At 37.9% G+C, this 144,179-nt stretch overlaps 1 protein-coding gene across 1 annotated transcript; it reads right to left on the bottom strand.

The window, feature by feature from the left end:
- Positions 1–26,691: 26,691 nt before the first annotated feature.
- lrrc3b.L (leucine rich repeat containing 3B L homeolog) lies at positions 26,692–108,007 on the bottom strand. Its single transcript, XM_018267463.2, has 2 exons — positions 107,626–108,007; positions 26,692–28,026 (listed from the first exon to the last, which is right to left on the bottom strand). Exon 2 carries the CDS (start codon positions 27,886–27,888, stop codon positions 27,109–27,111), a length of 780 nt encoding a protein of 259 aa, XP_018122952.1. The 5' UTR covers positions 27,889–28,026; positions 107,626–108,007; the 3' UTR covers positions 26,692–27,108.
- Positions 108,008–144,179: the final 36,172 nt, after the last annotated feature.

Raw genomic sequence — 144,179 nt, 5'->3', positions numbered from 1 at the left:
GTCGAATGGTCGAACGATTTTGACGCGAACGCCTATTGGCGAACGTCGCGCGACGTTCGCGAACTTGCGGCGGACGCGAACAGCCGATGTTCGCGCGAACAAGTTCGCCGCAGAACAGTCCGCGACATCCCTAACCTCGACAAGTTTGCGATGGAGTATTTTCGGATTCCGATTTTTAGCAGCTTTGGGGTATAATAAATCTCAAAGAATTCGAGTATTCAAGGCACTGTATTATTGCTATTAGAGAGAAAAATATTTTTTTTTCTTAAATGAATTATTTGGTGAAAATGAAGTCTATGGGGGCTGCCTTCCTTTAATTTGGAGCTTTCTGGATACGGTTCCCATACCTGTAGTGTATTTGAGATTTGCACAGTATATACAACATTAAATGCAAGGGAAAGACAACCTTCACAATTACACATGCTCCTCATCTGCAACTCTTAACATCCCTGCATTAACTGTGCTGATGAACTGCAGCATTTGCCACTCCGAACCATTGTCTGTTCCATGTCTAATGTAGAAAGGGGATGATAGCCTTTTTAATAAGTTCATCATGTTCTTTATAACTCTTTTATCCAAATATAGAATATACCAGTGTCAACAATTCACCCTCCCATGGGTTATGCCTAGAACATCAAGGCTCTGCACTAACATAGCCATGATTCTTTTTTTTTTTAAGTCCCAGTTGTATATACATTTTTCCTAGAATCCTCATTCTTCATACCTTATAGGTAATCCTGTGGGGATTCTTGACGAAGGCTACATTTTATAGCTATTCTGTCAGAGTCAACAAACACTATAGACATTTGAATGTGCAATTGGCAATGTTGCTAGGGAAGCCTCTGACACTTCATCACCTGTAAATGTGCAGTGCCACTGCCAATACTGTCAGACAAATAGATTGTGGTGCTTGTGTCTATAAAAAGAAATGGTTTTCTACTCTACTTAACAATAGATAGGTCAGAATCACCTTGCCTGCTGTCATTTTTTAGATTCAGGAAGCACTTGCTGTGTGGTTTCATTATCTATTTAACCTTCTTTACCCATTCGTTTTAAAACTAATTTCAGGAGTAAAATGACAATAACATAGTGAATGACCAGGATAGAGGAAATTATCTGATGAAGTGTCTTTTTGATTTTTATGGGTAAATGTGACATTCCAAAAGCTCCAAAGAAAATAATGCCTGCCGACCAAGCACAAGGAGGGGTTGCCTTGCTTTTTAAGGTCACTCTCAATCATTTTGCAGTCATTTCTGGGCAGCCCTAGATTATTTGTTACAATAAAATATGTTAAGAGCTTGTTTTGGAGTATTATGCGTTTGGCTTTACTGTGTAACTTTATTAACTCGCTTTCAGTGTAAAAATTAGCAGTATCTTTGCACTGGCTTGTTACTTGCTTATTTTCAAATGCCGTTATCTGCAGACTGCTTATCGTGGCATGCACAATGAAAAAATAATTTCATTCTCGTTTCCAATAAAAGAATGTAAAATTCCCCAAGTATACAGTACTTATTACATTTTGCCTAATTACCTTTCTGCTGTCAAGTAGGCTTCAAAGCACTGCTGATAAGTATTTAAGGAGTAAAAAGGCAGCAGGAGATTTAAAAGGGTTTCAGAGATAGCATACAAATGTCTGTAGGATTCTAAGCTCTATGTTGGCTAATACGATGGGGGCCAATTTATAAAAGGTCGGATTTTAGTGGGCTTAGAGGTTTTTTAAACAACTGATGTCGTGAGATTTATTAAAAAAGTAGAAACGGAAAATTACGATGATGCACTAAAAAAATTGGATGCACCGAATCCACTATTTTGGATTCGGCCGAACCCTTATCAAAAGATTTAGCCGAATACCGAACCGAATCCGAATCCTAATTTGCATATGCAAATTAGGGGTGGGAAGGGGAACACATTTTTTACTTTCTTGTTTTGTGACAAAAAGTCACGCGATTTCCCTCTCCACCCCTAATTTGTATATGCAAATTAGGATTCAGATTTGGTTCGGCCAGGAAGAAGGATTTGGCCAAATCCTGCTGGAAAAGACCTTGGCCGAATCCCAAACCGAATCCTGGATTCGGTGCATCCTTACTAAAAAATTACAACTACCTCGAGAACCTCTAAAAATTCTATTTTTTTTGGATAATTACTAGCTAAAAAAAAAGACAAAAACCTCTAAAACAACTGGTGGTGTGAGATTTATTAATAGAGTAGGAATAGAAAATTACGATGAACGATGTTCAGTGAGTGAGAAGAAAACTAAAAAGGGCACAAAAAGAAAACCTAAGTTGGTCAGCAGGGTTTCTGATGAAACAAAAAAGAGATAGAGAAAAATTGATGATGATGCTGATGATGATGACCCCGCTGACCAAACAGTTGCCAAGAAACATTGCAGCAAACTTCAGCAAAAAATGCTTGCATTTATTAATATATTTGCGAGCGGACCAGGGCCCCCCGGCAGCCTGCTCACCAGTGAAAGCCGTCGTGTACGGAGGGGGGGCGGGGCCCGGCTGTGCGTCACGCACAAGGGCCTGCCCCCCTCTAGTTACGGCACTGGAATACTCAATCTGAGACACTCATACAGAAATCTCCTCCTCAGAGTGAAGACATGTGGGAAGAACTCCTTAATCAGTTGGAGTTTTCTATTCCACTTCCACCAAAGGAGAGAGAAACTCTAAAAAGAAAAGCCCAATAGGAGAGAGAAGAGGCCTGCCAATATACTGTAAAGGGAAGGGTGCGGTACTTTAAACAGTGACAGAGTGACATGGACATTTCCCTTCACTATGGATACTTACCATATCTAGTGCATGAAGGATAAGTCATTCAACAAATTCTAACAGTGTTCTTTTGGGAAATAGAGCTATATTAGTGAATATTCTTTTTTATAATTTTTTTTTATAAATAAATACATATATATATTTGTAAGCTGTGATTCAACATTCAATCATTCAATAAAATTGTTTAACTCAGTACTCTTGTGTTATTTAAAGAATGCATGGGGGGGCAATTGCGTAAATCCAAATCATTCACTAACTAGTATAGGATTGCACTGGTGTCCAGTTAAGTGTCAGGGCTGTTACTTTTTTGGTGAAACTATACGCCATGCCCAGAACATTAGTTCCTAGGCATGGCACTTCTGTTACAGTTTAAATTTGCATGCAGAGGAGTGAGTAGTGCTTTAAAGAAAACATTATTTTTGTATTGGTCTATATTACCAATAAAATGACTACCAATGAGTTAATCTCTTGTCTTGTAATATATGAATGTAGTGCTTTAGACATTCCTGCACATATATTAAAATAACTTAAATGCCAAGTGCTGGCGATTAATCATCTATTTTTTGAGATCTCAATTATTTGATTATAATGGAAGGATGAGGAGAGCACTTCTCAATAGCAAAACGTTTTGGTTATGTTTATTAAAGGCTAGTAGCCTTTAATAAACATAACCACAGCGTTTTGCTATTGAGAAGTGCTCTCCTCATCCTTTAATTTTTGCCAAATGTTGGGATAGTGGTTTACCCAAGCGAGGATTTGATGCATTCTTTGAAAAATTGAAAGGGCAGTGCGGAGGACGTCGTTGGCTTATTTTATTTGATTATAATGGAGTCTATGGGAGACAGCTTTCTGGATAACAGATCCCATACCTGTATATTAAAATAGTTACATAGTTACGTTGGGTTGAAAAAAGACCATCAAGTTCAGCCCCTCCAAATGAAACCCAGTGTCCATACATATACACACTCACACCGACCCCTCCATTCACTCACATTATCACTATAATATATCAATATCTATACTAATTGTAGATTTTAGTATCACAAGAATCCAAGAAATCATCCAAGCTACTCTTAAAAGCATTAACAGAATCAGCCATCAAAACATCATCCGATCTTTGGCAATGCATTCCACAACCTGGAAAGTCCTCACTGTGAAAAACCACGTAAACTGCTTTATATAAAATACTTTATAAAGATATATTAATTTGTGTAGAAGAAAAGTTCAGTTTAGCCATTTTGTCAGAGAACATAAAAACATAATGGCTCATTAATAGTTTGCAAAACCCATTGACCTTACTGCTTGGGATATTATTAAAGTTCCTTTTTAGTTTAGGCATAATCCCACATGCTCTTTGGGAGATGTTCCTTCTTACAACCTTCTCTGAGAGAGAAGACCCAATTAAAGTAGATCTAAACTTTATATAAGTGTGTCCCTTGTTTTTTAAAGTAGATGTCGAAAAATATAATTACAGATTAAAGTGAATTAAATAATAACAATGCTGCTTATCAGCACTGTCGGCCATCTTGTTGTTATTTTAAACAAAGTGAATTTTGTGTTATTTTTGTTTTTAAACTATAATGAGACCTCAGGAGGGAGGACACACTGCTTGCATGGGACTTAGGGGTCCATCTATTAAAGCTCAAATTTTTCTGGTCGATTTTTAAATGAGAAAACTAGAATTTCCAGAGGAAAAAATCTAGATTTTTTTTAGATTTATCATACCCCAAAGCTGCTAGAAATCAGAATCTGAAAAAACGCCATCTCAAACCTTTCGAGGTCATGTCAATGGAAAGTTGTTTCTTGACATTGTGATCTGCGCAGGATAATCCGATAAAGTCTGGGTTTCGTCTGATAATTTTGCTGTGACAATTTGATAAAGTTGAGTTTTTGTGTCAATAGTACGATTCGAATTTCCGCACAAATTTGTTTCAATGTTTTATTCAAGAATTATAGATAAATTAGTTCAATTCAGGGATGGAAGTTAGGTAGACTTTGTTTTAATAAAAAAATTTGATTAATTCAAGTTTTAGTAAATAACCCCCATAATGTCACTAAGCATTAAGGCACTGTTTTTACTTGGTGGCATTCACACTGGCGATTTTGTTTCAATATTCAATTTTCAGTAAGCAATAGTGATGGGCGAATTTATTCGCCAGGCGCGAATTCGCGGCGAATTTGCGCGATTCGCTGCCAGCGAATAAATTTGCGAAACTCCCGCGAAAATTCGCGGGAAAAATTCGCCGGCGTCAAAATTTTTTTTTCGAAAAACGGACGTCAGAAACGAGACGCCGGCGCCGTTTCGCGAATTTTTCGCCGTTTCGCGAAATTCACGAATTTTTCGGCGAAGCAAAACGGCGCAAATTCGCCCATCACTAGTAAGCAATGGTTAGGCCCCTATTTATACCTATTACAGCAAATATGAATATGGGAGTTATAGTTCCACTGTGTCTTTGAATTGTAGGAATGCACCGAATCCACTATTTTGGATTCGGCCAAACCCCCGAATCCTTCGTGAAAGATTCGGCCGAATACTGAACCGAATCCGAATCCTAAATTGCGTACGCAAATTAGGGGTGGTAAGGGAAAAACATCTTAGACGTCCTTGTTTTGTGACAAAAAGTCACGTGATTTCCCTCCCCGCCCCTAATTTGCATATGCAAATTAGGATTTGGTTCAGCCGGGAAGAAGGATTCAGGCGAATCCGAATCCTGCTGAAAAAGGCAGAATCCTGGCCGAATCCCGAATCGAATCCTGGATTCGGTGCACCCCTATTAATTGTTTGGTCAGTTGCAAGCAACACTTCCGAGGATCAGTAGAGTATAACAACTTCAATTTCAAATTGGAAGCTAAAATATTATTAGTGTGCTACATTTCAGTTTTAATAACAGCAACATTAAAATGGATTATTAATATGTGCAACTTTTCATGAGTTTTTTTAAACTCACATGAATTCGATTTTACTCGAAATTCGAATATTCAATTATTTATTAAAAAAATCAAATATGTAAAACTCTGACAAATTTCACCGAATCTAATTTGAATCGATAAATCTTGTAAATCAAATTAGAATTTTTTAAAACACTTGAATCATGTTTGGATAATTCCCTAGTCGAATCTGACAATTTTGACTATAAAAACTGAAAATTCAAATTTTTAATTCAACCCTTTATAAAGCTGCCCCAAATTTCTTTCATATCTCAATTAGCTGCTGCCCTGACCTGTTACATTTGCTTCATTCCCATCTCTACTTACAGTGGCCAGAGCAGCTGTCTGGAGATTTACTGACCCAAGTGGGAAAATGATTCCTCATGCCAGAAATTTTTTATTTTTTAATAAAACACTACAAGGATACTCAGCGCTGTGCAATCACAATGTAGAAAGTACACACAGGGAGGTCAAGCATTATAATAATTAACTATACAGAGATCAGAGATCTGGTCGGATTTTAGTTGTTTTAGAGGTTTTTGAAACCACGACTGAACTTACAAACTCTAAAATTATGAATGTCACGACCTTTATTAAAAAAATCCATATAAAAAATGTATAAACAGAAAGTTATGTGGAGCTGGCCCTATACTCCTCACCCCCCACCCCTCAGGGGGATCTTTAATTATTCTTAAACAAGTTCAAATATAAAGTCACCTGAGGGACACCCACAAAAGCTCCCACCCTAGGCACGGGCACTCGGCCTATCAATAAATACATCCCTAATTGTATTACCATGTGGTCTTAAGCTGGCCATAGATGTAAAGATTTTACAAATATCCGATCGTCATCGTTAGACCGCAATTATCTCAAAATGATCGTACGATTGTACAAATTGCCCATCAACTAAAAAGACCATTTCAGACGATATTGCCAAGAAAACAAAGGGGAGCTGCCTGCTTGGCCCTGCAAACATAGATAGATTGCACTGGGACTGATAAAGATTTTTTAACCTGGCCGATCAATTTTCTGACAGATGACGGCCGAAAAATCGTAAGATGTACGATTGTTCGAATCCCACTAACCGCACGATAATTTCGAAGGATTAGTTGGACTTCGCTAAAATCGGTCGTTCAGCAAGAAAAATCTTTGCGTCTATGGGGACCTTTAGGGTAAAAGGATTTCTGCCTAGTCCAATATATATATATGTGATTTAAACCAAAATCTGCCAGTGGGCAGTAGACATAGTTTATCTTTACTTTTATATATATATAGCAGATATAACTAAATATTTCCAGATGAACTGGAAATATTTTAGTCATCCTGAAAAAAGAAATCCCTATATCCAGTGGCTTTCATATTTTATTTATCATAAGCCTGTCAAACCATTTCTATAGCAGAAAATGAGTTTGAATTGCCATGCATGTAGGTCTATTATCTGAAACATCTTTTATTTGACACTGATCACAATAGAATCTTTATGAAAAACGTTTTTTCTTCACACCTTTTAAAATAAAAGCTCCCCCGCCCCAGTGATGCACAGCTAATATTTCTTTGTACCAAGGAGCTAGTGAATTTTCACACGGTTACAGTGCTGTGCACAATATTGTATATGTTATTTAGTGTATGGTTTGTACAGATACTAAGCGAGTGCTTACAGCTGCAAACCTATTCCATACAGGTCACTGAGGTGCAAAAACATATTTCTCCAAGGATGTAGATAAATTATATACCTGGAAGTGACACTGCGCTTTTAACTCATTTTAATTTGTTTGGCACTCTTCCCATTATGGATTTCTGTTAATACATGTTTGTATTTCTTCTTTATTAATGCAATTCTATTGCTTGGTTGGGGTACTAAAATATAAAATACAGTTCCTGCTTTATGTCTATTACTTATATATCGGCCTTGACAACGGGACTCCTCAACTCACCCTTCACCATGTGCCAGCCCACTGAACCCCCTTGTTACATACCTTAATAAAACACCAGGAGAGATGGTATAAAATGGCCACAGCATTTATTCACATTTTATCAAATAAATAGCACCTTGCTAGCCTATCCCAAGGCAATATTCTAAAGCCAGAATTCCATAAGAGATCACTACTATGCTCTGCCGTTCCTCACTGAAGACTTGAGATCAGCACTAAGTTCAGCAGCCCTGCTGGCGGCCATGAATCTGCAGTGTCTCAATGATAGGAAATCCAAGCAGACTGTCACCTAGCACAATAAGTAGTAGCATCTGTATCAATCAATCCACCATGCAGTCACAGGAGAGAACCTCCTTCCTCCATCTTCTAATTTTTCCTGTGCAGTACTCTGGCAAGGTCCTACCACTGCTGTGACAAAGAAAAATTAAAATAGATTTTATAAATACTGTTTTGATCCAGAGGAAGGCAAAAAACCCAACCTGAAGCCAGTGCCAATTATGCCTCAGGAGGGAAAAAAATCCTTCCTGACCCCAATGGTGATCGGAAACATTCGCTGGATCAAGAATTTGGAATTAACATAAAGTAATACAATGTTGACTTTCACTTTTTTCAGAATAAAGACACCAAAACACAATATAACAGTGAATTCAGGAAAACATCCACATTCAGTTATTAATAGATAATATGAGAACATTAAGAAGAAGGAAAAAAACATTTTTGAAAAGTATGCAAAAAGGGGGCGGGTAGGAGGGATGTTTGTACCTGCTCAGAAGATAAGGAAGTGAACTACTTCTTCCCCTGACATCACATGCCTCTCTTTCTCCACCCCCAGCCCAGATTTTCCCTGCCTTAACTCATTGCACGTCACCAAATCACAGCTTCATCTGCCAATATCTAAACATTCATTCATTCTGCCAATATCTAAACATTAACCAGTGTAATCTGGCTCATGGTCATTCGGATCCCTTGTCTTGCAGCCCCTGCGCTTATAGTTCCAGGGCTTTTCCTTTCCTGGGTTCCCTCCATCCCACCATTTAGAAGAACCCTATGGGGCCTATTTACTAACATTTGAACTTCTATTCTTTTTTTCAAGAATCAAATTTTTTCCTCTAAAAAATTATTTTTTTTATTTCTCCAAAACGCTAAAAATTTGGGATTTAAAAAATAGAAAAACCACGAAAAAGTAAAAGCAGTTAATGTCCAGGGGAGCTGTGCTGATCCTACTGGATCATTTTTTAGCCATTCTGAGGTTTTCATATTTTTTTCCCTGGTTATTGTTCGAAAAAACTCACCTTTTAGAGGATTTTGAGGTTTTCTGATTTTTATTTGGATCGTTCAGTGCTTTTTTACATTCATGCTTTTTTTATAGTCAGATCTTTTAATAAATTACAAGGGATTTGTGATTTGTTTTAAAATCGTTTTAAAAACTCTAAAACCACTAAAATGAGAATGTTGATAAATGGGCCTCTATATGTCCAGCCCAGGAGATCACATAGGGAGCTGCACCAATGAGCGAGTTCAGAAGCCTGCCTCAGTTGGCAGTGCCCCAACATTTACCAGGGGTGGCAAAAAGCTCCTCCAGGTGACTTTAAGAGCCAAACAGGGAATTTGACCCTTCTAGCTAGCTAGCTTCATGGACCCTCCTGGACGCCTTGTTAAGGTGAGCGCGGTGGCAGGAGTGGTGGCTGTGTGAAAGCCGCCTCAGGGCAGCAGGGGGTAAAGAATCACCCCTGGAGATCACTACAACACAAGTGCAATCATAAAGAATCATCTACAACCTCCTTGGCACCCATCCTTGCACTTTGCACAGTACCTTCTACTACTGCAGAATTGCCACAGGTCTCTGAACTCTGTTTTGGAATAAATCTGTTTGCATTTCACAGTGCCCTATACAAGAGGGGCAGACATGCGTAGGCAAGTAGACTACCCTTCTCCTGCCCCACCAATCTCTTCACTCACACGTTATTCAGACTCGGAAATTATGGAGAAGCAGCAGGCACTTGCATTTCTGCCTGAGGGAAATGCCCCCAGTAGCCTTGACTATTCTTATTTCTGACCCTGATGACTATATTTCATAATAGAATTTTTCAGTTGAATGCCTTAAAATGTATTGATATTCCTGGATAAGTGGTGGTAAAGTTGCACATTTTCTGTACATAAAGAACTACAGCCTGGCACATAAAAGATGCATTTGTCCGCTTGTACAAACAATGTGCACATATCTTATATTTTATTTGTGAACACAGTTTCTTGTTATAGTTACTGATATATTAATGTTTTATTAGTGTTATCCCTCAACCTAACATTTTGAAGAAAACTTTTATTTGGCCTTTGGGCATTCTATAGCTCTGTGCCATGCTGGAAGCAGCTTGTTAGACCTGGTTAAATTAGCCTGTGACTCAGCATGAGTAAGTTGTTTGCAGTAAGTAAAACGTGTGCACACATTACTGAAGAAAAAAAAAAAAGATTTATAGTAGCTGCTCTGTTCTCATACGTTTTAATGTGTGTTTATGCTGAATATCATAGAGTTGTGAGAATTCCATTTAACCATTACTCATGCAAAATGACATTTTTCTCATGTATTCAATACTATGCTGCAACCATATTACATGAAAGGTCTGCATTATAGACTGAATTCCATGCTGTCACTGCATTTCAAGTGAAATGAAAATCGGAATTTTACATAAAAAGTAACTGAAATTCATAAGAGAACTATAATATGCAGTAGTATGTGAGACATCGCACAACTTCGCCAGGCGCAAATCGCTACCACTACGCTAATTCACTAATATGTGAAGTTGCGCCGTGGGCACAGGCGACTATTCGTTTGTGCCTAGCGAAAATTCGCTAGTGATCTTGCAGTCAATTTGCATATGGCAGGTAATTTAAAGTTGTATGAAGGTCTTTATTGTAAATATTGGTGCAAATGCTTGAAGTTACCACTTTTTCTATCAAATATCCAGGGAACCTTAATAAAAACAAGAAATATAATGCCCTACACGTGAGCCCACTGTAAAATAAATGTTCCATATGTTATGAAATGTCTGGAGAAAACCAGTTACCCAAAAAAAGTTCAAGTCAGGACTTTTGCAGGCAGTTCCACTTCAAAAAAGGAAAGGTCGCCAGCGTTTTTTGAAGTTTAATGCATTTTTGGCGCACAGGATGAAATGTAAGTGACAGAAGATTGAGGAAGATGTAGCTTCTTAAAGGCACTTCGCCTGGTCTGAAGTGGCAAAGTCAACTCTGGCGGAAGAGGTAAAGTTCAGAAAAATCTGCACTTCACTGAATTAGAGCGAAAATTCGCCTGCGAATGAACGATAGCGACCATCTCTTTCGCTAGCAAATTGGCATCTCATTTTAGTGAATTGGCGAAGTCGCTGTGGATGGTAACAATGTCGAATTGTCACTTGCGTTAGCCACTGTGCTTTTTAGTGAATCTACCCCATGGTATTTCTTAAACTGTTTTCAAGCTATTTAAGTTTATTTATGCTATGAGGAATCACATTGTAAACTCCTAATTTGTTTTCACTACATAAATAAACTGATGTTCCCCATTGATGACTGATTTATAAGATCTATGTGCTGATTTTTACAGAGTTTTCTCTATGTTCATTGCACCACTGAATACAAAAAAGGTCAAACTCTGCAAACATCAGATTTTATTTCTGACAACTTTGCCCATAGCAGTTTATGCCATAGACAGTCCTTGCCTTCGGCATCAGGCTTCTTGTTGCGTTATCTTAGAACAAGCAGAAAGAATAAGGTCTTTGGGGGCAACCATTTCATTTGGATAGAAAGTCTTGCATCCTTTCCCTCTATTTGATATCTCTCAGTTGGTAAGCCATGTAAACAAGAAGCACACTTTAAGGGGCAGATTTATCAAGGGTCAAAGTCAAAATTTGAATTCAAAAATTAGAATTTTTTATTTTTTAAAAAAAATCTAAATTCGATTTTCAAAATGTTTCATGTACTGTCCCGTTAAGAATTCGAAATTTGACTATTCACCATCTAAAACCTCACTAATTTTTGGTTTTAGCCTATGGGGGAGGTACTGCAATCAATTTGGAGAAGTTTGGTGGACTCCTGAAAATCAAATTTTTTTTTTCGGAGAAAAAACTTGAGTCGAATTTGGTGTGATTGCAGATCGATCCTATTCACCCACATTGAAAAAAATCTAATTTTTAAAATACGTTTTTATTGGTAATTTTTTTTCTTCGAATTTCGAGTTCATGGGAATTTATGGGAGTTTTTATAAACTCCTATGAACTCGTAATTCACCCCTTGATAAATCTGCCCCTTTATAGAAAAGAATGAGTGTATTTGTTTCACCCCATTTCATCAATAGTGTTCAGATCACTGCATGAGTCCTTGCTCTGAGTCCCTTGGTCTGAAATCATATTGGACAGCTTTGCCTTCCATAATGGCTGATACTCTATGCTCATTTACCTAGGGTCGAATATCGAGGGTTAATTAACCCTCAAAATTCGACCGTCGAAGTAAAATCCTTCGACTTCGAATATCGAAGTCGAAGGATTTACCGATATTCCTACGATCGAACGATCGAAGGAATAATCGCTCGATCGAACGATTAAATCCTTCGAATCGAACGATTCGAAGGATTTTAATCCATGGATCGAAGGATATTCCTTCGATCAGGAAATTGTTAGGAAGCCTATGGGGATCTTCCCCATAGGCTAACATTGGCCTTGGTAAGTTTTAGGTGGCGAACTAGGGGGTCGAAGAATTTTTTAAAGAGACAGTACTTCGACTATCGAATGGTCGAATAGTTGAACGATTTTTAGTTCGATTCGAAGTCGAAGGTCGAAGTAGCCCATTCGATGGTCGGAGTAGCCATATTCGACCATTCGAAATTCAAACTTTTTTTCCTCTATTCCTTCACTCGAACTAAGTAAACTAGGTGTAACGTTTTTAAATGCACTGAATTACAAGTAGGAGTCACAAAGGGCTAATCGAAAAGTCTGCAAAAAAGATAAACAGTACTAACAACACCTCTTCTCTGGGTATTAACACTGTTACCAACCTTTTTCATGATTTAAATCAGGGTTAATAGCTTTAAAACTTGAAACAAATGTGACCAATGACAAAGCGTAGGCAACTTTTAAAGAGGTGGTTTACCTTTGAGGTAACTTTTAGTATGTTATAGAGTATCAAATTCCTCACAACTTTGCAGTTGGTCCTCACTATTAATATTTTTTAGTTTTTTAGTTATTTGCCTTTTTTTCTGAATGTTTTCAGTCTTTGAATGGGAGTCACTGGCCCCCACTAAAAATGCTCTGTGAGGCTAAAACTGTATTGTTATTGCTATTTTTTATTACTGATCTTTCTCTTCAGGCCTCTCCTATATTGATGGGCGAATTTCTCCAGTTTTGCTTCACCGAAAAATCAGTAAATTTCCAGTGAAATCTGTGAAACGGTGATATATCAGCGAAATGTGAATTTTGACGCCACATTAATTTGACGCTGGCGAAAATGTCACAGTTTTGCAAATTTATTACAGGAAGCAAAATGCAGAAATTCGTTGCGAATTCGCGCCTGGCAAATAAATTCGCCCATCACTACTCTACTATTCAAATTCCAGTCTTTTATTCAAATCAATGTATGGTTGCTGGGATAATTTGGACCCTAGCAACCACATCGCTGAAATTGCAAACTGGAGAGCTGCTAAATAATAAGGCAAATAATTTAAAAACCACGAATAATAAAAAAAATTATAAACAATTGGAATCTGTCTCAGAATATCCCTCTCTACATTATACTAAAAGTCAATTTAATGGTGAACAGCCCCTTTAATACCTTGGGATAAGGGGATGTCAGTACTTTTTCTCCACACAATACATCTGAGTTTAATTGCCCTGCTGATTGGTCATCGGAGATTTGCAGATGGTGTAATTGTGTGAGCATTGGTGAATAATCACTTCCATCAGGAGTGTTTTTAGTGAGCTTGTGCGATTACAGTATATAAACTGTTTGATATTAAATCATATTAAAATATTTCATTGTGTACCATTTAAATACAGTAAATTAGTACAGGTATGGGATACATTATGTGGAAATCCGTTATCCAGAAAGCTCCAAATTATGGTATGGCCACCTCCCATAGGTTCCATTTTATCCAAATAATCCAAATTTTATAAATGATTTCTTTTTTCTCTGTAATAATAAAACAGTACTATGTACTTGATCTCAACTAAGATATAATTAATCCTTATTGAAAGCAAAAGCAGCCTATTGGGTTCATTTAATGTTTATAAGATTTTCTAGTAGACTTAAAGGAGAACTAAACCCTAGAGTTAAAGAAACCCCACCCCCCTACCCTACATAGACCCCTGTCCCTTCTTCCCCCAGCCTAAGTGTTACCCCGGGAAATGCCCCTAACGTTTTACTTACCCTTCGGTGCAGATTCAGGCATCAGAGTTCACGTGCGCCATCTTCAACCAATTCGGTAATCTTCGGAATGAGATCGGCACTTTCGTGAGTTTCAGGTGCATGCACCACCACACTGGTCTCATTCTAAAGATTTCCGAAGAGAAGATGATGGCACCCGTGAACTCCAATGCCTGAATCAGCAGCGAGGGGTAAGAAACACTTAGGGGCATTTGCCCGGGGTAACACAGGCTGGGGGAGGAGGGAGGGGGGTCTATGTAGGGTAGTGGGTTAGGGTTTTTTTAACGTTTGGGTTGAATTCTCCTTTAAGGTATGAAGATCTAAAGTACGGAAAGATCCTTTATCCAGAGAACCCCAGGTCCCGAGCATTCTGGATAACAGGTCCCATACCTGCAATACAGTAAATTATAAGAGTAAAGGTAAGGCGTCAACTGGTTGGAACCAAAAGTCCATTTACTATGAGCAAGAATGTGTCGCTAAAGGCTGATGTATATCCATCAATCAGGCTTTCATGGTATGAGGTTCTGATTCTAGATGACTGCAATCAAATGTTCTGATTACAAAGCCTGTATGTGGCTATAAACACAGCGCACTTTCTAACTCTAAAACGACGACCAAATTTGGTGCAATGTTAAAAGGTATTTCAGTGTAACTTCATTGTAATTCAGTATTTGTAAAGGTTCAAATGATGCAGAAATAAAAATATATTCTTCAAATTTATATTTATTCTGTTTGCTACAGTCCTTTTGCCTGAATTAACCCAGAGCTGTGGAATTTGGTATCTGACCTGCTACTTTAAAGCAACTAAGGCTCCTAATGAACTTCATTAACTGCATATTCCGATATATTCAGTCAAGACAAATTTTGCATGAAAAATGTTAGCTGTATCTCAAGCTGCTTCTGTATATCTAATGGAATACAAAACTTTTTGTGATGCCGGCGTCCGTTTATGAAAATGCACAGGTGTCCAAAAAAAATGGACGCCGGCGTCCATTTTTTAATGCCGGTGAATTTTCGCAGCGGTTTTGCGAATTTAATCGCCGACGGCGAATCGCGGAAATTCACCACAAATTCACGCCTGTAGAATAAATTCCCCCATAACTAAAATTTATGTATCTTCTTCCAATGTCCTCCAGAAAACCTTATGGGGCAAATTTACTAAAGGACGAAGCGCCTAACGCTAGCGTTAATTCACTAGCGTTGCGCATTTTCGTACGGACACTGGTGTAAATTCGCTAATGTTACTTCGCACAGTTACACCTGGCGAATTTACGTAACTACGCAAATTCACTGACGCGGACATTTTTATGAACGCTACCTTTTACGCCAGACTACCTTCGCCACCTCAGACCAGGCGAAGTGCAATAGAGTAGATAGGGATTGCTTCCAAAAAAGTTAAAGTTTTCTAAGTCCCAAAAAACACTGGCGTTTTTTCTTTTTTTATGGGTGTTGGGCTGAAAAAGATCGAAAAAATTTTTGGGGCTCCCCTCCTTCTCCCCTACATTTCCTAACTCATGGCACCTTAACTATACAGTGGGCACATGTGTAGGGCAAAATAAAAATTTTATTTGCTGTTTTGGAGGTTTCCCAGGCATTTGTAGTGATTCTACGTATTCCTCCATTGTAATTTCAATTTGGCGCCGTATGCAAATTAAGCATCGCTAGCGTAACTTTGCTTGGCGAATTAACGCTAGTGCAACTTCGCAACCTTATGCTTCCCCTGAGCGCAACTTCAGATTTTATTGAATTTGCGTAACGCTGGTGAAAATACGCCTGGCGAAGTGCGGCGAAGTGGACGCTGGCACAACTACGAATCTTAGTGAATTTGCCCCTATATGTACTTAAATAAACCCCAGAGGGCTTTCTGTAAAATATTTTATAAACTGTAAGGGTAGCTTTATTTATTTATTTTCAACATAGAATACAAGCACAGTTTTAACATAATAAAACGAATGCTTTTATTTTGTCACAGTGAATTGCTGTATGCCACAGCAGTCGTTCTAACTTGAATGTATTTTTATGAGTAAATGACACTGCGCAGTCCAGAATATTTTCTGACAAGCCCAGAGAAAGAAATTGGATAAGAAATCGAATTAGTAGGATCATGATTTATCCATCTGATATATGCAGCTATACATTTGAATTTCGATCATTTATGCAAAAGTGGCAATTATATTAAAGCCTGCCCTATTCTATTATACATTAGCTGTAAGCTTGACTCAATAATGCTAATATTACAGAATGGATGCCATTACATATAACAGGTCAAATGGAACATCAGCAGCTTGACAAAAGGATAACAGGGAGTTTTTATCTTCCAAGGCACTTCCACTAAGAAGTACTATTGGCAGTACAAATAATTGTACGTACTCCTTGATGTCAGTACATATAGCTCCAATTATATTTTTGCCATCTTCTTAAGATAACTAGGGGTACAGTGTGACAGTTTTAAGAAGGGTGAATATCCCCTTTATTAGTGTATCTGAGCTGAAAAAAGCTTGTACTGTTGGTGAGGCCTTAGCAAAGATTTGAGAACCTACATCTGCAGTTACTTCTAGTTCCGAGTCAGTAGTACCAAGTGTCCAAGCAACACTTCAGAAACAACAGCGATGTCCTCTAGCCTTCAGCAGAACAAAAAAGCAGATTTATAGTGAAAAATACTATAGGCAGAAATCAATATATTAATTAGGTTCTGTATATTGGACAAGCACATCATTTCCATTGTGATAACCTGCCATATAAATTGAGTTTTATAGTACATGCAATACAAATGAAAGGTATATGTAGAACACAACACCAAAGAAAGTTCAGTTCAGGTCCCATCAAGTCCATCTTATGAAGAATACAATTGTATAAACCCCAAACACAGAAAATAACAAGAAACTGCAGAGACAAGCAGCAGCAGCCTTAAAGGAGAAGGCAAAGTAAAATCAGTGGAGGGAGGGGCAAATGTTAGACCCCCCCCCGTTGATTATAATTGCTAAGCCAGTGCTCTTGTTTGTTGAAAACGGCACCAGCATGGGGTACTTCTTTAAGAGAAAAGAAAAGAGGTTGATACTCTATTTATATTCTCATATCTATTTATTCATCAAATATTTTTACGAAGATATTCATAGGTCTAATTTTCACAGATCTATATATTTATATATCATATTCTTTGGACTCTTACATATTTACATTATAGATAAATATTAAACTTTTACTTTTCTCATATATGATTATTCCACTTGACTATACTCTTTTTTATAATAACATATATTCTATTTGATACAAATTTTCTCTACAATTGTTTATACAATTATTGGTAATGATTTCCTTTGGTTTTAAACCTTTTGTTTTTGTTATTGTCATTTTTTGTAATTGAGCATGTGATGCCTTTGAATTTGGACTATATTTGCCCTGTGTGGTCTCTTTTCCTTTTCCCTCTCCTTTTCTGATAGATGGCTTAGCCTTTAAATAGTGTTTCATGTTTGTAAATGTTTAAGCCTATGATTAAGTGTCCTAGCGACATGAAACGTGTCAGGCAATATGATGATTGTATAAATAAAATATCCATTTTTTATCTACAAACTTCAGTCTGATCTATACATGAGTTACCAGTGTGCCCCGCACCTACGTTTATTTTTTGCTTACGGATTGCCCGCTCCCTTGAGCTGAGGGCTTGGAGCTGGAGCACCTGGGCCAAGTCTCTATTCTGGTGAGTGATTCTACACGAATAATGTTGTTTTATGCTTAAAATGGTTTTGCTACTTCTTTAAGACCACCACGTAACAATCTTTTCGGCTCCGTGCCAATGTACATATGCAGTAGAGTAAAAAGCCAGCTTTTTGCTTCTAAATTTGGCTTTTCAGGCTACTGTGCCTACACCAGGACTGAAGAGAAGCAAAAGAAGACAAATGAGCTCCTACAGAAGTATCCAGAGCCAGTGCAGTTTTTAGAGAAAAGGAGCAACACCCCGGGGTCTAAGGTAAGTGATTATTATCAATCGGGGGAGACTAACATTTTGGCTCTTTCTCGGGATTATAACTTTGCTTCCTCTTTAAGAAAATAAATATATCAGACATTTAGGGGCCGATTCACTAACTTCGAGTGAAGGATTCGAAGTTAAAAAACTTCGAATTTTGAAGTTTTTTTGGCTACTTCGACCATCGAATGGGCTACTTCGACCTTCAACTACGACTACGACTTTGAATCGAAGGATTCGAAGTAAAAATCGTTCGACTATTCGACCATTCGATAGTCGAAGTACTGTCTCTTTAAAAAAAACTTCGACCCCCTAGTTCGGCATCTAAACATCTAAATGTTAGCCTATGGGGAAGGTCCCCATAGGCTTGGCTAACTTTTTTTGATCGAAGGATATTCCTTCGATCGTTGGATTGAAATCCTTAGAATCGATCGATTCGAAGGATTTTATCGTTCGATCGAAGGAATAATCCTTCGATCGTTCGTTCGTACTATCTGCCCTAAATCCTTCGACTTCGATATTCGAAGTCGAAGGATTTTAGTTCCTAGTCGAATATCGAGGGTTAATTAACCCTCGATATTCGACCCTTAGTGAATCGGCCCCTTAGATTCAGCCAAAGGGTGGTATTAAAATAAATTATGTATAATAAGTGCAGCCAACTCTAATGAGGCTAATATAAGTATGGCTATACACGTGCATCTATTCTCGGAACTCTTCTGTCGCTTTTTTTATAATGATTCCATTGACTAGCGTTTATGACCATGCATTGATCTCATCTTTAGCATAAATGTATTGGCTGGACTTTTATTACATGTGGCATGTGGAATATAGACTCATCAATTCAGTGATTTATATCAAGTAAGCTTGCTATCCAATGCTATTATGCTATCATATTTCATGTTCTTTGGGCTAGCTTAAACATATCACTCGATGAATGCCATGTGATACTGTTACTCTTGAGAAATCTCTACCATGAGTATTATATTTATATATATATATTTGTATTTACTGATTTTCTGTCACCAAAGTATGTTATGAGATTTTGTGTTTGATAAAGCAATTTCTCTGTTTGGAAGCTGTAAGTTATGATAGTGCTGCTTTGGATATTATTCTCTTAGACACAGCAGTTAAATTCCGATTGCTGAAGATTATGAGGTCAGATATAGCCTCTGAACTGTATAATGTCTTATTTGCTTTATAATACTCACACAGCCTACTTCTCATTCTCTACTTCTCGCTTAGGTTGTACATTACCATAATGATTATTTTTATTTTAAATTTCCATGCTCAAAGCAGTAGCAAATGAGAAGCTCAGATCAGGCAAGCAGATCCTAGTATTAAAGCAAATATGGGAAACTTTTATGCACAGATTGATTGCTATGCAGTTGTTTTACACAGTGATGTCTGCTGATCAGATGGTGATGTGTAGTGTGTTTGGTTCTTATATAGCATCATATATAGGCCCCATACACACACAGAGACTCACACATACACACACATGTACATTCATATAGATACTAAAATACAACTAACTGTAGCATTGGCATTAAAGGAGAAGGAAAGGTTAAAACTAAATAAGCCTTATCAGAAAGGTCCATCTAAATATACCAGTAAACCCCTAAAGTAGTGCTGCTCTGAGTCCCCTGTCAAAAGAAGCACTGCATTTCTTTCCTTCTATTGTGTACACATGGGCTTCTGTATCAGACTTCCTGTTTTCAGCTTAAACCTCATTGCCCTGGGCAAGAGCATGCTCAGTTGGCTCCTCTCCCCCCACCCCTCCCTTCTCTGCTGTAATCTGAGCCCAGAGCAGGGAGAGACTCAGACAGGAAGTGATGTCACACCATGTTAATCCTGCAGCTCCTATCCTAAACAAACAGAGAGTTTCTAGAGCTTTTTACTCAGGTATGGTAAAACATTCTACACAATAAATATAGCATTCCAGCTTGCACTATTGCAGCTAATCTATTGGCAATAAAATGCCTCAGTAGCTTTCCTTCTCCTTTAAGGAAAACTGCAATGACAACATCTCCACAACCTCACTGCCCTCATGGTGAAGAACCATTTGCACATGAACTGTTGTCCATTGTTTTTTTTGTAGGAAAAAATACCCCCTGTTATTTATCTATAATGTTGTCTAATGTATTTGTAAAGAGTAATCATGTCCCCTTGCAAGCAACTTTCCTCCAGAAAAAACAACTTCTACTTTAATAGCCTTTAATTCTTCCATCCTTTTTACCAGTTTACTCGCACGTCTTTGCACTCTCACCACTTCACTAATATGGACTGGAGCCCAACACTGCACTGCATACTCAAGGTCAAGTCTTACAGGGATCTATAAAAGACAAAAATGTTCACAAAATGTTTTCATCCCTTGAGTCAATGCTTTTTTGTTAATAAGGCAATACTTTATTAGCTTAACCAGATATTTATATACACTGCCAAGATTTGCAAAGTATTTTATTCAGAATAACCCCCAAAGTGTCTCAGTGATAAAGGCCCCAAAGCAGTTTACTTCTAATTTATAACTTAGACTATTATATAACTATAACTATAGGCTATTTTTGGCCAAGTGTACAACCTTGCATTTACCAATGTTGAATCTAAGTTGTCATAATGCTTCTCAATCCTCATTTTATTCAAATCACTCTGCAAGGTGGAAAAAACCCTGCATCAAGTCTATTGTTTTAAACATTTAAGAATTAAAAGCGAAAACAGAGATAATACTTACAATGCTAATGCCAGTAATGTCCCTGGCCAGTGTCTGTGACAGTGTTCCTAACATATTTATAAGCTTAAAGGGATTCTGTCATGATTTTTATGATGTAGTTTTTATTTCTAAATTTCACTGGTTACAATGCAAATAATTCACTCTTCAATATAAAATTGAATTCCTGAACCAGCAAGTGTATTTTTTTAGTTGTAATATTGGTGTGTACGCAGGTCATTTTGCCTGGTCATGTGATTTCAGAAAGAGCCAACACTTTAGGATGGAACTGTTTTCTGGCAGGCTGTTGTTTCTCCAACTCAATGTAACTGAATGTGTTGCAATGGGACCTGGATTTTACTATTGAGTGCTGTTCTTTAATCTACCAGGCAGCTGTTATCTTGTGTTAGGGATCTGCTATGTGGTTACCTTCCCATTGTTCTTTTGTTAGGCTGCTGGGGGGGAGATATCACTCCAACTTGCAATACAGCAGTAAAGACTGACTGAAGGTTATCAGAGCACAAGTAACATGACTGGGGCAGCTGGGAAACTGACAATATGTCTAGCCCCATGTCAGATTTCAAAATTAAATATAAAAGCAATCTATTTGCTCTTTTGAGAAATGGATTTTAGTGCAGAATTCTGCTGGAGCAGCACTATTAACTGATGGTTTTGAAAAAAAAATCCCATGACAGTATCCCTTAAATATGGGCATATGCAGAGAATAATGTAGTGACTTTGGTTTGGATGCAGGTGTTGGCTAAATGCTAATTCTGGACAGCAGATACACAGTGATACTATAAATTCATCTATACATGTATTCAGCATTCTCTATCACTTATTTATTCATATAACAAACATGCAACAGATAAATTATTCTTCACACCGGCCAGCAAGGTGCTTATACTTTTTACATTAACTACTAAGGGTTCATTTACATTGTGTAATGCTAGATTATTGGATGGTTTTCACATGGGAATGTCCTGGATCGGCCCCTTCGATACAGCAGAGGCTTCAACTGTTGGTTTTAATGAAAAGGGCAATATACAGTATGTATAAGTTTTCATTAAACATACTGTGATGGCCCTTATATAAATCAGTGTTCTATATGGTTTAAGAATGACACAATTATTGGATTCACCCTGGAGTTGTGCATTAATACAGAACTCCTATACTATTGTACATAAAAATTAGCATTTCATCGGATTGTCAAACCTGCACCTTGGGTGGAAAATAAATCTATTTTGATATTGATCTCTACGAAAGCTGGGTAGAGTGACCTTATCAAGAAATAATTTAATGTCGAATGCAAGTCTTCAGACAATGACCCATATTGAATGTTATGTTATCATGAAATGTTAATAAGCCCCCAGTGCATACTAACATTTGTAGAAAAATGGCAAATGATATACAGTATTACTGGCATAATGCTACTAAATGCTCCTCTTCAGCCACTCGAGTTTAGTGCTCTTACTTCTGGAATTATTGTCAGTGGCCTTGTCTGTTTCTTTCATACGTAAAAATGTGCTGTATGTGCGTTGATAGTCTAGCCTTCAACCACATTACAGTCTTGTCCCTTTAACATTATTTGATGTTTATGGATGTGAATGTTAAATATACAAATCCTGTATCTCCAGAAGTATCTTTCTCATGTATCTAGTAGAAAATGTTTCAAAAGATGCAGCAAAAACAGCAGATTTAGACAAATCTTATGTGCACATCTGGGCTCTGGGACCTGCTATAGACAGATGTCAAATATTTCTGGAATTTATACAAGGAATGCTAACAATGTAATTCATTTAAGAAAAAACAACAACATCTCCCATATGTAATAACAGTCACTAATAGTAATGGGCTAATTTGTCCGGTATCGTCACGAAATTCTCAGATTTCCTGCGAAATTCGTGAAACGGGTGGAAAAATCTACGAAACCTGACGCCGGCGACAATTTGCTGGCGACAATATAGATGCCAGCAAAATTTGACGCACATTTAAGTCAATGGGCGTCTGTTTAATTGTTGCCACCGTCGGAATATTTTCACAGCGAATTCGCACCTGCCCAATAAATTCACCTATCACTAGTCACTAAGTTTGCCCAGGAGCAGTAACCCATAACAACCAATAAAACGATTGCATTTAAACAGGTGACCAGTAAATGCTACTTGCTGATTGGTTGCTATGGTTTACTGTTCCTGGGCAAACTTAGTGCCTTTTATTACATTATCCCTTCTGTGTGCTAATATAGACCAACTATAGACCAACTCACTGAACCTGGTCCCCTAGCAGCTTTTTTATACAAACATCTATTAATTACCTTTTTTTCCCCTATTTATTTTTTTTAAATTCTAGTGCTCTAAAAGAGTAGTGTGTTACATAAAAGAGCTGTCCTGAAACGTAGCTAAATATTACAAATAAGGGATGACCCTATTACATCTTCTTAAACTGCTGAGCTTTCAAGGCCCAACAAGGTCAAATAATACCAAGGTGAAGGTCAAATAAACTAGCATATTGCTGGTGGGATAATGTAATAAAGTTACGTTCATACAACATCCAGTGATTGGAAGTTGACTGGAATCAAGTTTGATAGTTGCCCACTAAATGCTATATACTGGTGCAGACTTTGCATCTTTTATTATGTGGGGGGGTCATTTCTTTGAAGCATTCGTTGGAAGCAGTGTGAAAATGGAGCTCAGTTTTAACTGTTCTGATGTTCTCTGATACAGATCAATAAAGTACTATAATACGTTTGTAATTCCAGGTAAAGTTGTTGTACCGTGTTAGCCAGTCACAGGGCAAAAAAATAACAAAAAGGGGGAATAAAGGTGATCCAGCCAAAAAAGGTATCACCTTTATAGTACATGTTTTAACAATGCAGATTTGTTAATTAATTTAACAATTGCACTTTAAAGGACAAGGAAAGGCAAAAAAATAAAATCCCAATTTTACTTTCTTTAATGAAAAAGAAACCTATCTCCAATATACTGTAATTAAAAAATGTGTACCGTTTTTATAAGAAACCTGACTGTATGCAGTGAAATTCTTCCTTCATTTACTGCTGTGGACAGGAATTGTCAGATGGTCCCTAACTGCTGAGCAGGGAAACAATCATACTTATGAACAGCAGGGGGAGCCCCCACCTTACTTACCAGTCATGCAGAATTCAAGCAGCTTTGTTTATGATGATCCCTAATAAGCCCAGACTACACTGAGCATGTGCAGGGTCAGGGTCAGGCAAAGATGTATAACAAAGTTACAAGATGACAGCCCCCAGTGGCCAACTTTGAAAGCATAAAACATTTGTTTGATTAGGCTTGTGGTGCAGTAAGTTCATGCTTATCTTTAGTATAGAAAATACAGCATTTCTAGCTTTATTCTATTTTAGACTTTCCTTGTCCTTTAAATGATTTTTAGCAGACAAGGTAAATTACATAAAGATCCCTCATCTGGAAAACCCTAGGTCCCGAGCATTCTGGATAACCGGTCCCATACCTGTACTAGCTGTAAGTGGATGAAAGATGTTTTCGTTTTTCTTTTTTTTAAAAAACAAATTAAATAAAATACTTGGAAACATCACAATATAATTGTGATATTTCCCAAATAAAAGGATTTGCAGTTTAATAGCAATGCCGGGTTCTATCCCCATTCTGTTTATTAACAAGTATTACTTGTGCTTTTTACACTATTTGCAATTCATTTATTGGTGTATGGTATATCCTTCTATATGTGCGTAACAGTAAAAATAATACTAATAAAACTTTGTCAGCAAAATCAATGAATCTTCTGATAAATATTAGGGAACATATGAATGAAGTTGACCAAACATTTCCTAACCTTTTGGATAAAAGACTCATCTAGTACAAATAAAGTGAAATTAAAATCCTGACAGGGATATTCTGATTTTATTGCTTGGATCTGAGCAATAACAGGGACCAATGTTTCATTTATTTTAAGGCTGGCCACCATATAACATAGTTGGAAGTGAGTCTTTTGATTGCAGGTTTTTACAAGCCAAATGATTCACCCTGAAACTAATGTGCCGACTCATAAATCTGCAGTAAAAATTTTAGAGGTTTTATAATCCAGGGAAAATATGTCGGAGTTTACGCAGCTTATGTGAAATGTTGCATATATAAACAGGCACACATGCAATTGATGTATTGATGTACCTCTGCCTTCCAAGTGCTCCCAGCGTTAAACCTCTTACTTGAACAAATTTATCTTTAGCATTCATGGCCTTCTGCGCATTGTTTTTCCAACTGTAAACACATCAACCCAAACCGTACTTCAATTCTTAAGTATTTTACCCATATTTGTTTAGTGCTTTTAAACACTGCTGCTCCTCTTACTTTATGGACTGTGTATGAGAGCAGACGTCAGAGTATTCCTCATTTCACTTATTATGCTAAGGCAATTGAAATCAGCACATTTCTAGTAATTCTCTGTGAACTGGCTCCGACTAATGGAGAGTGAAATTAAACAAACCAAAAGGTCAACCATATTTTTTTCTATGCTAATAATCCATACAATAAAATTTAGAATACAGAACATTCCAACTTGGGGAAGAAAAGATAATTATACTGTATCAGTTAAGGGATTCAACATAGGTCTGCATAGTGCTGTAGAGTAGCTGAAGAACAGGATGAGAATTAAAAAGATAGCTAAAAGGAAATACAGCAACACAGAGCTGCAGTTAGTATGAGGGGTAAATAATAAAGAATGAAAATTCAAGCCAACAAATTACAATATTTTATTATTTCTCTCTAGTATTGGGCTAAACCATTGATGGCAAATTAAATATGGAATATATAAAAAGCATTCTGTTTGCTGCAAACCTTAAGAATATAATGGTACATAGAAAAAAATGAATGTTATGTAGTTCTCAGGTGCTTCTTGACATGGAGGTTTTCTTACATGGGGAGGCCCATTTATCAAAGGTCGGATTTCAAATTCATATGATTTTTTTTCAATATAAATATACTCACAGTTCGACTGGGAGGTTATTTAAGGAAATATTTGAATGTCTAATATTCGATTGTACAGTTCCGACCCGAAAATTCAAATCATATTCAATTCGTACGAATCAAATTTTTCTCCCAAAAAAAAAAAAAGGGAAAGTCAGGAAGGCTGTTAACATCACCAAATGGCTCAACAGACCTCTGCCATTGACTCGGCAGGTTTTCAATGGCGAATAATCGAATGAGGACTGTTTCCATGTCGAGGTGTGATAAATCTCACATTTGAATTTAAATTCGAATAGGGGGATTAAAATTAGAATGTGTGAATTTTGACCCTCGAAAATTCCAATTCGAATTTACTATTCGATCCTTGATAAATCTGTAAATAGTTTCTTTTATTCTAAGTAAAAACAACCTATATATCAGTCTATCTAGTCATTACAAAAAGCACAACAACATTCCAAAAAAGAATAAACCCCATGTCACGTTTGTTCAGATTTTTTATTACTAAAATGCATGAAACTCATTCGGTATTTGCTGTTATTACATGAAACATGTGGTGGTATCATTTGAAAACATCTGAGATTGATATGATTCCTGCTGGAAAAGACAGAGTGATTGGCCATCTCACTTTAGCATTTTGAGCATTAACATTGTCACTTAAGACACTGGTGTTCTAGAAGCACTTTAATAGTTCCAAAAAATAAAAATAATATCACAGGACAAACTATAGTTTTACTTTGAACAGTCCTCCAAGATATACGTGAGTGTGCGTTTATATATATATATATATATATATAATTTAGGGTGGCCACCTTTCAAACCAGTGAAGTCTGGGCTATTGGCTGATCGCCATGTCAATCTGTGAGTCCTGTCTGGATTTCCACATTTGGAAAGCCAGGCAGGAAGTTTTGACCTGGGCAGCCTTTCCAAAACCTGGCTATATATAAATACAGTATATATATATATATATATATATATATATATATATATATATATATATATATATATATATATATACATACATACATACACACACATCAATATATATAATTTCTGTTTTCATAATGATTACTAGCCTATAAAAATAAATCGCTTAACCCTGTCTATAATCACATTTTAAAGAATGATAGATTGCTAAGTCTTACACAGTTCAAGGTTCATCCTTTATTTACTTAAAAATTAAAAAAATAAATATTTCATTATTCAATGGTGAAATGCATCTGAATTACTTACAAAATAATGTACTTGACTGGAATACCTTCAAAGACGTATTAGGTACGATTTAAAGAAAGATGACTTGTATTGTTCTTGGACAGTAAAATTCACCTACTGTATATTTTAGAAAGGCATTGAGGTTTTCCGGCAATAAATTAGAACTAAACTTCGTTCTAATGATATTCAAACCGTTACCCATTTCCACCCCAGTCTTTTTATTTATAACTTGATACTATACCACAGTGCTAATGTCATCAGCTTCGTCAGGTTTTTTTTGCCTGCTTGGCAGGGATTTCAAGTATTCAAGATGCCTGCGTGCATCCTCCTGATTTTGCCTTACATAGTATACCACATAGGATATCACCATGGTGAACCAGCCAAACATAGTGACCAACATGGCATAATCAGTAGTCTTTTTTGGAAGTTTGCAAAGGTCTGCATGATTAGCATGTGTAAAGAAAGCCCGTCCGGCATGTTCAGCCAGTACAGAAGTTTTGCAGATTACATTACTAGCTGTGTCATGGTTTAAAGACATGCTCCTCAGAACTTGCTGTAGAGTACAGTCGCAATGCCACGGGTTGTTTGCAATCCTGGCCCTTCCTTTCAAGTTACTGAAGGCGTTCTTATGAACACTCTGAATCTGATTGTCTGACAGGTCCAAAGTTTGCAGGGTTTCCGCGACACCTTTTAAAGAGTGCTCATCTATAAATTCAATTCCATTCTTTGATAAGTTGAGAACTTTAAGTTGATGGAGATCCTTAAAAACTTCATTAGGGATTGAGGTTATTTGATTGGAGTCAAGGTAGAGTAAAACTGTTTCAGGGGGAAGGTCTCTAGGTATTTCCTTGAGATTCGCGTTACTACAACTGACATTTAAGCCTCCTGTATGAGAGCAAATACAGCCTTTGGGACACATACTGGCAGAATGAAAGCACAGTATCATTAGAACAAAGCTTTGTAAGAGCAGACACATGGAGAGGGAGCGTGTTAGCCACAGGTCTACCAAATTCATGCTTAGATGTCAGCATAATAACATGGCTACTCCTCATTTACCCAAAAGAAGTAATCAAGGACTCTTCGGAGGAAATCCATGGCATCATTTTCTGTAATAGTCTTCTGAATTGATATACATCAGTTCCACATTAGAGACCTGTTTTTATGAGAAAAAAGACAAATATTACTTTTATATTTTTGTTCCATTTTTCTTGTAGCAATTATTATTTATAACTCTAGAAATAGATATGTTTAATCTACATCTAATAGGTTAATATCGGTCACAAAAATGAATATTTTTTTTAAATACATTCAAGAAAAAGTAAAAATATACGACAGGCACATTTATCATCGGTACACAACAGATGAAAAATGGCAAATGTAAGATTTATACACTAGTTTGATTGATCAGCACTATATTCTGGAGAAGAAAACAGAAGAGCATATACTACATCATCTTTGTCTATTTAGTCATCTACAAGTGCTGTAGATTTATTTGTAAAACAACCAGGTATGATGGTGCTGCTTGCAATGTGTCATATGTGATATATTCTCATCATCTTATCATAGTAAGTAATGTTTCGGGGTTAGAAATGTTTTTTCTGTGCTGGAATGAGATGAATGACTTAAAAACCGCAAGTATGGATATACTTTTATTTTAATGTAAATCCCATTTCAATTGGAATTGAATTTAATTGAATGTTCACGTAAATTAAAAGTCACTAAGTACATTAACCAATTATAACCCATAGACACAAGAAGATGTTTGCTTTTTAAATGCTACCTGCTGGTTGACTGGTGATTGGTAGCTATATGTAATTACACTTATTGAAAACTTTGCACCTTTTCTTATATAACCCCCATGAAATGCATTTTATTATGTTTATTCCCCTACCCCAACATGTTACTGAATACCACCAAAAAAATGAAGCCACATTGAGTGCTCTTTTAATACCTTTATGGCAGCAGTTCAAAACCATTTACCTCTATGACCATGTATCTTAAACAATGTATATTTGCACTGATTCAGTGGTTTAATAGTCAATTGCAATATGGTGACTGTGTTGCCTGTTTAAAAATACCAGAGAACCTCTTAGCACTGCATTGCCTGTTGCTAGTCAACATTAGCCTACAGAGGGCAGAATTTATTTTACTGCTTCATTAAGGAGATGGAATCCCATTAAGAAAACCCAAATTCTTTTTTAAATGTATCTTTGTAGATAAATTGGATATTACGATACAGATTAAGCCCCTTTATCCAAAATATAATTCATATCCAGTATCATTCCAAGGAACAGTATCTGTAAATGATCTGTACTTTAAAATAAATAAATACATTGCATTCTTTTCTGGTTACTCTTCTGGTTACTGTTTGTGTAAGTGGAAAAAAACTAATTGCAGTCATTATTTTACATATGTATATATATATATATATATATATATATATATATATATATATATATCCATATCCATACATCCAAAGAAGATCAGCACTCTCAGGGCTTAAAAATATGAAAAAGGTTTTATTGAAAATAACAGCATAGGACTATATATAATATAATAATATAAATAGGCCTATTACAGAGTTCAGCTATAATGGTTGGTTTAGTTCGAGAGTTTGCATATTGTTGATTGAAAGAGCACTATCTATTGTTTTTAATAGTTACTGTTTGATTGATACTTGATATAGGCAAGCAACATAGTCGCTTCTATTGATTGATGTTCACATATGCAGGACATGAAAACTTTATACAGGTATGGGACCTGTTATCCAGAATGCTTGGGACCTGAGGTTTTCCGTATAACGGATCTTTCCGTAATTTGGGTCTTCATGCCTTAAGTCTAGTAGAAATTCATTTAAATATTAAATAAATCCAATAGGCTGATTTTTCTTCCAGTAAGGATTAATTTTATCTTAGTTGGGATCAAGTACAAGCTACTGTTTTATTATTACAGAGAAAAAGGAAGTCGTTTTTAAAAATTTGGATTAGTTGGATAAAATGGAGTCTATGGGAGACAGCCATTCCGTAATTCGGAGCTTTCTGGATATCGGGTTTCCGGATAAGGGATCCTATACCTGTACTTAATGAACACATTATATATACAGTATATATCATTCTTATCTATTGTTCAAGCTCTGAACCATTGCACAACATCATAGCAATCAATTATCAAACTGCCTAGTCATAGCAAAAATGAAACCAAATCATTATTTGGTGAGGAGCTAAAGGTCCAAGTAAGGTTTCTCTTATTATCATTCCGCTATATGGAATGCATCTTTGCAGAATATAATTCAGCACACTTTGAGAAAAACAAAAGATTGCTAATAATGCATTTAACCAAGGGAAAATGTGTTTGATAACTGTGGAACATGTGGAAAGTAAACAAAACTGGAGAAATGAATTACTGTCATCACTCTAAGGCAATTATGGTGAAGAAACATTTGGAAGCACTAGAAAATCCATATGGCTGCTTCATGACCAAGCTATTTTTGCACTTGGCACTACTGTATGTACAGAATAACAACTTCAAGTTATTTGTTTCCTTTTTTCCCCTTAATCTTCAAACAATTTCAAGAGCTAGTACTGAAAAATAAACAAAGAAAAATCTAAAAACCTTGCCTGGTGCATTAAGTTTCCAGACCAAGATGGCCTGGAGCAGCAGTCATTAAGTACTATCGGTTTGGGCAATAATCCTGTAAATGATATGTTTCGCACTTCTATGGAGGGTCATCAGAAAACACTGGAAGCACACAATGTGGCTGTTGCCCTTCACATGTAATTTGAGGGTTAACACTAGCCAAGTCTTGTCAAGCCCATTGTGTGCTGCTTATATTTATTATAGATAAATTCCTTATCAGAAAAAAAAACCAAGATTTTGTATGCTTTGACCACTTGCAACGTTACATAGCCATCTTCATTTTGACACTAACACAAGTAGCAGTCAATGGAACAGATTAATGCCTATTCAAAGCAAATAATCTGTCTTGCATAAAAAAGGACATTAACTCAAGGGATGAAAACATAATTATGCCTCTTTATAGGTCCCTGGTGAGGCCTCATCTGGAGTATGCAGTGCAGTTTTGGACTCCAGTCCTTAAGAGGGATATAAATGAGCTGGAGAGAGTGCAGAGACTAAGTGCAACTAAATTGGTTAGAGGGACGGAAGACTTAAATTATGAGGGTAGACTGTCAAGGTTGGAGTTGTTTTCTCTGGAGCCAATTTAGGTCGCACTCACTTATCTGCACACTTAATTCCTGGGTGCACTTTCCCTTGTGTTCTTCCTGTAGGCTCGAAACTTTGCTTTGTCTTTGTTGTCCTGCTTATGAAAAAGGCGTTTTTTATTCTGGAGTACTGCCCATCTGAATTCCTAACAGTTGTTTTCTCTGGAAAAAAGGCTCTTGCGAGGGGACATGATTACACTTTACAAGTACATTAGAGGACATTATAGACAAAGGGGACCTTTTCACCCATAAAGTGGATCGCCGTACCAGAGGCCACCCATTCAGACTAGAAGAGAAGAACTTTCATTTGAAGCAACGTAGGGGGTTCTTCACAGTCAGGACAGTGAGGTTGTGGAATGCACTGCCGGGTGATGTTGTGATGGCTGATTCAGTTAATGCCTTTAAGAATAGCTTGGATGATTTCTTGGACAGACATAATATCAAAGGCTATTGTGATACTAAACTCTATATTTAGTATAGATGTGGGTATATAGAATTTATGTGAAAGCATGGAGGGGTGTGCTGGGTTTTTATTTGGAGGGGTTGAACTTGATGGACTTTGTCTTTTCTCAACCTGATTTAACTATGTAACTATGGAACAGATTAATGCCTATACCATGGTCCACAACTAAAAAGCAAAATAATGAATACTCTGACAAAATATATAAAATACAGTAAAAAAGACAAAGTTTGACCTGGTCCAGAGACCAGCATCAATTGCAAATAAAAGGGGCTTGCACACTCAAAAATATATTAATTAACTATTCCACACAATGGTATTATTAAAAATGTTTTTTATGTAGTATAAATGTATAACAAACAGTACTCTGTACAATCAGTATACATAAAGCATTTTACATGCTGAAAAAAGGATTTTTTTTATATTTACATACTATTTTTACATTTACATACCACCAAAGTGTGATTCGAATGCCAAGTTGTACAAGTGAGCAGACACCCTTGCCAGAAAATGAGAATCACCCCGACGTTTTGGAGAAAAAGCCTTTATCAAGGGGAATAAAAAGCTAACAAAATAATGAATACTTGGACCAAATGGACTTGAAAGGACATTTATACAGTAGTACTGTTGTACACTTGGATTCCACACTCGGATCTTTACACTTTGGACTATTTATCAACATGCTTCTATAGCATTGGATTGTGATTCTCTATATGATATGTGGTGGAGGCGAATTAACTACGTCACTTCCTGTGTGGACCTTTAAATCTCTGTTAGTTGACTAATGTATTACACTTGACAAAGAGCGTTACGCTCGAAACATGCTGTGCCAATAAAAGCACTAGCAGCTAGTTCTTCTCTATTTCTCCATTTATTAGCATATTGCACCACAAGTGGGGTGCCTTAAGAAGCAAGGGGATATCTATTCCCTCCATTTTTTGACTTTTTTCTGTTTCTGTTTATAAGCTTCAGCCTCCAAGAAGACCTCAAGTCACAAAACATAAGACAGCACCAACAGGCCCTATACTTTAACCCTATTTTCAGTTAAAGCACTGAAAATGGTTAACACTTGAAAATCTGCAAGACTTGATGGAGTACCATCATGAGTTCGAAAAACCAGTGCAATTGGTCAGATTCTACAATGACATCTTTAATGCTTCTCTAAGGTAATTCTTAGTACCCTGCTGTTTTTCGATGCTACTCACAAAGAAACCAAAGATCAATGAGCCTTGAAAATCTGGTATCCTAATTCACCAAACCCATCATTCTCTGAACCCACTTCAAAAACTGACCAAACAGATCTACAGAAGATGCAGTCACTCTAACATCAAATTTCACACTACACATTGACAAGCCTGACACATATGTTTTCTATATCTTAGTTATACAATCAACATTATAAATCCTACAAAACGTATAAATCTTGTCCAACCTGCTTTACAATTCATTTTAGACTTCCCTCACTAATGGATTATGATAGGGTGATCACTCTTCTTCCACAATGTCCACCGGGACACAGAGATGCTAAGTCCAATGACAACATGGGACTTTGCATCTCTGTCTCCTGACAACAATTGCAAGTTCAAAACACATTACAATGTTGGGTCTCATCTAGAATCATGATAAATACAAGGAACAAGTATTACATATCATGTAATGCAGCAAAAACCATGGTCTGGTTCTTAACACCCCAAAAATAAAAGAACTGATATTAAGAAACACTAAATTAAGCATTACATTTTACAAACTGTAGGCAAGATAATTGAGTGTGGACACTATTAAGTTCTTAGGCCTCTAGATATTCAGATCATAAAGTTGGAATGTCAACACCAAAGTTCATCTCAAATCTCATCAAAGCCTTCATCTCCTAAGGACTAAATCAGTTTGGAGTTAATAAGAAGGCTATAACTATATCATACAGACCTAATGTTGAAAGCATTCTTGCTAGCAATATAACCATGTGGCATGTCAGTACCACAGGACCAAGTATTCTTTCCAAAGAATCATTAGAACTGTGGAGTACCACTAACAACTGTGTTCCATCGCTATCTAATCTTGAAAAAAAAAAAATGATTATAAGAGAATTATTGCCTTAACAAATGAACCTTCCCATCTAGGATATGGTTTATTCAAATGGCACAAACGGCAATTCTCTCTCTGGTACAGAAGTCCAGAAAGTTTACAAGTTTCATTCAAAGAGCAGTAAATGCTGATTATTCTTGACAGTAGTATCAATCAATCACTTCATCCTGGTCTCATATCTCTCCTTTACTTTCACATCCCTTAGCTGCCCCTCTGTCTCTGCTCCTGTCTGCATAGCACTGTCTGTTATTCTAATTCCAAAGAATGTCTGTTATTCCGCTGATCAAAGTCTGTAATCACCATTTTATGCAAGTACTTGGTTATGTTATTACTTGATGTTTATAACTTTTACTTGTATTAATGTAAATCTAGCTGTTAGTGATGGGCGAATTTGCGCCGTTTCGCTTCGCCGAAAAATTTGCCAATTTCGCGCGAAATTCGCGAAAAATTCGCAAAACTGCGCCGGCGTCTCGTTTTTTGACGCCTGCGTCCGTTTTTCGGAAAAAATTTTTTGACGCCGGCGAATTTTTACCGCAAATTTTCGCGGGCGTTTCGTGAATTTATTCGCTCGGCGCGAATCGCGCAAATTCGCCGCAAATTCGCTCCTGGCGAATAAATTCGCCCATCACTACTAGCTGTGTCTTACTGTATCTAGCTTAGCTACATTAAAAAAAATCCTAAATGGTGAGATACATTTTTACTTGACTTATTTAAAACAGGACATGCATAAAATTATCATTCTGCATGATTAACTGGCATTGAGTCTCCCACCTTAAATTCTTTAGTCTTGCTTTTTTAATGTCATCTATTCATGACTTTTCCATCAACCACTCTAGTCTTTCAACGGAATCCACTCCTTTCGAGAAACATTCATTCACTTTAAAACCTGCAAAGGGTTTCTCATGAGGATGGGTTTTGAGACAGCAGGCACAAGTGGCAGAAATCAAAATGCTGGAAGATGAAGTTTTTCTTTAGTTTTAGACAGTTTTAGACTGCTATTGCCAGGGGCGTAACTACAGAGGAAGCAGACCCTGTGGCTGCAGGGGGTCCCAGGAGGTATGGGGCCCATGAGGCCATAATTCATATACAATTTCAATAAAAATTGGTAAAATGTCAACCTCTAGACATTTTGGGGGCCTGAATATAATTTGCTGTAGGGCCCAGTAATATCTAGTTACGCCACTGGCTATTGGCAAACTTTTGGAACAGCTCTCTTTAAAGAAAGGTGTTAGCGATCTGATATGTCTATGCACTTTTGTATGACCAGATACCTAGGGCTGAGACTGTGACTGAAAATGTTTAGTCTAGATAAAAAATCTGAGATGGAATTCCTCAAAGAATCAATCTTTAGCATAGTCCACATAGTCCAAATGCACATGGGTAATTTTCCATTTACGGTACCAGAGAATACCCAATCCCAAGCATAAGGGTCAGTGGACTGGGTCTTCTTTCATCTGAGAAAACAAAAAATGTACCGTAGCCTGAGGAAGAGAGTCCCATACATAAACATTATTATTATTATTGTAAGGTTTTACCAAGTGGTTTCAAATTCATATTCCAAGGGGCAAATTTACTTACCTTCGAAGTTGCGCCAGCGTTGGCTTCACCGCACTTCGCCAGGTGCAGATATACCAGGGCTGCGCAAATTCACAAAGATCCGAAGTTGCGCACAAGTTACTGATCGTTTGCGAAGTTGCGCTAGCGATGTTACGATCAGAGGTTCGAAGTTACGCTAGCAATGGCAAATTTGCATATGGCGTGCAGATTGACTTTATTCTGAAGTTATTTGCTTTGTTGTTAAGCTATAGTTATCATTAGAAATTGTGTGAACACATTCATAATAGTCTGAAGTTTTACTGAACTGGTATTGCTCTTTGCTTCTGTTTGTCTTACACTATTAAACATGATATAGAACATAGGTATGTCAAACTTTGGGGCTCAATTACAAGTCCATAAAGGATAAGGAAATCAGGAAAACACTATGTATGTGTGTGGGGGGAGTTCAAGTTGTTGGACACACTCCAGTAAATATGGTTGCTAACCTTGGAACCCAGGCTGGGCCCAGAGTTCTTTTATTATGAATCTTACATCTTCTACCATTTTGTTCAAGGATTCCTTGCGGCATGCACAATATAATATCCTTGCAAGTTGGTGCATGCCCAGTATACTGGCATAGGAAATTTGATGAAACCAAGCATCTAGCCCCAGTCCTTGTCCTTTAAGCTCCGGGCAGTGTTTTTGCCAAGATTTGGTACAAATAAATCATGTTTGCTCTCCTGGGAACATCAGTAGATTCAATCTTAAATATCTTTACAATTTAAAGACTATTATGAATGTGTTTCAATTTCTGATAACTATAGCTTAACAATACAGCAAATACCTTCAGAATAAAGTCAATCTTTATCTCTAATAACTAAATGCAACATTGAGTAAGTAAAATCCAGGATAACGGTGATGTATTATTCTAGTTATAATTCACAAAACAGTTGTAATCAGTAAATTTGAAATGGTCACATTACAGAAGGAATAATAAAATCCCTGCACAGACCCTCTACCTGTGGAAGGCATAGATGACATTGTTTACATCATTTAGCATGGAAAAGACTGGGGTTTGGTCATACATAAGAGAGAATGTCAAACTACACTGCAATACTTACACATGTATAATACTTCCCAAACACTGGGAACCTTATATAACAATCATTAACAGGATTGCACAGAAGTGATAGGGTCCATTTAAGCAGCATAATAATAATTGTTATGCAAAGGACTTCTTGAGACTGAAGTAAAGGGAACTATATTTAAGCAGAAATAGAGACAAAAATAAAAGGTTATGCTTTGAAGTGAGAGACATTAGTAAAAGTGCAGATTAAGTGCCAAGTGGTTCTTATCTAGGGAGAACAAGAGGAAAACTTAACTATTCAGAAGAGCAGTCAGTACAATAGGTTCCCAGCAAGAGTGGTAAGAGATAATAAAGGACTATATCTAATGGCATATGAATCATCTAGAATATTATCAGCAGGAAATATTGTGCTTTTAGCATGCAAAAACAATAGATATTAACAAAATCTGCTTTTATTCACACAATACTGGAACAGGCAATAAAATGAAACTATCTATGCTATAGTATACAGTTTAACATTATAAATCTGTAAAAGTAATATACACATTAATACCTCCCAACTGTCCCGTTTTTAGAGGGACAGTCCCTCTTTTGACAGCTCAACCTGCAGTCCCTCATTTGTACTGGAAAGTCCCGTTTTTCTCTGCACTGAACAGCCAGAAAAAGAAACAATGTTTCTAACGTAATTGGCTTTTTTGGCAGAGAGCCCTATTTGCAACAATATAAGATAACAGGTCCCTTGGGGAAACTGTGACTCACAGCTTAAAGGGGAACACAGAAATAATTGTGCAACTTTTTTGTCCCTGTTTTTATTTCCCAAATGTTGGGAGGTATGCACATTTATATGCTATTATAAAAGCAAAAGGCATTATTATAGGAGTGCCACCTTTAGCATACCAATGCTGTAAAAAAACAAGTGCTGCAACTTGTGAACTCTAATTTGCATCCATATTGGTGTATTGAATGCAAGTTGTGGTGGATGCTGCATAAACAGGAATTCTGGGGAAAATGCTGTTCATTTGCATTTGAATCTTGCACAAGTACATTGCATTAGAAAATAAACCCTACTGTAAAGTAACTGTAGCAGGGCCGGAACTAGGGGTAGGCAGACTAGGCGACTGCCTAGGACACAATCATGAGGCGCACTTTTAAGGGGAATTTTTTTAAACGCTAGTTTGCTTGGCCTTTAATAATTTTTCAATTTTATAAACCGCCTGTTTCAAACCCTTCTTGCCTGTGATTCGTACTGCGGGCAGAAGCACAGGTACAAATTAGGGGCAATATGATGGATTTTTTTGGCTGCCATTGGCACAGGTACAAATTCGGGGCAATGTGATGAATTTTTTGGCTGCCATTGGCACAGGTACAGATTGGGGGTTTGGGGGCAATCTGAGGGATTTGCTGCTGTTGGCACAGGTACAAATGGGGGCAATATGATAGGTGCTCAGGCCCGGATTTGTGGCAAAGCCACATAGGCCCGGGCCTAGGGCAGCACATTTTTCGGGCCGGCATGCCGCCCAGCTCTATGGGGAGCACTGGGGATGTGCTACTCCCCAGTGCTCCAGTGTTTGCATGTCAGCGCTCTTGCGTCTGCGTGAGGTAGTGCGGGCGGACCGCCTTGGGGCACCCGCCCAGCAAATCCGGCGCTGTAGGTGCTGGCACAGGTACAGGGGGCAACGTGATGGCTGCTGGCACAGGTACATTGGGCAATATGAATGGTAAAGTGGGAAATGGTAATGCAGGACCGGGTGGGGGGGGCACTGATTAAAGCCCTTGCCTAGGGTGCCAAAATACCTTGGCCCAGCCCTGAACTGCAGTGACTGTAATGACAGAATCACTGACTGGGAATAAGACAAACCAGTATTTAGAGGTCCATAGCTAAAACCTCCATTTTGCTACAATTAGAGGTTAAGAATAATTTGCTGTTCTAGATACTGCTGTAGGACTATATCAAAAAGGCTGGCAAGATGACAATACCTTTCATCTTTAATTATGAGCAAAGGAGGGCTAAACAAATATAGCACAGGTATGGGATACATTGTCCGGAAACCTGTTATCCAGAAAGCCCCGAATTCCGGGAAGGTCATCTCCCATAGACTCCATTTTATCCAAATAATTAAAATTTTAAAAAATGATTTCCTTTTCACTGTAATGATAAAGCAGTACCATGATCCAATCAAAGATATAATTAATCATTATTAGAGGCAAAACAATCCTATGGGGTTTGTTTAATGTTTAAATGATTTTTTAGTAGACTTGAGGTATTATAAATCCAAATTATGGAAAGATCCCTTATCCAGAAAACCCCATGTCCCATTCTGGACAAAAGGCCCCATACCTGTACTCTAGGGTGCCTGAATACAAGTCTGAAAAACTCTAATTTATAGACTTTTAATTTTTATGTCAGGACCCCAATTACTGATACTTGTATAAGTACTTGCAGGGTTGGAAGTAGGTGTAGGCAGAAGAGGAACATGACTAGGGTGCAACAGTGGGGGGATAGCAGGCAAGTACCTCACCTACCCCTGGTCCAAGTCCTTGTGTATGGTTTATACGCAGTTTCCAGAGTACATATTTGTACAGGTATGGGACCTGTTATCCAGAATGCCTGGGACCTGGGGGGTTTCCATATAAAGTGCATAATTTGGATCTCTCCACATCTTACGTCTACTAAAGAAACATTTAAATATTAATTAAACCCAACAGGATTGTTTTGCCTCCAATAAGGATTAATTATATCTTAGCTGAGATCGAGTACAAGGAACTGTTTATTGTTACAGAGAAAAAGGAAATCATTTTTAAAAATGTGAAATCATTTTTGAAATGGAGTCTATGGGAGATGGCCTTTCTGTAATTTGGAGCTTCACCAGATAAAAGTGGACCCTTCACCAGATAAAATTATTCGAAATCCTATTTTATGGTGTTAGTCAAGCAAAATTAACTTTAGTTACACTATATAAATTATTTGAATATTGTTTTCTTTGATATGGGAATTCATAATTATAGTAAGCAGGCAGGAGCCATTTTGTGGACACTGTTATTAAGACAAGCCTTGTATCATCTCAGAATCTTGTTTGTGCACCAGAATGGGGGACCTGATGTCCATCCCCATGCCCTGGCTACACAATTAAATGGTGAAGAGAACTTGGGGAATATGGGGAGTGCAGTGACATCTAGTAAGGGCTCAATGGAAAGTGAACGTAATTACCTATGCCTAAGGCATAGAGGAGGAGCAGTATCAAGAGGTATCAATATTTGATTGACAGCGGAGATTTTTACAACAGCTATGACTGCTTTAATAAAAAAAAGAATTTGGATGTCATGTTTCATTTGAAAAGGACTTTCATTATACTGTTTTTATGTCTGGGTGACAGGTCCCCTTTAAATTATCCTGGGTCCTGCAATATAGGGTCTGGTAGTCTGCCTGGTACCCATTAATAGGAGACATGCAGTAGAACAACTTCATGAAGGTGTTGATACTACATTTTTATAGTTTTTGTGATCTGCCTAATATATAATTGACACTGCATTTATACTGTTACAGTATGTATACTGTTATGTACATTGGAGACACAATACATGTAGCACCGACTTTACTGGTTCAGTGGCAAGACAAATTAAGTTGGCCCTATAAACATACTTAGCCAAATTAGTAGCACTTCCAATGTATTTAAATACATTTTAACTTGGCCCTGAAGTGCACCCACAACCCCCCTTTTTTGTATTTTGAAATGTAGCCAGAAGCTGCAGGCTAAACTTCAGGCTAAACCCTCATACCCACCCCTTTAAACAAATGTGGTCCTATGCTTTTAAAAAATGGGCGTTGGTTTGGCCAATCTCTCTCTCTCTTAAAAGCCACAAAAGCCAGCCAAACCAAGGTTCTGGAGACACTGATTACAAGTAATGCTACTATGCAGAGAGGTACAAGACTTTTTATACTATGACCAGAGGTAAACACCTTAGGGACCACCGTACTGGGTTTACCTTGATTTGGTATGCTGGCTTATCAACTTTATTATAACTTTGTAACTAAAAACCCCTGTTTTTGTAAACACATGCGCTTGCATATATACTGAATTACTTATGAGACAGGGGACCAGGGAATGTGCATTGATTAATTGGCCAAATCAGTAGCACTTCCATTATACTTAAATATATATTTAACCCCTCTTTTTTCTTATATTCATACTGCTAAGTATTCTCAGTACATTAAACATGAAGCTGGCACTGCATTTATTCTGCTATGTTTTTTGAAGGCGTTCAATTCGATGACAATAAAAATAAAGTAGCTGCTGCTGTTTGTTTGGTTTTTCAAGATAAGCTATAGGCACATCTGCATACCTGTCCCTCAATTTCACTTTGGAAACCTGATAACCTTAAAGGGGTAGTTTGCCTGAAAGTTAACTTTTAGTATGTTATAGAATTTTTTTTTTTTCAGTTTTGTAATGAATTGCCTTCCTCTTCTGCTTCTTAACTGCTTTCAAATCCCATCTTAAAAAAATGAATGCTCTGTTAGGCTACATATGTATTGTTATTGGTACTTTTTATTACTCATCTTTCTATTCAGGCCTCTCCTATTCATATTACAGTCTCTTATTCAAATCAATGCATGGTTGCTACAGTAATTGGACCCCAGTAACCAGATTGCTGAAACTGCAAACTGGAGAGCTGCTGAATAAAAAGCTAAATAACTTAAAAACAATAAAAAGCGAAAACTAATTACAAATTGTCTGTGAATATCGCTCTCTACATCATACTAAAATTTAAATCAAAAGTGAACAGCCCCTTTAAACTAAGCACTAGCCCTTTTGACATGATGTACATGTATCTGTGCATCACATGCCTCAGTTATTTGGCTTAAGCCAAAACTTGTTACATAGTCTTTAAGTTAATAAAAAGTCTCTAAATTTTTTAAAAGATATTAGGCATGCTCTAATCACTAGTGATAGGCGAATTTATTCGTCAGGCATGGATTTGCGTTGAATTTCCTCACTTCACCGCCCCCGAAAGTGCTGCCAAAAATTTGCAGTGGAAAAAAATTTGCGCATCAGAATGGTCGTGCACATAAAAATCTAAATTATTTGGACACCTATTAACTTTAATGCATTTGGACAAAAAAGTTGTGCGTCTAAAAAAAACTTTGACTTCAATGTGTTTCACGAATTTTCGCTGTTTCGCAAATTTTTACGGCGTTTCACAGATTTTTTTGGCAAAACGGGACAGATTTGCCCGTCACTATAAATTGCTATAGGAAAATATAAATACATTGCTCATTAAAAGTAAGGTATCACACAAAATCCTTTATGGTGTTAGTTACTTTATATAATATAGGTAGAAACATAATACCAAAGAGCACAAGAACATTTAATAAATAAGATTCAACTCTTGTTTAAATGAAGTAATGAAGTGTGAAATAGCTTTTCCTAAATTTGAATAACAATTAGAGAAACAAATTGTTTCATTAAGATGGCAATTTTTTTTCCTGTATCTTATTCTAAGGCTGCTAGTGAGAAAAGGGGTTACTTTATAACATTAACATTATCTTTTCTTTCATTACATTCACAGCATTTCAAAGTACTGGACAAAACCAACAGATTATACATGAAAAAAAATGTTATTCTACCTCTTCTTTTCTGGGCCATGGTTTGTTAGTCACCTATGTGATGCACATGTGATGCACATAAACTGCCTGTAGTCCCAAAACTGTATACAATTTATGTCTTAATAGAAATGAGGCATGCTTTATGCTGCCCAGACCAGGAGAAATAGAGATGTAACCAAGCACAAAATCAGATCTGCTTCCATGCTCTAGGATTGTCTAATGTAATCATTCACATAATCATAAGGAAAATAACTTAGTATCTTCTACAGCAAAGAGTGGTATTTCTTTAGTCACACCCAGTAACAATAACATGTCAATACTAAATCACACAAAATTGCATTTTAACCTTTAGCTAGACTTTCAGATGAGTATAATGCAAAAAATAACTTTGTCCTAATAGGTTTGTATCTGTTGATTGAGTGCCTACAAATATATTATATCTGATTCCTTGATAGTTTCCTATGTAAAACAAAAATTATTGTATTTTATACATGTATATTGTATACTTTTACCCTATTCAGCTCGAATGGCTGTCCCAAGACTGCACAAAACCTTATTTATATAAACTTTATTCATACAAACTATAGTAGCACTTCTAAATGCAAACACGCCTTTTTACCTGTGCAAGGCAACAGCACATTTTGTCTAAATGCTTATAAAACCTTCCTTTGTTTTACTAGCCCTTTAAGCTCACAATCACCAGAGTACACAGAAAAAAATCTGTCTGACTTCAGTGTTATGTGAGCAACAGTCACAGTTCAACCAAAAGACATGCAACTCCCATGGGCATACAATATTTAGCATTCTGTGAATTTCCTCTGGTCTTGGGTATATAAGATGTATTAGATAAACTGAAAACACAAGCCTTTTTATGTAAAAGATTTAACAATTTGTGATTTCTGGAATTTTTTTTTTTATCCCAAACCAACTCATACTCATGCTGCCTGTAAAATCGACATCCATAGACCACAGGGGTAATTTAGTGCTAAAGCACTTAGGGTGCAAGAGCGTGGCACTTGGTGCTAATGCACAGAGCACTTCTGCCTAGGGTCTAGCAGCACTCTGCACCTTGTGACATAGCAATACAGTATCTGTAAGTGCAATCCAACCATGTCCTAGCCACTTGCCTTAAGGCAGACAGTAAGTACAGAGTCCTGTTGTTCCCTAATATTTGTGTCTGACTAATGGGTATGGGTAGGAGGCAGGGCCGGAACCAGTGACATAACTATAGAGGAAGCAGACCTTGAGATACTCTATAGAATTAAAATCCTTCTTCCCCGTAATTCTTCTTCTTTGAACTTCCTTGCTTGCGCCTGCAGGGAGCAGCTATGTGCGAGGGGCCCCTCGAATGATTTTTTTGCATGGGGGGTCCAGAGTACACTCATTATGGAGTAGGGATAGGCAGAATAGGCATGTGTCTAGGGTGCAATGGTGGGGGCCCCAGATAAATAACTTTTATCTGCCTACATATACTCTTGTCCCTTCACCACTGGCACATCACTGGTACCCCTGCCATGTTGCTATCGCAAGTACCTATGTGTTTTCCCTGTGCTGAGACTTTGTATGGTTTGTTCACATTCGGAGGGGACAGGTGATCATCAGGTTGCTTAAGCGCGTCTGGCTGGCTTTGTCCAACACTGGGAGGGGAGATGTCTACATGTCTCCGACCCCTAATGAATACAGTTCTGCAGAGCACAGGTTTTGTGGAATTACAAATTCCACAAAACAGCCAGGGTGTGCTAGGAGTACTTCCTTACATGTTGCATCTTGCAAGGAACAGCTATTTTTTTTTCTTTTAGAACTGGATATTGTTTCCAATTTTGTGGCCACAGCCCCATGTGCCACATCCCATTTTACAAACTTTAAATTCGGAAAGTTTGAACAAATTTCTGTGTGGTCTTTATGTATTATTACAGTTTTGGTAATAAAGGTAAAATTCCCCTTTACACTGTAAGTCATAGTTCCCCAAGAGACTTTATCTTAATTAGTTACAATTGTATCTAAGGGGCTCTCTGGCAAAAGCCTCTTTATCTCATTTAGTTTGAAACTTTGTTACTTTTTTTGGCTCTTCAGTGCAGGAGATCAAAGAATAATGTGGGACATTTTAATACGAATCCGGGACAGCGGGCTGAGCTGTCAGAATCTGGATTGTTCCATGAAAATCAGACAGTTGAGAGGTATGAGGAACACAGCTTTACATGTTTCGTGCTTCTATTGCACTTAGTCATAGGTATGCCTTAATTATGCATTAACGACTTTTATATTACATCTAAGCTGGACTGCCTAAGTGCTGCCTAATATGATTACTATTTTCAGTTACACAATTGGTTGAAGGTATGGGGCATATGCAGCTGACCAAGTAGTTTCTAACAAATATTCCAGTTTCTAAATGTGCATTCCATGATTGAGCAGAAATTTGAGTGCAGTTTTACACTTGAATAAAAGCAACTAAATTCTTAATCTTAAACCTAAAGTATATACCATCCCGCTGTTCTTCAGTCCTGTTCTTTTACCATCCGAATATTAGAAATGACAATGACGAGCCATAAAGCATTTTATTTGGATTGTTCACTCTGACCTTGACTGCAACACCTTTCTCTCACTCAGAATGAAACCATTTCCATGGAAACCTTACTGTCTTTCTCTTTCTCCCATTCGCTGTACTCGCAACTGTTTAGCTCTGGAGTTCTGCAACAACTGGAGCAGTAAGTCATGATGGAATCCGGAATACACGGCAAGCAACTGACACTTGCAATGAAAGAATGGCACATACATTCTGGTATAAAGTGGCGTTCCCTAAAAAATGCCACAATTTCACGTAACTTGTTCCAATCCCACTTTTCATAAACAAAAGCAACCACTTGAATCAATATAAGATAAATTCACTGTTAAAGACTAGTGCAAACACACCCCAAACTAACCCTGAAAATCCTGTCACCACCCCCACTTAGGCTGTGAGAGAAGCCACAAACTGTCACATACCATCAACACAAAGTTAAAATATTAATTTCCATCAATTCACCAAGCACTACAGTAGTAGAAGTGTTAAATTGCATTTGAATATGCATTTTCTTTTCTTCCAGCAGCCCAATGGTTAATTGACATATACCAAGACATGCTTTTCCTTCCAGGACACAAAGAGTAAAGTTAAACACACTTTCATACAGGCTATGGGTTCACGTAGAGCATCATGGAAGAACTTATAACATTTTTAGCTTTAATATACAAAAATGAGTTACAAAATTACATACAAGTGTAAATAGTACAAACAGTACATACAATTGAAAGGGGTTTAAAAAACACTAAGAAACCTTAAATGTTACTAGTGTCATGGAATTTTAAAAACCGGAGACCACTTAAGATAAAAGACAAAATTTATTTCACATAGAGTCAGAACCCCGAACAAAGGAATCAGAGTTTTATACACTTGGGAAGTTACAGTATGACATGAGAATGAATGGGAGTAAAAGGTAGCTAGAAGGAGAGCATAGGAATATCTCTTCACAGCACAGAAGAACAAAGAACTTCTCTACAGCCAAGAAGATGGCTCTGGGGTACTAGTGACCAAGGCTTGAGAATAGGGTTGCCATCTTTTTTGGAAAAAAAATACCGGCCTTCCTATTCTTTTCTGTTTTTTCCCTATTAATGACATTGGCATCAAGTACTATTTTTAGGCCGTTAAAATACTGTCCAATTGCGCAACCCTACTCGAGAACAGATTCTGGAGTTGGGGGGGGCATACACTGCATACACAGAATTGTATTCTCTTTAACTGACTAGAAAGTTCACTTGAGGTATGGTGAGAATGGACATACAATATACACTCAAGAGTAGTGATTGGCGAATTTATTCGCCAGGCGCAAATTTGTGGATTTCGCCACCGACGAATAAATTTGCGAATTTGCCGCAATTGACGAACGGTCATTGACCTTAATGGTTGCCGGCGTCAACTTTGATGCCCACTCCCATTTTGACGCCGGTGAATTGTCATCAGTGTCAATATCTGCGTTTTGCAAATTTTTCACCCGTTTGTGAATTCCGTGCAAAATTCACGGCGAAGCAAAACGGGACAAATTCACCCATCACTGCTCAAAAGCACTGGATTGCCAACCCCTCATTCTCTCACTGAATATTCTTTCTCCTTACCTAGTTAGAAGTGCAAAGGAAAATGTACCTGTACAACCCATGATAAAGTACAGGTATGGTACCTGTTATCCAGAATGCTCGGGACCTGGGGTTTTCCGGATAATGGATCTTTCTGTAATTTGGGTCTTCATGCCTTAAGTCTACTATAAATCATTTAAAAATTAAATAAACCCAATAGGCTGGTTTTGGTTCCAATAATTATATCTTAGTTTGGCTCAAGTACAAGCTACAGTTTTATTACAACAGAGAAAAAGGAAATCATTTTTAAAAATTTGGATTATTTGGATAAAATGGAGTCTATGGGACACAGCCATTCCGTAATTCAGAGCTTTCTGGATATCGGGTTTCCGGATAAGGGATCCTATACCTGTAGTAGGGTTTGAAGGCCAGTTTCTGCAATAAAATTATGGTACCTCCAGTAACAAATATCATCAGCAGAATATGGACTTTCTGTTTTCCATACAGTGTCGGACTGTCCCATCGGAATACCAGGAAAACTCCCAGTGGGCACTGGTGTCAGTGGGCTCTCATGCTGCTTAAGATTTGGCCTATTTCATGGCCATTCCCTATTTCTATGAGAACAAAGAGGCTAAATATATGGAATAATAGATTATAGTATGTAAAGAAAACTAACTAAGAGAACAGAGGTTGATTGAGGAGATGAAGAATATTAGTACTGAGAGTGGGCCCCTGGTCTTATGGTGGGCCTCTGGTCTAAGGTTTTTGGGTGGGCCCCTGGTGTCCCAGTCTGACACTGTTGCCATAGGTGTATGATCAGAATGATATCAAACATGAGGGGTGTCTGGTAATCCTTCCCCTGCCCCAGAAACCATTTATCCTAATTTGTGGGTATAAGACAACCCCTAATTAGGAAGCATGTGATCTCTACAGAACCAATATTTTTTATGTGAACCCCAATTCAGAGAGTATATGGTTCACTGGCCCTTTCCTTTGATCATTAATTCAAAAGAAAACTAACTGTTAATAGCTTCCTAGAGGATTCAACCTGGCCCCAGAAAGTCTTGAAGCAAGACAAATATATATACCACCTACTTACACAGTTCTCTGCTGGAATCACTCTCTCTGGGTCTTGGGCCCAGTTAAACCTTACAATGTTAAGCACTACTGATCTGGAATGATAGAAGTGCAAGAGCACTAAGGGTGGTGGCAGTCGTGGCTACTGGGGGAGATTAGTCGCCCAGCGACTAATCTCCACTAAATGCTTTCCCGCCAGCTAGAATGTAAATTGCCGGCGGGATGGCACTTGAAGCGCTTCCTTTTCTGAAGCCATCAGAAGTGGTCTAGACTTCGGAAAGCTGAATCTAGTGCCATCCCATCGGCAATTGACATTCCAGCCGGTGGGAAGGCATTTAGGGGAGATTAATCCCCAGTAGCCACATCTGCCACCACCCTTAAAGGACAACGAAAGGCAAAACATAAGAATATTTCAACAATAAGTCTGGTGGACTCATAACTTACAGAACGTTTTTAAAGTTGTCTCCCTGGTGTCTAGTAGGAGCAGCAGCGCTCTGCGGATATTGGACTTTGGTGACGTCACCAAATTTCCAGGCAGCTTCCTCCCTGCTGCCCGAGGCAGCCTTGAGGCGCGTTGGGCTCAATTGTAGCATAATGCGCATGTCTCAGATGACGTGCATGCAAATCTAGCAATGTGCGCATCATCATTGACCCTGTAAACCCAGCCAGAAGCGTCTCATAGCTATGGAGATGCACGAGCACTATTTACTAATGTTACTATGACCAGCTACAAGCATCAAGCTACGCGCCACTAATTTTTAACTCACTTGTACAGCTCATGCTGCTAGTAATGAGTGCAATATCATATGTGACGCCCTCCTGGTGTCATGGATCTATTTTTTCGCTCATGTGCAATATGAGGGAGAGGCAAAGGAAGCATCCAATACCTAAGCAAGATGACTGCCGCATGAATGCGAATGAAAGCAGAACATGAAGATGGATTTTATGCGCTTGAATTTGCTTAGGTGAGCTACAACTATAGCGATTCAGGACATCTTTATGAGTATATCAGAGGAAGATAGCTCATGAATTTTGCCTTTCCTTCTCCTTTAAGGGCACATAAGTGAACTCCTTATTGCTCATATAAACAGCACTTTCCAGGGTCTGCCAGGGGGCAGGCAGTTAAATACAACACCCCTTTGCAGCCTTAATTAGCCAGGGTTCCCTAATTTGCATTTCTGAATGACGAGCAAGTTAGAGGAAAGGCGGGAAAGAGGGAATGCTTATGTGCTTCTCCCTGCCAAACGCAGGTAGCTGTATTCATCAAGGGGGTTGGGGGTCTCTGCCCTTCAGCTTGGCAAGTCTTGTATGAGAAGAGCAGGATGCAAAGTGTGAACAACATTGTGGATTGCACATAATAAATGTATATACTGTATATACCATTTCTCACATAGCACATACATCAAAACATGCAAGCTGTATTCCGATCTTTAATATTCTTATATGGCCTGCAACACTCTGTAAATAACTAGATTATTAAGTGCAACAAGTGGAGCTATAATGTTTGGTATTTGAAAATGACTCTGCAGCAGATATGCGCTACTCTTGGTTTTAATAGTGTAAGTTCGAGGTTCATTATAGGGATAACACTTAACCCTCACATTTACCAGGTGGCAACTGGACAAGCATGCTTAATTATCAATTTCCAGTTAGATGCGGTTTAAAAACAAGTCTGTCACAAACAGTACATGCCAACACCTATCAGAACTCCTCTAATATGTCTAAACGCAGCACGAATGCCTACAAAAATACTCTACAGCGTCAACTGTGGTTTCCACAATGCTGAAGAGATAAATTCCATCGTTGGCCAGGGAATAATATGCTAAGAACGTGAGAGACAGGCAATGAATGGATGCACCCTGGTAGCTGGCTGCAGCTTGTCACAATGAGCCTAACAAGGAAATCAACTGTGCCTGCTTCCAGCTGATCTAATGCTGCAGACACTCTGCCTAATATAACCTGCTCCTTGGTGGGACATGATTCTTCAGACAAGTAAACAATAAGAGACAAAGCCACATTTATCATCTTTGTCTAACAGCAGTTTAAAGCACAGAGGCCACTTTAGGAAAGGACAAACAGAATGAGAAAAACAATGGTCTGAGCAAGGGTGTTAAAGAAAAAATAAAGAAAAATAAATACCCTTTTTTATGTTGCCTATGTACAGTAATTGAGCTAAAATATGTTTCAGTGCAGGAGCCCATAGCAACCAATCATATTTGTTTTACATTTTCAAACAAGCTCATCAATAAACATCAGTTTCAAATGGTTTTGTTTTCGAATGTTTTCTTGAGCCTAAAATAAACAGGACTGGGCTAATTTGGTTAAAATGGTCAAACTAGATATATGAAAACCTTATAAGCCTCTTGATAATAAGGGATTGTGGTAATATTATTATATATGTATGGTGTGTGCTGGACTGTAACATTTGCCCGTCTATTCATAGCACAGAAAAACAAAGAACTGCTCTTATAGCCAAGAAGGTGGCTCTGCCTCAAGGCCAGGGTACTAGAGACCAAGGCTAGCTTGAGAACAGAATCCATCCAAGTCAGGGGAATCTGCATACACAAAATGTTATTCTCTCTCACTGACTAGTAAGTTCCTTTGTGTCACCTAAGGTATGGTGAGAATGGGCATACAATATAAAATTTGGATTCTCAAATGGTACTTATTAACACGAATCCACTAATAGAAGATGTGTTTGTTAGATTTTTCTGATGTATACTTTACAATAGCTTATATTACCCTGGACTTTAAGACATTTATTTAAAGGAAAACTATACCCCCAAAATGAATACTTAAGCAACAGATAGTTTATATCAAATTGAATGACATATTAAAGAATCTTACCAAACTGGAATATATATTTACATAAATATTGCCCTTTTACATCTCTTGCCTTGAACCACCATTTCGTGACTCTATCTGTGCTGCCTCAGAGATCACCTGACCAGAAATACTACAACACTAACTGTAACAGGAAGAAGTGAGGAAGCAAAAGGCAGAACTCTGTCTGTTAATTGGCTCATGTGACCTTACATGTGGTTTGTATGTGTGCACAGTGAAGCTTACGATCTCAGGGGGCGGCCCTTATTTTTTAAAATGCCAATTTTCTATTTATGATTACCCAATGGCACATACTACTAAAAAAGTATATTATTATGATAATGGTTCATTTACATGAAGCAGGGTTTTACACATGAGCTGTTTTACTCAGTATCTTTTAATAGAGACCTACATTGTTTGGGGGGTATAGTTTTCCTTTAAGTCATATAATTGAATGTTTACATTTTTGTTTTTAAGAGAGACATACTTTCAAATAATCTTGTTAGATCCTTCTTTAAATAATGCTGACCTGTAGCCCAGTGCCCCTTGCAAAAAGTTAACCAAGCTAGTGAATTGATAAAGATATTACAAAGAAGAATTTTAAAAAGCCCAAATCTGAAAAAATATTAATAGTCAAAGTAACCAGAAATACAGAAATGGCAAAGGCTTTGAACTGCTTCTTTCTTCTTCTTCAGTTCATACCACTATTTAAATCACTGAGGAACCTGTTAATGAAGGTTTTGCTTTTAATAGAACCAATGCAATAATTTTAGGTCCGGGCAACCTGGGAAAAGATCATTTGAAAATGAAGGTGTCAAAGGAGTACTGCAAGGTTCTGTCCTAGGTCTGTTTTTTTTTAATGGATTCATCAATGACCTTGAGGTTAGTATTGTAAGTACAGTCTCTGTGTTTGCTAATGATACTAAATTGGACAAAGCGTTAAGTTCCATGCAGGATGTTAACGCTTTGCAAAGTAATTTGAAGAACTTGGGTGACTCAATAGCAAACTGGTAAATGAGGTTCAAAATTGTTATTGTGGAAAAAACAGTTTGAATGCAAGGAACACATTAAATAGAATTGCATTACTGGTCTCCCTGTGGATAACAGACCTTGTAGCTCTAGGCAGTGGCAGTGCTCTCTTATTAAAAAGGGCTTTGACTCGAGGGATAACAGCATTCTTTTGCCTCTATAAAGCCCCAGTCAGACTGTATCTTGTGTATGCAGTACAGGACAATTCAATAGGAAGCAGGATAATAAGCTGGAAAGACTGCAGGGATAATCATCTAAAGTTGTAAGAGGAATTGGACAATCAAACTTTAAGACTATCAGAGCTGGAATTATTTTCCAGGAGAACAGGATCTTTGGAACAGGATAACTTAGAACAAATATGTTAAAAGGCACCATAAAGACTCTGCCTGGTGATATAGTCATGCGTGCCTTACTGACTTTAAAAGGGGGTTTGTTGTGTTTCTTTTTAAAGGGGAAGGAAACCTAGTCGGCGCAAACCCCCCCCCTCCCGTGTGTTGCCCACCCTCCCTCCTCCCCCCTTTCCTACCCGTCCCGCTGGCCAAATGCCCCTAACTTGTTACTTACCCTTCTGCGCAGGTCCAGTCCAGGGAGTTCACAGACGACATCTTCTTCCACGCGATCTTCTTCCTGCTTTGAACGGCGCATGCGCAGTAGGAGCATTTCGCCGGTACGATCTACTGCGCATGTGCCAAAAGTACTTAGTGACTTTTGGCGCATGCGTAGTAGATCCGTACCGGCGAAATGCTCCTACTTCGCATGCGCCAAAACGCTGTTCAAAGCAGGAAGAAGATCGCGTGGAAGAAGATGTCGTCTGTGAACTCGCTGGACTGGACCTGCGCAGAAGGGTAGGTAACAAGTTTTTGCCCAGCGGGACAGTAGGCCAGGGGGGAGGAGGGAGGGTGGGCAACACACGGGAGGGGGGGAGGGTTTTTGCGCCAACTAGGTTTCCTTCCCCTTTAAACAGGCAAAATAACCATGGTTACAATTACTTTCGGGGTTTTTATAGTGATTTGCTGTATAAATCTTTATTACATACAGTACATATTTGTTGGCAGTAGTGATGGGCGAATCTGAACCATTTCGCTGTGCCAAAAATTCTCAAAACGGCGAAATTTGCCGAAATGCATTGAAGTTTATGGACGACAATATTTTTTTGATGTCCCACAAATTGCGCAACAAATTTTCAGCTCAAGACAATTTTTTTTTCACCCAATTGATTAGAGTCTATGGGCATCATTTTCACTGCGAAACTTTGAAAAATTACGCTCATCACTAGTTGGCAGCCTACATTGTGAAATTCAAATAATTATTATAAAGGCGCAAAGGTTATTTTAATTAAGCTATTATATTGTTAGAAGACATTTAGGCTCTCATTTAACTAGGGGCCATGGTGTTAATATTAAATAAGTTCTCCCTTAAAGGGATCCTGTCATCAGAAAACATGTTTTTTTCAAAATGAATCAGTTAATAGTGCTACTCCAGCAGACTTCTGCACTGAAATCCATTTCTCAAAATAGCTAACAGGTTTTTTTATATTCAATTTTGAAATCTGACATGGGGCTAGACATTTTGTCAATTTCCCAGCTGCTCCTGGTCATGTGACTAATGCTTTCTGGCAGGCTGCTGTTTTTCCTTCTCAGTGTAACTGAATGTGTCTCAGTGGGAAATTGGTTTTTACTATTGAGTGCTGTTCTTAGATCTACCAGGCAGTTGTTATTTGTGTTAGGGTGCTGCTATCTGGTTACCTTCCCATTGTTCTTTTGTTTGGCTGCTTGGGGGGAAGGGAGGGGGTTGATATCACTCCAACTTGCAGTACAAAAGTAAAGAGTGATTGAAGTTTATCAGAGCACAAGTCACATGACTTGGGGCAGCTGGGAAATTGACAATATGTTTAGCCCCATGTCAGATTTCAAAATTGAATATAAAAATATCTGTTTGCTCTTTTGAGAAATGGATTTCAGTGCAGCATTCTGCTGGAGCAGCACTATTAACTGATTCATATAAAAAAAAAAAAAAAATTCCCATGACAGTATCCCTTTAAAGGAGAAGTAAAGTTAAAAAACGATACCTATTTCTTTCTGCCCCCCTCCTGAAACGCCATATTAAAAAGTGTCTATTTAGTAGTGGCATTGTGTACCCTTGTTAGTTAGTTTCTCCACCGTTCAAACTTTGGCGCCACCATTTTCCATTCGGCACCTCACTTCCGCCTCTACTGTACTGCGCATGCGCCTCATTTCAGACCGACAGCCTCTAAACAAGGAGGCATTAAAACAAAGTTAAAATAAAGGCTTCTTTTTAATTTGCGCTGTTTTCCTTTTATTAAACATGTATTTAGACAGACCTCTGTCAGACAGACCAAAACGCTGGGAATATTTACCTGACCTCCGTTGCTCAGCTCCTGTGCTCACTGCCAAGCTGTAAATTAAAACCGGAGTTAGCGCAGGAGCATGTAAGCTTCAACAGGGAAGAAGCATCCCGATTGGCGGTTGAGTGAAAGCAGGTGGGGGCAGAGGTCAGGAATGAGGAAAGGCTAAATCCTGTGCCTGCAACGTCAACTCTTCAAAGGAAAGCCACAATATACTCATGTGCATGTGCAGGGCACTGCTGTGAATTATTGCGCATGCGTGTGCCCTAATAGGACTCGTTTTTGGACTGCAGCCAGGGAATGCTTCCATATGCAGCTTTGAGCTTTTTTTTAAAAACGATGACAGCACAAACCTTAATAGAAAAATGAATGAGGGAATGCTTACTGGTAGGGATACTTTTATTTCATGGTCAGCAGTTAGAGCTTTATTTGATTTTTGACTTTACTTTTTCTTTAAGGAAAAAATGAGACTGGGCATCCAGTGCAACAACGATGAAGAGCACATAACACACATTGAACACACACATTGAAGTTACAATTATGTACACACTTTTTTTGCAACTAAATTCTGTGATTACAATTCGGCATAGTGCAACTCACTGTCAAATATCCTTGTTAAAGTCCTTGTTATAAGAAATTTGTAATATTGTAGGGACCCATTTAGTATGTCCCTATGGCTTTAAATCCCTACACTTCCTTATCTCATTAGTTGCTGGGCAGATGCCCATGTATCTAGTTGTAATTTACCCCATATGCCAATTATTGGCCCAGAAGGGTTATGACCACTTCCTGCCATACTTTAACAGTGACTGGTTAGGGATGGATGTTTCCAGGGAGCCTTTGTGCAACAAGGCCCAGTAAAGCCATTCCGCCCTAGAGGGACCAGTACCTCTAGTGATAAGTTGGGGAGCAGGGACCCCATGAATGAGACCAGCTAGTGACAGGATAAATACCTTTCATTGTACTCTCTAGGAGAGTCGGATAGTAAGGGTAAATAGCAAGATTTGTGCTCCATCAAGGATTGTAGCAGGGAGTAGCTTCCCAGGCTGTAAGATTTGCCTACAGTGAAGGGACCATAGTGGATAGGGTGTCTGGTTTAGACTCTCCTCCCTGACCACTCCACTGACCCATTTTTGAGGTATTTCTGCCTGGAGGTATGCTGTACTACCTTGACTACATCCTCAGGGACCACACTCAGTTGTCTTTGATTTACTGTCCTAGCTTTCTGATCAACTATTCTGCATATGCCTCTTTGGACTGTAAGTAACCCTGTGGATCATTTGTCTTTGAAAAATAAACTGTTCCTGTTCTGTTTCTGTTCTGCCATACCCTTATTTCTTCCACTTAGCACAGGCCCTGCCTTAGAGGGGTGGTTCACCTTTAAGGTAACTTTTAGTATGTTATAGAATGGCTTAAGCAACTAATTCTAAGCAACTTTTCAATTAGTTTTCATTATTTTTTTTTTTTTTATATAGTTTTATAGTTATTTGCCTTTTTCTTCAGAGTCTTCGCAGCTTCCAAATGGGCATCTTTCTATTCATGCTTCTCCTGTTCACATTCCAGTCTCTTATTCAAATCAGTACATGGTTGCTAGGGGAATTTGGACCTTAGCAATCCGATTGCTTAACATTCTAATTGAAAAGCTGCTGAATAAAAAGCTAAATAACACAAAAACCAAAAACTATAGAAATTGCAAATTGTCTCAGAATATCACTATATACTAAAAGTTAACTCAAAGGCGAACAACTCCTTTAAGTGTTAGAGTCAAATGTAACCCATGCTCTATAGACATACAGTATCTGGACATTTACCCCGTTGGTCTAATACAGCCCAAAAAAAAGTGTTACAATATTATAAAAAAATTATTAGGCAATAAAATCAATAAGACTGGAGGGTTAATTTACTAACTGCAGGGCAGAATTATAATTACTGTATTCTGCATATTGCATATTTCATTTCAAGGAAATAACGCTGCAGTTAAAGGGCTGTATATCAGTGCTTAATGCAAGCTACTATTCAAGGTAAACAGGTGATCATGAATTACTTACAAGCCACAAGCAAATACATACATTTCCTTGTGAGGTGACTTTGGAAAACGAATCGCCGCATGGGATTAGCGCCGGCGATTTTTCATTTAAAAGCCAGCGCAGAGTGAGGGAAGGTGTTTGGGGAGATTGGCCGCCGGAAAGATGAGGTGATTAGTCGTCCAGTCGACCAAATCTCCCCAAAACACCCAATGTGTCCTTACCCTAATACCCCTAGGAGTATGCACTACAGTTATCTCCCAAAGTCCATAAACTGTCTGAATAATTGGCTTGTGATGAAATCAGTATGTGTCTTTAACCTACGGAAAAGCTTTAGATTATAAACAGCACTGGGGCAGGGAGTGATGTAAATGATTACACATTCTCTGTTTGTATTAGTTGAGTACAATAGAAAATTAACAAATAATGCTCTACAATAAGGGGGTTATTTACTAAAACTTGAATTCATCTCATATTTTTATTAAACCAAACTGGCTTGAAAAACTAACCAAAATAACTTGAAAAAGTGAGGTTGGGAAAAAAAACTTGCTAAAATCAAGTGAAACCCTGAATCATACAAATTTTTCAAATTTAACACTGGAATCACTTGATTTTTTGGTGTTATCACCCAAAAACCCTGAAACGTTTGGATTATTGGACAAATCTTTAAATTGTAAAACTTACATCTGCTATTGACTTCAGGTTTGAGATGGCGGATTTTCAGATTTGGACTTTTTTCAGCTTCGGGATATACAGTAATAAATTGCAACAAAAAATTAATAAGAGTTAACAAGAGTTAATAAAAATTCAGTTTCTCAAAAAAAGGAGTCTCTAAAAATTCGAGTTTTTGAGCAAAAAACCTGGACCAGAAAAAATTGAGGTTTAGTAAATAGCCCCCTAAATGTAGATATTTTGCTAAATTTCCATGAACGGGAGGTGAGACATTACAACCCAATGCGAGCGCCTGGAAATGCATTATCAGCCATCATCAACAAGCAATTTCATGTTTTCTCCACCAATAAAGAAATGGTATTACTTCTACCTCCTAGGTAGAAAGGCGAGCTAAAAGTGCAATTAGTTTCTGCAGATATTCTCCTATATTACTTATTTCAAATTGATCTGCAATGAAGCATTCCATTAAAATGAGACAGCCACTACTTTAGGCAGAATCAAATATAGCCGAAAAAGCCTGAGCTATAGAAAAGCCATTAGAATAATTTTGGGTGCTTGCAGTACTACACAGTATGAAACAGTTTTCAGCCTAAGTACGGTATATTTTTCTAATACAGGACTTTCTAACCACCAACTGGTGAAAAATAGCAATTCATTCTTTCTCCTTAGCACAAAGGATTTTTTTCCCGTTCTGAGGCAAATTGGTAACTATACCAGATGGGTTTTCACCTTTATCTGGATTATTAGTCATATAGGTTTTATCTGCACAAATATTCACAACTTTTTTCCCATTAAGTTTTCCATGTTCTTTTTCTTTTAATACTATAGATACTTGCGGGGTACATACCTTTTCCGACTGCTCTCAAGGGTACAAAGCACTGATACATGCAACTCCTAACCTCAGCTGGGTCAAAGTGGAAGGACCTCTAGGCTGAACTGTAACTTGCAACACATTCCCTCTCGCAAAGTGGCTTGAGCACCAGTGATTCTTAACCAGGGACATTCCATTTATTTAACGGAAAGGTACTTTGTACACTGAATATTTATGAAACAGCTCCTCAGTAGTGATGGGCGAATTTATTCGCCAGGCGCGAATTCACTGGGAATTTGCGCAATACGCCGCCGGCGAATAAATCCCCAAAACGGGCGTGAAAATTCGCTGACGCATTTTCGCCAAAAAAACGGACGCCAGCTTTGTTTCGCAAATTATACGCCGCAAATTCGCCCATCACTGCTCCTCAGCAGCGTTCATCCACCTCTTGCTATAGGGATGTCCACAAAGAAACAGAACCATAAGTTTCCTCCATTTTTTTTTAAACTAGGGAGCTGGAACTAAAATCTCTAGCCTTGGACAGTGCTGTATTTTGGTCTGGTACCACCCTGGGCACCAGTCCTATGGAAGTACCCCCACTAAGCAACTGCTCATGAACAAGTGACATCACGTCTGTGCGCGTGATGTCACTTCATCTATGAATGACCCAGTCACCCCTCTATCTCCACTGATGGATTTAGACAGTAAGGTCTGGTGGCTAGGGAGAGTATGATTTTTTTTTCTTTTGATAAAAAATTACATTTATTTATAGACACCCGGGTGCAGCCCCTTTTATGCTGCCGTCCTGGGTACAGGCCCATGGGGGTAAGTCAGTGGAGGGCACTCCAATTTATTCTCAAAGGAGAAGATTCTATAGCTACAATTAAATCGGTGCAATAGACCCAATAAAGGCCTCCACATAAGGCCTAAAACAACACAAAATATTCAAATATGGGCTTGCACTCAAAAGAAAGAATATTCAAGGTGGTATTTTTTAAAAAGGTTGTATTTAGACAAAGATGCTAAATTTTATAACATTACAATACATATAAAGGTCAATTAGACAAATAGTGTAATGAAAATCAATTCAACGTGATAAGTATTATAATACAGGTAGATGCCACCATGATGCAATCACAGGATAAAGGAAGTGGATATACTGATCCAAGAACTGACAGGTCCATGGGGGCTTATATATAAATACTGCCCTGCCCCATGGCAAATAAAATACCCACCTCCTCCAGGGCATTGGTATACATACTGTAAGTGAACTCCTTCACACCCCCACAGTACTTCTCATGGTGGGATAAAGTCAATTACTGTCATTACTGATTTATGATAATAGGTACAGCACAAAGACTGAGGCACAATTACATTTATCAGTTTTAGATTTACAGATATACTTGAGTCTATACACATTCCTTAGAACATATTGCTCTTTTGGAGAGTATACAATAAAGTGCTGGACATGACGCTACAAACATGTCCTCAGTTTTCTTTGCTGCATCTGGTTGGTAAATGAGCCCTATGGTACTCTATGTGAGCTATGCAATATGTCTCCCATCAGTCAACTGCCGATTCCCCCCACAGAAAGGAAATATTCAGGGTAAAACAACAATAACATCAACATTCAGAGACAAATCAGTCAGTCTACCCTTGGAGTGACCTATGATTAAGCGCCCTGAGGGGGCACGAAATGCGTCAGGCTATTATTTTTTATACAAGATGTAAATAAAGATTTTTGTATTACTTTACTAAGATTTTGAGACTCCTGGATTCCACTTAACTTATCAAATTTGTTTGGGGTGATGGAATGGTGCCAGCTTCCCTTTTTTAGGTTTTTGTACGTATTCCCCCCTTGCTGAGGGTTTGGAGCATGAGCACCCGGACCCCTTATGGAAAGCGGTAAGCTTGTCCTTTTATTTCTAAAAAGTCCATGCTTTCTATGATTCTCTTTTTCTACCCTTGGAGTAGTTTTAAAGCAGGGGTGTCCAAACTTTTTGCAACGAGGGCTGGATTTGGGGAGGTGAAAAATGTGTGGGGGCCGACCATTCAGCCTGACATTCTTTGAACCATAAACATAATTTAACTCATTTAAACAAGGAATAGCGTAGCTGTAGCAGTAATATTTGGGCACATTAGTGAAATGATCTGCCACTTGGTCTATACTGCTGCCTGTGTGCTGAAGGTGTTAGCAATAGACACATACTGGCACGTAGTGACGCCATACTTCTTTAGTTTACTGTACTGGCACGTCATTACGTCTATTGACACCTTCAGCCCTAAAGAAGTATGCGAGCGGCACATCACTACATGTCAGTATGTGTCTATTGCTAACACTTAACACCAAATATTACAGCTACGGCTATGCGACTCCTGATCGCACTATGCTGGCAGGCTACAATGTTATTAATTTCATGATGAAGGCTGAGGGCCGGTGTAAATTTGAAAACGGGCCAAAATTGGCCCCCGGGCCTGACTTTGGACATGCCTGTTTTAAAGGGATAAAAAATGAACCCTTTCAACTAAACAAACACAACTATTCTTAAGCAATGGTGGTTTGTGTTCTTGACCACTAGACCACTAGCTCACTATATAGTCATGACATAATAGCTGCCCCGATGACAGGGGTTTTTTCTTTTTACAGAAGAAAAGTCACACACTAGCCAAAATCACATTGTTCCATTCATTTTCAATGAGGCTTAAAATGTTTTAATTAACTGAGAATAAATAAATGAATTTGTTTGAGACAATTCCCTTTGACTTCTTTAGAAACTCAACAAATTATACTTGCCAGGTGTGTCATGTGTTTATACACAAAGTATTGTATATATTCTGGCTAATAAGGCTACATCCACTCTTCATGAAATATACACAATGGCTTGATACCAGTTATTACATTTATAATCTTTTCTGTTTATATCACTTACACAAAAACATGTTTCTAAGCTTAGTGAATCCTTTATCCGGAAACCCATTATTCAGAAAGCTCAGAATTATGGGAAGATCATCTCCCATGGGGCAAATTCACTAAGACGCGAAGCGCCGAACGCTAGCGTTAATTCGCTAGCGTTTGGCATTTTCGCTACTACGCAAATTCACTAACGAACGCTGTCGTAGTTTCGCTAGTGTTACTTCGCAACCTTACGCCAGGCGAATCTTCGCTAGCGACGAAACTACGCAAATTCACTAACTTGCGCAGTGTAGTGAACGCTACCTTTTACGCTAGACTTCCTTCGCCACCTCAAACCTGGCGAAGTGCAATAGAGTAGATAGGGATTGTTTCAAAAAAAGTCAAAATATTTTCTAAGTCCCAAAAAACGCTGGCGTGTTTTCTACATGATGGCTGATAGGCTGAAAAAGATCGAAAATTTTTGCTCCCCTTCCTCCCCCCTACATTTCCTGACTCATGGCAACTTACCTAGACAGTGGGCACATGTGTAGGGCAAAATAAAATTTTTATTTGCAGATTTGAAGGTTTTCTAGGCATTTGTAGTGCAGATACGTGTTCCTCCATTGAAATTTGAATTTCGCGCCGTATGCAAATTAGCCTTCGCTATAGCGAATCAACGCTAGCGCAACTTCGCAACCTTACGCTACCCCTGTGCGAACTTCGGATTTTAGTGAATTTGCGGAGCCCTGTCGAAACTACGCCTGGCGAAGTGTGGCGAAGTTGCGCCTGGCGCAACTTCGCATCTTAGTGAATTTGCCCCATAGACTCCATTATAAGCAAATAGTTCAATTGTATTGTATTGATAATTATAATTATATAATTAGAATTGATTATTAGAATTAATCCTTATTGGTGGCAAAACAATCCCGTTGGGTTTATTTTATGTTTTAATGATTTTTTTTTAACTTAAGGTATGGGGTCCAAATTAGAGAAAGAACCATTATCATTCTGGATAACAGGTCCCATGCCTGTATTGTGATATTATAATATACTGTATGGAGGCAATTCTTAGTGTTATTATTCAACCCAATAATATTAACACCAAAACTTTTTTTTTTTAACGAACTGTGAGTTAGGGGGTCTGATTTGCTTTTACTAGTGGGGGACAGTGTTAGCTACAAAAAAATGTGCAAAATTTTCACCATACATCAAGTTAATATGAATTTATTTGATTAATACCAATCAGGTACAAGAAACCTAATGGATACCCTGTACTTTATAGGTGCTAATGGCTGGGCTCCTTCTGTGCATTGAAATTGTTTTTCTCTCACTGTGGAATCACACACAGTTCAAGGGTACAAAGTATAACCCACTGTCCTGAATGAGTGCCATGAATGAATTACTATTTTTACATATACAGGTATACGGTCTATTACTTGGAATGCTTTGGACCTCAGATGCAGGTCTCATACATTCACAGCACAATATTTTACATCTGATCTGTCAGGCACAAAAAAATGACACCAACTGTGATTAGCGAATCTGACCAGTTTCGCCAAAAAATTGCAAAAAACCCACCATACGCATTGAAGTCAAGCAATAATGTTTCAAACCTCACAACTTTTTTTTTTTTTTAAATATCCATTAGTGCCTATGGGTGTTTTTTTCTCTACAAAACTCATCAAAATATTTTACTCATACCTTAAAACATGACAAACTGCATTTTTTTCTCATTTCACACCATCATGAGACCAACGATCTGAGAGTCGATGTGTGTGCTTTGGGGAAACTGTCATTGTGCTTTACTATACTATTCTATACTATGGATCTTACAATGCATACTCCATGGATGAAACACAGGTTAAAAAATGAGATTACTGAGACAAGTGCAGAAAGGCGTATGTAAGTAAAATAATAAATATTTAATACGAAAGAAACTAAAATATAAATGTCTTGCATTCATATAAGACTATTTAACATCGTCAAGCTGGATAAATAATCCCATTCAGATATTGTGTTTGCAAAGAAATAAAGTGCAGGGATTTATAAAAAATACCAGCTGGGGAAAGAATACAGCAGTAAGAAGTATTGCATGCTATTCGGAAGGTGTCTTGCGGGAAAAATTAATCTGTACAAGCAATATTTTAAGAAGCTCTGAATAGAAAGGAATGAGTTTTAGTCCAAGAGAAAAATATGTCACTTCTGTTGTTATATTTCTTCTCTACGTCTGCACTAACAATTCACCGTTGATGGACGACATTAAATTTAGTTGCATAACCAAACAGATCCCATCAACCTAGATACATTCCGCCGGCTGAAGGCAAGTACAACAAAGAACTACACAAGCAATTCAGTAAAAAGCAAAGTAGCAAATGTTTCATAAACACCAAAGATGCTAGCATGTGACCAGTAGATCACAGCAGCCTGGCCTTAACCACAATCTGTTCCATTCAGCTCCACTTCTGAGTATTTCCATTATTTAGATTTCAATTCAGACTTGCTTAGGAAATAAGTGGCCTTATTTAAATACAAGAGAGTTTCTTTCAGTGTGATGCAATAAGGTTAAACGTTGTACCACGTTGCAGCACATACTTCAAGTAAAGTAAAGTTAAATAATAGTCTTTATTGACTGCACTTTAAAAATAGGCAAGAGGATCAAAAACCTGACGCGTTTTGGGCTCTTATGCCCTTAATCTTATCCTTGAAGCGCATCAGGTTTATTATATATGTTTAATATTATATAATTCAAAATGCTTTCATTATAGATCTGGTCTTATATATCCTAAACTGAAACAAAGCAGTAATCACATGAAATTACATTTTCTAAAAAGGTTGCAACTTTATATCTGTGCATTTGTACAGCTTGTGACGTTTATTTGCAGATTGATGCCCTAGAGCAAAGGGAGAATATCCTTTGATGACATTTAAATAGACAGTATATATTTAGTATACTTATCTTTTAAGCAAACTTACAGTCAGAAAGGTTATCATAAAGACACATGGAACATGCAATTAGTTTGCAGACGTTAAACCGCTGTCTCAAATTTCAGGGATGCAGCACTTGTCTTTGCAACCAACAGATAAAAAGAAAAGCTGTAATAGTCAATGGTAATTTATGCTGGGTTTGGTTTCTTATGGGACCTGTACCAAAAATAATATAGTGAATAAAGTACCCCCTTTTGTAAAATATAGGGATATTATAAGTTACCGAGGAGTTTCATGACCATATAAAAACACGAGGCCGAAGGCCGAGTGTTTTTATACAGGTCATGAAACTCCGAGGTAACTTCTAATATCCTCATATTTTACAACTGGGGGTACTTTATTTATTATAATACACAAATTTCAATGAGTCATGTGACAGAAATGACATCAGAACTCACCGTTTATAACTGATGACATCAGAACTCACCGTTTATAAGGATATAATTTACAGGATATTCATGGCTTTTGTGTATTATAATTGTATTATTCCCAACCTCAACAGCACAGGGCATGAAGCTAAGAAGAGGTCAATGTTATTTTCTCTGGTTAAGTGGTAATGTCCAGTGTCTCTAGGCTACCCCTTTGCTTCTTTTTCTTAGAACAAATGAGTATGTAAGAATATATTTTCGAGTCTGACTTTGTAAATAGAAGAAATAAAGCAAAATAATTTTCATAACTTAAATTGATGAATACTATTGAGAGAAAGAGTCAAAGAGATGATTTATACAGACAGAGAAAAAGCAAAATAGGTAGACATGGACAGAGAGATATGATGATCCTACACTGCAGATTTAAAAATGTGCCAATATTTGATGTTTCTTATTCCTAAACTTTACCATAAATGCTTCTTCTGTGATATTTTTGTTATCTGAATTCCTACAGTTAATGTATTTTCCATCCTAAGCAACAAAACTCTGACATTCCGATTATTTCACACTATCAGATCCTTTCACTTCTTTACTCATATTGCTATCATGTACTTTAAACATTCATGCCATTATCTGTAAGGTGGCATGGTTTGATTAATACTATGTTGAAATAAAAGTGTATGATTTTACCTTTGGCCTGGAGACGAGCGTTTTTTTGGAAACCCAGGAGTGCGCTGCCTTTACACCACAGATTATCTGTAAGGTGGCTCAGCCAACTGCTATTTTGATTATAACCAAGTGTCAAAGTTTTCTTATTCTTTCACTCCAAGCAGCATTTTTAAAGCAGTTGTAATTTATCTCCATAATAAGACAACAAATAAATAATATTTTCATTAGCCACACATCCACAGTCATTAATGTACTTACTGGTATCTTCAAATGCAAATGAGCAGCATCAATTTCTGTAACGTTTGCTACACAGATTTCCGTACATATATGGGATCTATTATCTGGGAACCTGGTAATCAGAAAGTTTCAAAATTCACATGTGACAATTCCCATAATGTCCTACAAACAGATCTTTGTTTTCAACTGATTGCTTCTTTTCTAAAATCATAATTTACTATATTTTACTTAAAGGGGAACTCCGGCTTCCAAATCAAAATTTGATAAAGAGGCCCACATAACACAGAAACCCCTAATATACACATCACAGTTACCTGTTTCTTCAAAAAGTATGAATAAATGCAATTTTCTATGCTGAAATCCAGCTGTTTAACAGTTCTTCTCTTTCTGCATCATTTGAAATCCTGGCAGGGAAGGAGGGACTAAACACTGATGTTACAAATTGTAACAACTTCTCCACAGCTTATAGACAGCATGCAGGAACTACATAACCCACAATGCATTGCACTGTGATGTTCCATTCCTTATTGAGATCACGTGTGCAGGAAATTGTGGGGTTTGGAGGTTGCAGGCTGAGGACAGCTGGCTGTTGATACAAAGTAACAGTAGTCAGCCAGCTCAGCAAAGTAGTAAGACAGATAAGCAGGAGAGCAGGGGGCTAGGCATAGGGAAACTGTTTCAAACCATTAAAAATCATGAGAAGTCTGCATATTTTTCAATTGATGTATATTGCACAGTTGCTTGAAATTATGTTTACTTTTCAAAAAGCTCAAGTTATGTTTGTGTGGAGTTCCACTTTTAGTTAATTTAGCCAATAGAAATCCATGGTGACAGCAGAACATCCTAATAACCTTTTTGTATAATATTTAAGTGCTGCAAAGCTTAGCCAGTTACCAAGTATCCTTTCTCACGAACTACAGTTTAAAGTATATTATGTAGCAACTTGGGTAGAATGTGCGATTTCAATTATTCTAGCCACCACAGGCCAGTTTATGATAGTAACCAGTTTCCATAATTTATTAAATCTTTGATCATTAGGGATACACCAATCCAATTTCTTGGGGATTTATTGAGTATATAACACTAATTTGAATATGCAATAAGCATGGCAGAGGAAAAAATGTTGCAATTTCATTAATCACGTGACCGAAAGCCATGTGGTTTTAAGGCTATCGGCAGACGGAGCGTTGGCTCCCCTGCTCTCAGCCTGCATATTTCTTTCAGGCTGAGAGAAGCGGATCTGCTCCGTACCCCATCTCCGCTTATTTCAATTAGATCTGCTTGCATGCAGGCACACAATATGCAAAAGCAGGCATTTTCAGGACGACCTCTGCCCACTGCCTGTACCCAAGCAGAAGCGGTCCAAATTCTCTCTATGAAATAATGTAAGCTGCCACAATTAATGCTTATGTACCTGCAACAAGTGACATTCACTCACAAATTGGGCCATACTACTAAAATAAAACAATGTAATAATACAGGCAGTGAATAAAGTAAATTAGACTTCTTCTATCAAAATACAGTGCTATAGCAACCATCCAGTAAGAAACATTTACTAGTTACCTGTAAGAATGCATACATCCAGTTGGTTGCTATGGGTTACTAGACCTGCTGCACTCTTTGTAACATTTATTGAATTACCCCAAGCACAAACACAGGTTTAATGTGTTTAAAATAAAGCCCATTTGCAAATTTCTTCAGATCACCACTGAACCAGCTTCACAAATGTTAATTTCTGGTTCAAATTTCCCCCTTAATATGTATAAGAGCTGCCAACTCCTTGTAGTGGCAATGCAAAATTAAACATTACTTATTAGATCCAATTACACAGTGCCCCAGGGGCCTTATTGTACGAATATACTAGAACGAGTGTCTGGCTTTCCCATGCAGTAGCTATAAAAGCAACATCTCTCAGACAAAGCAGTCCAAACCATTTATCATTTTCAAAATTCATAGCTGGCCTTTGTAATTCCACGTCAATACTGGAAATACCAATGCCAATAAAGCATATTGAACTTGCAGTACAATGCAGTTGCATTGTTTGTTCAGCCACATTATTATTTAGTGAATAAAGATGAATACATAATACATGGCTTTAAAGTTTTTTTTTAACATTTATGTAATTTTTCTATTAAATAAATATTTGTATACAAGGCACACAAGGAATGCTTAAAATTAATTGTCATATGCCTTAACAATATGCAAGTAGCACTGAGTAGTAGCAAACACCAATGTAATAGCACTTTCCAACTTTTCTCTTGTAATGGGCCGATTTTAAACTTTACTATAGGGGTAATTCACAAATGCTTGATTGCAAGAGCTAGATAGGTAAGGGACGTTCCTGCATACTAAACCTTACTCCAAATTAAAAAATTGTAGACGGCAGCACTGGCAGGTGCAAGGCACCCCTGTCCTAACCACCAACTGTGTAGAATGTTGTAAAGATATTAAAAAAATTCCTTAGCACCCTAACCCAACTGAATGATGTGTAAGAAGGCAGGTATGGGGCAGGATGGAGTAGCCTTCCCTACATGAATACAACTCTGTTAAATGCCCAGTGTTGTACTCTGGGGTGGCACACATCTAAGTGCTCCATTCTAGAAAGCAAAAACCTGTGTTTGTGTTTAAAAGTGTGAGGCTGTATTCAAACAACATGGTGGTTAACTATTGTTTTTTGCACTTTGCAACCTGCTCTGCACTTGGTTATGTGCCATGTCTATGGCCACAAGTCATGAACAGAAAAACACTTGAAGAGCCACATTTATCTGCAGACTTCTAGTTGGACAGTCCTCCTGTAAAATACTGAGCAAAAAAATAGTACTGATATTTATGCACAGATAAGCTTAGTAGCAAACTGCATGCATTTCACAGTATTGGTGTTTCTTTTAAATTGTTAGTCATGCTTTTATAAACATTATAAAATTAAATGTTGCTTTTACATTTCTACATTTTATTAGAGCTACTCAACCTAAATGAGCTAATTATAAACTTTGAGAAAATAACGGGTCATAAAAGCTTTAATCAGTATCACGGTATCAGTAAAACAAGAATTAATTCTGATTGATTACAAGAAATTATGTAGCACACACTTGAGTGTACTTTTGCTGTGTATTAAGGCTGTGTGTGACCAGGCTAACACTGCTTGTAGTGTGCCCCAGACTCCCAGTGTACCCGTGCAACTCCCTGCAACTCCCGGTACCTGGTGTGGATAAATGCAGCAGTAGATTCAGCCAGACAAGTCCTTTGCAGTAAATTATAACTGGTTTATTAACAGAACACCGGCAAGATCATAGGTTACAGTACTTTGATGTTCACTGGCAGTTATAGAGTCGCCTCCAACAACAATATTCCCTCCGGGGGGGGGGGGTAGAAGATGCAACAGACAGAGTAGAAATCAATATAGATCAGTAACAATAGACTTGGGAAATAGTTACCACTCTCACTGGCACTATCCTTATGGTTGAGCACTAAGGCATGGGTTTCTCAGCATGGGGTCTTGTATCTTGGCAACGGACTTGATCCTCACCTCACCCACTGTATTCAGCCTGGGATCTTGGGTCTTGGTATCCTATCTGGTCCTCAACTCACCCACTGTAGTCCCTGCACTAGTGGTTCAAATACCACGGGGTCCTAACCCCACTATTTCTCCTCGTTGGAGCCACGTCTGCTCTCTAGCTACCCTGGGCTAACTTTCACTCCTAGAGCGACTATTACTGTAATACTATCCCTATCTCACGCTTCACTAACTTTTCCGGCAGACTTGGACCTGTAGTACCTCACACTGAGGCAAAGTCCCAGGACAGACCCAGTCCTCATGGTGCTAAACCCTTTTATATTATCACACAGTGCCATCTAGTGGACAATCCCCAGGTACTAGTGTGGACCCAGCTAGGGACATAGCTGCCTGAGTTAACTAAAGGACCCTTAGGTGTCCAAATACTAAAAAGGAATGCCTGAGATAAATACACCCAAATCTCAGGGTCTCTACAGTTATAAAGCTTACAAGACTTTGTAGTGGCAGCATGATTTTTTTTCTGTGCTATATAGGCATCACGGGGAGCCAAATTTGTGTTATTTACAGCTGCAGCTTTCCAACTCAAATTTTAGCATCAAATACAGGCCCCTTCATATTGGTGAGACAGTGTAATATCATCATGCAAGCATATAATATACAATCAGACATTGTTCACACTGCACCCAGGCGTATTAACTACTTTTTTGGTGAGTTACTGCACAATATAACACGATAGATAGATGATAAATAGATATAAATAATATTATCAAATATTTACATCTGGAGTGCACATAAGACAATCGAATAACTCATTAAACAAACTGAATAGGCAGACTACACAGTTTAGATTGCAGGTATATTTTTATTTACTACAAGGAATAAAATCTATGTTCACTTTTGAAAATTCTCTAACACCACTAAAAGAACTTGGCTTCCTCGGCTATTTTTCCGCAGGCTTGTGGAACTATTCCTTCTTGCACATTTTCCTTTCTACAAAGTCAGCGACTGAACACAGTGTTACAATGGATGACTGTTCCAACACATCTTTTAAAGAAGTTACTTACTGCTGCTGATGCAGTTCAAAAGACAAGCATATTAAAAATAAAAGATAGAGGATATAGTACAGTAGCTCCAACATCATATAGCTTTTTCCGTGTCCCATTTTTTGGTTATATTTTGCCGGACCCTTAAGGTTTATTACCGGGTACATTTAATTTGCCTTCTCTCTCTCATAGCATTTTTTTCAAAAGATGACATTTAATCCCAGTTAGATATTGAAGTAAAACAACTTGCCTTTAAAAAGGCTTATTATTAAAACACTATTGTTAAAGATATTTTGATTGATGCTGTTTTAGAAGTCATTTTCCATTACTGCCTTCAGTCTGCAACCTCCAAGTGCCCATAAGAAAAGGAACATCACAGTGCAATGCATCATGGTTATGTAGTTCCTACATGCTGTCTGTGAGCTGTAGAGAAGTTGTTTTAATTTGTAACATCAATGTTTTAGTCCCTCCTGCCCCCAACAGGATTTCAAATGAGGCAAAACGAGAACTGTTTTGGTTCGGAAACCAGAGTTCCTCTTTTGCTTTGAAAACATAGGGGCATAAATAAAAAGTAAAAATGACAGTGCAAAACATATATGTGTCAGGTACTCACCGCGATTCTGGGAGACTCAGATCTTCGGCGCGATGCGTTCCAGCGTTGCGTTCCAGTGACGCCACGGCGCGGGCGCCTTGACGCCGGCGCAGGGGAATTGCTGGGCGCAGCGTGATGACGCAGGCGATGGTATTTCTGCCAGCGCAGAGTTTCTCCCAGTGCTCGGACATCGCTTTCTAGCTGTTGTGAGTAAGAGTTTATCTGATTATTATCGTACTTTGGTTTTGACCCTGCATTGCCTTTTGACTACGCTTCTGCTTAACCCCTTGGAACCCTGCTTGACTATTTGAACTCCTGTTGCCGAACCTGCTTGTTTAAGACTACGCTTCTGTGTTAACCCTTTGAACTCTGCTTGATGTATTGATCTCCTGTTGCCAAACTTCTGCCTGACTACGCTGCTGAATTAACCCCTGGAACCTTGCTTGTATCTGATAACCTGTTGCCGAACTTTGCCTGTTTTCGTTTACGCATTGCCTTGACATTTGCCTATCGACTGAAGATTATCCTTGCTGCCGATCCAGTTACCCACCTTCGTCTCCACTACTGTCTCGCCCTGGGAGCCTTCTCCTGTGATTCTACCTACGTGCGCTCCTACTCCATCAGCAAGTTCTGTGTAGCAGCCAAGTGTCATCGGTGCCAGCCTGCTATTCGCCAACGACTCCTCCATCCTGAACCAGCAGTAACACTTAGGTGATTGTCGCCCAGCTCCTGCACGTCCTCCCTGTTCCTACTACTCAGCAAATTTAACCCGTGCCTTCCTGTATCCTCACAGGCACCTGACCTGCTCCTTCACAGACCAGCGCACCCCGCCAGGAATCCAGGCTCCCCTACTACACCTTTACTGATCTCCCTCTGTTCCCATTGGAGGGTGTATCGGTAGAGGAGCTGTAAGGGCTGTCTTCCTCTCGTCAGTGGTTCCACCCGGTTCGGTAAGTCTGACAATATGATGATAACCATATCATCAGGAAATGTTCAAAATAACATATTTTTATGGGAACTCTTTAAGCTAATGCCCATGTATTTTGACTTTTGAACATTGCTAAATAAAACACTGGATTATTTTTTTTTAAAATGCTTTGATGTGTCCAGTATTCAAGGGAACCTTATAGTGGCTTAACTAGTGCTAGGTGCAGAAAATGCATACTAAGTTCAGGAGGTCCCTGAATGTGTGGCTTTGGAGAGAAGAATGCTACAAATTCAAATGCATATTTTTTAAAAGCAGATGTTAATTATTTTAAAGTTGAACAGAAGCTTTGATTTCAACAAACAATGCCCATTCCAACAATCATATGTGACTGTCCAGTAAATCTTCTGCACTATTGCCTATGTATTTTCCTATTCTGCCCCCCATGTAGGAGTTTACTGAATAACAAAGAGACATCTAAATAACAAGTACTCACTGTATGCCCTTCTATCATATAGTTATTATTATTTGGAAGAACAAGCCAGCTGGAACTGGCCTTCCCTGTACAATATTATTGCACATTCCACTTATGAATCCATTGATTTTTATTAACACTGCGCTAATTAAATATAGATTTCCTTGAAGTTACAGCAGAAGATATATATATTAACCAATCAGTGTTATACTATATCATTATGATAACCAATTATGTAATGCCTATACAGATTTGTTTACTATATATTTTTTTGTGAGTGATGCAATGGTATGACATTACTGTGACTCTAACCACGATATCTGTAGTATTAAGTCAAACCAACTAGACTTGCTGTATTTTTCTTTTTCCTTGAAGACGTTTTCGCTAGTCACCCAACTGGCTTTCTCAATTCAGAATGAACTATACAAAAATATATCTGGTTATAAGCCCTGGAATGTTACTCCAATTAGCATAATCTGTTTATTAAAACCAGCATGGGGTCAGAGACCTCATGGAGGCAAGGTGTTGATAGTATTAGCATTTGTATGTGACAGACACAAGATTTTGCACCCCCCTCCTCTATTCAAATGTGTTTTTTCTGTTTTCACATATATGACTAGTGATATGAGAATTTGGGGTGTTTCAATTCACTGAAAAATTCACTGAAAACTCGAATTTCCCGCAGAATTTGCGTAATGGCAAAAAATTCCCAAAACAGCGCTGGCCTGTTTTTGACGGGTGAAAATGCTCCGGCATCCAAAAAACCGGACGGCGTGTCCGTTTTTTTACGCTGGTGAATTTTTGCGGCAGTTTTGAAAATGTATTCGCTGGCGGCGAATTGTGGGAATTCTCAGTGAATTTGCGCCTGGCGAATAAATTCGCCCATCACTATATATGACTTCTTTAACCCCTGTTTAGAACCAAACCTCACCCCTGTCCAGGATGTGAACTTGGCAGTCTTCAAACATCCTTTAGATGTAGATACACACCTGAGTCCTGACCAGAGAAGCTGGCTCTCCTGTGCTGCGCCAATAATCATAATGTAATAGACTATAATTCTCTGAAAGGGCTTTTACTTTTCTTCAACTGTCACCCTTTGGGACAGAATTTCTTACCCAACCTTGACATGTGTATACCAGCCTTGTGTTCCAACAGCAGACATGAGAACATTTTGAGGAGTTATCCCCAAATCTGCCCTAGCAGACAATCCCTGAAGATTGCCCGTGTGCCTCTTATCAGTTCAATCGTTATTTAATTTTATCCCTGCTGGAGGCATAATCTACTGTACCTAACTTTGCTGAGAGGGCTTTGTTGTCCTTTGGGGATAAATGTAATTTCGTCAAATAGGTTTAAGCCCACTAAAAAGAATAAAAAGGAAATAAGTAAAATGTCATTTTAAATGAAAATGCTTTTCATCACAAACACCCCAGCGGTCCTGGAACTGCGAGTGTTGCTAATATAGTATAATGCATAGAAAGTAGAGTGCACTTAGAGAAAATTACACAGATGAGTCCAGGCCAACATTTGTTTTCATGTGATTTGTAAAATTGAATGTAATATTTTGCTGAAAGCCTTTGTGTGGGTAGCCCTGGCATATTGCTTAGTCAAAGTCTGCCAGAAGCCAATTTAAGTGCCAGCCTCATGTTGAGGGAGGTATGCAATGTATTCATACTTTTATACTGCACTTCCTTGCCCTTTATTTTGGTGTTATATTACAGATAAACAGTCAGGCTGTGAATTATTGATCTTTTCCCTCAGGCAGTATCTATTCAGCTCCTTTTCACAGACATTGCAATAATATCTCCATTGATTTCAGGGAGTAATATTTTTCTGTTTTTTTTCTTTATCTTACATACAAGGCCTCCAAGAGATTCAGCTACTAGATGTGATTTCTCTACAATGTGCGCCATGTTTTCGAATCAATGTTGCTGTTCTGTACATTGTACTTTTTAACATTTGCCATTTGCTCTAGAAAGTGCAGATAAGATATACATTGTAATTATTGCCCTTTTATCACTAATACCTAAGTTGATACTTAATACTACCTGTATTACTTAACATAGTACTTACTTAAATAGTACTTTGTACTGTAGTCCCCTCCGATTATATATCTATCATGCACAAAGTTAAAGGAGTAGTTCACCTCCTAACACTTTTTTTTCAGTTGGTTTCAGATAGTTTTACTTTCTATTTCCTATGTGTGACCATTTTTCTAATATTGAAGTGAAAACTGTCATTTTTCACCTTTTAAAGCAGCTCTGGGGAGGGGGGTCGCGACCCTGTAAACGGTTCTAAATTGCTCTACATTTAGTTGATACATTTCTTATTTTTGTTCCTGCTGAGCAGAATTCCTGAGTTTCATTAAAAACAGCTGTTAGAATTGATACAATAGTTGCTAATACTCCAGAGATGCTGCTGAGAAATGTATCAACTAAATGTTGCAATATTCTAAGGGCAAGGTCACACGTGGCGTATTTACATTGCGTTTTTCAAAACGTGTGGCTGAGCATAAATACACCAATGAAACCAGACATGCATGATAATATGCGTTTTTCAGCCTGTAGTTTTCTTTTCCCAACATGAATTTCTGTTTTTTTCTCATTCCCTGCAATTCCAATTTTAGTAATAAGTGGAAAACAATTTACATGCAGAATGTAGTCATACTGCTCGTCAAAAGGCAATGTCATTACGTCACCAGCATAAAATGCCGTAAATATGTTTATGTGAAATCCATCTGCAGCGTATTTCAGCGAAGTGTATTTCGTAACTTGCAGATCCTATAGAGTTGAATAATATGGCATTTCCTTGGCGTATTGGTGTTTCTGCTAAAAAACGATGGCTTCATTTTGTGCATATTTATGCTTGGCTATATGTTTTTAAAAACACAAAGTAAAAATGCCACATGTGACCTTAGATTCTGCACCTAAATTACTCAGCTATCAGACTCCAGATTCAAACATCAAACACCAGAGACAGGAACATTAAAACATTGAACTTCGATTTTGGAAAAAATGGAAAGTAATTGGAAAAAGTCTTAATTTCTGGTGAACAATCTGAAACCATCTGAACTGGAAAAAGTGTTGGAAGGTGAATAACCCCTTTAACTATTTCTAATGGTTTATTCAAAAATACCATAATAAAAGTATACTTCCAGTGTATTCCAGGAATAAGTCAATATAGTGACATGCTCTCAGCTGTAGACTATGTGGGCATCCACATCTTCTATATGTATCCAATATCTTCTAAAACCGGAAGTCAGTTGGTGCAGCGCTAAAGGCAATCTGTATCCTGCTTTGTAACTGTTCTGCCCCTTGGTTTAAATTCAATTCATTTAAGTTCAGGGGGGGGAGGTTTGTGTGCAGTCTTATCTCCTTGCCATCCTGATTTATTTCGGTAAGAGCTTGGAGCAGTGGAGGCATAAGAGCGAGATGATGGAGGTTTTCTGTGACTCTTAGAAGATTTATGGCTGACCTGGTGCTACCTTTGCTGCTTGTAGCACTTACAGAAATAAATCAAACTAAAAGGATAATACAGGCAGGCTAAAAAAAAAATTCACTCTAGCACCTCAACAACTGACTTTTAAAAGAGGTCAGGCTAGGGCATGTGGAATGCACATGTTGCATGTAACCGAGGGCATGTTGGCATATCGCCTTATCCCTTCATATGGAAGCAGATATTTATTATTGTATTTTTAAATAAAGCATTAAAAATAGTTAATGTGCTTTATGGAGGTGTTACTGGAATTTGACGCCCATTGATCAATGAGTTTTGCAAATTTTTCGCTGTTTCACAAATTTTTTCGCAGTTTTGCTAATTTTTTGAGCAAAGCAAAACATACAGATTCACTCATCACAAGCAACAACTAAAAATAGAAAATACACAGCAAAACTGTTCAGAGGAGTAAGTTTACATTCACTTTTTGGTTTTATATTTCCTATAACATAGAGACTTATTTCCCATCCCACCCTATTTCTATTTACCCTGTCCCTTCGAAACATGGTGCAGCCTTAAAGACGAACGAAACCCTAAAAATTAATATGCCTAAAAATGCCATATTTTATGTAATGAACTTATTGCAACAGCCTTTTTATAGTTTCAGCTTATCAATAGCAGCAATGATCAAAGACTTCAAAATTGTCATAGGGGGTCACCATCTTGGAAAATGTCTGTGACACTCACATGGTCTGTGGGCTCTGAGCAGCTGCTGAAAAGCTAAGATAAGATAAGCTTAGGGGTCGTCACAAATTATCCAGCAGAAAATGAGCTTCATCTTTAATATAAGCGAAGCTACACGCCCGATTATTAAATTCTGATGCTAATTGCACGGGTTTTTGTGCGGACATGTAGTAATTATCTGTATTAATTACTAATCAGCCTTATATTGTGACATTTATATTATATATATTCAATATATTGTGGGTCGATCCCTAAACTAAAGTGACAGCAGCACAGAGCATATGCAGTGAACAGAAAAGAAGATGGAAAGCTATTGGGGCATCTTTGGGGGGCACAGATATTCCCTGCTAAAGGGCTGTGGTTGCCTTGGATTGGTACAGAAGCCTAAACCATAATGTACAACATTTCTAGCCTACTTCTTTAGTTAAGCTTTAGTTCTCCTTTAAAGTATAACAAAATAGGATAACTACACTAGAGCCATGCCTTCTGGCTAAAGTTGTACCTGTGTTTTGAGGCATTCAAAGCAGTGACAAATTTTTCTCAAGATCTTACATAGATCATGTGAACAGGTTGTTTTGGTCTTTGCATTGCATTGAAAATCAGAATATATTTATGGTTTACTTGAAAACTAGGCAAGTCAATATGTCACTATGCTCTTCTTAATTCTGTTGGATGGAGGATATTTTATGGGCTTCTCATGTTGGCTATTGTGTCCCCTATAAACTGTATGTTATAAGGAAAGTATGTTGTGAGGAATAGTAATCATCTAACTGAACCACAGGTTTTCTGGGCTTGATAAGATAAGCTGGTAAATCATTTCAGTCCTTCTAGATAGAATTTGCTATATTCTATCCTTTTTTAAATCTTCCTTGTCAGCTGCCATGTGAATGATTGCTGCTTTTAGCAGGATATGTAATACAGAATGCAGCAGTAATATTGTTTATCAGATAAAGAGGTGATACACAACTAACCTTTAAAAACACACAAGACAATGGAAACTATTACACAGCTGCACAGTCTGGCACAATAAAAGATCATGTATAATAGATAATAATACAAAGTTTGATCACATATAAGATATTATTTATAACTATATACAGATATAGGATCTGGAAACCCGTTATCCACAAAGTTACGGATTACAGAAAAGCCATAGACTCCCATAATCAAATAATTCAACATTTTTTCTTTTTGTCTGTAATTAAAAAACAGTACCCTATACTTGATTCCAACTAAGATATAAGCAACCCTCATCAGAGGCAAAACAATCCTAATGGGTTTATTTCATGTTTAAATCATTTTTCGGTAGATTAAACGTATGGCGATCCAAATTATGGAAAGACTCCTTATCTAGAAAACCTCAGGTCCCAAGCATTCTGGAAAATAGGTTTCAAACCTGTTTTTGTTTTAGTAATTTTTGCTACATTTTGAAAGATTTTTGGGGAGGTATAAGGGAGTTTAGAGAAATACTGTAGAAGATAGAGTAGATAAAAACCTAATACGTGTACAAGATGGTTGCTGTGGATTGTAAAAGATTGCCGTAACCTTGACTGCCAAGTTGCTTTTTGAACTGTTCCACACTGCCTATTGTATGGCAACTCGTCGTGTAGCAAGATCAAAGGACCCAGAAGGCAATGGGTTAAATGTATGTTTATTACTGCAAGAAGAGTGCCTGATAAAACAGACAACCTTGAGTTAATGACACTGGATGACCAGCATAATATAATTCAACAAGGCTGAAATGACCAGGCACTTAATACTTAAAGGTCTTTTTTTAGCACAAAATATTGACTTTACCTGTGAGCATAAGGTGTATTCAGGTGGACCTGGTCAGAACCAGATAAACAACCAAATATTCAGGAGGCAAACCCATAACCAGGAACAGACCAGACACATTTTGATCTGTGCCCCTTTATCCAGCTGGACTAAGGTTTTACCTTTTAATACATGTCTAACAGCTAATGTAGAACTTCAATGTTGTTAGAACCCCCCACCCCAATGTATGTCTGGTACAGCCCCTGCTCCTATGGAACAGATTTTGGCCTCATGTATGTAGTAACTGACAGATATTCAGTATGTGAAGCAGATGGCAGTTATGGGCAGGCAGTAGTGTTTAATCAACTGCAGAGGATCCGCCACAACATTCCAAAGCCTACAGCTTAAACATGGATACATACTACAATTTCTAACTCCCAAAAAGTCCCTCCCAGCACTCCTGGTAGCTCGGGACCTGGGCTTTTTTGGAGAACTTTCTGGAAAAAGGATTGTCATACCTTAAGTCTACTAGAAAATCATGTAAACATTAAAAAAACCCAATAGGCTGGTTTTGCTTCCAATAAGGATTAATTATATCTTAGTTTGGATCAAGTACAAGCTATTGTTTTATTATTACAGAGAAAAAGGAAATCATTTTTACAAATTTGGATAAAATAGAGTCTATGGGAGATGGATTTGAGCTTCCTGTATAATAGGTTTGAAAATAATGGATCTCATACCTGTACTAAAGAAGGCTGGTAGGCTATATTATAGGTATATTAAAAGTAGACATGAAATAAATATTAATCTTGTCTTCGTTATTTATGATATTTTGGTGTCAAAACAGGCCGTTCAATGAGAACTACTCATTAAGCTAGGCAGGAAGCTATTTGGCATGTGTAGCTGGCGTAACATTATTTTGGTTGGTTCCCCTGTTCTGAAGGTGAGCATAAACATTATTCACATCAACATTAAAGAAACAATTAGCAGGCTCTGAGACAGTGAAACAGTAAATCCTATTGTCATGCTAAATTGTTTTTAAATCGTGCCACTGATATTAATAAGACAATGAAGGTCCTTACATAAAGCATTACAAATGGCACTTCTTTTGTTAGGGTTATAACCACTTGCCTGTTTCACATAGCAGCAGTGCTACATTTAGAAAGCAATTGCCAATGGCAAAATCACACAATATGTGCTTTGCTTTTCTCCAAGGAGCTTCCAAATGCCAGTAACAAGGCAGACAATATAACAAAGAAACACAAAATTACATATATTGTGAGATATGTGCAGCTCCCAGTTTCAAGTGCATGAGAGGTAAGCACAGCGGGGGTGCGGGAGGTGGCATCAGGTCTACCGCCTCAGGCTGCAGACAATCACCCCTGCTCTACACATCTGGATTTTTACTGCATAGAATAATACACCTTTGAAAATGCAAAATATAAAGTTTTGTGGTTTTTCATTTTTCTTTCCTTTTGTCCCAGCTCCCAACCATTGTTGGTGGGACTATAACCCTAAAAGAGACATTTATCGTCTATGTTTTATAGAAAGACATTTTTTAATTTATATATTGTAGCATAGTGTACACTAATCATTTACAGGGATATTTCAGGCACATTCTGCTTAGTTATTGCTGCTTTGTATGGGATCTGTTATCCGGAAACCCATTATCCAGAAGGCCCAGATTGCAGGAGGGCCATCTCCCACAGACTCCAATGTAATCAAATAATTAAAATTTTGAGAAATGATTTCCTTTTTCTTTGAAATAATAAAACAGTGCCTTGTACTTGATCCCAACTAAGATATAATTAATCCTTATTGAAGACAGAACAATCCGATTGGGTTTAATTAATGTTTAAATTATTTTTTAGTAGTGACCCATATTACACAAAGGCCCCTTATCCAGAAAACCCCAGGACCCAAGCATTCTGGATAATAGGTCCCATACATTTATAAGCGGCCTTACAGTTCAGAGCTATTCAGTGGCATAACTAGAGTGCACTCTGATCCCCAACCTCCAGCCCCTTCCCTCCTCTGCCCACTCCCCTGCCCACTCTCCATGCCAGCGATCTCTGCTTCCCCGCTGCAGGTAAGAGAGTGGCTAGGGAAGGGGGGGTTCTTGTTGGCTATAGAGGAAGCGGGGTCTGCTTCCTCTATAATTCCGCTATTGTAATCATGTATGAAATTTCCTGTACATAAACAGCTGGGACTGTGTTACCAATAAATGCTGATCTTATGTACTGGAAATTCATTTGCCACTGAACCATTTGTTGAACCTTAATAATAATAATAATAATGTAAAAGCATCAGGCAAATTCTTTTATGGCAAAATTATAAATAGCATGCAAAGCCAAATGTTATCACGTTTAATTTCTGGTGTCAGTATCTCTTTAAGAAGTATACAACATATGATGAATCTACGAAATGCTATGCCAGTATGCTGAATATAATATAAAGTCTAAGGTTAGCCCACATCTAGTAACCCTTAGCAACCAATCAAATCTTTGTTTTCAAACAGCTGACCGGTAAATACGACCTGCTGACTGGTAGCTATGGGTTACTAGACAATAAGTAAACTTGACACCATATTACATTACCCCCACACTGTTTCAAAAAATAACAATAGCAAATCCCTTTGAAATGAATCACAGTCAACTTTAATAGTTAAGCGACTCAAAGTCCAGTGAAACAAACTAAATTTACCAGGGTGATTCAATTCATTAACCCACTGCTACACCAAAGCCTGCAACAAAAACAACAGGTGTCTCTGTACTGTCATACCATTTAAGATAAACAACAGGCTGCAGATGGAATGAAGCTACCATTCTAAAAATGCCTTGTATTTGATGCTATGTGTGAGTTATAATTAAAAATTCAAGCTTGTCATTAGCCTGTCCTTGAAAACAGTTATCATTCGTCAGACACCAGGATGAATTTTGCAGAATTGCAGCTGCATAGGAATGGGCAAACAGAAGAAACCGAGAAATAATAAGTCTTAGAAATCGAAACTGCTCTTTAGGCAGATATAAGGGATTTTATCTGGAATCCCCTGCCGCTAAAGCACTAAGGGGCACAAATTAATGTGTGGGTTTTATGCACATGGACACTTGTGGGCCAGCCCTTTGCCACAGATACAGTGAGGGAAGAAAGGTACATTGTTGGCAAAGAAACAAGGTGCTTTAAGCCTCTATTTTGCACTTTACACCTTTTTCCCTACAAGAAAGAAGGCCTGTGTTATCTCTCACAAGCATACACCTTATCATGCCTCATAAATGAAAACACTATACTGTTCAATTTGAGTCTTCTTTACTTAATGCCTGATATATCAGATGCTATTTGATATATATATTCCGAGACTGTTGCAGACACCAATAAGAAATAATGCAGCACACACACAATCACCACTGGTTTCTTCAGTGTATACAATAGAGGAGTCGGAGTTCCCAAGCTCACTTCATAGCTGCACTGATGGCTCAGCTCAATCTAGTCATTGGCTGACTTAGGATATGATTCATTAAGCTTTGATACAAATTTATGTAAACAAGGCAGATTAAAATAGAGTTAAAAGGATGAACTAGATGGGCGTGTGTCTTTTTTCAAACTAACTTACTATGTTACTATGTATGTATGTAGTTGAAACTGCTTTCTTTTCCTCTATCACATATTTTTTACTCCATACATCCATCTCATAGAACTAGAGCACTGAGCAAGATAGCCTGTAGCAACTATAACTATATTGCTAAATTGCAATGTCTGTTCCAAACAAACATAAGATAATACATAAAGGGGGTGGACAAATAAGATGCCACTTGGCCAGTGATTTTAAGACCTAAAGTAGATCTGATGCCAATGTTATTAATAAGGAGGTTGAAACAAAAGATGTCAAAAGTCTTTGAGTTTTTTGCCTGAAAATGTAGGAACCCTATACCCAAAAAAGAAAAGCATTAGACCCAGTGTACTGTATCCTGCAGGGGACTGAGGATCATATAAGCTTAAAAGGATTGGTCACCTTTAAATGAACTTTTAGTAAGATGTAGAGCGTGATATTCTGAGATAATTTGCAGTTGGTTTTCCTTTTAATTGTTTGTGGTTTTTGAGTTATTTAGCTTTTTATTCAGCAGCTCTAACGTTTGCAATTTCAGCTGTCTGGTTGCTATGGTCCTAATTACCCTAGCAAAAATGCATTGATTTGAATATGAGACTGGAATATGAACAGGAGAGGCCTGAATAGAAAGATGAGTAGGACAAAGTAGCAATAACAATAAATGTGTAGCCTTACAGAACATTTGTTTTTAGATGGGGTCAGTAACCCCTATTTGAAAAAAGTCTAAGAAAAAGAAAAATAATTCAAAAACTATAAAAAAAAACAAAACATGAAGGCCAATTGAAAAGTTGCTTAGAAATAGCCATTCTATAAGAAACTAATAGATAACTTAAAGATGAACCACCCCTTTAATACTATTATATCATAAAGTATCTCTATGTGATATAGCAATGTTGATACCTTTTATCTAGGCTTTTCTGCTATATTTGTGTTATTTATTCTTCCTTACACTTGTGTTATTGATTTAAAAAAAGAAACTGCAGAACTTAGAAGTCGCCTTACTGATAAGCTGCTGATGAACATGACATTGCAACCATGCCTACGGTGTCCTTCAGAACTGGACTGCTCCTCCGTGAGACAGTGGAACCTGAGAGTGGGGAGAGCAGCAAACGGAAGGAGCAGTATACCAGAGAGAGAGACATACAGCTTCTAGGTGAAGCATACTTGTTTGTTTTTTTTATTTTAACAAAAAAACACAACATATGGACAATGCTTTTTATAAATATGTAAAAATATGATTCATGGAAGCGTTGAAAATATTATTAAACAAATGATGGCAGTATCACTTTGATAAAATAACACAACATACCATAAATCTACATGTACCGCTTACTGGTGGATAGCATAAAGAAGTTGTTTATATATTTTATATCTGGAATGGTCTATTTCCTATGACGGACGAATGGCTAGTGTCAGAGGGTTTATATTTATTACCCCCGCCCTCTATGACGCCATAACGCTATAGGGCCCAAGGCAGGATGTACTATAAGGGCTTATGGTCAACTGTGGACAATGGTCACTCATATAACTTATACTAGGCCATACAAAAAAATGATCTCCACTCTGTTACTTAGATTCCAGAGTGTCAGCATAGTGTCAGCATGTCTCTTGGGGCACCTTTTGCAGAAGTGTTGCTCAATTACTGGCTTTAACACAATGGCTATGTTTAGCCAACAGACGTTTACGAGGCTGTGGACAGTTGGAACCAGAAATCTCTTATGTTGCAAAACTGCACATCTTACAGGAATGTATAAATGTATATCTGTCAGTAAGTCTCCTCGCCAGACCATGTATGGTATTTCCTTGTACCCCTTGTCACAATTACTGTAAATGCCTTTCTGAAAGCTATATAAAGCTTGGACCAAGAGGTGTGTCTTTGGTGAGTCCTTGGGTGACATTCTGTGTGTTACTCCAACAGCTTACCCAGACAAAACTGTTATGTTGTATTATGTATGAATAAATTGCCTGACTATTACTAAAGGTTTTCCTTTACTGAGTTTTGTCTTACACAAGGTCAAAATGGTACTACTAAAAATACCATCAAAGTATATCAAAACTAGCAGTTAACGCTGCTCTTCTTACATACTGTTCTCTGAGTTCACATCTCAGTAACTCGGTTTCTCAGCACAGTTGCTGAGTTTGCAAAGTGAATGATAAATAACGGCATGTGTACAGAATTGACAGATTTGAAGCTGTCCAAAATGGAGTATTTCCTCTGGGTAACGTTCCAAAATGATACTGCTAATCTGATTTGTCACATATATAGTGAATAAAGTACCCCCTCTTGTAAAATATAAGGATATTATAAGCTACCGAGGAGTTTCATGAGCATATAAAAACACGAGGCTGAAGGCCGAGTGTTTTTATACAGGTCATGGAACTCCGAGGTAACTTCTAATATCCTCATATTTTGCAACTGGGGGTACTTTATTTATTATAATACACAAATTTAAGTGAGTCATGTGACAGAAATTACATCAGAACTCACCGTTTATAACTGATGACATCAGAACTCACCGTTTATAAGGATATAATTTACAGGATATTCATGGCTTTTGTGTATTATAATCACATATAGCTTTGCACTACAAGTATGGGAACTGTAATTCAGAAAGTCTGCTAAAAATAATTTAAACATGAATTAAACCCCAATAGGATTGTTTTGCCTCCAATAAGGACAAATTTAATCTTAGTTAAAAATGTGAATTATTTGATTAAGGGAGAAGTCCGTGGTAGCTGGATAGTCATGGTGTTTAAAAACTTAACAAGGAAAGTCACAGAAATGGTCCATTTAAAGATTTTGGTTAGGCTAAAGCCATGACAGCAGTCTAACATTTGTGTCTGGAGTGCACTTTATCATACATTATACAGTATGCAGTATATACATAAATTCAATAAACAAGACTACTTAGGCTTTAGACAAGAAAATTAAGGTTTTACTTAAAGGGCTGGTTTACCTTTAAGTTAACCTTAAGCAACATTTCAATTGGCCTATTTTAATATTTTTATTGTTTTTTTTACACATTTGTCTTCTTCTTCTGACCCTTTCCAGCTTTCGAATAGGGGTCACCGACCCCATCTAAAAAAACAAATGCTCTATACGGCTACACATTTATTGTTACTGCTGCTTTGTATTACTCATCTTTCTATTCAGGCCTCTACTATTCATATTCCAGTTTCTGATTCAAATCGATGCATGGTTGCTAGGGTAATTTGGACCATAGCAACCAGACAGCTGAAATTGCAAATGTTAGAGCTGCCGAATAAAAAGCGAAATAATTCAAAAACCACAAATAATTAAAAGGAAAACCACAAATAATTATCTCAGAATATCACTCTACATCATACTAAAAGTTAATTTAAAGGTGACCAATCCTTTTAAGTTTATATGATCCTAGCAACCATATTGCTGAAATTGCAAACCGGAGAGCTGCTGAACAAAAAGCTAAATAACTAAAAAAAACAAAAAATTAAAAAGTTAAAACCAAATTGTCTCTCTGTATCATACTAAAAGTTAGTTTAAAGGTGAACAACCCATTTAAACCATGACCATAGGCCCCTCTAACAAAAAATGATATTGTATTGGACTGAGAGTACTGCATAATTCTTATATGACTAGATATCACCCTTATATGTTGATTGTGAAAGTGTTATACTATTCAATAATTAGTTAAATTGCAATGTGCATGCACTGGCAAAGGAAATAACCCACCATGTACAATTTTGGACAAAGGTGGTACTTCATTGTTACTGAAGGAAAACTACTAGAGATTAGCAACATTGCACAAATTCTCCTGGTACACAATATGCTGGTACCTCATCATCACTGAAGTGCATTGCAGAGCCGAATTTGTCACAATAATTGCAGAACCCACACTCTATCCCCAAAATGACTGCTAAAAAGTCCACATTAAAACTGACCAATGGAGGTTTTTTAACAAGGCACACAAACAAGTACTACAGGTGGCTATAGACGCACAGATCCTATTGTACGAATCGAGGATTCATATGATTTTCGGATCGTTGTGGAGAGTGCCAACATCTTTCATCCAGCGGAGATTGGTCGTTTGGTCGATCGGACAGGTTTGATTTTGACCCGAACGATCCCGCCGGAGCCCATTGCGCATCGTAATCGGATCGTTCCGCCATACGACCGAACGTTCAGATTGCCCCCGATATAGCCATGCTCGTTTATGGCATATCGGGGAAAGATCCGCTCGTTTGGCGACATCGCCAAATGATCGGATCTTTGCGTCTATGGCCACCTTAACACTGATAATATTGCCAAATCTGTGTGAAGGGTAGATTTGTAAAGTAACTTCACACCAATGTAATGTAAATGAGCTTATTTAAATCATTTATATAATATCCTTCTTACACAACTACTTTGATAAGTACTGTGCTCAGAACGATTGTAGCACATTGTGTTCCTAAAACCATGACCTTGTAAGGGCTAGTCCACACGGGGAGATAGCGACGCGTTTGCGGTCGCCGCGACAGTCGCCGCGACCGGCGCAGGCGACAGTTTTGTATGGGCGCCTATGTAAAAACGCCTGTGCTAACCACACGAGGCGATGCGCTTTTCAACAGTCGCCTGAAAATGCCTCGCCAGGCTTTTTCAGGCGACTGTTTGAAAAGCGCATCGCCTCGTGTGGTTAGCACAGGCGTTTTTACATAGGCGCCCATACAAAACTGTCGCCTGCGCCGGTCGCGGCGACTGTCGCGGCGCTTTGTCGCCGCGACCGCAAACGCGTCGCTATCTCCCCGTGTGGACTAGCCCTAAATCTTACTGTGTAAATAGAGATTATGTAACTCTTCCAAGGTCTTAAATGCTAACGATGTACTTCCTATATATTCACATTTTAAAGGAAGGCTTTGCTTATTATCTGCAGTGAAAGACATCTACATTTAGGTCCCTCACAGCCAAATCATTTTAATTCCTGGGTCTCATACTGCAGAGTTTACGCTCATATTTCATACATAAGAAATCCATTGACATTAAAACCCTAGATTTTAAGTTACTACAGAATGTTCCAGAGCTAGGGCATTCTGGATAAAGTGATCATTCCTTAATTTAGATCTCCATACTTTATGTCTACTAAAATATCATTTAAATAAACCCAAAAGGATTGGTTTGCCTCCAATAAAGATAAATGATATATTAGTTAGGATTGAGTACAGTGTACTGTTTAATTAGTACACAGAAAATAATTTCCAAAAATTAGAATAATTTTTTAAAATGGAGACTATTGGAGATGGCCTTCACATAATGCTGAGCTTTCTGTATAACAGATTTCCTGATACTGGGTCCTATACTATAGTACATCAAATACCCATTTTCACTTCGTAAGTGGTGATTTAATAGAAGGTGCACATTCACTATTTATCTAGTTACCAAGCAGAACCATTTACTGGTCACCTACTGGTGAGTAGATCCAGGGAAACTTTGAGTATTTTGTTACATTGTCACATTGGTCCTTTTCCTCATCCTCCTTTATTGCACCCAGAGTCTGAAATGTTTCTATTTAAATGTTCTATTAAAAGCAGACAATAGTGAATGGGAAAGAATATAGGACATGTAATTATGTAATTACACCTATTTCCCACAGGTGGGAGTCAGGCCAATACTACATAGATTACTTTTTATTCCCATGCCTTGTGCATCACAAGTATTATTATTATTAACATGTATTTATATAGCGCCAACATATTGCGTAGCACTGTAAAGTAAATGTGATTATACAACTACATCACATGAATTACATATATAGAATATATGGAGTAACAAACATCACAATCAATACAGGTACAAAAAGGTGAGGAAGGCCCTATGCATAGGCATACAGTCTAAAGGGAAGGGAGTAATACACAAGGTGTGGGAGTGGGCAAGATCGAATTAAGTGGGTGAGAAATGTGGTATTGTATGTGGTGTTGCGTTTGGTAGTTAAGCAGAGTGAGGGTAGGCTTCTCGAAAGAAGTGCGTTTTCAGAGATTTTTTGAAAGCAGAAAGGTTGGGAGAAAGTCGGACAGACCGTGGGAGAGCGTTCCAGAGGAGGGGTGCAGCCCTTGCAAAGTCTTGAATGCAAGCATGTGAGGAGGTAATGAGAGAAGAGTTGAGTAGCAGGTCAGTAGAGGAGCGTAGTAAGCGAGTGGGTGAGTACATAGAGATGAGTTCAGAGATGTAGGTTGGAGCAGAGTTGTGAAGTGCTTTGAAAGTCAGTGTCATTAATTTGAATTTGATTCTGAAGGGTAACGCAAGCCAGTGCAGGGATTGACAGAATGGCGAGGCAGAGGAGGAGCGGTTGCTGAGGTATATGAGCCTCGCAGCAGTGTTCATTATGGACTGGAGAGGTGACAGTCTCTGGAGGGGGAGGCCAATTAAAAGAGAGTTACAGTAGTCTAGACGCGATATGATGAGAGAGTGAATAAGAATTTTGGCAGCGTCTTGGGTGATAAATGATCGTATTTTGGATATGTTCCTTAGGTGGAAGTGACATGATTTAATAAGTGACTGGATATGAGGAGTGAATGACAGGGCAGAATCTAGAATAACCCCAAGGCACCGGTCCTGGGGAGAGGGGGTGATAGTGGAATTGTTAACTATGATGGATACTTCGGGGATGCTACTGGTGTTAGTTGGAGGAAAGAGAACCATTTCAGTTTTAGAGAGGTTTAATTTAAGTATTCATAAAGTATGAGAATACTGCAAAGATCAAAAAAGCTGTGCACGTGATGGCCAATGAATATACTTAAAAGAGAATCAAAATAGACCATAAATTGGCATACCTGCTAACTGTCCCATTTTTTTTGGGACAGTCCGCAGCTCAGCCCGCAGTCCCGGATTTGTTACTGAAATGTACAGACTTCCTCTTTAATCTCCTGCACTGAACAGCCAGAAAAAGATACAATGTTTCTAACTTAATTTGCTTTTGGCAGAGTCCAGAATAAGCGGCAGGTGCACTTATAGATACTTTTGTAACATTTTAAGATAAGCAAAGAAACAATTGTAAAAATTTAAGATATGTAGTAGCACTGTGACTAGCACCTTAAAGGGCAATTCACCTTCATTAACAAAACTGCAATAACACAGAAATGTGTTCAAACTTTCATAACCTGCCAAATTTTGTAAAATGAATATGGTAATTAGGGGGTGTGGCCACAAAAGGGGTGTGGGCAAAAAATGTTGCTGCACTCCATGGTATGTATTGGGTATTGGGATAATATTTTGCATTATATGAGACACATTCCACTGCTAGTTAAAGCAATTTTTCTGCCATTAAGGACCTTGACAAGTACTTGGATCCTTAACTTTAGGGGCCAAAGAGCAAGCCCCCTACACCAGTATAAAATATATTGGTCACTTGCTCTGTCTCTATTCAGTTCCAGTTCCAAGCATTTTTAAATGGTCTCCTATCCTAACCAAATTAACATGTAGCATGACTTAGACTGTAAGCTCTATGGGACAGGGACCTCCTCCCTACTGTGGCCCTTACCACATAGCACTTAAGCTTTGTGTCCTTATATAAGCTCTGTGTACTGTGTATATTTATTGTCTGACTTGTCCTCCCTGTGTGTACTTTTATATCTTGAACTTTTATTTATATTGTTATTTATGCATTGTATGGAGCTGCAGCTCCTTAGCAGCGCTTTACAAATGAAGTTATACATACCAACATGATTGTGTGGGGAAAATGTCTACATATATTAACCCCTCTTATTAACAGGAGATACATACTGTAGACAAGCAATGATTGCAATGTGTTAAATAAAGCAATAAATGAAAAACAATTACGGCAACCAACCACCATCCATTATCTTAATACAGGGATTCAGAAGCTTCATCCAAAGCTGGAATATAAAACATAGTTTTCTCTGAGGAAGGAGAAGACATGGCAAGATATTGCAAGAAGGAATGACAAAATGGAGAAGTGGAATAAAGACAAGATGGGTTAACAGAAAATAAAGTTAAAATCTCCAAGTTAAAGAAGGGTCAGAAGAAGCAAAGTGTAATGAAGAATGAAAAATAGATGGGAATTAGAGCTGGGAAAGAATGAAGAATATAGAAGAAAAAGGAAGGTGCATAAACAAGAAAAAAGAAGTAGAGAACATACAATAAATGAAGGGATTTAGGGAGAAGAAATACAAAAATGGGGAAAAACAGAAAAAGAAGTTTGAATAATGGAGGAGAAAGAAACAATTTTAAAGAAAAAAGGCAATAAGTATGCGTTAAGGAAAAGGATAATGAGGAAAAAAGTAAACTTTTGAGTATCCAGCAGTTATGAATGCACTTTCTATTAACAACTGCCCATTATACCTTCTATTTTTTCATAATTTAGCGACTGTTGCTCCCTAGAGCATAATCCTTCTGCCAGTTTTTGGGGAGCCTAGATACTTACCCTTCCATAGCAACAAATTATTGACCCAGATAAAAAAAAAACAGTGACAGTACCTCTCCTTAGTAACATTAAATTAGAAAGATTAAAACTCAAAACAGTTACCTCTAGACAGAACCATAATCACCCTACTCACTAGGCCCATTTCTAGTATAACTAATATGAAGGAATCAAAGTAGGTTTACTGGTTAGAAATATGCAAAGTGCAATACTGTATCATTCTGTTCTTTTTCAGGTTGATAAATCTATGGAATTGATTTTTCATGAGTTATTTAATATTCTAATGTAAAATGTCAGAAGTCATTAGCCTTGAATTGTTTTTCATGCAAGAATGAGTTGCAAGCTGTGTGTCTAGAAACTATGGATTTGCAGGGATGAAGCATAAGTTAAATCTGTTTTAAAGTTGTGTGGTATACAGTATATTAATAATAGATGTGAGATTCATGAGTTATTTAAGCCAACCCTACCTTTAATACAAAATATCCACTAAGGTGAATATTATATATCAATGTATTTTTTTCATTTTAATCTAACTCTTCTTACAAAATGGTCACACCAATAACAGAACCCTTTCCCTTTTTAACAGGAAATGCTCATTTGTCTGGTATGTAAGGCCAGAATGTGTTTATAAAAATCCACTGTTTCTTGCAAGTGAGATTGCAAGTGACTGTCAGTAAGAACATACCTCCCAACATTTTGGAAACAGAAAGAAGGACAAAACGATTTGCAGCGTGAAGCGCTGCAATTTTTTGACCATGCCCATCTTTGTTGACACACCCCCTAATTACCATCTCCATTTTACAAAATTTAGCAGGTTATCAAGGTCTGAAAACATTTCTATGGTTTTTCTGTGTTAGTACCGTTTTGATAATGAAGGTGAATTGACCTTTAAGCTGTGAGTCTAACATCTTATATTATCTAAAACTGTTACAAAAGTATTTAAAGTTCTATTCTGGGCTCTCTGCCAAGAGCCAATTAAGTTAGACACTTTGTATATTTTTCTGGCTGTTCAGTGCAGCAGATCCAAGAGAAACTCGGGATTTATCCATACAAATCCGGGACTGTGGGTTGAGCTGTCAAAAGCGGGACTATCCCGCTAAAAACAGGACAGTTGGGAGGTATGAATAAGAGGGTTAAAGACTTGCATAGGAAATGAGACACCACTACTTAGCCTGGCTCTTATCACACTTGTTTTGTTTTTTTAAAATAAAGAAAATGGAAAAATAAATTGTAAAGTGGTCTTTTACCAGGGAAATCCCCAGTCCAAGGGTTACCAATCATTTTCTGCAGTATGCAGAGAATTCAAAAATAGGAAAAGACCAGCTACTAGTAAAGCAGTAGCCCAAGTATTTATGAAGTTAAAAAGACTTTACTAGGACATATATAAGTCTAACCTGCACTTACTTATGTGCAGACCTGCCATTCCCCACAGTATGTGCCCATTTGTGGAAGTTCTCCTATCTAGGGATGGGCGAATTTGACTCGTTTAATTTCGCCAAAAATTCCCCGCCGGCTAAATGTCACCGACGCCCATCAAAGTCGATGGGTGTCAAAAATATTTTGTTGCGCGGAGGTTTTTTTTTGACACGTGGAGAATTTTTTTTGTCGCACGACGCCATACAAGTCTATGGGTGTCAATTCCACGGCGAAACAAGGCGAAAAATTTCACCCATCCCCTACTCCTATCCTAATCTTGAAGCTTTCCATTTATACCACCCCAGAGCAGCATACGACAGGCCCCATTTATAAAGCAAGTTCACAATCCAACATATTTTTAACCCACAATGCAGCATTGTTTCACAGAATGCTGGTGTAATTGCAGGCACCAACAACTGCACACAATTTACTGTTTTGAGTGAATTTAGTTACTGCCGGCACCAGAAACAATGAAAGTGCACATCCATGCAATCTGTAAACCAACACTAACAAAATGTTGTCCAAATTTGTCAGCACTGTAGCTCAAAGATTAGCTTTGTAGCACCGAGTCCTAGGTTCAGTTCTATCCTAGAAAGAAAATGCACGGGGAATCAAAAACAACTTTTCTTATCTCACATAAATTAATGACAATTCCCTTTCACACAAGGGTCACATAACTGTGTCTTGTTTTTTCCTGGTGCCATGGTTAGCATTGCAAAATTGAACAAAATAGCGCCTGTAATAGTAAGTTCACTTTTGAATTATGTGACCTGTTTTTTTTTTAGCAATTACAGTTTCCAACTGTGCCCAATTTTCAGGAATAGTACCATAATAATTTAGGCTGAAAAAAAGTATATAATAATATAATTATATGTGTATACATATAGAGTATATTATTTATACATAGCCCTTATTGAACAAGGTATTTTGACTGAAAAATAAAGCTTACTTACAGATGTACAGCCTTTTTTCTCTGCACATTTGTGTTCGAGTATGAGCCACCTCATCCAAAAACTCTAATGAAATCATGAGCTCTGTTGCCAAAATTTCTTATGTTGATGAAGAAATAACCATTGAATACAGCCTCTTCTTGCCATGGAAGTGCCCTTGTTCTGATGCCTTGCAGAACACAGATTTTCATATTCATAAATAAATTCATAAATATTAAGACCAGTAATAGGGGATACAACTGTGCAAACCCGTAAGACTTTTCATTAAACATTATTCCTGTCCAACAACCTTCAGATATCCTTTGTACAATGAACTGCTTCATTATTTCATACATTATATACCTAGTTCTACAATGTCCTCCACTTCCTTTCCACTTCATAGACTGTAAGATCATTGAAGCAAGAAAGTCCTCACTATTCATTTTATTATGCATTATTCCAGGTTAATTTGCTATGGCATTGTCTTTTAGTTTCTTTTATGCAGCATACATGTGATATGGTAGTAATGGTGTTAGCAGCAATTATAGCAATTGTTAATGTGATAACTAAAATTTCATGTATACAAATTAACTTCTCTATTCATAATGAAGCAATAAAATGTTTCATGGAAAGCGTCAATGTCTATATAAATATATAATGTAAGTAGCTGTTACATAAAAATAAACTGTATACATATAATAAGTTAGCACATTTACATATATATAACTTTTTGGGGGACCAAAAATGTATAAAAGGTGGTCGTTCACGGTATTGCTTAGATCCAATACTGTGTGTTACTTATCATTTAGCAGAATGGGCTGAAGCAACACAAAATACATTACTATGGGCAAATACAGTAATATGGGATGTAAAACCATTACTAGGGGGTTATTTATTAAACCTCAAATTTATCTGGTTTATGGGGCAAAAACTGGAATTGTTCATAGAAATTTTTTTTCAGAGATTTATTATACCCCAATGCCACATAAAGCCTGAATCCCAAAATCTACCATCTCGGACCTGTTAGGGTCATGTATACAGATGCAGCCACTTTGGTTTGTCTGTTTGACACAGAATAACTAAACACAGATATCCCATTTATCTCATTTAACACAGAAAACTGCGTCACAACATCCCATCTAATTAAAGCATTCACCATTGTTCACAATGGTGCTTTGGTATGCTAATGGAAAGGTTAAATGCATTAAATGAGTTAAGATGACTTTAGATAACGCAGTTTCTTCAATTAACCCTGAGTCATGACGCATTTATCTCACAAATCCAAGTGGCTTCATCTGTAAGTCAATGGGAGATGTCCCTATCCCAACTGGAAGAAATTGTGGTCTACACTGGATTTAGCCCGATAATCCAATAAATTTGGGGTTTTCGTAAAAAAAAATAATCCAAAAGTCCAAAAAAAATCATACAAATGGGGTTTTCCCTCTATTTTATTGAGTTTTTTACCATTATTTTATTAATAAATTATTAAGAATAAAGTTATTTTATTAATAAATATGGCAAAATCAGGGATGGGAGTTTGGTGGAACTTTTTTATTGAAAAAATGAGATGAATTCAGATTTTATTAAATAACCCCCCAAATGTTGCCACTTACCAATACAAGCCATTTTAGTGCCTTTACGTGGGCCTTGTGACCACGTTTCAGCTGCATGCCAAAGGGTAAATAAGTTAATTGGTGATGCTGTTTGGCAGGGGCGATCCTGGCACTCTTGTTGCCTGAGGGGTCTTGCTGCTGCCTCCCATCTTTTTGGCACTATAGGGGGTCAAAGACTCTAGCACAGAGAAGCTCAATTGCTCTGTGCTAGAATAGCCGGATTTCCGGGAATTCTGCTCTTAAAGTTACCAGGAGAAGCATTTTTGCCACCCCTGGTAACCAGTGGGCTGCTGCGTGAGCCACAGAATTTTTCAATCATTAGTTAGTTTATTTTAGTGTTGTCATTTATAGAAGAATTGGTTAATGTATAGAAAGTTTAGTAACTTATATATGACAGAATGTGTTACTCCGAGAGCATGTGGGTATGCTGGTGTACATAGAGGAGCCCAGACAGTACTGAAGACAATGTGCATTTCTCCCATGTCCCTATCATAATGGATGTAATTTCTTAGCATGGGTATGCTGTTTGGAATGTCCTCACTGTTTGCCTCATTTGTAATGCAGATCACCTATTTCCCTAGTATAATCACATAAAGGACAATTTAATCTCAAGGTGGAAAAACTCCAGAAACATCAAGACATTAGGAAGGTCCATTAAAATATTAATTTATGCAGTGGGTTAAAGAAGACGACAGTCAGAAATGTTCCAGGTACGATATGCAGCAATGTATAGTCATTTTGCCCGTTACAGGTTTTTTTCATAACATAAAAAAGTTTATATATAGTGCATGCTATTTAATAAAATAATACTTCAATATTAGATTTGTCAGTATTTACAGGTTTATGAATTGACTCTTTGGGGGTTATTTAGTAAATCTTGAATGTATCTGGTCAGGCTTTTTGGGGCAAAAACTCAAATTTTTGGAGTGGAAAAACTCTATTTTTTGGAGTTTTATTATTCCCCGATGCTGCAAAAAGCCCAAGGCCTGTGGAGGTCTTGTATAAGTCAATGGGAGATCCCAATTGGACGTTATTGAGGTCTGCTCTGGGTTAGCCTGATAATCCGATAAATTGTTTTTTTTGGGGGCAAAACCCCAAAAAAACAAGTGATTCAGGAGAAAAGTAAAAAAAAAAAATTGTACGATTCAGGTTTTCGCTTCATTTTCATTGAGTTTTTTACCGATCTGATTGAATCAAGTTATTTTATTAATAAGGCAAAATCAGGAGTGGGAGTTTGGTTGAGCTTTTTTTATTGAAACAATTAGATAAATTCGGATTTTAGTAAATAACCCCCTTTATCTTTATGGCTGATTAGGTTATTCTTTTTTGGTACAATGTGTAATTGCAGGCTTTGATGCCCTAGTCACTAATTTTAATTCCCTCCACCAATTTTGAAGCACATTTCTGACCCATGCAACTCACACATGCATATTAAAAAGACTTTCTATATATTTATTGGGTCTGCTTTAACAAGTTCCTGCTCCAAGGGCACATCAAACATGATGGCACAAACTAGGACCTGTAGCTTTGTGGCCCAACAGCAGATCCTCCAAATACTCTTTTTGGTTTTTCACAGAGGAGAACCCTAGGAACCCCAGGACAACCGCAGGAACTCTAGGACTTCTTGATTGATCGCATGCTGTGCATCAATATGGATCCCGGACCACAGTGAGCTCATCCCTCATTTAGATGCAGCTCGAAGCAGCATGGTAGCTGCCATTTAAAAATACATACATAAAGTCCTTAAAGTATTTTGGGGAGACAAGCTTTCCCACAACTGAGATTCATCGCATCATCTTATTGCTGGTGCCATCCAGTAAACCCTTTAACACTTTGCTCCTTTATTTATTTTTATAAGGCTATAGAACCTTTATTTGTGAGTAGCACTTTAAATCAGATAGATATGATTACACATACATATTGTATCCACAAGGAATAATGAGTTGTATTATTGTTTACGATAAATCATATTTTGGCCGACACAGAATTTTCGGCAGAGAATATAGGCATGTTGAATCTGACTCGTTTCAAAAATTCAAAGAAATACTTTTGAGTCTTTCTGCGACAACATTTTTTGACACGCGACACCCATTATGAACAGTGATCAGTTCTATGGGGGACACCTTACAGAATAGAGAATAGGTTATTATTAACGGTCTATTACTCTACATGCTCTTTGAAATACAATTATTACAGTGAAAATAATAGAAGATAATAATAAGAGAAAATAATATGGATGCAATTATCAGCCAGGGTTTTCTCAACACATCAACTTCTGACCTTCAATTAAAGAAGAGAATGAATATTCTATATCATCATGTCACTGCAATAAACTTGTGCTACTGGCTATTGGGAGTTCCAATTGTCTGTTTATTCTAATAAAAGAAAATTTACTGTACTTGTACTTTTTCTTAATATAAAGCTACTAGAGAGCTTTATCACAATCATTTGTCAGAATCCTGCTTTCAATTCATATAACTGGGACCTGTCATACTGTCCCTCCTTACAGACATTACTTAAAGGAGAACTAAACCCTACATAGACCCCCCTCTCTCCTCCCCCAGCATAAGTGTATGCCCCTAATTGTTTACAGATTCAGGCATCGGAGTTCATGGGCACCATCTTCAGCCACTTCGGAAATCTTTGGAATGAGACCGGCGCTTCTGCAACTTTTGTGAGTTTCGGCACATGCGAAACATGAAAATTGTTCCAACTGCACATGCACCACCATGCCAGTCTCATTTCCGAAGATTTCCGAAGTGATTAGAAGAAGATGGCTGCCATGAACTCCGATGCCTGAATCTGCACCAAGGGGTAGTAAATAAAACGTTACAGGCATTTGCCTGGGGTAACACTTAGGCTGGGGGGAGGAGGGTCTATGTAGGGTAGGGGGGTAGAGGTTTCTTAACGTTAGGGTTGAATTCTCCTTTAAATCGCATCCATAGATTCCAGTAAAACTGTTGCCTTCAGGGGCCAGGAGCTGTCATGCAAATATTAGAATGCTTCCTTAACTTTAACATGGAATTATGGATGCACTGAATCCATGATTGCAGTGGCTTGCTTGCTTGACTGGGATATTTTTTTCAAACTTGCATTTTTTTAAGGTGGCAATCTGCCTGCACTTCAGCGCCCTGCTTCCCACCAATGAAAACCACATGAGTTCATGTGCCTGTGTTTGGAGAAATAATTGCAGAATCAATTTTTTGCAGTTCATTGCTCTGACTTGCTGCCGACTGGGATTTTATAGGATTTGTTTTTTTAAACTTGCATTTGATAAGCTGCCTGCACTTTTGCGCCCTGCTTCCCACCAATGAAAACCACACTGCCTGTTTTCAACAGCACTGTATTCACAAGGGACAGATGGTGGAAGTACATATGAGCAGTGATGAGTGAATCTGCCCCGGAACTACAGGGAAATTTGCAAAATGGTGAAACATTCGCAAAACGCAACTTGTCAAATTACATTGGAGTCAATAGGCAAAATCACATGAATTTTTCACTGAGTATACAACTACACGTGTGCCCAACATTATATAATTACCCCCTATCCACTAGGCTACAACTGCTTTTTTCAAACACTACTCTTTTTGAAAAAAGCTCCCATGTTGCCAATTTCGTAAAAACATCTGTGATTTTTTTACATTACCTCTGGTCAATTGGTAATGGTATCTACTACTACCCGTAGTAACTCTGTTGCTGTTTAAGTAAAAAGTAACATCTACAGTTTATATATTACTACTAGCTTACAAACACAGGCACAACTAATACATCCAACCACCAACAGATAATATCTGGATGCTCAAATCCCAATTCTCAAATCCCATTGCATAATGTCTAAGGTGAGAGGAGTATAATATGATGGATGTATGTTTTTTGTCTACTGCACAACTTTTTTGTAGCATGCTACTAACACCATGGTGAATTTTTTGGAGCTGGAGTCCAGTACTTACTTCCTGCCCTATGGCAGATGATAAGGACAAGGGAATCCTCATGCCAGCCAGCCATAGAATTTCTATTCAAACACCGTGGACTACTGATTTAGCATCATAGGAAATAATAAATAAGTTTCATAAGCCACTGAATTATTTCCTACTGTGAATATTCATTGTACTGCATTTCCTCATTAATCATGAGTAATCATTTAAACTTACACCAAGGTTCATTTACTGTGTTAAAATTATAATCAGGGAAAGGAGATAGACAGACATTCTTATTTAACTTTCTCATTAACAGCAAGTGATCACAGCAATTATTATATAATCATAATTTATCTATAAGTTTCTACAATAGCCGACTGTTAGATTCACAGTAAACTGCAAATAACAACATGGTTGGAAACGGAAAAGACAAAGAAAGGCCATTATGACATATAGGGGTATATTTATCAAAGAGTGAAGTTAATAGTGAAGTTCCGCCACTAGAGTGAAATTCCGCCACTCTCCCTTCATTTCTATGGGATTTTTATAGGCGTATTTATCAAAGGGTGAACTTTCACTTTCACCCATTGATAAATATGCCTTTCAAAATCCCATAGAAATGAATGGAGAGCTGCGGAATTTCACTCTAGTGGCGGAACTTCACTCTTTGATAAATTTACCCCATAATGTGCTATTATGGTTTGACAGTTGAATACCCACTGTCATATGTGCTGCCAGGGTCAAAGGGGTAGACATTTTTATTTCTTTCTGAATGCAGCCATGTAAATATTTGTACATTTTGTATATGGTTATATGGGTACATGCACACATTTGGGGCAGGCAAGACTCCTGTCATTGGCCCAGTCCCAGAGGTAGTTCCCAAAAGACACCACAGTTCAATTCTGAGGTCCCAAATGGCATGAAGCTTCTTGTAGAGTGGCGAGGGTTTGGGCAGATTAGTGGGGTTTGGCAACACTGCTTAGAGGCATAGCCTGTTTCGATTAATATTTCTAATCTTAGGGCCCAACAACCAGTGGTCTAACATGGTCCACCTGAGGGGAACTTCTAACACAGTAGTATGGGGCATCATGATTTGTGATAATGGACATGTGTAAACACAATATAAAATATATGCCGGCTGCAGACAAACGTTGGGTTGTTAAACACTTTTACACTTATGCTTTAAGCCAATGTTATGTATGTGCACATATTTATTTTGTATGTTAAGGAAAGAACAGCCAAAAAATAACCTTGCTCAAATAACTCAAGGTTTCAGTGTATTCGCAAAACACCAAAAAATGTGCAAAAAAATGTGAGACTCGAAAACTGACACCCACGTCCAATTTTGGACGTGCATCCCAAAAGTCGCTTGCGTCAATTTTGATGGTGAATTTGCACGGGAGATTCCCAAATTTATTCGCCTGTGGCAAATAGTGGAAATTCGTCGCAAATTCGAACCAGGCAAATTTATTCGCCCATCACTGAATGTGAGTTTTTAAAAACTACCATAAACTCAAAATTCGACCAATCCAAATGAATTTAAAAAATTTAATTTGTTAAACTCAGGTGAATAGGATCGACTCGAATTGAATTCAAATGGATTCAAGTTTTTTCTCCGAAAATATCAGCAAGGCTGCAAACAACTCCCAATTTATCCCAGGACGTCAGAAAACTGGCCCTGGGTTATTCCAGCGAGCACCACGGAGCGACCCTCTTCCGACTTCTTCTTTCTTCAAATTTCCAGGGGCAGACACATGCGAAGTAGAATGAAATAGCTGACTTTTTAGTTACAGTTCGGCTTTTTGCTCTACTGTACATGCGCAGCCGAAAGAAGAACCCGGAAGAGGATCGCTTTGTGATGCTTACTGGAATAACACCTGGCTGGTGCAGTTTTCTGCTGATATGAGCAACAGCCCGGGGTTTCAGGTAAGTAAATACAATCACTTGGGGGTGCCTAACATTTGGCACCCCAAAGTGGAAGAAGACTTTCCTTCTCCTTTAAAGGATATTGCTATCTGGCACTGAAAGCTATAGTGTTCTGGAAGGAACAGGCAAGCCAGAAAATCCATTCCAGTGGTCCATTTCTCATACTGGAGCTCACTTTCCACAAAAAGGCTGTCCTGTGGAAAGGTATTTAATTTTAATGAGAGTGTTAGGAAGGTCTCTAAGAGCAGGGCACAGATCAAGGATACCTGTCTGTGTTAAGGACTCCCAGAGGGCCTGGGGGTGTTACCTGCCACTGCAAGGAGCAGAGAGAGATGTCACCAGGCGAGTCTAAAGTGATTGAGGTGATGCCAGAAGGTGAGACAGGCCAGAGGCTGGTGAGCTGATATTCCAGGAGGGGAGAGTTAGCAGGGCTTAGTGAGAAGCCCAGCATATTCTAGAGTGTGGAAGTCACCATGTATGGGGAGAACCCTAGAGTAGGGAAAAGTTTTAATGTGTGATGTTGAAACACTAATGAACTGTATGCCAGTGTTTTTACTTTGGGAAAAGTAAAAAATAGGAATAAACCTGTGTTTTTGCCTGAAGATTCAGTGTCCCCGTCTTTATACTCCTGATCCTCTGCTTACCTGCCTACCATAGCTAATTTCCCCCCAAAATTACATGTTTGGGCAGCCAATTTGTCACAAAACTATAGAAGCAGTTAATTTGCCACTAAGCACTGTACAGTGCAAAAATGATACTTCTGACCCTGAGTGTGCCAGCACTATATTTCTTTTTCATATTTGCATACAAGAAGTCAAACACCTCAAATCTGCATATATACAACTGAAACACATCAATGATCTGTTTGGGATTGGATCCGGGGGGGGGTCGGGGGTCAGTGATATTGCTTGAACCAGGACTGAATGGTTCTGTATTAATATATTGACAACCTATACCTTAAATATGTATATGATAAGACACAGGGCATTGCTTGTACACACACCATACACTTTTTTTTAACTTCCTATCATTGGTTGGAGTTCTGTTACATAATTAAGCACTCTTTGATGTCACCAGGTTTAAAGCTGGACATAGACGCAAACGATTTTCGAACCGTGTGTGGAGAGTCCCGACATTTTTCATCCGGCGGAGATCGGTCGTTTGGTCGATCGGACAGGTTAGAAAATTTCTGTCGGCTGCCGATAATATCTCTGTGTGTATTGCCGATCGTACGATTTTCAGTGGGAGACTGTCACTAGCTTTGGTTGGACATAGATATCATAAGATTGCTGTCAGGGGCAGAACATTGCTGATCTGTTCTTTAACTAATCTGACTGGTAAGACTTTGATCTGAATGGTTAGTGGCGGGTCGGGAGATGGGAAAGTCCGATCGTACGATGATTCCTACGATCGGATCTTTGCATCTATGGGCAGCTTAAAGCACTTGGATAATCAACTCAACCAAAAAAACAGCAGCATATGCCACAAATGACTTCTCTTCCCAGGAATGTGAGTAGGAGTCTACAGTAGTCATTCCATTGCTTATTTGGTATGTATCATTATCAGGGTAGGGAATCAAGCTCACAAATCAACCAATGTCACTAAGGTCAGCAAAATGTAAAATCTGAATAAGTGCTTAAAAGGACAATCGATAGTAAATTCTAGATCCTGATCACCATCATCATTTATTTATGAAGCAAGATACACAGCTCTTTACAATCATTTATAAGATAATAGGATCTTGCAATGATGTCATAATCTCTACACATCTCAGCAGCATACTTTTGATATTATTTATATATATATTGACTTATTTTACATTCATTGGCATCTTATATTATTCTCCTTAGCATACCAGCCTCCAACTTCTAACAATCGCTTAACCAGGAAGTATGACTTGTGCCAAGTGCAATTTCAAGCAGAATTTTCACAGCGAGAAAGGTAAAGGCAAATGGTTCACAGGCTGTTATGACTGCTGACGTGCCCCTTCGGGGGGAGTTCAAGAAATCAAAATGCTTTTCCCAAAGTGCAATCAAGCAAGTATCACACAATAACATGGAAGTCATACATACTTGCTCAGTGGCACTTCAGGGTGCCATGGGACACCACGCTCACCTTTTAGCAGAAAGTAAAGTGACTCAGAATGAATGAATTGTTTTCACCTTAGAGAACAGCAACCTTCAAAGCTGATGTGATAAAAGGCACAACGTCTGCACAGCATGTAGTAACCCAAGGCTATCACCTAGTAGCATTTGCTGTTACAAAAGCATACATATGGCTGGTTGCTATGGGTTACTAGACGTGGTGCACCATTTATTACATTTACATAATCTCCTGACACACAAACACTTAGGGGCAGATTTATTAAGGGTCAAATAGTAAATTCAAATTCAAATTTTCTATTTTTTTTTTTTGGTCAAAACTCTGAATTCAAAAATTTGAATTGTGAATTATCTGAACTCAATTTGAATTGTATTTTGAATAGGAATTCCGAGATTTATCAAACCTATACCCTGAGAATAATTTGAATTCGACTACTTGCCACCTAAAACCTGCCGAGTTTGTGTATAAGTCAATGGGAGAGGTCCAGTGACCCTTTTAAAGATGTTAATAGCCTTCCTGAAATTCAAGGGTTTTTCGGAGAAGAAACTCGATTTGAGGTTAATCGAATTCGAATCGAGTTTTCGAGTCGGTAATATTCGTTTGAGTTGTAGATGTTCAAATATTTTCTTAAAGGAAAAGGAAAGCTACGGAGGCATTTTATTGCCAATAGATTAGATGCAATAGTACAACCTAGAATGCTATATTTATTCTGTAGAATGTTTTATCATACCTGAGTAAAAAGCTCTAGAAGCTCTGTTTGTTTAGGATAGCAGCTGCTGTATTAGCTTGGCGTAACATCCCTTCCTGCCTGAGTCTCTCTCTGCTCACTCATAGCTCTGGGCTCAGAATACAGCAGAGAAGAAAGGGGGGGGAGAGGAGCAAACTGAGCATGCTCACACCCAGGGCAAGAAGTTTAAGCTGAAGCTGATACAGAAGCCCATGTGTACACAATAGAAGGAAAGAAATGCAGTATTTCTTTTGACAGAGGACTCAGAGTTGCACTAATTTGAAGTTTACTGGTATATTTAGGTGGACCTTTCTGATAAGGCTTACTTAGTTTTAACCGTTCCTTCTCCTTTAAGTAACCTTCCAATCGAATTTCGAGTATATTTCAAATTTCACATGAATTTGAAATTCGGCCATTGATAAATGGGCTTCTTAACTGTCATTCTAAAATTTTTAGAAGAATTGTTTTCTATAGATCCTGTATAGATTAGAGCCTACACTGCAAGACCGGGATATGTGAATATAATGGAGACACAACACCCCAATACAGTCTTTTTGATGATACATGATGAAGGCTGCCACAGGACTGTTGTCTATTATAGAACAGCACTGCCACAAATGTTCTAAACTTTAACAAGCCTTCAGGTACTTTGATAAATTAACTTCTTGAAGAATATAGATTTTTTTCCCTAGAGGCAAATTCAGGACTGCTAGTTTTACAGTGCATTAGTGCAGTAAAGAGGAAAGTTCACTTTGGAAGGGTTTCCTTTTATAGGGTATATTTGGCATCGGTTCATACCTTTTAAGCTAGACCCAAGAATAAAACCAAAAGACTTCCCCAGAACACTAAATTTGATGTTAGAAAACAATACAATACGTGCATAAAAACATATTATAATGCAAAGGGGCTCTGACTAATGTGCATCTCCAGGAACCCTAAAAATGTGATGTCCATTGACTTATAGGAATGGCACTCAATTACTGGATCTATAGATCTATCTGCTAATTGCTGGCTTTGTTTGTATTATTAAATATAACGTTTATCTGTCCACGCAATGTATTGTTCTTTGTTGTTGGAAGTCTGTTCCAAGTCTTGAATGGTAATGTTTTTATCATATCATCTCCTATCTCTGTTCTATGCTTTGTCTATGGTAACAATAATAAACCATGCGCCATTGTAATGCTATCACTTAAACAGCGTTGATCCTCCATATGACATTAAATTCTCACTGTGAGGACAAAAACATTGACAATAGCTGTGCAATAAAGCAGTTATATAAAAGTGTGCACCATTCTTGAACTTTTCTATTCTAATCACAATCTTGGCGCAGCACCCATAAGCTCTGATTAATATGGTTTAAGGACAGTATAGACCCAGTGGTAAATATCTATCTATCTACACATATAAAAGATGCACACCAGGATCTTTTTTTTTTTTTTTAATAAAATAACATTTATTAGATTGACGTTTTGGTCCTCACCATCGTGAGCTAATAAATAAGTCCATTTTAAAGGGATACTGTCATGGGGAAATTTTTTTTTTTCAAAATGAATCCATTAATAGTGCTGCTCCAGCCGAATTCTGCACTGAAATCCATTTCTCAAAAGAGCAAACAGATTTTTTTTATATTCAATTTTGAAATCTGACATGGGGCTAGACATATTTTCAGTTTCCCAGCTGCCCCAAGTCATGTGACTTGTGCTCTGATAAACTTCAATCACTCTTTACTGCTGTACTGCAAGTTAGAGTGATATCACCCCCCTCCCTTTTTCCCCCCCCAGCAGCCAAACAAAAGAACAATGGGAAGGTAACCAGATAGCAGCTCCCTAACACAAGATAACAGCTGCCTGGTAGATCTAAGAACAACACTCAATAGTAAAAACCCATGTCCCACTGAGACACATTCCGTTACATTGAGAAGGAAAAACAGCAGCCTGCCATAAAGCATTTCTCTCCTAAAGTGCAGGCACAAGTCACATGACCAGGGGCAGCTGGGAAATTGACAAAATGTCTAGCCCCATGTCAGATTTCAAAATTGAATATAAAAAAATCTGTTTGCTCTTTTGAGAAATGGATTTCAGTGCATAATTCTGCTGGAGCAGCACTATTAATGGATTCCTTTTTGAAAAAATGTTTTTTTTTCCAATGACAGTATCCCTTTTACTTTTCTGATTTGGGCATGTGACTATATAAGTGTGTGTCTAAGCCCTCCGATAGATGGATAGATGATAGATAGATAGATAGATAGATAGATAGATAGATAGATAGATAGACTGGTGCTATACAGTCTGTTACAACTACTAACCCCTCTTCTTCTACCTTCTTGTACTGCTTTACTAGACTACCTGCTTACTTTCAAGATTGAATCCTATGCTGTCTCCAAATGCTGAATACAGAATGGTGGTTACCTGTTTTGGTAGAAAATATGTCTTTGATTTCAGGCTATAGGGTGCTCTGACTAGGGCTGCCACCTTTTACTAATGCCAAAATTAGCCAGCTACAGTAAAATCGGTGGCAAAACAAATTTGTTTTAGATTAAATGAACTACCTTGATCAAACGAATAAGCACTTCTATGTCCCTGCTTTCAACTTATACATTAATAAATTACTATATGAATTGTGACTGCAAAGACACAGTTAATAAACCCATACTAACAACAGGTTGTTGCCTATGACTAACTATAACAGTCTAATTACATATCAAACACTGCTGAACACAAGGTGTGAGATTGATATACATAAAGCTTCTTTTTGGTTCCTCATATTATTACAGTACCTCATAAGTGCATCGTAGGTCTACTGGCTCACAAAACTCAACCCCTTCTGAACTATGAGCCATGTTCATTTCCCTGGTTGTATATCCAGAGAAATCACAGAAACATTTACTTCTCCAGTCATACACTTTTAGGGTAATGTCTCAGTGTTGAAACACACGTATGACTGTGCCCAAATACATTCTGCAGTGCTTTAAAGAGATTATACATCATTCACATTAGTCCATGACTCAGTGGAATTTACAATCTATTGTCAGGAGCCAATTAACCTGCCTGTATGTTTTCAGAGTGGGAGGACAGCAGAATAATACCCAATTGAACCCCATGCAGACACTTAGAAGGACATATGACAACCTCCTTGCATACAGACAGTGCCCTGGCTGTAACATAGGCCTCATCACTGCAGTAGTACTACAGGTATGGGATCCGTTATCTGGAAACCCATTATACAGAAAGTGCTGGATTCGTGTAAGGCTGTCTCCCATAGGCTCCATTTTATCCAAATTTTTAAAACTTATTTGCTTTTTCTCTGTATTAATAAAACAGTATCTTGTACTTGATCCAAACTAAGATATAATTAATACTCATTGGAAGCAAAACCAGTCTATTGGGGTTATTTAATGTACATGATTTTCTAGTAGACTTAAGGTATGAAGAGCCAAATTATGGAAAACCCCAGGTCCCGAGCATTCTGGATAACAGGTCCCATACCTGTATACTAACAACTGTGCCACCGTGCTTCAGTCTCCTCCAAAGAAAATATTACCATACAAGATAGAAATACCTGTCCTTTAAAAAAAAAAACCTTTTGTTACAAAACAAAACCATTAGCAATGACTATAATATATTTCTAGTATAAACAAAGTAATGTATTTAGAAAATCAGGAGAATCGTTAGAAATCAAATAAGAACTTGCATGCCAAAGTTTGTCCAAGCAGATAAAAATGGCAAGTATCTGCATGATCTAAGAAATACTTCATTAACAGCATGGCTGACTTGCTTGTATAATGGCAGCTTCCCTTTCATAAAATATTCCTATCATAGCCGCCTACTGAAGCTAGTAGAAATGGCTTAGTTCAATGGAGTGCATTTAGCAGAACGCTGCCAGTAAGAATCTAGTCATGCATTATGAAACCAATATTTTTAGTTTAGAACAACAAGACCTTTTACAAATGTACTTGATTCACGTGTAAAATAGCAACAGAAATACTGAATGTTGTGGGCAGATTTGTATAACCATCCCTAGAGCCAGGGTTCCCTTAGAATGTTTTAATTCTGCAGACCCAAAATAAAAAAAACAGCAGGAATCAGGGACTTCCAACACATACCCTTAAAAGCCTATAGTATTACCATTAAATGGCCCATTAAATTTGTCTATTTCTCCTCTTGGATCTTTCGGGGGCACAAGACCTTTCCAGATGCACAAAATCATAAAGCCAAGAGGGGACACTTTAACTAAGGTCTCTCTAAAGTTAAAAATAACTAAAGCACATTGGGACATTTGAATTCTTTGAGCAATGAAACATTTTTAAAAAAAGAGAACTTCAGTGACAAAATGCCACTGAGCTCCATAAGATGAGTTACCAGGTTTTACTTGCCCTTTAAAAGTACCATATGGAGCTGTAACAAGCAAACTTGTTTTTAAGCAGGACCTGCTTATGAGAGGGACATCAAAGGGGGGAATGTATCAACCATGCTTGGTAAAAGGACCCACAATAAGCATACAATAAGCATTTCTGATTTCCTACATTTTTTTCTCTAAAGGGCAGGAGTCACAAGCTTCCAGCATCAACATGGCCCCTTCTTCCCTATTTCTCACGCTGATGGTTATTTCTCTGTAAAGTCATTCATTACAATTGAAGGGCTTGCAGGTTTCCAAAGCTCCTTTAAATTCATGTTTTGCCATTGTTAGATGCTGTTTCATGGCCCAAGGGTGATTTCAATGCTTTCCCTTGTATGCTTCACTCAGCCAAGTCTCATTCTCCGCTGTATAATTGATATGCCAGATCACCAAGAGACTGGGTCCTATGCCTTCCCGCTGGCTGATAAGGTGTGTGCTAATTACAGCTTGAGCTCCTTCCCTTCAATTACATGCAAAAATTCACATGCCTTCTCTAAATTTCAGCACCAATAAATCAGCCCCCCCCCATGGTTGATTGAGTCCAGTTCCATTGCTATATGTATGTGCAAACACTTGCTAATAATTAATTGTACAATAAATACAGTATACACAGGGGCTCTGTTATTTTATATGCAGCCTTTCAAATGAAATGAAAACAAGTCCAGGCATTGGTTTGAAATCAAAGCTAACCTCATTGACTCTGGCTCCTTCCCTCTGCTTCTATACTGTATGCCATCTGACTGCAAAGGCACCCAGCATGATAAACAGGAATAATCAAATTGTTTTCAGGCTGTTCCATCCAGCATGACTGAGAATTAATAAGACTTTGTTGTGGCTACAGTACAGTAGAGTGTGCTCATATTACTCAGAGAAATCCACAGGCTAATGCTTGGCATGACCATTTTTTAACCTATCAATGACTGTGTTTTTTTTCTTTTTTTAAACTAACACCAGTTATTTTCTTCAATTACCCTCCCAGTGGGACAAATGAAACGCACCTCTGCATTCATTGTAGTAATAATAACAAGCCTTCTCCTCTGTATTGTCTGTGTTCTAATCTAAAGCAAATCAGTTGCGTGGCCTGAAGTGCAGGGTATGTACCGGGGGGGGGGCAAGGTTTTGGCTGTATCTCAGCAATCACCAGCTGTATTCAGCACACAGAAATAGCCTCATTATATTGGCCTCCCTATAAACAGCACGCTTCATGGATCCCGTGATTACTGTGTACTAAGCCTAGTGACAATACTGTGATATGTGTATGTATGAGAATTCACTCTTGGTACTGCACATATATGCACACAGAACATACAACGCATGTGCGTGTCCTCGCTTATGTTAACACTACAAACCCGATACTACCATGAAAAGCTTGTCATTAAGACAAAAACATGAGTTGAACCAAATCCATTCAATATAAGCTGAGCAGTGAGGACCATAACAAAAGCATTCGATATTGGGCACCACCACTTATAATATTTCATGAATTCAAACATGTCTTTATCAATAAACAATACCCATCATTGCAGACAGAGATCAATTATTATGTCCCTGGAACAAAGTGGGCAAGAAAGAGAACAGGTGAGGGCGAGGGAGTTCTTACTGACACAGACACCTCTCTGTATTTGGTGCTGGAGCACTAGGATGTCCAACTTAGGGCTACAGTACAACTACACCACCCAGTACCCCTAAGAACACCTTCATAAGCTTATTGAGGTTGGCACGGCCAATGTCTGCAATGGCATGAGCCACAAAACAGCAGAGACCCCCATTAGAGAAGCTGATCAACCCCAAGTAACTGCCTGGAAGTTTCTCTTATTCATTAAATGCAGGAATAAAGTTCCATGAAGATGTTTCAGATAGGAATACAGTCTGGAAGTTTTCAAGGCAGTTGTTAGGATAGAATATACAAGAATACTGATGTCAATGCAATGATGATGATAGAAATAATTACTAGGATGTACGTGCTGCTGCATAGGAACAGCTCGGATGAGCAGGCAGCCCTTGATAGAACTTAATGGAATGAAATCGTCACACCTGCAGACTCTGTAGCACAGGCATGTAGAGAACAGGCGGGGAAGACCAGGCTACACTGTCTCAGGAGAAATGCGAGGACTGTAGAAATCGGATGGCAGTAGAGAGTCGCCGCTTCTCCTCATGAAGAGCAACAGGCGTCACACACTGAACATGGAGCTGAGCTCTTCTTACCTGGGGGAAACTACCTGACGCCGCCGTTAGGAGATGGGGAGAGCGATAACATTCTTGCTCCAAACAGGTGCCGCTCGCTTTTCTCAGGGATCCTTCACTCGCCGAGCTCCTGTTTATGAGTCCCGCGGCTTGGCTGTCGTACAGGGGGCTCCCCACACACAAACATCAGCTGCTCCTCCTGCTGCAACAACCCAGGGGAGGAGGAGAGGAGACAGAGAAGCAGCGGCAGGAGTAGCAGGAGCGCACACGCACAGACGCGCACTGGCCTCAGACTGTCGGGGTATGTGAGCTGCTGCCGATGTGGGTGTGACTGGGATTGCACTAGAGTCACATCTCCGCTGTGTTGCTGATCTTCAGACATGACCCTGATTCCAGAGCTAATCATCTCTCAGCAGCCATTTATGTGCCATGTACATTCTCACTTCACTCTCGGCTTATATTTACCAATAACATCAATGATTCCAGCTTGGCTCACCAGGGGAGTCCGACCTTTGGCCCAATAGCTGTTGCTGGACTACAGTTACCGGCATGCCCTGACAGACTGCATTGGAAGATTTCTAACATTCCTTAGTAAAACTGAGTCTTAAGGTGGCCATAGACGCAAAGATCGCCAAACGAGCGGATCTTTCACCGATATGCCATTAACGAGCATGGCTATATCGGGGTTAATCTCAACGTTCAGTCCATCCGGCCGAACGATCGGATTACGATGCACAATGGCCTCCGGCAGGATCAGTCGGGTCAAAATCAAACCTGTCCGATCGACCAAACGGCCGATCTCCACCGGACGAAAAATGACGGCACACTCCACACACGATCCGAAAATCGTATGAAACCTCGATTCGTACGATAGGATCTGTGCGTCTATAGCCACCATTACCATTCAACTGTCTCATAAGAACATCCCCCACTGAATGTCAGTTTAATGGGAGTCATAGTGGGTGAGAGTCAATGACAACTTCAGGAAAGTACATCCAAATGTGAAATATTACCAATGGGTGGGTTCATTTCTGGGTACATGAAAATTTCTTTCTTCTTTATATGATCATATCCCTTTCTATTTTAGTTTTTACTGCTACTTCCAAGTACTAAAATAGGCTGGCAATAGTACAGTATGTCTTACTCACAATACCCTTTTAACCCACCAGTATTATATTCCCCTTGTTACTTGTCCTGTGCTGGGTTCCAAAGTTCAGTACAGGGTAGATTTGCTCAAATATAGGCAGCCTTTTGACACCACTCATGCTGCACATTAAACTGTGTGCTGCTCCTCCATCCAACCAGTGATCCTCAACCAGCAGCTCGTGAGCAACATGTTACTCTCCAACCCCTTGGATGTTGCTCCCAGTGGCCTCAAAGCAGATCCTTCTTTTTTTAATTCCAGGCTTGGAGGTAAGTTTTAGTTGTAAAAAAAACAGGTACAATGCCAAACAGAGCCTCAATGTAGGCTGAAAATCCACATAGGGTCAACCAAATGGCCAATCACAGCACTTATTTGGCACCCAAGAACATTTTCATGCTTGTGTTGCTCCCCAGCTCCTTTTACTTCTGAATGTTGCTCACAGGTTCAAAAGGTTGGGGATCTCTGATCTAACCTGTACAGCCAATATTATGTCACATTTTTATGGATGTTTCACTTTATAGACCTTTAGCATAAGATCAAATGTAGAGGCAGAACTGGATGTTAATGGGTCCCACTCAGGTCTGGACTGGGATTCAAAATAGGACCTGGCATTCTAAGTACACAGAGGCCCAATAGTCCTCCACCAGCCCACTAAGTAGTGACTTTCTATGGCATTTTATGGCAGCCCGCCTGGCATTTGCCAAAACCCACAGATTGCTGGTCCCACTTTAGATTTATTTTATAGCCCCAAGACATCCAGCAGTTGACTTGGTCTACCATTATATATTGAAATTGTTGGCCCCATGTTCTTCTTGACTCCCTGACGCTGCAGGATCTGCCTCTATAGTTACACCCTTGGGTAAAATAACTTTCTGTAAGACTCCCACTTTCTTTGTGTAATGAATCAAAGCAGGTCCATGTGTTTCATATTATACAGGTATGGGACCTTTTATCCAGAATGTTTGGGACCTGGGGATAATTGATTTTTCAATTTAGATTTTTCTACCTTAAGTCTACTAGAAAATCTTGTAAACATTAAATAAACTAAATAGGCTGGTTTTGCTTCCAGTAAGGATTAATTATATTTTAGGTTGGACCAAGTACAAGGTACTGTTTTATTATTACAGAGAAAAAGGAAATCGTTTTTTAAAAAATTTGCATCATTGAATAAAATGGAGTCTATGGGAGACGGGCATTTCGTAATTCAGAGCTATCCAGATATTCATTTAGATACTACTTGACAATTTAGTGAAGCATTAAAAAGGTCCAAAAACATACCATAGCTTCAAATGACAACACTTCTGCTAATCCCATAATGCACAGTGAGGTCTTTTATCAGATGACGGCAGTCGCATGGACTAAAAAAAGTGTTTTGTTAATTCTCTTAGAATTCCATTCCCCATGGTTACAGGCTTTCAGCTTTGTCACAATGAGAAAGAGAAGAAACATTAAGATTCCCACCTTCACCCGCTATTGCATTGCTTGACAGCGTTCAGGTGCAGAGAGTTGTATTTCAACACCGGGGGTATATTTATCATTCTGTGTGATAGTGGAAGTGGGGTGAAAGATTACCGGTGATGTTGCTCATAGCAACCAATCAGATTTAGTTTTCTAACTGTTGAAATCTAATTGCTGATTGGTTGCTCTGGGCAACATCACTGTTAATGCTTCACTCCACTTTTTACACAGCATGATAAATAGGCCTCCTAGTAGTGATGTGCGGGCACGATTAACTACGGGTCGGATGGGTTCGGGTCGAACTCACAGTGCTCCTCGTGGGTGGTGGGCGGGCGCGGGTTGAGCTCCTCTTCTGCTCTCCCCACCCGCCACCTTCAAATGCCGGCATCTGACTTCCGGGTTCCGGTTTTATAGTGTTGCGTCGGGTCGGGTGCGGGTCAGGGAAACCCTGACCCGCACATCACTACCTCTTAGTGAACGGCTACCTCCTAGTGAAGTGGGTGGTACTGATATGAAAAATGATTACCCCATGCCTTCTGTCATCATTTTGCCCTATAATGCATATTGTGCATACTATTCAACTATTGATGTGCGACTCAACCCCCAACATAGCATCTCTCGATTTTGGGGTCGCCAGACAACATTTTTCATCTACATATACTGACATTTCTATTTTTGGGTGCATAGTGCTACTTCAAAGCTTTAAAGGGAATCAGAAGTACAGGTATGGGACCTGTTATCCAGAATGCTCGGGACCCGTGGTTTTCCGGATAACGGATAAAATAATGTAAATATTAAATAAACCCAATAGGCGGATTTTGCTTCCAATAAGGATAAATTTTATCTGAGTTGCGATCAAGTACAAATTACTGTTTTATTATTACAGAGAAAAAGGAAATACTTTTAAAAAATTTGGATTATTTGGATAAAATTGAGTCTGGATAATGGATTCCATACCTGTATAACCACATATTTTATCTGTTTGAGCACTAGCATGATATCTAGTCCAATTTTGGCTTTTCAACCAAATCACAGATGTGAAAAGTGGTGATGGAAATTGTATTTTTGTGAAACCTTTAATTTTGGGATATAGTGGATTTATGATATATAATATCATTAAAGTGTCAGAGACTTAAGTATAGTGCCAGTAGTACTCCCACCCCTAGGTACCAAAGATCATTACATTGTATTTATGATTTTCATTTTAGCTAATTTACCATATCTGCCAGAGGTGTATATCATAGCAGTTTATAACTTCTTATTATTATTTTAACAAAGAAAAGGCAAAGTAGTGTTGTTTATATAAAGCACAATGGAAATTACATTTCCATATTTTTGGAGCTTTCTGTATAATAGGTTTCAACATAAAAGACCCCAAACTCCTTAATCGTAATTTGATATGTCATTTTGATGGCTATATATATATATATAAAACCATAATGTATATCAATATGTCAGCCTAAAATGTAGTGCTTCTGTGACACTTTCATGAATAGTCTATGCACTGAGATTGGACCTCAGAAGAACTAATTTCCTTGTTGCATTAAGCAGGGTCATTTATCAGAACTGTCCTTCAATTTCATGCTTTATACAAAACTACATAAAAAGTAATTTCCTACTGATCTGAGGAATGGCAGACTTAATTGCAATAGCATACCATATAATTAATAAATACCCAAAATGTACATGCATGTAAGGGCTTATTAACTGAATTATAACATTTACTAGGGCTAAACTGCACAAGCATAGTTGCATAGAGCAACCGATTAACAATTAGCTTATACCAATGAACTTTAAGAGGCAAATTTACTAAAGGGCGAATTTTCACCCTGCCACACTTTGTGCAACTTTGCTAATGATAAACGAATAAGCGAATACGCTTATTTATCAAAATGTGAAGTTTTGTCTTGGCAGACGAAAATTTGTCAGCATGGACATTTCTAAACAAATGTTCACTAGCGTTACTTTCTTCCTAGCGAAACTTTATTAACATACTTGTACTTACTTCAGTCTAAATATGGCAGGTACATATAGGTCATATATATATATATATCTTTATTAGTGGCTTGTTGGTGAAATTGCTGGTAGTGGCCACTTATTAAAAATGTCCAAGGAATCAAAATAAATACAAAAGAGATCCTTTATTGTCCTAGCCATAAGCCCATCCTAAAACAAATGTGGAATGAGCTTCAAATGATAAAAACAAAATTACTAAAAAATGTATTTAACAGTTACAACTTTTAAACATAATCCCACATTAAAATATGAAAAAAACAGACAGTGTTTTGTCTTTTTTTATGACTTTTCGGCATACAGGATATGATGTCACTGATATAATAATGTTGAGGATGTAGCTTTATCTTATACATTCACCAGTTATAACCTGGCGAAGCAGACTCTGGCGAAAAGGTTAACATACTGGAAAGTTTGCACTTTGATGAATTTGCGGAGTAACGATTGTTCGCCTAAGCAAAAATTTGATTGGTGAAAGAGCGTGAAAATTCATTAGCACTGAGCTCTTTCGCTAGCGCATTGTCCTCTGCGCCTTTTAGTAAATTGCTGATGTCCCTGCGAATTGCCACTTTGGCAAATTTTCGCAATTGACTACCGCTTTGCCCTTTCGTAAATATGCCCCTAAGTGAGAAGTAAATGAGAGAAGTGTAACTGCTCTGTGGCAATATACCACTTAGGTTTATAAATCAGCTCATTTAATATCATAACAGTATATGACCAGCGGACTACAGGGGGGGTCCAGGGCTGCTGCATCGGGGCCCATTAAGCATCAGGGCTTAAAAAGCCGCATCACTAGTACAGAGAGCACAATTGCATTCTCTGCACTAGAAGAGCCAAATTCCCAGTTTATTATCTGGAAATTTGTCTCTTAAAGTTACCCCTTGCCTCATGGCAGGTGCACCCCTGGCTCCACCCCTGATGCCATCATCCTGCCCCTTGTTTGTTTTTTGCGGAACTCAAAGGTGGCGACCCTAACACTAACAACTTCTGAAAAACGAAGATGGTAGACATTGGGGGTCAGACCAATAATATAAAAGCATCAGGCAGTACTTTTTTTAAGGCAAAATGATAAAGCACATGCAAAGTCTTATGATAGATATTTCAGTATCTCTTTTAAGTCTGTGTCAGGACTCCTCCATTCAGTTCAAGCGATCATAATAGAAACACAGGGATCATACTGTACAAACAAGCACACAAGATAAGGCTCCACTGCCTGTTCACAAATTGTGCAACACAAAAGGGTTAGGGCCTTCCAGGAAGTTGACAGCATTTTGTGTAGATCATGGGTGTGGCCTACAATGCCCAGCAACATCTTGGGATGATCCCTTACCCCACCAATCTCTCTCCATCCACTTCCTATTCCCTCCGTAGCTTTCCTATGTCTAGATTACTGTATATTTGAAACCCCATTTTATACATACAAAGTTTATTTTTGCCATTGAAAAAAAGTTGAATTCTTAGTGCAAAAAAAAAATGTTTCCCAGAACAATTCTGTGAGTATACAGTATATAAATCCCAAACACGGCCTAGAAATTATTAACGTGGGTTAGGGATTAGAAAAATCCCCCTAAAGTGCTATTGAAATATTTGGATAATGTGTTCTTACGAAAGTCTATAAACATTTGGGTGGGCTACACTCTAAGCCATTGTTTGTAATTCTGTTAAACGAATAACACTATAATATGATTGAGAAAAAACCTGCAATTGAGCATGAGTGTCTTTATTCCACATCAATAAATAAAGTACGTTGCTGCATAACAATCTACTGATGTAGTGTACTGTATATTCTATGCCCAGAAGCCAATAAAATCTACGCAATAGCAAAAAGCATGTTGTGTTTCATAACGATGCCTAAATTGAATTGAGCATGATTAGTACACTGTGATGTATAATAGTGCTAAGAATGATTTTTCGTCAATATACATGTTGGAATCTAAAGCTGTATAAAGAATCGCTATACTGAAAATCAATCTGAAACCTTGTAAGATGATAATCTTTACTTGATAAGAAATCATGCTGCAATTTATTATGACAATGCCTTACATTAGCTGAGCTTTTATCTTTCCTATTGGCATGTCATTTCACATAGTAAAAAAGTTAATCTAGAGTTGGCCTAGATTGTACAAAATTACCAAAGAACATTTTCTGCTTATAGGACAAATATAGCAAAGTACACTAATACATCATACAGCCCCATGATTAATCATCCCACAAACCACTATAAGCTGCGGCTGATATACAGTACTATAATGACAAAATCAGTGGCATAAACGACTCTACAGCCAACGTAACGCCTTGAGCGCATTTCTTCCACATTGACCGTAACCTGCCCTTATCCAGGCAATAAGCTGTCATGAGTAAGACTGTTTTCCCCAGGACTCGGTGCAGAGTGCACCTTCCAGGTGCTGTGGGTGATATCACAGTGAGTATTATATGAATATACATGAGCAACACTTTGCAGGGTAAAACACATTACACAGATGTGGCTTCTGTATGATAAGATTAAGAAGCTTTGGTCCAGTGAGCAGGCTTTTACATAGAATTTAATTTTTTCTCTTGCAAGATTCAATTATGTATTATATATAGTGGAGGTATTTATTCCTACATACCTATAAGTGCTGTCCACAACCAATGATCATGTCACAATAGCACATTCAAAAAGCAAAGATATTTTTATATGACCTTCAGGCCACATAGAACTAAAGCCTGGGGTTTACTGGGGGTTTCCCTCATTCCTATTTTAGCATGTCAAGTCATTTGAGAGCTTTGTAAAGCCCAGCCCCATAGTTTCACACTGGCCTGCGTATAAGATGACAGGGAACATTTACTTCCTCAGACTAAATAAATGAAGCAGACCTAAGTGCTCTTTTCTGTAAGTTTTGCTATGATTTCAAGTGCTGAGACAAAAACTTGCCACTGTGAAGTTTTATTCAAGCATATCAGTGTAATTAAAATGACAGCCATTATGTATATAAAGTTTCAGTTACAATGTTGATTAAAAAAAGGTCTTATCTGGACAATTACAGGGATCTGAAATAAGCAATTAAAATTCTTGGATGTGGTAGTGTATCAATGAGTGCTCAATATTTTACCTGTTTGTATCAACCCCTTTTTTAAATACATTTGTATGTGATAGAAAATGTTACATGCAAAGAAAATACCATTCCATCTTCAAAAATCGTTTGTTTTTGCCGATTGCCATGCGAGGATTACACATTTATGTTTCACTATACAGGTATGGGATCAGTTATCTGGAAACCATTTATCCAGAAAGTTCAAAATTACATGAAAGTCATCACCTATTTCCATTTTATCCAAACAATCCAATTTTTAAAGAAAAATGATTCCCTTTATGTATGTAATAATAAAACAGTACCTTGTACTTGATCCAAACTAAGATACAATTAATTCTTACTGGAGGCAATATTTAAATGATTTTCTTGTAGACTTAAGGTATGAAGATCCAAATTATGGAAAGACCATTATCCGTCAAACCCCAGGTCCTGAGCATTTTGGATAACAGATTCTATACCTGTACATGTGCTTGTTTACGGTCCCCAACCAAAGTTGTGGGAGCACAAATCAATACAGTCTTTGCATGAATCAACACCATTTAGTAAAGTTAAAGGTATAAAATCTCTATATTTTAGGTCTACTAAAATAATTTAAACATTAAATAAACCCACTAGGATTGTTTTGCCATCAATATGGATTCATACAGCATGGTTTGGATCAAGTACAAGGTACTGTTTTATTATTACAAACAAAAAGTTATATATTTAAAATTGAGTTTTTGGGAGAGAGATGACTTTCCTATAATTCAGAGCTTTCTTGATAACGGGTTTCCGGATAAAGGATCCCATACCTGTACTTGCATCCATCCGGAGCCACTCCTTCAACTTCTACATTGTTGTGAATAAATATTACTATTTTATACATGTTTATGATTCTTGATGTGACACATTATTATTAATCCATCTGGGGCATAAGTCCTATAGCAGTTTATGATTGGTGTAATATTAATTTATGCAAGAGCGCCCCAGTTTGTTTGGCCCGTTAACTCCAATAGGATTATATATAATCTAAAACTGCTCAGTAATTTCTTACATATGCCTGTTTAGCAACACTTTTCCTAGAGTTTATGGGCTTATTTATGAAGCCTTGATTTTTTTCGTGATTTTTTTTTTTTAGGGGGAAAACTGGAATTTTTAGAGATTTATTAAACCCCAAAGCTGCAGAAAATCCAAATCTGAAAATACTCCAGTGAATACCCATGGAGTTCATGTAGAAGTCAATGGCAGATGTCCATTTTAAAATATTAAAGATGTTTCTTGACATTTTGATCTGCTCTGGATAATCCGAAAAAGTCAGGGTTTTCGGGCCACAACTCAAAAAAATGTGATTCAGACGTCAAATTCTAAAAAGTTGCATGATTCGAAGTGTCACACGATTTTGTCGAGACTTTTCCCTCTCCAACTTTTTGAGGTGATTATTTGATAAATAAATTAAATCAGTTGATGGGAGTTAGATCGACTTTATTTTAATAAAATAAATTAGATTTAGTAAATACCCCTATGTTTGTATAATAACATGTAAACTTGACTTCCAGATGAGAAAGTTCTTTTTAATATATCATCCTATCTAATGACCTGAAACATCAATCGTATCAGTTTAGTTCAGGGTTAAGAGATGTAAAGCACTTCAGACCAGTGCTTAATGCAAATAGCTTTGCTTTTAATTTCTCTCCTCTATAATGCCGAGGTTATAGCTATTCTTCTGTTCTAGCAAGAGTTTCACATTTTCATACGAGAAGCATCTTGTGCAAGGTCAATCTTTTATTCAGATAAACAGTTCTACAAGAGCAGGAAAACAATACTTACGATCAAATCACAAATAAATAAATGCCAGGAAAAAGGGCCATAACATGATTTAGATGAAAATGCAGAACTTTAAAAAAAAATAACAGCAAAATATAATAAATGAGTTTATTTTTGCTATTACAGTAAGGAGGGAAACAAATGCTAAAAAAAACGCGCAGAAATGTTTCTTCTATCTCTTTTCAGCTCAAGTCAAACAGAATAGAAGTAAAAAAAAAGTCAGTGCATCTCAAACATATATAAATAGTAATCTCGGAGTTAATTGTCCAGCTGTGTGTAAAAACATGAAAACACGGGAACGTAAAGGAAAACACATCTTTATGGGTGAAAAACATTTGTGGGTGATTGCATTACCATTTCAATGGCTTTTGAAACATGTAACAATAAAGGGCTTGTACAACACACATGGGAAGGAGGGTCCAGCAGTCAGGAACAGGGAGCAACAGCCACCAGAACCCCCTTCTGTAGGCCAGGAGGAGAAGATGGGCAGAAAGTAGGGAGGTGGTTTCAGATGACCAGGAGCAGAGAGGGACTGCCAGGCTGCGGGACAGGATGTCAGATCACTGTAAGTAGCAGGCATCTTGTCATTTCCGACAAGAGTGGTCCAATTGTGGGAGCAACCAGCCAGACTTAAATGGAGATATCTAATAAATGTCACTAACCAATAATAACCAATCAGAAAGTAGCATTTACTGGTCACCTGTTTAAAAGCAACCATCTTATTGGTTGCTATGTGTTACTGCTCCTGGGCAAACTTAGTGCATTTTATTACATTTAGGGGAAAGTGTTTTAGGAAGTTCACGTCAACCACAAATGCCAGTGAGGCTAGAGGGGGTAGAGTGCTGGCTCAGCAGCTACCCCAATAGGGCAGAAGTTGAGCTGCTGCTGTGGTTCCTAAGAAGAAGACGGGCAAGGGTAGGAAGCCTTACCACCCCATTCAATAAAAGCAAGTCAACCCCAAACTAAAAATGTGCCTAATAAAAGAAAGCATACTTCAAAGCAACTTTGCAGTATACATTTATTACAATTTTCTATGTCTTTTGAGTTGTTAGTATCTATAGTGCTATTAAAAGCAGTGTTTGTCTGTCCCTTTCTATTCTCTGCCCTGGTGTCTGTTGATACAATGGCGCCGTTTACTAAATCGTGTTAAATGCGACTATATTTTTTGCAAGTTCTCGCTACAAATATTTTTCCGCCAAATTATTCGCAGGGACTAAGTTTACTAAACAGCTATGCGCTCAGAAGCGATTGCGATCACTGGCGGTAACTACGTTAAAGATCCAGCTTACGTTAGCGGTAATTTATGCAAGTTGCAAATTTTCTGGCGACAAATTAAGTTTGCAAATATTAATGCTATAAAATTGTCTTTCTTTATGGCAGTTATTATGGTGGTTATAATGGCAATTTTTACTGTGACATTTATGGCCAGAAATGCATCTTAAAACTGTGAAACTTTTATCAACAACACAGTAAACAGATTTCACCCAATCAACATGTGTGCATCATATAAATCCACATTTCAATACATCCAGTCACAAGACTTACTGCCAAGAATCATATAAAAAAAATTCACAAACAAGTTTTACCAATCAATTTGTGTGCATCATATAAGTGTAGTTTAATCTAATGTAAGACAAGGCAGCTGAATAACTGACTTGTCTTTGCTACTGGGGAACTCAGCTTTTTGTCTGACTTTAAAAACACTAAAAATGTTTTAATAAATGTATATTGGAATGTTTCTTAGAATTATGTTTTCTTTTATTAGGCAATTTTTTATTTTGGGGTTGACTTGCCCTTTAAGTATTAAGTAATAAATCATGTTTGCATGGTTGTATGATTGTATTTGCCAGTGACTAGTGATGAGTAAAACTGGTCCATTTTGCCAGAAAATGTGCAAAACCATGGAAAAAACTGACCACAAAAAAGTCACCAAATGCAATGTAGCCAATAGGAAGGGAAATGACCTTGCAGCTAGGCCATGTATAGCTCTGCATTAGTATATACATTGCCCTGCATTGTAAGAGCATATATCCATTATGCTACAACTATTCTTCATAGAAAGAAAGGTTCTCATGTTGCCAATTACTTCCAAACATAGCGCCAGGACAGCATCTTAGATGGGGGAGGCCTGGAGAGGGTCTCAACCCCATTGGTTGATGAAGAAGGCAAGGGGTGCATAATAATTACCTCTGTGTATTTTCTGCATCTTTTTACCTGTGTACAGACCTGTTTTTTCAGCATAAGAATTTCTGCCACAAAAAAATTGTGTAGGGGGGTATGGAAAAACAGAATGCAGGGAGAACTTCAGAAATATCTACCCTTCTATACAGAAGAGAAAAAGCTATAAGCCTAATGTTGGTATATCCGAAGAGTGATAGGATACTGAAAGAAGCAGGCAAATGTATTAAAGAACTTGTGGAGATGTAGGCAAAGCAAAAGGTAACCTGTCTTATAAGGTATCACATAGCAATCTACCATTCTATTAGCCTTTAATATCCACTCCAGCATGTAATCCATACATGCTTCTGGAGATACATCTGGTACATTTGGTGCCTAATTGCTAATTTACTGTGCCACTAATAGGTACAGCTGCAGTTTATAAATTAGAGGCACATCAAAGGCTAAGAGACAACTTTACTAAAACATGTATTAACAAGTTTAAAAAAACGTGGGCATAATCTCGAATAAAATATTTTTATAATCCTAACCCTAATACACTAACCCTAACCCTAATACACTATCCCTAATACTATAACCATAATACACTAACCATAATCCCAATACATTAACCCTAACTTTTCTCCGGATTGCTTTTTGTTGTGATTTATGAAAAATCTCAAAAGAGTTAATCATGACTGGATTGGGAAAAAAAGGTTATTACGGGCAAAAAGAGAGTGAAATAAAAAGAGGTTGTTGCTCCGAACACTTAACAGTCTTAATGGCTGCACTCGGCTGTGAACTCCTGTCTTTTCCTAACGAATGAAGTAGTGATATATATTGTTTTGGAAAAGGTAGCCCTTTCAGATTAATCATTACAGGACAGAGCTTCGTACATATCCAACATGATCAAACTGACCACTAATTAAATATTCCCCTAACACTCTTCACTTTGTAAAAAATGATAGCTAATTCCAATACCAACTAAAAGCTATACATCAATGTTATTTTCTTTGTAAAATATTTTATTATAGAATTGACAAAGAGAAAATAACATATATTGAAAGTATAATGGTAGGGTTTGTGCCAATGCCAAAAAAAAAAATATATATATATATATATATATATATATATATATATATATATATACCGTATATACTCGAGTATAAGCCAACCCGAGTATAAGCCGAGGTACCTAATTTTACCTACGAAAACTGGGAAAACGTATTGACTCTAGTATAAGCCTAGACACAACTACAGCCCTGTCTCCCAGCAGCGCACATTCTGCCAAAGCGACCCCCCCCGCGATCAACCGGACTTCTTTGCAAAGTTGATGGTGACAGAGAATTGCCAAACGGATTACTGTGTGCATTGTCCCACTGTCCCACTACCATGTGCAGAGGGTGCTGTGTGATATTGCCATCACTGTTAATCTTTCGTATAACCAACAGAGGGCACTGTGTGATATTGCCATCACTGTTAATCCTTCATATAACCAACAGAGGGCACTGTGTGATATTGCAGTCACTGTTATTCTTTCATATAAACAACAGAGGGTGCTGTGTGATATTGCAGTCACTGTTATTCTTGCATATAACCAACAGAGGGCGCTGTGTGATATTGCAGTCTCTGTTAATCTTTCATATAACCAACAGAGGGCGCTGTGTGATATTGCAGTCACTGTTATTCTTTCATATAACTAACAGAGGGCGCTGTGTGATATTGCAGTCTCTGTTAATCTTTCATATAACCAACAGAGGGCACTGTGTGATATTGCAGTCTCTGTTAATCTTTCATATAACCAACAGAGGGCGCTGTGTGATATTGCAGTCTCTGTTAATCTTTCATATAACCAACAGAGGGCACTGTGTGATATTGCAGTCTCTGTTAATCTTTCATATAACCAACAGAGGGCGCACTGTTATTCTTTCATATAACCAACAGAGGGCGCTGTGTGATATTGCAGTCACTGTTATTCTTTCATATAACCAACAGAGGGCGCACTGTTATTCTTTCATATAACCAACAGAGGGCGCACTGTTATTCTTTCATATAACCAACAGAGGGCATTGTGGGATATTGCAGTCTCTCCCCAAGCGAACTGTTGGTATAGGAATGATTAAAAGTGACTGAAATCTCAGCTACTGCCCATTGACTCTAGTATAAGCCGAGGTAGACTTTTTAAGCACATTTTGGATGCTGAAAAACTCGGCTTATACTCGAGTATATACGTAAATATGTACTACTCCAAAATAATTAATAATTCAAAAGCAAATATTAGGTAAATCTTGGAGGATATACTCACAGTTCACCCCAGTCCCAGGGTGCAAGTCCAAGACAACATTTCAAAAAAGAGAGCTGTGAGTATCTCCAACAATAATGAATCAGTTAACAAATTGAAAAATGTATTAGGACATAAGAGACAAGACCTAAGTTATTGCAACTTAGGTATTTGAATGCCAGTAAAAAGAATACAGGTATGGGATCCATTATTCCGAAACTCTATACACGGAAAGGTCTGAATTATCTAAAGGCCATTTCCCATAGACTTTGAAATAATTTATTACATTTTTTAAAATTATTTCCTTTCCCCTGTAAAAATAAAAAAGCACCTTGTATTTGATACAATATCCTAATATATAATTAATCCTTATTTGAAGTAAAACCAGCCTATTGGGTTTATTTAATATTTTCTAGTAGATTTTCCAGTAGCCTTAAGGTATGAAGATCCAAAAATACATTATCTGAAAAACCCCAGGTCCCGAGCATTCTGAATAACCAATCCCATACCTTTTCATTTCAATAATACTAGTAAAATATTAGTTAATTGTTATGAATGAATTACCTTATCACATAAACAAATAATTTACAATAGGGAATGCCTCATGTCCCTAGCATTTATTCAACACTGAAGGTAAAAACTAGTGTAAATTGCAGCAAACAAACTACAGATTTACCTTACCAAGTTTAATTTCCATGCCAATTGAAATGAAATCATAGGAAAAACTCTCTATTTTTGCTGTCATATCTAATATCTGAAGCTTAAAGGTAGAACTACATGGGCGATTTCCATGCGCCAAAACGCAGGCGTCAAGTCTGATGCGACAGAAAACAAGGTTAGAAATACAAATGTCGGATGGTGTCGCAGCGTTCATCCGACGCAGCACGACTGTCGGCAATCGCGTCACACTGGACGAACGCTGCGACACCATCCGACATTGCTGTTGCTTACCTTGTTGCATCCGACTTGACGCCTGTGTTTTGGCGCAGTGTGTTGCATACGCCTAAAACGCATGGAAATCGTCTATGTAGTTCAACCCTAAGGCACAAAATGTCTCAATGTTCTTAATATGTTCATAATGGGGTGAGTGCAGAGAACCTTTTGTATTTATCTACAGGGGAGTAAGTTAACCTGTTGCAGGTAAGGTTGGGTAGCAGATAAGTGGCATAACAAGTTGGCAGGGCTGGGTCAGGTACATGTCCTGACCAAACCTGAGCACAAAGCATTATTCAGCAACAAACCCAAGATTTATATCACGGATGGCAAACGATGACCATTCTCATATACCCGAAAGAGGTTGTGCAAAATTTTGCATCTCACGTAGTTTGCCTTCAATTAACGTCAGTGATATTTTCAGGTTTTTCTTTTAATGACGTACCTACGTACGTCCCTTCCTGGATGTATAAAAAGATGAATAAGAAACAACAATGAATTATGTTAATTTCATTGATATCCATCAGATGAAAAATGCAGCCAATCATCCAATTTATCTGCTATTATAATGGAACAAAATCGAAAAAAAAGGTATCTGTAATGACTGCAACTGATGTCAGTATAATAGGGAATCCTACTTTACAAAACTACAATGGACGTGAGATCAGAATCTAGTTAATTCACGCTTTTATGTACCACACAGAAGTACGTCTGAATTAGGAAGTAGTAGCTTGAACTAATGTTAGCAGAAGATTTCAGACTTTAAACAGGCAAGCTGGCACATTTTAATTAAAGATCAGATGTCCTGTAAATTGATTTCTTTTTCATTTAAAGCTACAGTAATATCCTTGCAAAGTGGTGAACTGGAAATTGACATTTTTCAGGATTCCGTTTTTATTGCGCATGCAATAGAACTTCACTTATGACCAATGGCACCATGTTTAATGAATTGTCTTATTGCTCTATTTCAAAAATTGCATTAGGGAAATAAAGGTTAAAGGTAAGGGATAAATGGCTATTGCTACCAATGCTGTGCAATGCATGCCTACAGAATGCTGCCAGGGTACACCATATTATGCACATATACATCACATTATGAGCAAAAGAACTACAGATTATTTTCTACTCCGATGTCAGCAGCCTACAGAGCTATTCAGTATAGTTCTGAAGGCAGTTCAGTACTATACATGGGCATCTATCGCCACAGAAAAGAAACTGGAAGTTCTTAAAGGAAAACTATAGCCCCAAAGTGAATACTTGAGCAACAGATAGTTTATATCAAATTAAGTGGCATATTAAAGAATCATACCAAACTGGAATATATATTTAAGTTAATATTGCCCTTTTACATCTCTTGCCTTAAGCCACCTTTTGTGATTGTCTCTGTACTGCCTCAGAGATCACCTGACCAGAAATACTACAACTCTAAGGGGCAGATTTATCAAGGGTCGAATTGAAAGTTCGAAGTAAAATAATTCGAATTTTGAGCTATTTTTGTGTACAGCCTATTCACCCGCAAAAAAAACTTCGATTTCTTAAATACATTTCGGTTGGTCTTTTTTTATTCTAATTTCGAAGTGATGGGAGTTCCAAAAACTCCCATCACTTCGAAATTCGACCCTTGATAAATTTGCCCCTAACTGTAACAGGAAGAAGCATGGAAGAGAAAGACAGATTTCTGTCTGTTAATTGGTTCATGTGACCTAACAAGTATAGTTTGGTATGTTTGTGTGCACCATGAATCATACGATCCCAGGGGGCTGCCCTTATTTTTTAAAATGCCAGTTTTCTGTTTATGATTACCCAATGGCAGCGCCGATTCTGACTAAGGAGCCGCTTGAGGTGGCTCCTGCAATGCCGCCCCCCCTCACCAACTTACGTGTCGGGAGGGGAGGCAGAAACACTATTGCGGAGAGCGCAATTGCGCTCTCTCGCAATAGTACAGCCGAATTTCCGGTTCAAAAACCGGAAATGCGGCTCTTAAAGGTGCAGGAGCGGCTTTTTGCCGCCCCTGGAATCCTTTCAGGCGCTGCCGCCTGAGGTGAGCGGCTCAGCTCGCCTCATTGGCGGCGCGCCCCTGCCCAATGGCACATACTACTAATAAAAGTATATTATTTTGAAAATGGTTTATTTCCATGAAGCAGAGTTTTACATATGAGCTGTTTTTTTGCAATATCTTTTTATACAGACCTACATTGTTTGAGGGGTATAGTTTTCCTTTAAGTGGACAGCAGTGCAAATTGCTCTGAAGAAGATGATGACTGATGACAAGAGAAAACGTTGACAGCATTGTCTGACAGAGATCTACTTGTTCCCTACTTGACAAATGAACACAGAAAGCCAACAGTGAGTGAAAGTTTTCAGGATGCCACTTATCAACTTAAATCCAAATGTAAAAAACGTATTTGTGAGATAATGTTATTGGGAAGTTTAAAGTTATGTGGGGAAATCCAAGAAAGTATAGGAAAAAAAGGGAAAGTTATGCTCACCACTAAATGAGGCGCAATGAGGCTGTGGCCGTTAAATTCATACAGAAAAAGACAAGAGGTCCTCTGAACCCATTATTTCTATACAAAGAACAGAGACATTTTGTGCAGTAAGCTACTAAAATGCCCTCCCCTTTAAACAACAGTGATTGTTTGTCCATATATTGCAATATATTTAAGCTGGCCAAATACGTCAATGTCCTGATGCAGATTCTGTATTCGCTTGGCATCTGTAACCAGGCTGCATCTTGGCTCTCTTCTTACCTTTCTAACCGATCATTCACTGTCTCCTATGATAACAAAACCTCATCTCCAGTTCCACTTAATGTGGGGGTGCCGCAAGGCTCTGTACTTGGTCCGCTGTTCTCCCTGTACACTCTGTCTTTGGGAGATTTGGCTTTAATTATCATCTGTATGCTGATGATACCCAAATATATTTATCCACCCCTTCATTAACAGCTGAAACAGAGGCTCAAATCTCTAACTGCCTCCTAGCTATCTCAAATTGGATGAACCAGCGCCACCTCAAACTCAACCTAACAAAAACTGAACTAATCATCTTTCCACCTAAGCCTGGTCCTACTCCCCTATTTACTATCTCTATTGATGGCATGCTCATTAATTCTGTCAACTCAGCACGCTGTTTGGGGGGGTAATCTTTGACTCCTCTCTCTCCTTCTCTGATCATATTAACACCACTGTCAAAACCTGTCACTTTTTCTTACGCAATATTGCCAAAATCTGTCCCTTCCTTTCACCGGATGCCTTCCTTCCTATGCTCCTGCATGCTCTCCTCCTATCCAGACTAGTTTACTGTAACCTTCTACTAACTGGCCTCCCTAACTCCCATCTCTCTCTGCTGCTGAAGTCCTTATTATGGCTTCCTATAAACCAAAAAATATCTTATAAACTCCTCCTCTTAACCTTCAAAGCCCTTCATTCCTCTGCACCTAACTACACCGCATCTCTTGTTTCTCTATATGTTCCTGCCCGAAACCTCCGCTCCTCTCAGAGCAACCACTTGGTTGTACCCCCCACTACTACTGCTGTTTCCCGTATCAAACCCCTTCTCTCTTGCGACTCCTTGTATTTGGAATGCCATTCTCTCAGGAGAGAATCGTCCTTCAGTGTTTTTAAAACAAAACTCAAAGTCTACCTCTGGGAGCACCTGGATAACACCTGAACTGGGAACTGGCACTTATATAAAAGTGTAACAAACTGTAACCTGCAGCACCTTAATACCCCTCTGAATTGTGTCTGTATGTTACCCTCCCATTTAGACTGTAAGCCCTACGAGGTAGGGTCCTCTAGCCTTTTGTTTTCTTGACACTGAGCACTTAATCTGTATTGTAATTATATTTTATATTTATGTGGATTGTATTTCTAATAATGCACTTAGTATTACTTTTTATTTGAATGACCAATTGTTTGTTACTACTACTTTATTGTTTTGCTGTACAGTGCTTTGCCCTCAAGGAGCTCTATACAAATAAAAATATACATACATACAATGTCATCCCTGGTCTGGCCAGTCCTACACTAAACTTCATCTGATTCATTAAGAATTCTATTGCTTCATTATACATTTTACACAGGGACTAAGTTGTACGTGCAAAATACTTGCTTACATTCCCTAACATGGTTGCCCTTTTATTGGCCACCTGACTATAGCTGGAAAGGGTGAGAGCTACAACATGGAGCTAGCCACTATAACAAACAAGGGAAAGTTAGGCTCACCACTAATTTTTAAAACTATTTAGTGGGGGTGCAATGAGGCTGTGACCACAAAATTCATATAGACAAATACAAGAGGTCCTCTGCAATCATTATCCCCATAACCATTATCAATATATTTAGGACACTGAGACATTTTGTTTCTTAAGCTATCCATTTTCATTGATAAGGAGATTATATCCAGTTCTAGCAATGCACCTATCTTGTTTTGTGATGCTAATGTAGGGATACAGAGGGTTAATTCCCCTCTGTTCCTTAAAATTTGAACCACATGGTGGAAATCCCCTTGCCTGTGTAGCTACAGGGTCTCCTAGAGTCTTGAGAGGGGCTGCAGCCTTGTCCATGTGCAGCATGGCTGGCAGATAGCAGAGGGTGTCACAAGGTGTCGCTGCTGCACCACTTGAATATATATAGGAGAGCCATGTGCTCATAGGAGGGTTTCTTGCTTTCACTTTCATGGAGAGAAGGTGGACAAAACTGCTGCAAAGATGTAAGGGGCTAAAACTAGTTTGATAGCCCTGCGGGCTGATGCAGGGTTCTCCAGAGCCTGGTAAGCTCAACCATGCCGGTTTGGAGCTTGGATGGACATCTTGTGTGCTTGCGCTATGGAGAGTGCTGGGAGCTGTAGTTCTGCAGAGGAGGATTTCTAAATGGTTGTGCTATAGACAGTGCTGGGAGCTATGTTGTAAGGAATAAAGGGGGTTTATCGTGCTCACGCTGCTGATAGTGTTGGGAGCAATACCTTGAAGATAAAGCAATCTGCAGGTGCTTGGTTAAAAGGACTTCAACGATGTGGATGCCTGTTCAAATGCTGTGTGAATCCCAAGGTGACTTGTGCCTGAGAGAGGGTAGAAAAAGAAAAGGATCCATCGGGTCTCCTGTTGTGATACAGGCTTTTTGTGTGCCTGCTACGTAGGAGCAAATACATTGTCCAACGGTAATGGTTTTTGCTGCCTGGGGACATTGGTACGCTTTGGGGAAAAGGGACTGAGACTCTTTGTCTGCCAAAGGGAGTAGTGCAGGACTTTGCCTGGCAAGGAGGTGCCAGAATGGACTGCCACAGGTTCCCAGAGTAATGAGTCATTTATGTGATATAAATGAAGATTTACTTTAAATTTTGCATAAAGTTATATTTGTTACACAATACAGTTCCCGGATCCCATTAGGTGGAGGCACTGCCAGGAGAAGAAACTTCCAGTATCCTTTCACCTTGCAAAGGGGATTCAGGATCTGAATTAAAAGTTGGTAAGAATGTACAACCTTGGCACCAGGGGGGTCTCCAACAAGGTGTTACACTATTTTTTTGTTCTTGTAGTAATTGCCAGTGTCTTTACTTTCCTAAAGTTTGCCTGGTTAACAAACATTGTGGTGCACATCAGAATTTTTGTACAGTGTACTTTTTAAATTGCAATTATGCAAATAAAATAGATAAGTACAAGGGTAAAGTGTCAGTTTCTTGGGATTTGAACCCCCAAGTCAATGTAAAAAATTATTAAATGAAACAGATGTTAGTTGAGAAAATAATAAACTTCAGTTCAGCATCAATTAAAACAGTTGCTCACAACAGATGTTTCACAATTGACATTTCTGTACAAAAAGAACATGAAAACCATTATGATTAATCCCAGTTATTGAGAGTTTTGCAACATTTAAATTTACATACATTTGTGACGTACAGTAGATTATGAGAAGAGAAGATTTATGATCACTGGTGCAACACTGACATTGTGCAAACTTTGAAAACCATAAAACATGCATGTTGCACCAACACACTGATTTATGATAGAAAAATAAAGGACCTATTACACCCCCTGGCTAATTTACAAGTTTAAATGGGGCCCTAACCTTGTATTTAAATCTCCTTCTCTAATAATGACAAATGGCCTACATTAAAGGTGTGACCTAGCCATAACCAGTTAACCTACGGTAGATAGTCCTTGAGACAGATACCTGTGCATTTCTAATGGGGGGGGTGGTCCAACTCCGTCCCACAATCTACATTTTTACTACCTGGACCTACTATTCAACCCAAAACAGCTGTACTCAAAACCCAAACCACTACTTGTCCACCCTAAAAAATTGAAGTGATATCATCATAAACACAGAAACAAGGTGAAATATCTGTTTAAGATAAATATAACACAATACTCTATCAGTCCCATCCTGCAAGCCACAGACCTGTAGACTCACTAACCTGCACCTACATTTAACTGCCAGCAATCATCCCAATGACCTGATTTTTTATGGGGGCTTGCAGGTACCCAACCTACTAAAGGACTTTTTGAGGACTGACCTTAATATATAAATATATAAAGATCAAAGTCTTTATTAAGTCCATTCGGACTTAATGACTTCAGAAGGTGTATCCATTGTACTTCGTAACAAGGCCTTATGCCCCCCTCTTCGGGGTTGTGGGATGTGTTGAATCACCCTGAATCTGAGATCTTCAGCAGAGTGACATTTTTCAAGGCAATGTTTGGAAATACAGTGTATAATTGCGAGTATCAACTGTAGATCTATACTGGGAAAATCTATCCCTGACTTTCTGAACTACTTCAATTTTTTAAGGCCCAGAAGGAACTACACAAGAACAAGAAAGGGGAGGCAGACAATGGAGGAAGAGAAATCAAAAAGTCACATCTACAGGAGCGGAAACAACAGCTACGACGGATGGCTCGCAACAAGTAGTTTTCAACCTTACATCTGTGGAACTTTCACCCTTACAACTTAAAGTGCTTTGTAAAGTACTTAATTTCTGCCCTAACTCTAATTTGGATGATTTTCAATTACAGATGGACATGTTTTTTACTTTTTCTAGGACCCTACGATGAAGGCTCATTTTTCTCGTGGGCTTGATAAGTATTAGACTGATTCCAATCACAATGGCTTTGATGTCAATAAAAGTATATATACACACAGTATATTCTACTGTTCCAGTGTCGGAGTGGCCCACCAGGATACCAGGAAAACTCCTGGTGGGCCCAATTATCAGTGGGCCCTTCTACTCACACAATTATTTGCCTTGTATGTCTATACCACAGCCATTCCCAATCCCCAATTTCTAAGAGAGAAGAGAGGAAATTAAGGGAAGAATGGATGATAATATGTAAGGAGAAGTGATTAAAATAATAAAGAAGAGAAGTGAATGAAGAAAAAAAGGAAAAATAATTTGGAGAGTCGGTCTGCACTCAAAGGTTTTCTGGTGGGCCCCAGGCATCCCAGTCCGACACTGTACTGTTGTGATATAGTTTAGCATATTTTTATATCTAATACATATAGTTTTATATATATTTAGATTTCTTATCAACTATATTGCACTTCAACTACCTTTAAGAGTTAAGTATATTTTGTGCTGTACATTTTCTGCACTGTTTGCATTCTATGGGGATTTTCTTTTAAAGTCACAGTTTGTGAACAAAGTGCTTCTTTTTATTTCCTCACATTCTATTTATTTATAAAGCTGCATTTTCAGCAGTTTTGACATTAGAGATGTAGCCCTCTACAAATAAGCTCTTTGTAATTTGTATGTACCTCTATCTGTCAAACAACTGCTTTATTTTATTATTATTATGTGAGATATGTATAGCCTTAAGAATTTACAGGCAACCATTTAAGTACTTAGGGGAAGACTGATGAAAGATCAAACTGGGAAAAAAACAGAATAATTCAAAGCAGTTTGACCTATTTTCAGATTTATCGAAACTTTCCTAACTGTCAAGTACATATTTTTAAATTTACATATTTATCAAAGCTGATGTATCAACTTATCCTGTTGTCTGTGGAGTATTAGTGCTCATGGCAGCTCAACTGCAGTACCTGGCGTACCTACTGAAATCAGACATTTATTTTACTGAATCATTCCATTACAGAAAAGAAATGGTTAAATCAAAATATTGTGTTTTTGTACTGCAGTATGAAAATATTTGATACTTAATATCATTAACTACTTAATTTACTTCCTTAGGGGGATTCAATTACAGCTGCTGGGTACTCAACCAGCACTAAGGTCATTATAACTAAAACACAATTGTCCATATTCAATTCTGGACCATTATCTTGTAGTTTATTTCATGAAAATTCGGTAGAAGTCTATGGGGAAATTTTAAATTGAAATATGCGTCGCAGGGCCATGATCAGTTTAATGAGTAAATTCTATCTCAAGGTTTTTCGCATGAAAATTCCATTGACATCTATCGGGAAATCTGGAATTCATTTAGGTATGTTTTCATCAATTTGAATCTGGACCTATGGGCAACTTTTTTCCAAATTCAATTCCAGTGTTTCCCATAGACTTCAATAGAATTTTCATGGGAAAACAACGAGATACGTTTTTCTCATTGAATTGCCTCTGGCTCTATGGAAAAATCTGAAACTGAATTAGGAAATAAAGTACATTTTCCTGTACTTTTGTTACTACAGGTATGGCATCAGTTATCAAAAATGCTTGAGACTTGGGGTATTCTGAATAAAGGATCTTTCCTTAATTTGGTTCTCCAAACCTTAAGTCTACTAGAAAAGCATGTCAACATTAAATAAATCCAATATTCTGGGTTTGCTTCCAATAATGATTAATAATATCTTAGTTGGGATCAAGTACAAGGTACTGTTTTATTATTACAGTGAAAAAGGAAATCATTTTTTAAAATTTGGATTAATGCGGTCTATGGGAGATGGTCTTTTTGTAATTCGGAGCTTTCTGGATAATCGGTTTCCGGATAACAGATCCCATACCTGTATTTGAGTTCACTGACCTTAAGAAAATAGAAGTTCATAAATACAGTATATGAATTTATTCAGCACGATGTCCTAAACTGATCATAGTAAACAAGAAGTTTCTATTGGGAAACCTTCAATGCATGGAAAAAGTTAGCATGGTAAGTAAATTATGCATTTCAACGTGGGTTGTTTACCAGCAAATTGTGGGCCAGATTACATGCAAGGAAATCATTTCCTAAATCAGGTTTATATGTAGTTTAATGTACCCTTCACATAATAAATGGTGAGATAATTATGAGTCAGTTTCAGTTGGAAAAAAAAGGCATCTCATGATTTGTCTTGTGAAAACTTAATAGAAGTCTCGGGAGAAAAAGAATATGGCCCCTAAATGCTGTCTTTTTTTTAAAAAAATGAACAACTTTTCATTAATTAACTACTATTGCTGAATAAATCATTGCGCTAGTTGTTAATAAATGAACTATAATATATATATATATATATATATATATATATATATATATATATATATAAAACATAAGTTTATGATGTGCTTCTCGTTGGCAGGAGTTTTATATTTTATTTTGGCAACTTGCCAATTAATCTTCAGTTGATAAATACCAAAGTAGTTTTAAGTGTCGCTTCAGCAACTTCAATTTAGAAGAAAAAAATCCCAGCATCAATGCCAATTGATTCTTAATGCAAACAAATTGCTTCAGTTATATTAGTATATATTTTGATAGAGAATAAAATTCTGTGTATGAAGATTCCACCAGGAGAACCTCCGACTTGGATGAAATCTGTTCTTAAGCCAGTCTTGGTCACTAATATCCTGGCCTTAAGGGCAGAGCCACTGTAAAGTCAAATACAGTTAAATAATAAATGTAAATGTAGCTGCAACATGGTCAGTTAAACAAAAGCACAATTTTTGTTTTAGGGGTGGGGTTGGGGTGGTAATATTTAGGCATATACTTATACCGTATGTAGCACACCCGTAGGTGTAGCTTTTGCTGTGTATTAAGGCTGTGTGTGACCAGGCTAAGACTGCTTGTAGTGTGCCCTGGACCCCCAGTGTACCCGTGCAAATCCCTGCAAAACTCCCGGTACCTGGTGTAGATCAATGCAGCAGGATATTCAGCCAGACAGTTTCTTTGCAGTAAACTATAACTTGTTTATTAACAGAAAACAGTGGCAAGGTTGTAGTTCACAAGCACTTCAATGTTCACAGTAATCATAGAGTAGCTTCAAACAGTAGTATTCCCTCCAGGGGGGCAAGGTGCAGCAGACGGGCTAATATTCAATATGTATCAAAGTTACAGCAACAATAGACTTGGGGAATAGTTACCACTCTCACTGGGCACTATCCCTCTGGTGAAGCACTAAGGCATGGGTTTCTCAGCCTGAGGTCTTGTATCTTGGCACCCGACTTGATTCTCACCTCACCCACTGTATTCAGCCTGGGGTCTTGGGTCTTGGTATCCTATCTGGTCCTCAACTCACCCACTGTTGTCCCTGCACTAATGGTTCAAATACCACGGGGTCCTAACCCCCACTATTTCTCCTCGTTGGAGCCACATCTGCTCACTAGCTACCCTGTGCTGACTTTCACTCCTAGAGCGACTATTATAGTATTACTATCACTATCTTACACTTAACTAACTTTCCCGGCAGACCTGGACCTGTAGTACCTCACACTGAGGCAAAGTCCCAGGACAGACCCAGACCGCATGGTGCTAAACCCTTTTATATTGACAAACAGTGCCATCTAGTGGACAAACTCCATGAACTAATGTGGACCCAGCAAGGGACATAGCTGCCTGAGTTAACTAAAGGGCCCTTAGGTGTCCTTTTACCAAGGGGAAATGCCTGAGATAAATACACCCAAATCTCAGGGTCTCTACACGTATATCTGAATCAATTAGTTTTAAGTTATATTTTATTCAGAGTGCACTAAACCCTCCCAGATATGATTTGATTAAGTCTTGTGCACTGCATTGATTTTATGTGAACTATATTTAGTACCATAATTCATAAAATGTCCCATTTACCATTGCCTAAACTTATATGTAGTAATGATTAATAGTATTATTTCACCATTCAGCACTACTAGTGATGAGCAACTTTTTTTGCCTGGTACAACTACATGCTATTATTTTGCCATGCTGTTGTTTCACTGGAAAAATGTGTTTTTTTCTGCTGTCATTATTATGAACCCCTTGTCTTCTACATCAACCAATCAGGTTGGAGCCCTCCCCAGGCAGCCCCCTATCTAAGGAGCTATGTGGGCATCATGTTTGGAAGAAATTGGCAACATGGGAGGATTTTGTCTACAAAGAACAGTAGTAGCATACCGGAAAAGAGCTTATGTAACAAAGCAGGACAATGTACTGTATATGATATTGCTGGCTAAAAAGGTCTTAACTGCAATTTAATTTCACCTTCCCATTGACTCCAATTCATTTTTGCAAACTTCTGCCATTTCACAAATTCTTCCATGGTTTGCAAATTTTTCAGCGAAGCCAAATGAGCTTGTTTCGCTTATCACTAGTTATAACAATATGTAGCTTTTCTCTTACTTACTGATACATTAGTTATATATAAGCATCACCAAGGGGCTTCAGTTCAAAATGTAATCACTTCCCAGGTTCAGACTTGATGTTAAGATGCACACTGTGTACCACTGAGAGAATCATTTATAATACAGATTCACCCGATGTGTTTTCCTGCAGATGATTTATTGCACAGAATCACACTCTGTACTGATCATCAAAATAGTATAAGAATGACATCATCTGTTTTTGTCATCAATAATTCTTTTTTTTTTTTTTTAAATATATTTGCTGCTTGAATTTTAACTGGATTTTAAATGTGCACAGTAGTTAATAATAAAGTATTGCTAATGAGAGCACAGCCAGTGCTGCGGTGTCAGTTAAGGTCCATCCTCTCTGCAAATGATTAAGACCTGGAAGCTCTAGGCATAGAGAGAAAAGAACCAGATCAACTAGTATTATGTAACTTAATTGTTTATGTGATAAGGTATTGGATTGGCAACAATTAATTCATATTTTACTAGTATTAATGAAATGTACAGGTATGGGATCTGATCTGCAGAATTTCCATTTGAATCAAAAATATTTCGTCAACTAAAAAATAATTTAAGCATTAAATAAGCCCAATAGGATTGTTTTGCCTCCAATAAAGATTAATTATATCTTAGCTGGGATAAAGTACAGGGTTGTGTTTAATTATTACCGGGAAAAGGGAATTATGTTTTAAAATTTAGAATTATTTGATTAATATGTGAGATGTCCTGTAATTAGGAGCTTTCTGGATAATGGGTTTCCGCGTAACGGATCCCATATCTGTACTAGTCTGTTAAATGTGTTCTTTCACTTTAATGTATTAGAAGAAGCTATAAAAATGTTTGTTCCATGTGCAGAATTCAGAGTAGAAATGAGCAACTGGATAAATCAGTTTTATTAGCTGTTCTGTACACACTGCCGAACTTACGCGTACACATTGTACTTGCAGTCTGAGTTGTACATCAATTATTCTGGAACAAAATGCTTCTTACACTGCTACCAGCATGACTCACTCCTACATATGTAACTTCTGCACTAACATCTGTTATATGTGTCATTCCTTCACTCCTTTCTACATCACTTATATTATTCAGGATGACAACTTTGCATGTTTCTAGTATTCTAGTATTGAGATCAAGTGAATAGCTGACTTTTCTGCATGCGTCAGGTGAAAACTGTTTAATAATGGCAATGCTGTTTTAGTATGGCATATCTGCAAGACTGGTCTCAAAACCTGTCTGTGCTTATACAAAATGCTTCTATTTTACCATCCACAAAAAGGTTGCTGTATGTTGATATAGGCTAAGGCTGCTGATTAAAATAAGGATCTAAATCCTCCATAATACTTGTCCACAGCTCCCCCTTTTCTACAAACCTTGAACAAAAACATAATAACAGGTGTAAGACAGTTTCCAGTTTAGAATTCTGTTAAAGGTATGGGACCTGTTATCAAAAAAAGCTTGAGACCTGGGGTTTTCTGGATAATGAATCTGTAATTTGGATCTTCATACCTGAAGGGGCACATTTACTATTGGTCAAATATCGAGGGTTAATTAACCCTCAATATTCGACCCTCGAAGTAAAATCCTCGATTTACCACAAATGCTTCGATCGAACGATCAAAGGAAAAATCGTTTGATCGAACGATTAAATCCTTTGAATCGAACGATCCGAAGGATTTTAATCCATCGATCGAAGGATTTTCCTTCGATCAAAAAAAGCTTAGAAAGCCTATGGGAAAGGTCCCCATAGGCTAACATTGGTGCCCGGTAGGTTTTAGGTGGCGAAGTAGGTAGTCAAAGTTTTTTTTTAAAGAGACAGTACTTCGACTATCGAATAGTCAAACGATTTTTAGTTCGAATCGTTCGATTCAAAGTCGAAGTCGTAGTCGAAGGTCGAAGTAGCCAATTCGATGGTCGAAGTAGCCATAAAAAATTTGAAATTCAAAGTATTTTTCATTCTAATCCTTCACTCGAGTTTAGTAAATGTGCCCCTAAGTCTAATAGAAAATCATTTATACTTTAAATAAACCCAATAGGCTGATTTTGCTTCCAATAAGTATTACTTATATCTTAGCTGGGATCAAGTACAAGGTACTGTTTTATTATTACAGAGAAAAAGTAAATACTTTTTTTAAAATTTGGATTATTTGGATAAAATGGAGTCTATGGGAAACAGCCTTTAAGTAATGCGTTGCTTACCAGCACTATGTTATGTTGCTGCTGTCTTACATATGGAGATTATATTGTCATGTTGGCTTCAATATACAGTATTTCACTGCAACCAGAAATAAGGAGGAAGACATGCTTGTTCAATGCTAAAAAAAAACTGTGTTTAATGTGTTCAATTTCAAATGCAGGTTCTTTAAAGAACTATTTTGCATTTTATTATAGCCGCTTGCTCTGGAGAACTGGGGAAAGTATTGCTGAGCAATATTGCAATAAATATTACGACCCTAACATTGCTGTGATTACAGCTCCCTGCATGTGTCGTTAATATTTAAAAAATGTACCGGGATTGGTAGTCCAGCAAAGTGTTGGTAAATTAGTTTTGAGCAAAAACATTTAGATCCATTTTAAATATAGCAGGAAAACATTTAAGTATGACTTTACTGTAAGAAGCAGTAATCATGAAATAGCTGAATAGAAATAGTTAAAGCACAGTATAAACGACCTGCAAAAACCTTCTTTAGTGATCAAGTAATTGGCTTAAATAACCAGCAATTGAGGTTCTGTTTTATTTCTTTTAGCAGGAATATAGTAATAAATAATTATTACAATGAAAACAAGTAATGGAATAAAAAGCCTTTTGGCAATAGAAGGTATTCACATGCCTCATGCTACACACATAACACTGCCTTAAACACACAAATGAAATGCTTTAACTCTCCCTTAAAAGGGAATTATGGCCAGAAATGTGTATATTGTTTCTTTATGTCCCTGTGGCCAACTATGCATCCAGAACATCTTGAATAACACAGATACAACAGCCATAAATCCAAATTTGCAGACAGGCTGTTTCAGTCTTTCTAAGTGAGGGTTTAGGCCTTCTTATTCCTGGTTTTAAGGCAGTGATATGTGTGTGACATGAGGCATGAGAAAGCCTATCCTCAGGGCACTTCTCACCCTAACCTTGTTGGCCTTTTTCATTTAATAAATTCCAATGTAAGGAAAATGTGGTCTCTCTTGGTATTTAGCAAGGGTTTACACATACTGTTCTTACTTATTAGGGTCTCTCACATATCAGTAATTGCAGATTTACCCATAGAGTAACCCACTGAGAAATCCTAGTGACCCTGTAGTACCTTCTGAAGACCTGGTTGGAACAGGAGAACAACAAGAGAACTTAAAACCCTGAAATAATAATAATACTACTAATAATAATAATAATATGTAAGCCCTTATATTATTTGATGCATATGAATTGAAGATACATTGTAAATATATAATATAATACACCCATCATATACTGTATTATTAATCACAATTAATGCACACGATACATCAGTTTCCTACATAAACCTGTAGTAAACTATTGAGTTTTGAGTCTTCAAACAGAGAACACTGACCTAAACATCATGCGCTATGTCAACATCAATACTATGAAAATAAAACTGTGCTTCTATATACAGTAGACTATGAAGATATCAGAGCCGGGCCGTGCTGACCAGGCACCCTAGGCAAGCCGGCCAGTCGCGGCGCAGGCTTAACGTGCGCATGCGCGAATGGCCGATCGTGTCCGCATGCCCGAATTACCGCTCACGTGCGCATGCGCTGATTACAGTTCATAGCAAAAAAATGCTAAAATACCACAGATAGTCGGGCAGAGAAGGGAACCGGACTAGAGGTAGGTGACAGAGGAGATACGTGCCTGGCACCCCCCCAGCTTTGCGCCCTAGGCACGTGCCAACTCTGCCTACCCCTAGTTCCGGCCCTGGAAGATATACAAGGGGCAGCTACAGTTATAGGACAATAGGCAGCTGGAAAGGACTACAGAAGGTACAATCAAGGCAAACCTAAATTGTGAAGGCAAACCTATTCAACAAGCATTATTCATTTCTTGTAGAGTTACATATACAGTCTTTTAGCTATTTTCATGCAGTGGAAAACTAAACATAAAGGGGGCTTCAGTATGAATGCAATATTTAGGTCACTTTTAGTCTATCGCTAGACAAGGTGGAGCTTAGCCTGTGGAGAAATGCAGGCAGAGAATCTGGTCCTCTGTTGCTCCTATACTGATGTTGTGTATTGATAGTCAATAAGAACTAAAGCATATCAAAGAAGTAGGCTAGAAATGCTGAAAATAATGTGTTGGGCTTCTGTACCAGCCAAAGGGACCACAAGCCTTTAGCAGTGATTATCTTTGCCTCTGGATATGCCCCCAGTAACTCCCCATCTATTTTCCTGCTGAATCACAGCTATGGGCAGCTGTCAGTTACTGAGCTTATGGGCCAACTCACAATATACTGTGTACAGAATAGGCACAATACAAGACTGAGTAGTGATTTGTCCAGATTCACATTACATGACAGATCTCAAAAGAAGTGCAATTACCATCAGAATTTAATAATCCGCCCTTTACCATCAGCTTCTATGATAGGTGAACCTTTATTAAGCTGTATATCAAATTCCTCCTCAGAAAAAAGAGCAGCATAGCAATCATCCAGTAGGTGTATTTTATGAACGTATATATATTTTTCTTTCACAGAGTCTACTATGTCACTATATAACTTAAATACGGCATTTTACTGCAAGTGATCTGGCTAAACTTGACCTCCCGTGTTGGAGCAAGCAGCCACAAAGAAGTGGTGATAGTGAGAAAACACAAAAGGAATATAAAAGCAAAACATAATTATATGGCAGCACAGTTTTCACGAAACAACGCAAAGGTGCTATTCATCTTTCTGAACATGGAAGGTGCGAGCCAATTTTCAGCTTTCTTTGAGGACTAAGTTGGTGTCAGGTGATAATAACATAAATTCAACTTGTTATGCAGAGAGTTCAGGATGCTTCTCACTGATCTGTTAAATGTAACACTTGCTAGAACAGTCTAACAAATATAATTTATTTTCCAACATACTTTTCAATGATACACTTAAGAATAATAAAATTTCAGGAGTATCATTGTAAGCGATAAGATGCTGCTATTTTATAGGATGTGTTATGTCCTTTTCATTTCTGTTGAGACTTACATTATGCTTTATATGGTGATTTACTTTGCAGTGCACACAAACCATATAAACTGTTTACTTATGCACTTAACAATGCATAAAGAAAGAAAGCAAACCAAACAGTAGCATTATTATGAACGTCATAAAACATAACGATGCTGTTCTTCTTCTTTGCAGTCTTATGCCACTGGCGTATTTTCCAGTCCAAGTCATAAGGGTATATTTATCAGAGAGTGAAGTTAGAGATCTCGACAGTCCGCTAGAGTGAAATTCCGCCACTCTCCATTTATTTCTATGGGATTTTTAAAGGCGTAGTTATCAAAGGATGAACTGTAACTTTCACCCATTGATAAATACTCTTTTAAAAATCCCAAAGAAATGAATGGGAGTGGCAGAATTTCACTCTAGAGGACTATGGCGATCTCTATTTTCCATCTTTGATAAATATACCCCATAGTGTCATAGGGCTTCGGGGCATGAAAAGTAGCACAGAATCCCTATCATTATAAGTAATCATGATCTGAGAATTTATTTGGCCTTTAAAGGAGAATTAAAAATAGCTAAAGAAGTAGGGCAGAAGGGTTGTACATTATGTTTTGGGATTCTATACCAGCCAAAGGCAACCACAGCCTTTTAGCAGTGAAGATCTGTGTTTTCAAAGATGCTCCTGTAGCTCCCCATGCTTTTTTCTATGCCCCAGGCAACCTGGCTTGTCGTGTCATCCCCCACCCTTCGCGCATACACATGAACTTACACTCACAGACGAGTGCACGCATGCACTCAAAAGAGTGGCAACAGGCACACATCTGCATGCTTTGGCGTTGAAGAACAGAACTCGGTCAGCAAGACTAGGGTTAAGCAAAAGGGAAGGTACAAGCCTGGCGCCCCCTAAGCTTTGCACCCTAGTTAAGTGCCTCTTTTGCCTACCCTTAGTTCCAGCCCTGTGATTGTAAGTGTTAATTGCCAAATATTTATATATTCAACATAAAACATAGGCAGGTGACCAAAAAGTGTTACCAAATTATTGGTTTCTGTTGGCTGCTAGAATTACCCATATAGCCCTAGAACTTTTTGAAACATGCAAAACTACGCCTGGGGGTAGTTACCATGTCTCCCACCCCATCAAATGGATATATTTATCCCCTTTTATTACTGTGAGAATAAAAACAAGGTCTGTCCCAGTGATCTAGGAACCAAGATAGACTGATGGTATTGGTATAAGATCTATTATCAAGGAATGCTGGGGTTTTCCGAATACGGGGTTTTTCCATACTTTGATTGTCCTTATTTATATATGTATTCTTGCAGCAGGAATAATTTTCCTGAAGTCACCCTATGTGCCTGTATGAAAAAAACGATGTACTAAAATCAGAATTTAATTTCAAGAAAATAACATTTCTTATTTAAAAGAATGCAATCATTTAAAGTATATAATACTTTTATTTAAAAGAGAAATCGAAATGGCATGATTTTTGTAGTGCTGAAATTTTACAGCCATTCATTAGTGAAAATCTAATGATTACTTTACTGAGGGCATAATATCTAAGCCATGTTCTAACCCATAGTCATTATTTGACAGAATTGGTGAAATAGGCAAATTCAGGACAACTACAGCTATGGGCATTGAGTTTTTACTATATAAAGAAATATGTCACATTTAAAGGTGAGGGTAGATAACATGACATTTAACCTTTTAAACTCTGCCACTATGAATTGTTTCTGACTTCTGATTTATCCTTATGGCAATGGAATATACTGGTGACTGCCCTCCCCCCACGCAGCCCCCCTTCATTGGGGGAAAGAGAAATGGAAAAAGGAAAGGTTACCAAAATGGAGACAATACATAAAGAAGATACCTTCCTACCTTTTCTTTCATTCCCCCTTACAATATACGACCCATGCACCGCACTTACTTACAGCACTCCAGTGTGCAAAGTGCAATTTTCCTTTGCCATATTTTTACCCACAATGCTTATTTTTTCCAACAATTCTGCTGTTGTTGAACTCACTAAAGAAGCTGTGTTTGCCCCATTCTTCTGACAAAACTGCTCTGCCCTTATTAACATACATCTCAATGGGAACCCTGTAGCTTCTACCTGGTTTGGAAGTGGCAGTAGCTCCAGGGGTCCCCTGCATCTGGGAGAGGCAGGTAAGTGTCCCCCTATCCCACCTTCTAATGAACGGGTCCAAGTTAAGGAGCAGAGGGAGGTGCGTGGTGTAACAGATCCGTGTAAATATAGGGTTGCACTGCACCCTTAACACTGCGCCACACGTTTTGTGCTGGAATTAGTTCATGGTAGAAGGAGCAGGCTGTGCATAATTCCCTAATCACATGTGCTTTGTAACCAAGCACTAAGGACCTTGTTTTTGCTCACATTGGTGCTCTAACACTTACAGCTGTTTTTGGAAACTACCTCATTGGTTTTTACTAGCATTTTTATGGAAATTTAAATTATGATTACCTTTATAAAAAAAACAAATATGCAGAGCAAATGTGTTACTGTCATGGTGAATTATCTGCCTCTTTTGATATAGTTTCTTTTCCTCAGAACTTTGCACGATGAAAGGTTAAAAGGTTGTACATTACCCTTTATTTTAATCAATTTATTTTTGTGTGCTCAGATTCCTTTTGCAAACACACGCCATTGCCCGAAGCACACAGGAATACACTTTCCTCTCTTGTCCACAGCTGGCTATTTAAACAAATTTTATCTTCTTGCATGCATCATGCTTGAGATCCCTTGTGAGCATCTCTCATAACTTTGTCTTGGAGTAACGTTGGCATAGCAACTCTCTCCTCTTCACACTTGTCTTGTTATTGATTGTAACACTGTTAAATAATTGTTTATCCTACGGTGATTTTAACATTTATAAGAATTAATGGTTGAGTAATATATTAATATACCGTTTTTTCTTCTAATTAAATAATGATATTTAAAATGCTTTCTCAATTTGTTTATAGATACAATGGTTTGTGTGTTCTGGACTATCTTTAAATAGTTCATAGAGGCAGCGATGCTCAGGAACCATTTTCTTTCACAATATGGTTATCCAACTTGGGTCAGGTTCAAATTTGATAAGCAAAGCTTACCTCCTAATTTAATTGCAGATATTCCATACAGCCAAATGCAATTCAATAAAAAAAAGTCATTCATAAAGTTCGCCAGCGAATATTTATTCACAAATGGTTGTAGTGCCCATGTTTTTTCCTGCACTCTAAAATGTTGCACTGCTGTACCCGTCTTTCCGTTTTTTTGCGAATTTGCATTGTGAATAAATTTTCGCAAATGAGAAGGGTGTTTGCGTGAGTGCACCCACTGTGCGAGGTTGTTGTGCACAAAAATATAGTTGACAGTAACTTAAATTCGCAATTTGCGAAACTGTTCTGCGAATATTTTCTCTGCCACAAAGTTGTGGCATAATTCAAGCACAGAGTGTTATAATAATATTCGCAATTTTGCCATATTTAAAAAGCTCTTATAGACATTCCCAGTGTGAAAAAAAAAAAACGCAATTCTGTTGGCACACTCTTATTCAGTTTTAAAAATATAACCATGCGCAGGACAAATATATTCACTGTGCGGACCTATCTGCCCTGTGCAAAGTTTATAAATGACCCCCACTGTTTCTCACATAAAAACTCTATTGAAGTCTAATGGAAAAACTGGAACTGATTTAGGAAAAAAGTTTTTCCTTCTCAAACGGAATCTCACCCATAAGTCTACACGTGATAAACCATAAAATAACATTTTCTCATTTTAGAATCTGGCCTGTAGACTTCTATTGAGTTTTCATGACATAAACCATGAGATAAAAATGAATCTCCTAATTCAATTCTAGATTTCCCCATAGATTTTTATGGTGTTTTTATGAGATATTTTTTTCACATTTCAATTTGCAGAAAATTAATCAGATAAACCTTGAGAAGTTTTTCTCATTGAAATGAATCTAACCCATGTTATTGTTTGGATTCCATTCATTGAGAAAAAAATATAACTGAGATTTCCACATTGATTTTTATTTTCATGAGAGAAAACATTAGATACGTTCCTCGACTGGAGCTCAGTTTGTGTAGAAAACGTTACCATCTAATTGCACATTTCCTCATAAACGTCAATGGTGTTTTCATGAGAAGATTTCTTCTTGAACTAAATCTGGGCCAAAGCATGGAATTTTACTTGCCAATATTATTTTATATTATAAGATTATAATTATTATAAAATTATAATATTATCTAGTAATTAGATATCAGAAGCATAGATATGGTTCTGTTTAGGCATTCAGATCTTTAAGAAATATGATTAGTACAGGTATGGGACCTGTTATCCAGAATACTTGGGGCCTGGGATTTTCCAGATAAGGGGTCTTTTTTTACCTTAAAGGAACAGTAATGCTAAAAATTAAATTGTTAAACTTTAAAGTACTGTTGGTCTGCACTGGTACAACTTGTGGGTTTGCTTCAGAAAGACTACTATAGTTTATATAAACAAGCTGCTGTGTAGCCATGGTGGCAGCTATTCAAAGCACAGGTTATGTATAAGATAACAGATGCACTCTGTAGAATTCCGTTGTATTCTATTACATAGCATATCTGTTATCTACTAAGTAGACTGTGCCTTTTCTCATTTTTTAGCTTGAATGGCTGCCCCCATGGCTACACAGTAGCCTATTTATATAAACTATAGTAGTGTTGGTGAAGCAAACACATAACTTTTACCAATTCATAGCAACAGTACATTATATTTGAATTATTTTAAACTGCTTTTATTTGTTGGTGTTACTGTTCTACTAGTTCTACTGTCTACTAGAAAATTATTGAAACATTAATTAAACCAAATAAGCCTCCAATAGGAGGTACTGTTTTATTATTACAGAGAAAAAGGAAATCATTTTTAAAAATTTTAATAATTTGATTAAAATTGGGGCAAATTTACTTACCTTCGAAGTTGCGCCAGCATTGACTTTGCCGCACTTCGTCAGGCATAGATTCGCCAGGGCTGCGCAAATTCACGAAGATCCGAAGTTGC

The sequence above is a fragment of the Xenopus laevis genome, chromosome 6L, assembly GCF_017654675.1.
Source record: "Xenopus laevis strain J_2021 chromosome 6L, Xenopus_laevis_v10.1, whole genome shotgun sequence".
NCBI classification, from domain to species: domain Eukaryota; kingdom Metazoa; phylum Chordata; class Amphibia; order Anura; family Pipidae; genus Xenopus; species Xenopus laevis.
The sequence above is the reverse complement of the archived record's forward strand: the minus strand, read 5'-3'. Positions and strand labels throughout refer to the sequence as shown.

Coding starts and splice junctions, on each gene's coding strand:
- lrrc3b.L (XM_018267463.2), bottom strand. CDS start 27,888: ATGAATTTGGTAGACCTGTGGCTAACACGCTCCCTCTCCATGTGTCTG.